The following is a 118,545-nucleotide window of genomic DNA, read 5'->3' on the forward strand; positions in this document are numbered from 1 at the left end:
CTCCGGTTGCGAAAACCATGGGTGAGGGAGGCTTCGGGACAGGGTATGCTTTTGGGTCCTTCTAACAAGGCTGTCGGGGGTCTTGATTTATCGGTGGCTCACACTTTGGTGCGGGCTGACAGGGATCCGTTTGTGATGGTTTTGAACGCGGGGTCGCGACCAGCTGTCATCCCGCAGGGCACCGTGCTGGCTCACGCGGCGCAGGTTCCTGGGGATGATGGGTTGGTTGCGCAGGTGGGCTCGAGCCCCGCGCGGAACGTTGAGCCAAGGGAAGACCTTGAGTGGGTCCATTCGTTATGTGCCGCCTCGGACGATTTGTCGGCGGCGCAGTTGGGTGCGCTGCGCGAGTTGCTCATTGAATTCTCTGATGTATTCAGTAAACATAAGTATGACATTGGGTGCACGGATTTGTTGCACCATCACATTGAAACGGGCGATGCGGCGCCGGTCAGGCTAAATCCCTTCCGACTGAGTCCCGTGGAGAAGGAACATGTTCAGTCGGCTGTTAACGATATGCTAGAAGCCGATATTATTTCGCCCTCCTCTAGCCCGTGGGGAGCGCCTATTGTGCTGGTTAAGAAGCAGGACGGGTCCCTGCGATTCTGCGTTGATTTCCGTCGCCTGAATAAGATCTCTGTGGCTGACGCGTATCCGCTCCCCAGGATGGATGAGTCCCTCGATGCATTGTCTGGTGCGCGTTATTTTTCGACTCTTGATTTGTTATCGGGGTTTTGGCAGTTGCCGCTCGACGAAGAGTCGAAACCTAAGACAGCATTTCGGACTCCAGGGGGGCTGTTCCAGTTTAACCGGTTACCCATGGGACTTCACTCCTCTCCAGCGACGTTTCAGCGACTTATGGAGCTGGTTTTGTCGGGCTTGCAGTGGGATACATGCTTGATTTATATGGACGATGTCATTGTTTTCAGTAAAACGTTTGAGGAACACCTCCGGCGATTGAGAGGGGTGTTCTTGCGAATGCGATCGGCTAAGTTGAAATTTAAACCGGCCAAATGTCACCTCCTTCGTAGGTCCGTTAGATACTTGGGTCACATTGTCGATTCTTCGGGGATCTCCACCGATCCCGCGAAGACGGATTGTGTCGGTTCGTGGCCGACACCTACGTCCGTTTCCGACGTGCGTAGTTTCATCGGGTTTGCTTCTTATTATCGGCGGTTCGTTGAGCACTTCGCCACTATTGCAAAACCCTTGCACGCTCTAACGGCGAAGGGAGTGAAGTTCAAATGGGGACCGGAGGAGGAGGCCGCGTTTCGCTCCCTCCGGGACGCCTTGGTGGGTGCCCCACCCTTGTGTTATCCCGATTTTGCCAGTCCCTTTTTGCTGGACACGGATGCTAGCAACACGGGCATTGGGGGGGTGCTATCCCAAGTCGTTGGGGGTGTCGAAAGAGTTGTCGCCTACGGTAGTAGGGTGTTGTCTCCGGCGGAGCAGCGCTACTGTGTCACCCGTCGCGAGCTGCTTGCCATTGTTTTTTTTGTGCAACAGTTTAGGCCATATCTTTATGGTCGTCACTTTACAGTCCGAACGGACCACGCGGCGCTACAGTATTCATTGAGGGTCGCCCAGCCCTCGGGCCAGTTGTCGCGTTGGTTGGAAGTCCTCCAGGACTATCAGTTTACGACTACGTACCGTAAGGGGTTGCGACACACGAATGCCGATTGCTTGTCGCGGTTGTTGCCTTGTGATGAATGCGCGTGTTTGTCGGGATCGGCGCGCTGTAAACCGACGCTTGCGGGGGAGATGGGGGCACTGGCTGCGACAGCGGGCGCACCGATCGGGGATGATTCCACTGCCTCTCAGGGTCGGGACTCGCTGCTCTCGCTGTCGCTCAGCGAATGGGGCCGCCTCCAGATGGCGGACAGCTCGCTGCTAGCATTGCGCCGCAAGGTTGGGGGTCCCGAGGGGGACCAGGAGCGTACCGGCTCCTATGTACTTGAGCGGGGCGTGTTATTGAAATGGGACAGTTTGTCCCGGCGGAACGCACTCGTGGTGCCTTCCGCTGTGAGGGGGAGGGTTGTCTTGGCGGCACACGAACGCCTCTTGCACTTGGGAGTTAACAAGACGCTTGCCCTGCTTCAGCGTGACTATTACTGGCCGGGAATGGGAAGTGATGTGGTGCATATTCTGAAGGGGTGCGTTGAGTGCGCCAGGCGTAAACCACCGGCCGTGGCAGCTAATCCACCGCTGCAATCTATTCAGGTCTCGCGTACCAACGAGCTCGTTGCACTCGATATTTTGGGGCCCTTCCCAGTCACGCCGAGAGGGAATAAATATTTGTTAGTGGGGGTCGAATACTTTACCCGATGGCCTATGGCGTGGCCTCTCGCTAACCAGTCGGCAGCGGCTGTGACGGATGCCTTCGTCCAGGACTATGTCCTGGACAAAGGGGCTCCCGAACGCCTGCTGACCGACCAAGGTAAAAATTTTTCGAGTAAATTGTTGCAAGAGGTGTGCGATCTGTTGGGTACCAAGAAGGTGCGTACCTCCCCGTACCACCCGCAGACTGACGGGATGGTGGAGAGACTCCACAAAACCTTGACTTCCATGCTGTGCCAGCAGGTGTGCGAGGCACATGTAGATTGGGACCTGCAGGTCCCGGGAGTCCTTGCTGCGTATAGAATGGCCCCCCATGCAGCTACGGGGTTTTCCCCATTCTATTTGATGTACGGTCGGGAAGCTGACCCGCCAATAGAAACGCAACTTGGCCTGTCCGCTCCACGAACTAATTCTAATTTGGCAGAACATATTAAGTTTAATATTCACAAGCTGACAGAGGCGAGGGAGGCCGCGCGGCTTAATTCGCGGGCTCGCCAAATTGCTAATGAACGGTTGCGGGCACGGAAGGTGTCCATGCACGAATGGAAACCAGGTGACAGGGCCTGGCTGCATTGCCCTCAGGCGCCCTTGGCTACGTCGCCTAAATTGTTGAGACCGTGGAGGGGACCCGTGGAGGTCGTGCGCGTTGCACGGCCCCAGTGCGTTCAGATAAAGTGGGGAAAGCGCCGGTGGTACGTTCACCCCTCCCGACTGAAACCGTTCTCGCCTCCATATGGCCTCCCCTTGTGTCGTGATGGCCGGGCGTGTGACGTGACCGGCGACCCAGAGGGGGAAATGTCTCTGCCTGATCCACACGTATTTTCGCCTGATCTGCTCCCAGGTGTCTCGGAACTGACAGCTGCCGATCACCGGCGGCCGGATCTCCGCGGCGGGGCCGGCCCTTTCAGGCCCGTTCCGCGCCGTCTGGAGCAGCCGGAACCGCCGGACGGTCGTCAGTGTCCCGCCCCATACGATGGACCAGCCAGACGGACTCGCGCCAGGTCGTGCTACTTTGCATGACCTGCCTCGTGAGGAGTCGGGGCAGTTGGAGCGCCTCGTCACTGCGTGTAGTCGCAGGGACGTGGGGCGCGTTCGTTTCGAATTTGCTCGTATCGTGTTATTGTTGACTTTTCGGGTTCATTGTCAATCTGTACATAGTTATTCTTGTTGTTGTTGTTGTTGTGTTATGTTACGGGGCACACTCGGGGGGTTACGGGGTTTTTTTTTGTTGATTGTCGTTTTATCGTCGCGGTTGGTTGTTGTTAGCAGCCGGGCCGGCTGCGAGCTATGTGGGAGGGGGTGATGTAGTGGTGATACGCGCTGGGTGTGTATGTCGTGTGCCAGCGCGTGTGTACGGGTGTGTGTGTGGTGACGCGCGCTGACGGGGAGGAGCAGGCGTCAGTGCGCGGGTGGGGGTAGTGCTGCTGATTGGCTGTGTGCCGGTGACGCGCCCAGAGGGAGTGATCGGGTAGCAGCGCGGGGTGATTGGTTGGGGAGTGGAAACACGCGCTGAGCGGAACCGGATCGTGGGGATAGAGCGTGGGGATTGGGTAACTGAGGAGCGGTGCCGACGTTGAGGTCCGCATCCGCTCCGTCTCCCGGGAAGAAGGGGTATATAAGGTGATGCACAGAGGAGCAGGGGGCAGAAGTGGAACCATCTAAGAATGAAGAGGAAGGTGCAGAGATAGAGCCCGGAGAGGAGAGTAATGGAGAGTAGAAGCTGAGTGATGTATAGTGTGTAGCCAGCGAGATAGAACGGTCTACACGAGCTGAGTAATGTATAGTGTGTAGCCAGCGAGATAGAACGGTCTACACGAGCTGAGTAATGTATAGTGTGTAGCCAGCGAGATAGAACGGTCTACACGAGCTGAGTAATGTGTAGTGTGTAGCCAGCGAGAGAGAACGGTCTGCACGAGCCGAGTATGCATACGGTGTAGCCAGCGAGAGAGGAAGGTCTGCACGAGCCGAGTATGCATACGGTGTAGCCAGCGAGAGAGGTGCAAAGTCTACACGAGGCGAGTGGAGAGTGTAGCCGAGGCGCGGAGTCTACACGAGGCACAGAGAGCCGGCAGCACAGAATCCTGAGTCAAGAGAAGTGCAGTGTGAAGAAGAGAGGCCACGCGTTGTATTGTTACAAGTCAAGATTTAATAAAAGAAGTGTGTTCCCGTCAAGGAGTTTCCTGCCGTCATTTTCCAATACTTCAATAGTTTAAAGCGATTTTGAAGCATGTTTTATTTTCAAATGGAAATATGGTTTGGGGGGGGGGGCAGAGCTTTGTGACGTCATATTTTAGGGGGGGTCTAACTTTTTGTGACGCCGTGTGACGATGGGGGGGGGGGGTCAAAAATCGTCCAAAATCGCGTGACGTCATTTATGGACGGCCCCTAACATCAGTGGCGAGTGATATCTGAACTGATATGCTGGGTTCCCTCCGCACCGAGTGACCAACGTGGTGAAGTGTGGTCATACAAACCCACATGACCAGCATGGTATTGGGAGGGAGGCTTTCATCCAGCCGTGGATTGATCATGGCCGATGATGATTTTACGGTATTACAACCTTCCCCGAGTTGCATGTGCTCTTATCTGTTTCAAAATCATTTGTGTAATTTAGCTTTCGTGTTAAGAAAGAGCACATGTAACTCGGGGAAGGTTGTAATACCGTAAAATCATCATCGGCCATGATCAATCCACGGCTGGATGAAAGCCTCCCTCCCAATACCATGCTGGTCATGTGGGTTTGTATGACCACACTTCACCACGTTGGTCACTCGGTGCGGAGGGAACCCAGCATATCAGTTCATCCAGCCGTGGATTGATCATGGCCGATGATGATTTTACGGTATTACAACCTTCCCCGAGTTGCATGTGCTCTTATCTGTTTCAAAATCATTTGTGTAATTTAGCTTTCGTGTTTGTGCTCCCTGTAGGTTGGCTCAGCCTGAAATAAACATCGCAGTCCACGACACCCCCAACCAGGGGGACGTCCATAAATGACGTCACGTACCTAGGGGGGGCGGAGTCAGACATTTGTGACGATGTGTGACGAGAGGGGGAAGTTTGAGAAATGTGACGTCACATCAAAATGCGCAACTTTAAATAAATATAGAATTGTTATGACGCAATTTTTTTTCATTATTAACTATTTAATCATTTAAATTTACTAAGGTCACCTTTTATTTATTCCATGAAGGAGCATTTTGCTTCTCCATGGGAGAATGGAGAAGCATACATTTTGATTTTTTTTTTAATGATTGTTATTAAACATTTTTATTCTAATAATTTTACCAGGGCTTTTCATTCTGTGGAATGGATATATGATTGTGAAAATTGTACTCTCCATTTTGCTTCGTTCTACTACAAAGTTTCAAGTATTTTTTATTGTTATGATTACTTTTTAAATTTCATAATTATAATATAATTTCAATATAATATTCTGAACATCAGCAGTTTTAGTTAGACGTTGAATATTTTCAAGTGAATTTTATGCTAGATTTAAGCTTTCCAACGCCTCCTTTTTAATACGTGTTTTCTCCTACAACATCAGAGTGCAGAGCCACATTAAATACGCACTACAATGACAATAGTTTTAAGCGATTTGAAGCATGTTTTATTTTCAAAATGGAAATATGGTTTTGACGGGGGGGGGGGAAGATCTTTATGATGTCATATTTGAGGGGGGATCTGACTTTTTGTGACGTCGTGTGACAAGGGGAGGGGTCAAAAATCGTCCAAAATCGCGTGACGTCATTTATGGACGCCCCCAGAGCCGTACAACCGAGCCCTGAACGCGCGCTCACAGCGTTTTCCCCATTTGTGATGGGTGGGCGGGAAGTCCCTATACCCGTTTTCACTGAATTAGTCCAGACGCTGTCTTTCCGACAGACATGTTCTTCACCCGAGGACTGCTGCTTGCGTTGTGGCCGAAACGTCGTGGGAATTATTTTATTATGTTTTCTTTTATTAATATTTTTATTATTTTATTATTTCCCTTCTACGTGACTTTACCGAAAGAACCAAGAAGATAGTTCATAACAGCTTTTATGATAGTTAGTATACCCCTAAAGGGACTTCTCGCTCACTCTTTAAAGCGTGTACCCTCGTGGGTTACTGGATGTAACGTTGCTTATATTCCCCGACGCTGATTAGTATTACGTCTAAGGGGCCGTCCATAAATGACGTCACGCACCTAGGGGGGGGGGTCAGACATTTGTGACAATGTGTGGCGATGGGGGGGATTTGAGAAATGTGACGTCACATCAAAATGCGCAACTTTAAATAAATATAGACAACACGTTATGTTTAATTAAATATACTTTTTAATAAATGTTTTCTCCTACAACATCAGAGTGCAGCGCCACATTAAATACGCACTACAATGACAATAGTTTAAAGCGCTTTGAAGCATGTTTATTTTTTGGGGGGGGGCAGAGTTTTGTGACGTAATATTTGAGGGGGGGTCTGACTTTTTGTGACGCCGTGTGACGAGGGGGGGGGGGTCAAAAATCGTCAAAAATCGCGTGACGTCATTTATGGACGGCCCCCAAACCCGTAGTGGTTTACTGATATGTAACGTTGCTTATATTCTCTGACGCTGATTAGTATTGTGTCTAAACCCGTAATGGGGTTCTGGATGTACACACGCTTTAAACATTCTCGTGCACACAATATATTCTACATGGTGGGCCAAAATGTCCCTATACCCCCATTTCCCCGTATTAGTCCGCAGTAGCCTATGTGACAGGGATATTAAGGACTTCTCGCCCACACTGTAAAATACGTGGATGTACATGTCTACTCTTTGGTAGAAAGAGAAAATAATAAATTAAATAATTGCATACGACGTTTTGATTGCAACACAAGCAATCATCATCAAGTACAAATGAAAGAGAAAACAAACCTAGTAAACTTAGAAATACAATGCACTACAACACAGAGAGTCGGCTAACATAACAGTCAACACCATACACCCTTGTAGTTGTGTTGTATTGTGTGTTGTATTGCCTTATATGTCTAAGTTTACTAGGTTAGGTTTTTCTTTCATTTGTACCTGATGATGATTGCTTATGTTGCAATCGAAACGTCGTATGGTAGTATTTAATTTATTATTTCCTCTTTCTCCGTGACTTTACCGAAATAACTAAAGAGTAATTCCTGCAGTCACGAAAGCTCCAAATCAAGTTTGTACGTGTCTACTCGAAAACACGTGTACAACGCCTGCTGTACATGTACAGACGACCACGTACATTATAGGTATTCTACAGTGAGTGGGCGAGAAGGCCCTATACCCCCCATTTACCTGTTAACCCATAGTTGCCGAGAAGACCGCGGTGGAGGGTGACTTCTGTTCGTGAAATCACTCGGTGTTTGCATGGCACCCTCTAGTGGTGTTGACTGTGTACAACGAATACAGCTTCCAAGGCTGGATGTAACTAAAGAAGCTAACCATTCACCCCACTTGAAACAATGTATTTTTTTTATTACACGCTTTTATTTAACTCACTCTGTCTGTTGTTGTTGTCTTATCCTCAAATCTTGTAACTCAATTTTAACTCACTTCCCAATGTGGTATCGACTGCAAACGTGGTATACTTATGTCATACTGATGACAATACTATATTCTATCATTAAAAATAAAAAAAAAATTAAACATTATGTTTTATATGTTATGTTTCGGCTTGGGTCTAATTGTCCACGCTCAACTGACGTTGGCTGTAATTGGCCACGGTCCCTTACGTTATGGCAAGCTTCGGGGCCACTTCCTGGACTCGTGGAGTTCTTCCATTACTAGTAGGGTACATTTCATTAAAGCGTGTTTTTAAAAAGTATTTTTTAAATATTACTTATTTTAACACAGCCCGTCAGCCATACGACCTTCTTGGAGTGCATAATTCCAGCAGCATTGCTTGAATAGAAGTTAACTCTGGGACTGGTTTCGACACAACGTGTCTCATCAGCAGAGGTTCAGATTTACTTGGTTGAAGCAATGCTGCTGAAATGATGAAAATTACAAGTTTTGTTTTACCCATCCCATCAGACACACGCCTCCACATGTATCACCGCATAAAATAAACTTGTATCTTATATTGGTTTTTTTTTCATGTGGGAGAGACATAATTTAATTCTGCTTATATTTTCCGACGCTGATGATTATTGTGTGGTACTGAACCCTTAGTGGATGTGGTACAACCCTGTGTCAATCCACTGCTGGATTTTCAGTTTGCACATAGTCACATAGTCACTTTAAGATGTTTTCTTGTTCATGTTTTAGTTTTTTGTTTGTTGCGGTTGCACCCGATTCAAGAGCCGAATGGCTCACAGGGCTCTACCTAATAAATTAAACATGAACTTGGCCTCCTCGCCACGCCGGTGTCGGTCTTCCGGGATGGGAGGGGTAGGGAGGGGGGATGTTCACCTACAACTTCAACCACGCCAGATGCTCCAATAGATGACACTGCACGGAAAAGAATCAAAGAATAGATTCGCTGACTGACCGCTGCGCGTGTCGCGTGACATTTAATGGGAATCGCAAGGGGGGTGGAGCCAATCACGGTACACGTGTAGGGGGCGTGGTCTACTCGCTGTGTGGGCGGGGTTTAAACAAAGAGGGCGTGGTTTGGGCATTTAGGCACGCCTCCCTTCATTTTTTGTCCCCGACAGGAATATCAGAGCTTCGGGAGAGTTAAGAGTTTTCTTCTTGGTTCTTTCGGTAAAGTCACGTAGAAGGGAAGTAATAAAACACAAAAAATTAAATATTTTATTACTTCCCTTCTACGTGACTTTACCGAAAGAACCAAGAAGATGAATCCCTGTAGTCACGAAAGCTTTAAATCGAAAGTTAAGAGTTAATTGAAACAAGCGGGTTTAGGCAGGTGTCCATTGCGCTGTGATCCGTGATGTTTTTGTGCTGCTGCGGTGTGAACCTGAATCGTTTTTTTGTTAATAAAATACTTTTGGGGGGGGGAAACAACACGGGGGGGGGCTGTCGAATTAGATTTTCATTGAATGGCGTGGCCTGTGGCTACGTGGGCGTGGCTTGTGGCTACGTGGGCGTGGCTTGTGGCTACGTGGGCGTGGCATGTGGCTACGTGGGCGTGGTTTGTGGGGACGTGGCATGTGGCGACGTTGGCTTGGTCTGTTGCTACGTGGGCGTGGCTTGTGGCAACGTAGGCGTGGCCTGTGGCTACATGGGCGTGGTCTGTGGCTACGTGGGTGTGGCCTGTGGATATGTGGGCGTGGCCTGTGGGGACGTGAACGTAGACGTGGTTATCGTGGGCGTGGTCTGCGGGGGTTTGAGGGGGGCGTGGCTCTGTGGGTTTAATTCGCCGTGGGCGTGCGAGGTGACGTCACCGCCAGCTGATCGGCGCCTGACGTCACCGCGTTTAGGTTGTTGTTGGGCAGCAAGATCTTCCCTTGGTTCGCTCTCACCTTTTGTGTCGCCTCTCACTTCACTTTCCCCCGCGCGTCTTTGTCTCTCTCTCTGCTTCACTGCCCTGTTCTCGCTCCCCTCCTCCTCCTCGCTCTCGTCTCGCCCGCTCGGATTAACGCGTCCCGCGATGTCGTCGCCGAGTCCCGGCAAGAGACGGATGGACACAGATGTGGTGAAGCTGTATCCATCCCAGTGATGGCATGCGAACCAGGGAGACTGCCTGTGTGTTTGTGTGTGCCTGTGTGTGATTGTCTTTGTGTGTGCGAGGTAGTATGTGTGTCTGTGTAAGTTGTGTGTGCCCGTGTATTTGTGGTTGTGTATTTGTGAGTGGTTATGTGTGTATGCCTGTGTGGTTTTATATTTCTGTGCCTGTGTAGTTGTATATTTGTGTGTTTCTTCGTGGTTGTGTATGTTTGTGTCTGTGAGTGTGGTTTTGTGTGTTTTCAGTTGCCAGTATATGCGTCGGTGTGTGCCTTCGTGTGTATGACTTCTACACAGAATGTACAGCGCACCTTGGTATTTGTTGTGTACGTGTGACTTTGTGATTGTGTGCCTTTGTGTATGTGTGTAAGTGGGTTTGTGTCTGCGTGTGTGTATTTGTGTGTGTGTGGATAAGTGCGTGTCTTGTGTTTCTATTTATGTGCAAGTGTCTCTTGTGTGTGGATATAAATGGCTGACTGCCCTACGACCTCGGCGAGCCGAGTTCGATTCCCTGCCATCGATAAAGTGCTGAGCGATAACCTCGTCCGTCCTGGGCCTCCCTTAGGTCGACTCATCCTTCATACACAGTACATAACATGTATTGTGTAAATAACAGCAACGACACTGGGGAGACAAAGGCGGCCGGTTGTGGTGATGTACACATACACCACCCGAAACCGGCCTTAATAGGTGCTCGCTAACTAAATGTATCTTGACATGCTATGTAGACTGTACTGTAGTATTATCCGCGTCCGTCTTTGTCTCTAGAACTATGTCTGAGTCTGTCATGGCGCCCAGAGAATTACAAATTTTATTTCCCGGGCCGAGGCCTGGCTCCGCAGGCTTTTCCCGTCTTTCCTAGGTCACTTGGCCGCTGACAGCCCGGCCGGACTCGACCGGGTCGGGGGTTGCGATGCCTCGCCCTTCCGGGCCCACAGGTTCCGACGCGTTTGCTGGTTACTCGTGTGTGTTTATAACGACGTGGACGTGTGTACATTAAGGGTGAAGTATGGTGTAAGATGTAAATATGTTTGTGTGTGTGGGGGGTGGGAGGGGTAACATTTTTGGTTAGGGATTACGTAATGAGATTCGGGCTTGTTAAATTGTCAAGTAAGTAATGGTGTTCGAGCTTTGCGTGCCATCACTTGACCATCACTTTACCATCGCTTCACCATCACCGAGTGTCAATAACAGCAGCATCTCAACACTACCATCACGTTGTGTCAAACACTTCCATCAGCACCATCAAAACCGTCAATAACTGTCACCAACCATCATCGTGATCACCGTCAAACCATCGGACTTGCACAAACATCACTTTCACAATATCGCCACTATCTCCGAGTGTCAATACCATCATCGGCAGGGTCTCGACATCACCATCACTCTTGTGTCGACCTTCATCACACCACGGGACCTACAGACATCACCAGTACTTATCCCATCACTGTCATCGTTACGGCTTCACCATTTTAACGTTTATCATCAACATCATCCTCAAGCTACCGGCCTTAAACACCATCGTTACTGTTTCGCCATCACCGTCATCACTTCACCATCGCACGATCGTGCCTGTTGGTCATCATCATCACCAACGGGGCGATAAAAAAAACATCACCACCAGCAGCATTATACCATCAACATTACCATCGCAACATCACCATCACGGCATCACACTGCCTCGACACGGCCATCATCAATCATCATCACCATACGGTGGACATCAATCATTTGGTGATATCACATTTAGACCATCGTCGTCATCATCACCATCGTAGTGGGTGTAGCTGTGGCATCAAAATGAACAACAACAACCACCACACGAACAACGCCGCTTGTAATCGCACCCACGGTAGCAACTGGAACAACAACATGTAGCAACACAACAATATAACATAACAGAAAAGAACACATTGTCTAGAGACGACCGTAAGAACACGGTGATAATAGACTCAATCATCCCGACAACAACACGAGCAACAACTACACAGAACAGCGGAATAGAGACGGCAACAACACAGACAACTTAAACAACAATGGCAGTATCAAACAACAACAACAGTAACATGTACAACAACAGAGAGAGAACACGGGCAACACAGAACAGAATATGGACAATAGCACAAACAACAACAGCAACACAGACAACAAGACCAATGCGGACCACACAACAGGGCACTAACAACCATCGAGAGAATGGCGTAAACAACAATCTGATAACGCAACTAAGACAGCAACATAGACAGACACGGTCAATAGCAAGGCAACAACAGAGACACCAATACAGGCAACAGACAAACAGTTGACAACCAGAGGGACAGCCGCACAGATGGCCACACAACCACATCACTATCAACACGAATGTCTCGCTGAGTTGTACAGAGTCATGGCTGTCGTGCCCTCTGTATGACCACAACCACAACACATTCGCAATAAGGACAGAAACCACCATGGGCGACGGCTAAAACGACACGGACATAAATCCCCATCGATAGCCACAACAACCACATAGGCAGCATCACAAGAAACTCGGCACCAACACAACAACAATACATAACCCACCAGGACAAGAACCCCATAGACAACAACATAGCAACGCAAATAACAGACAACCAAACAGACATAGACACAGACATCTTTACAAGCAACAACCAAATATACAACATCATGTGTAACAACACACATACATTCACATAACAACGTATGCAGCTATATCACACAGAACAACATTACCCAAACCATGCACACGCAGTCATTATAAGTGCCGAGCCAAGGCTGGGTGTTAGGTTCACGGGACAGGACCAGGCCCCTTGGCTTCTTGGCTCAAGCAGCAAACTCTTAACAGAGTGCGGAGGATATGGGGACACGAGACAGACACACACACGCGGATACCACACCAAACACACGGATTCCACACACAGATACCACACCGCACACAGACAAATACAGAGACACCATGGGGACCTAGGGAAACTACACACACCACACTATACCACACGGCAGACACTGCACTGCAGATACCACAATACACACAGATACCGCTCCACACACTGCATGATAAGAGAAACCACGGTGACCCAGAAAGACGACACGGTTGGCTACGTACGGTGCGAAAGAAGTTATACATACAGAGACCACACCACACGGCAGCACCCCCACACGACTCACACTGCCCCATTCACATCACATAGACACCAGACACTGTACCGCACCACTGCACCACATAAATCATATACACCAACACGTGGCGGCCACCGCAGACCCCACACCACACACCCCACACTACAACCGACACGGACAACCGCACCACAGATAATGCCCTAGTTAGACACACCGCACCACACACACCGCAGCGTTCACCACACATTACACAGCAACATATACCGCATATATCGGTTACCACATAGAGACACGATATCACACACCACCCACAACTGTCACCAAACACACAGGCACCACACCACAAACATCACACACACACATACAGACACCGCACACACACATACAGACACCGCACACACAGCACAGACACACGGTGCGACCGAGTGAGGTTAGGCGACACAGCCCTCCCTCTGTCTCGCTCAAATTTGCTTTGTCAGCAAAACGCGGAGCGTGGAGCCCTGGGGGGCAGGGAGTGTGGGGGGGGGGGGTTGAATGGGGGGGGGGACTTATCGGGTACAGTGTGTACAGTGCCTGGCTTCACTGGCACAGTGTGTACAGTACACGTGCTATGTGGTGTTGCCCTTTGAGCTTTTATCCCGTGACCCCAACAAGTGTAACCTTTGTCCTGTGACTCGCAAACCCTGAATCCTTATGACATTGGGCCTCCAGTGAACTCTGAACCATTGCTCTCGTGTGACCTGATGACCCTTGACCATGAAACCCATCACAGCATTGAGAGCAAACACGAGGTCACCATCCTGGGAGGACTCAACGAGTTCGTGGTGAAGTTCTATGGCCCGGCCGGCAGTAAGTGATCACCGCATGCCACACTGCACACCAAAGACAAAGATCCCCTGTATAACCTGCACAGACTGTTGGGGCAAGGGCTGTTGGTGAGCACTTGTGAAGGCCGGCGCTGCACACGAGGGGGTGGGTGGCCAACACCACACCCGACCGCCTTGTCTCTCCAGTGGTGATGTTTGCACATCACACCAGGTACTCATTTTAGGCTCAGTCGACCTCAGGGAGGCCCAGAACCGATTCGGATAATCGTCATTGGTGTTAGCCGTGAGCGGGAATCAAACTCGGGTCGCCGGGTTTAATAATCAAACTCGGGTCCGCCGGGTTTAATAATGGTGATTCGAAAATATATGGTTAATCTAAATTGTCTTATGGTTGTTATTGTTGACTTGCACCACATTGGGATTTTTGCACACAGCGTTTTAATACGGTTTTTTTTAGTATTTGCTGGTTTATTCCAGGATGTTTCAGTTACGCGTCGTCGCTTTCAGATGTTCTGTGTTCACATTTTGTTTGTTGCGGTTGCACCCGACTTAAGAGCCGCATGGCTCACAGGGCAATACCAAATAAATGAAACTTGAATAGCGCAGCGCGATAACCGATACATTGCACACCACACACTGCGCACCACACACACACACCACAAACGGACATAGGCATGACACACAAAACATAAATATGCACTGCTTAACTCCAAAGACAACATGGCACATACACGGTACAGCCATTGCCACCCAACCCTACAGACATCACACCACTTATCACACGTTAATTGCATACAACACAAAAGCACCACACTTGAGACACCACAGCAACCACACCAGACAACACCACAGGCATCGCCACAGGTAGTGAGGGTCGTGGTGAGTATTGTGCGATTGTTATCGTGGCTCACCCTTTCCTCTCTCTCTCCCCCTCCTCCCGTCTCGCCCAGCGCCGTATGAGAATGGGGTGTGGAAGGTGCGGGTCGACCTGCCGGAGAAATATCCCTTCAAGTCTCCCTCCATAGGCACGGCAACGCACAGACACACGCACAGACACACGCACAGACACACGCACAGACACACGCACAGACACACGCACAGACACACGCACAGACACACGCACAGACACACGCACAGACACACGCACAGACACACGCACAGACACACGCACAGACACACGCACAGACACACGCACAGACACACGCACAGACACACGCACAGACACACGCACAGACACACGCACAGACACACGCACAGACACACGCACAGACACACGCACAGACACACGCACAGACACACGCACAGACACACGCACAGACACACGCACAGACACACGCACAGACACACGCACAGACACTACAACAACAACAGCTGTCCTTCGCCAACAAGTGGTGGTGACATCACCACAGCGCCTGTGCCAGGCTACGTGCACTTTGAGGCTATCGCGTGAAGTGTGGAAGGCTCGCTGCTGGCAGGTCACGGGACAGATCCAGGCGTTGTGGGTTGACTGATGTGCCAGACTAGGTGCAGGAGGTTTACAGGACACCCAGGTGCTACCGATTGACTGAGATGATTGACATGCACAGTCTGTGCTCCCCACCGCACCACTTAACTGCGTTTTAGCTGCCTGGCACTCCACTTGTTATTGCGAGGGTTGCTCCTGCACCCTCTAACTGCCCAGTAGCGTACTTGACAAGCCTCCTCCTCCTCACTCATACACATGTATATCGTGTACGTGCTCCTTGCACTCGTAACAGTTTCCTTCCCTCCCCTCTCGTTCACAGGATTTATGAACAAGATTTTCCACCCGAACATCGACGAAGCGTGCGTTACTGCCCACAGCGCACCGCAGCTCCCCTCCCTCCCTCTCCATCTATCTCTCACCCTACCTGCCCCCCCATCCCTCTACCTCTCCATCTATCTCTCACCCTACCTGCCCCCCCATCCCTCTACCTCTCCATATATCTCTCACCCTACCTGCCCACCCATCCCTCTACCTCTCCATCTATCTCTCACCCTACCTGCCCCCCCCATCCTTCTACCTCTCCATCTATCTCTCACCCTACCTGCCCCCCCATCCCTCTACCTCTCCATATATCTCTCACCATACCTGCCCCCCATCCCTCTTCCTCTCTATCTTCCCCCCCCCCCACTTTCTACATCTCCCACCCCATCTCGTGTCTGCTGCTGCGTCTCCACCATGTCATGCGTCTCGTTTGTGTCGCACAGCTCAGGGACCGTGTGTCTGGACGTGATCAACCAGACGTGGACGGCGCTGTACGGTAAGGGTCTTCCCACACGCCCCCCCCCCCACCAGCTCATTATCGTCACCCCGGGTTTGTGACCCATGACCTCACGTGACCTCACACATGACCTTAGAAGGGGGTTGGGGGAACCTGCGCCCCTTGGGCGGGGTATGGCCCCAAGGCTTCATTTTCACACGGCCTGCGGCCACATGAGGCCTACCACTCTGAAAAGGCCCACAAGCCACCTGTATCCACCACTACAAGCGTCTTCACTGGTAACGTTGCGTGTCTTGTTGCCATGCTCAGTCGCTGTAGGATGGCCCCGAGTAATAGTCGTTTATTTCTAGATTTGAAGCTTTCGTGACTGCAAGGATTCATATTCTTAGGTTTTTTTCGGTAAAGTCACCGAAGCTTGTGTTGCCTCCGAAACGTCGTGATTTTTATTTTATTTTACTTTTATTAATTTTAATTTGTATTTTTTTACCTACGTGACTTTACCGAAAAAACCTAAGAATATAATAGTCGTTTGTCGATGAGTTGATCTCATGGACCTATCGCCCCCGCCATCGTTCTGTGACCCGAATCGCCTTCTGACCTCTTTGCCCTTCTCATTCCATTGACCCGTGACCCCACAGACCTGTCGAATATCTTTGAGTCGTTCCTGCCACAGCTGCTCGCCTACCCCAACCCGATCGACCCGCTCAATGGCGACGCCGCCGCCATGTACCTGCACAAGCCCGAGGAGTACAAGCAGAAGATCCGAGGTGCACTGCTGTCCCTTTTCCTATGCTTCCCTGTGCTATTTCCCAACATGTTGCAGTGTCCGTTCACGTGCTTCTCTGCGCTGCCTCTTGCTTCCTTGCGCCACCCTGCACGTCGTTGTGGTTGGGGCTGACGCCAAATCCCAACGCTTCCCCGTTGCTTCCTTCACAGAGTACATCCAGAAGTACGCGACAGAGGAAGCGCTTCGGGAGCAGGAGGGAGCGGCGGCCGACTCGTCGTCCGAGAGCTCCATGTCCGACTTCTCCGAGGATGAGACGCAAGACATGGAGCTATAGCCGCACTGGCACCGCACCGGCACTAGCACGACACTAACGCGACATCGACAAAACATGGGCACTTGCACTAATTTCGAACCGATATTAGTGCTGACTCCACACTTCACCAACAAGGCATTGACACGGCACTAGCACCGCACTGACACAGCCCTGAAGTACACCGATCTTCAATTAGCACTGCACAGGCACTGCAGTGATACCACACTGGCAGCACGCTGATGCCAACACTGCAACTATGCTGATGCTACACGAAGACTGCATTGACACCACAATGGCCACGGTAGTGACACCATACCAGTATAGCACTGGCACGGAACGTGGCACACTTATCTGATACAGTATAGTACATACATTTAGGGCTCTCGCTTGGCACGGTATCGCGTAACACACGCGCCCAGTGATGGTAACACACCCACGCAGAGCTGCTAACACCGGCGCAGCGCTCTTAACATTCTCATACAGCACGCGCATAACGCACTCGGTGCGCCCGCACTCATAGTGCGCGCACACTCGCCCATCGGTCACTAGCGGCCGGAGCTAAACGGCGCAGTTTGTAGCAAGCTGCTGTTGCGCGGTGTTAACAGAGGCTCTAACGCTGTGTAAATAAAGTCGCAATCTACGCTGCAACTCAGAGCAACTTTGTTGCAGCAGCCCGTGACAGTTTCCGCCACTGCACGAGAAATAAGCGATTTGATTGGATAGACGCGGGTCACGCGGTCGTCATTGTGACCTGCTGGCTATTTCCAACATGGCGGATTTTTAATGCATTTTTAATGCATGTGCAGAGTTTGATAAGAAAACTACATTAATCTGTATTTAGTAAGATAATGAATACACTTACCAGTACTATTTTTATTAATATTTTATAATTTTCATATTATTTACATTTCCGAAATGCCTGGATAGGTTATTTTATTCGTAGGCCACGCAGGCACCTTTCCTTGCCTAAATCCTGTACTGGGCTTTCTGGGCCAATTCGCCCAGGTGATAGGGGAGGGCGGGCGTCATGCCTAGACCTCCACTACACACAAGGGTGGGCTCCAGTTGTGTTTAATGGCTGGATAGCACGCAACCTTGTTGCACAAGAGAAGCAACGAAAAGTTTCAGTGTTGAATGTGAGATGTTGTGCAACAGTTGAACAGCAACCAAGTTTTGTGTAATAAAATTGCGCCATTTAGCTTCAGCTTAATGCTACGTGCTCACATAGGACTATACGGTTCTCATGAACACAAAAGCACGCATATAGACAAACACAACGCAAATGCACAAGATGGACAAACAACACTAACACAGCAAACACATACAGAGTCACATACAGGGTCACATACACATGGACACACAGGCACATATAAATGTATGTAGGCACACACGGGCAAGTACGTGCGCGCATGTGTGCAAATGAACACGGACACAAGTGTGCAAACGCGCGCACAGACGTGTGCGCAGCAATGCATACAGGCACAGATGCTTACGGGCATATTTATGCTCACACATGCACACACATTCAGGCATTCATACAGGCGCATAGACACACGTGCTCACGTGTACACACCCACTTTTCCCTGACCCTGCTGTACACACTCTTATCCCTCCCACTGCTGCCCCCCACCCTGTCCAGGCTCCCCCCACCCCACACCCCAAGATATATTTAACACGTTAACGTTATTGTTACCGACGCGCTTTCATTATTTTGTTTTTTTAGAAAAAGGAAAAAATAAAACCACCAGTTTTTCGTTTTGGTTGTTTATCATCAACATTATTATTACCATTACTGTGTTATTAATATTATACTCTTACAAACTCCTACTATTATCGTTATCATCATCATCGTCGTCATTATATCATTGATCGCAAATCTGTTCGGCTCTTGTCGGCTCCTGCCAACTGCCCTCTCGCGCACTCTCTCTCCCTGCCGCCTGCACGTGTAGACGGGTCGGCAGGTCGGCAGACAGGCGGGTAGGGCAGGTAGAGACGGACAGACAGGTAGACAGGTAAGATACACAGACAGGTAGACTCACAGGTAGACGGACAGACAGAGTTGTCATCTGCCTGTCGTTGTACAGCCGGGCGAGGCAGCCCTTTACCCGTGAGTCATCAGCTGGGTTCGTCTTGCGTTTAAAAACAAAAAGCTTTGGAGATCGTGCAATGGCTGTTGCAGAATTGCTGCGCTTGCCTCGGTTGTACTGTGTTGCACCGTTTTTTTTTTCTCATACTTTTTTTCCTTTTTCTTGTTTTTCGTGTGGTTTTCTTTTTTTAACCAAAGTTTTAGAGGCACCTGATCTTCCCTGCCTGCCTGCCTCCCCTCCTTCCCTCCCTCCCCTCCTTCCCTCCCTCTTCTCCCTCTCCATGTCTGCTGTTCCTACCCTGGTTCTTCCCAGCCCAGCGGACACGCGCGCGCACGCACGGAAACCTTGGTCCTGTGTCCCCGTGGCTTCCGTCCCGACGAGTCTCGCCAATTCTCTGTCCCTCTGTGCTTGCGAGCTACCTCCCGATGTCTCGAGCATTCTCTTATCTGTTGCCAGTGCTCTCCGTTTCTCTCTGTACTCCGGGTCATTGAAGCGAGGGCACGAGTGCGCGATCCAGACATGTCACTGCCCCCTGCGATGCGAAGAATGGGAAAATGCGTTTGCCGAGATGGGAGCGTAGTTGCAAGTTTTTTTGCGTAGGCGAGCGTGCAGCATAAAGGAGTTGGGCGGCAGAGCCAATGTTCGCGGTGCATGCGGGATCGATATTGGGGAGAGAGCTCCTCGCCGAGTTATATTCGAGTGCAGTGAGTGCGAGTGTGCGGGCGAGAGGGAAGACTTCTGCCGCTAGGTTCTGTAACCTCACCGCATTCTTGCCGTCTCATCCCTCTCAGTGTCCCTCATCCTCGCCCTGTTACCTGACCCCGTCTCCTTGCCGTGTATCCTGCATCCTTACCCTGTCTCTCACCACCTCACCCTGTCTCCCACCTCCTCCCCACCCTGTTCATTCCTCACCCGCTCTCTCACCTCACCCTATCTCTCTCATCCCCACCGTGTCTCCTTAACCCTGTGTCCCACCACCTCACCATGTCGACCTCCCATTATCTCCCACTAATCCCCCCCCAATTCTTGCCTCACCTCACCCCATCTTCCACCTTTCTCCCACCTCCCTCTTGATTTTCATTTTCTTGCCGACTTTGATCTTCTCAACTCGTGCAACTTGTGGTTTGGTAAAAAAAAAACGAAAAAAAGTAGGTAGGAGTTACGTTAAAAAAAAATCTGTAAAAATAATAAAAAGTTATAAAACTGCGCTTGTGGCGAGAGTGCTTGTTGCGTGTGTGTGTGGGCGAGGGAGGTCCACCAGCCCTCGGTGCCTGGGCTCGAATCTGGAACCTGCCACCTCGGGTCTCGCTCACAACTCCGCTTCACAATCATGGTCACGGTGGCGAGTTGCGTTTGACGGAGTCACCCTCCTTCACACCGGGCGTTCTGGAGCGCTTCACGCGGGATCAGCGGCGTTCCATCGCATCTCTCATCTCAACGCGTTTGAAAGGGGTGCCCCCAATGGCAGTTTGGGGCCGTCCATAAATGACGTCACGCGATTTTGGACGATTTTTGAACCCCCCCCCCCTCGTCACACGGCGTCACAAAAAGTCAGACCCCCCCTCAAATATGACATGACATAAAGCTTTGCCCCCCCCCCCCCAAAATAAAACATGCTTCAAATCGCTTTAAACTAATATCATTGGAGTGCGTATTTATGATGTGACGTCACATTTCTCAAGCCCCCCCCCCCTCGTCACACATCGTCACAAATGTCTGACCCCCCGAGGTGCGTGACGTCATATATGGACGGCCCCTTTCCCATGTGCGGCACACGGTGACTGCACCTGGCGTGCGAATGGGCGTTTGTCTACCGGCCAATGGATGAGACTGGAGACTGGATAGCAAAGGAGCGGGAGGGTGGCTGACCGAGGAGACGGAGCGATGGAATTGGCTTCGAGTGCAGGAGTGAGACAGATTGTGGCACTGCAGTTTCAGTTTTCAGTTTCATTTATTCGGTATAGCCCTGTGAGCCATTCGGCTCTTGAATCGGGTGCAACCGCAACAAACAAAAACATTAACAAGAAACATTTGAGGACAACGGAGACATCGCTCCAATGGAGCGCTGTCTTTCAGACAGCTCTGTCTTCACCTGAGGACAGCTGCTTGTGTTGTGGCTGAAACGTCGTGAGAATTCTATTTTATTATGTTTTATTTTTATTATTTTATTATCTCCCTTCTACGTGACTTTACCAAAAGAACCAAGAAGATGAATCCCTGCAGTCACGAAAGCTTTAAATCGAAAAAAAATACAACCATAACCACAATCATATAAACAGAAATCTATTTTATAGCAATATATTGGGACATTTTGAGCATAAATGAATATTGGGGGTGTGTGTGTCCCAATATTTACATTATAATGACGACCTTGGCTCTACTTCACCAGAGCTGATGAGCAGTCGCCCGGCCACGTGGCTCAGTGGGAGAGCGATCGCCTCGCAGAACTTTGGGGCCGTCGATAAATGACGTCACGCACCTGGGGGGGGGGGGGGGTTAGACATTTGTGACGATGTGTGACGAGGGGGGGGGGTTGAGAAATGTGACGTCACATCAAAATGCGCAACTTTAAATAAATATAGACAACACGTTCTACTTAATTAAATATACTTTTTAATAAATGTTTTCTACAACATCAGAGTTGCAGCGCCACATTAAATACGCGTTAGAATGACAATAGTTTAAAGCGATTTTAAGCATGGTTTTTTTTTTGTGGGGGGGGGGGGGCAGAGCTTTGTGACGTCATATTTGAGGGGGGGTCTGACTTTTTGTGACGCCGTGTGACGAAGCGGGGGGGGGGGGTCAAAAATCGTCCAAAATCGCGTGACGTCATTTATCGACGGCCCCTTTGAAGGTCACGAGTTCAAATCGTAGCTGAGTGGGGGGAGTTGACCCAGCCAATCATTCCTACCTCCAGGGTTCACAGAGTGAGTACCATACTACTTTGCGGAGAAGTCAATGGTGGTTGTCCTCTGGATATTCTCGCCCCCGCCAAAGGAATGTGGAATTCCCTTCCCTGGCTCAGGGTTATAAACAGAATAGCGCTGCCTCAATGGCCAACTAAGTGCAAAATCACTTTGACTTGACGCTAGAATCGAGCCCGTTTAATCAGTGGACGGCTGGAATCTGGATTGGAATCCAGAATCTCACTGGTGCTTGATCAGCGCCTTTTACCCGTGAACCCCTCCACCACCCGACCCCTCCACACTCAACACATTTCTCCAGCACACTGTGGCAATAACAAGAAACATTTCACATGCGACGGTTGGGCCAATGGTCTTTCTTCATAGCGCACCAATCCCCAGAAGCACCGAATCATTTGTCCTGGGTTCTCACGCGGTTACACCAAAGTAACTTGAACTTTTTCGATTTAAAGCTTTCGTGACTGCAGGGATTCATCTTCTTGGTTCTTTCGGTAAAGTCACGTAGAAGGGAAATAATAAAATAATAAAAATAAAACATAATAAAATAATTCTCACGACGTTTCGGCCACAACGTAAGCAGCCGTCCTCAGGTGAAAACCAGGTCTGTCGGGGAGACAGCGTCCTCTGGATATTTCAGACGCTGTCTCCCCGACAGACCTGGTCTTCACCTGAGGATGGCTGCTTGCGTTGTGGCCGAAACGTCGTGAAATTTTTTATTATGTAAAATTTGTATTATTTCCCTTCTACGTGACTTTACCGAAAGAACCAAGAAGATGAACTTGAACTTTGGCATCCAAGTGGGTTTGAATTTTGCGGCAAATGCGTGTGACGTCACAACGCAAAGCGCGTCGACCGCCTGCGTCATCACGCACGGCCAAGGCTCTGTGACGTCATCACGCCAATCTGTCGCAACCTTGAGCGCCTTCAAGCTGTCAGCCGTCCATCTGACATAAGGGGCCGTCCATAAATGACGTCACGCGATTTATGGACGATTTTTGACCCCCCCCCTCCCCTAGTCACACGGCGTCACAAAAAGTCAGACCCCCCCTCAAATATGACGTCACAAAGCTCTGCCCCCCCCCCCTCCCAAAAAAAATAAAACATGCTTCAAATCGCTTTAAACTATTGTCATTTTAGTGCGTATTTAATGTAGCGCTGCATTCTGATGTTGTAGGAGGAAACATTTATTAAAAGTATATTTTATTAAGTAGAACGTGTTGTCCATATTTATTTAAAGTTGCGCATTTTGACGTGACGTCACATTTTTCACGACTCCCCCCTCGTCACACATCATCACAAATGTCTGACCCCCCCCCCCTAGGTGCGTGACGTCATTTATGGACGGCCCCTAATATACTCTTACATAAAACACTTTATGAAGCTAAAACTAAGTATTCTTAAACTCCTAACGCAGATTATCCGTATATGTTTTAACGCGTCCCACCCCCATCATATCAATATAGGAATCGGGAGATGAAGCAGGTCTATTGCCCGAAACGTCGCCTATAACATGTTTTTTGCCTGTTAAGGCGACACACACACACGGTGTGGTATTGACGAATGTGAATCAATCTTACGACCGAGGATTCTGAATATACTCTTAGGTTCTTTCGGTAAAGTCACGTAGGTAAAAAAATAATAACTATAAAATAATAAATGGAAATAACTCATTTAATTTATTAATCTTTTATTTTATTATTATTATTATTTACCTAAGAGTATGAATCCTTGCGGTTACGAAAGCTTCAAATCTAGGATTCTAAATATGCAGGAATCTTTAAAATAATCGATGGAATTTAAATAAAATCTGGAAACCTTAAACGAATGTTTTTAGTCAAGCCGCTGCTGGGTTTGGTGGCTGTGGTGCATAACTCAACACACAACTAACACACAACTCACCACACAACTCGAGGAATCGATTTTTAAATATCGGGAATTACGCGAATGCAAAGGTGTTAGAATCGACATTTCTGAAATCGAATTGCACCGGAATCGGAGGAATCGAAAGGGTCGGCGACATAACCTCTTCGGTAACAGAATCGACGTATCCGATTCCACGCCCTCGCGCCGGCCCGAGCCAATCAGCGGCGCCCTCACTTGGCGGCTCGGCCAATGGGAGACAGCGATGCTGGCCGCACCCTCCCCACCCACCCCCCCACCGTCGTCCCCCACCGCGCTGGAGGTCACCACCAGCAGCAGCAGCAAGAGGCGATGGCGGCAGCGGTGAAGACTGCGACGCGGGGCCTTCGCGCTCTGGGCATCTCGGCGGGGATCGCGGCGCGGAGGGGCGCCCCCTCGCCCCTCGCGCGAGGTTTCCACGCCACCCGGGCAGCCGCCGTGCAGGTGCCGCAGTCCGCTTCACACGCAGTCAGTCAGCCACCCAGCCAGCCAGTCAGTCAGCCACCCAGCCAGTCAGTCAGCCAGTCAGCCACCCAGTCACCAAGCCAGCCACCAAGCCAGCCACCCACCCAGTCACCCACCCAGTCACCCACCAAGCCAGCCACCCAGCCAGTCAGCCAGCCACCCAGTCAGCCAGTCATCCAGCCACCCACCAAGCCAGTCACCCAGCCAGCCACACAGTCAGCCAGTCAGTCACCCAGCCAACCAGCCAGCCAGTCAGCCAGCCACCCAGTCAGCCAGCCAGTCATCCAGCCACCCACCAAGCCAGTCACCCAGCCAGCCACACAGTCAGCCAGTCAGTCACTCAGCCAACCAGCCAGCCAGTCAACCAGCCACACAGTCACCCAGCCAGTCACCCAGCCACTCACCCAGTCAGCCACTCACCCAGTCAGTCAGCCACCCAGTCAGCCAGCCACACAGTCAGTCGCTCAGCCGTGACATGGGCCCTATTTAGCATGCAACTCAACACATTATTCACGAACACTGTGGGCTTAAAATAAAATTAATGGTTCGACGTTTCGGGAAATGGTCCTTCATAGCACATAACATCACTGCGGGGCTACGTTGTTTGCAGCTGCAGACAGTGGACTGCATTCCTAATGCCTCTGCCTCCCGCCTGCAGAAAACCACACGGATCAGCGTGGAGGATGGTCAAATGATCCCCGTGATGATCTGCAAAGTGTGATGCAATGGGAGGGCGGTAATGATGCGCTTCAGATTAACTGCAAAGGATTTTTCTTGGCTTGAGAGTCTCGCTGGACAGCAGGGGGACACGCGGGGAGGAAACATTTCAAATTTACTTTGACGTCACTTTGATGACGTATTGATGAGTTCAGTGGTCTCGTCATAGTAACGTGGAAATTCCAATAGCGCTGTCCCGTGATCGTTTAGTTACAGAGACTGTGGGTGTCATGTAAATCGATGAAAAATCGCCTTGTGTACTCTGACGCCACGCGCAAGCGAATCGCGATTGCAAGATTTTGGTGTGCGCTGCGAACCTGAGAAGCGATATGAATTGGCTCGTCACACGACTTTCTCTTCCGTGGGTCATGGTGGAGGTCAGGGTTGAGGTCAGGGTGAAGGTCAGGGTTGAGGTCAGAGAGGTGGTCAGGGTTGGAGGTCAAGATTGAAGTTGGCCCCCCCCGCTGCGTGTGTTCTAGATGACGGTGCGGGATGCGCTGAACCAGGCGATGGAGGAGGAGATGGAGCGGGATGAGCGAGTGATGCTGCTGGGCGAGGAGGTGGGGCAGTACGACGGAGCCTACAAGGTGCGGAGCTCACATCATCTCTCAACGCACAGCAACATCGTCACTCATGACATTGTCACTCGTCTCACTGACCGTCTCAGTGTCACCACTGTCAGAATCATCATCATCATCGTTAAAATCATCATCTCACAGCCAGTGTGAATGTCACCACTCAACATCATCAACATCGTCATGAACTCTATTGACTGGCATCATCAACATCACTGGACTAATCGCCAGTTTCCCAGGTCACTCTTGAAAATAAGACTCTATCCTGGTCTCTTGGGTTCTCAACTGATTAAACAAATCAACTTGAACGAGTATAATTATTGAACACATAATAGGTTTGCGCAGCAAATATGATTCATAATACATTTTTAGCTTCTACCACGCGATGATTTGGCCATAATTTGTGTCGAAAGACCCTCCACCACCCGAAACAGCCGATCGTTACATTGTCACGCAGTGTACAAATGTTTAATAGTTGCACCAGTTATTGATTCAGCTCACTCACTGGAAAGTTGGAAGGACAATTCTCACATTCCCAGATTTCGCATCCATTAGATATGCGACGTTTCATTTGGAACTGCATCAAGCGTCATCAGGGCACGATTCAAGAAGTCAGGATCAATCCTGGAAGTCAGAATATGAAACACTTGTCCATGTGACAGTTTAATTTGTTTGCCTGTGTATCAGGTGGTGGAGGGTCTTATGGCAGAAATTTGGTTAGACCATTACGTGGCCTAAGCCAAAAATCAATGATGAATCGGCATCATCACTCTCATCACATCGTAATCATCGTCTTCATCATCGTTCTGCATTGACACCGCTGTCACGACCGGCATCATCATCATCATTGCTGAGCCCGTGGTCTCCGTGTCGTTGCTGCGGTGGCCACTCGGCTGTGAGTAGGTGAGCCGGGGGCTGCTGAAGAAGTTTGGGGAGAAGAGAATCATCGACACGCCCATCACTGAGATGGGATTCGCCGGCATTGCCGTGGGGGCCGCCATGGTGAGAGAGACGCCTCCTCTTCCCTGCCTCCCTCCTCCCTCCTCCACCCTTTACCCCCTCCGCTCCTTTGCTCCCTCCCTCTCTCTCCAATTTCCCGTCGTGTGTCCCTGTTGGTGACTCCGTGTGTGCATGACCGCGTGTGGGGGTGCGTATGTACGTGTTGCTTGTGTGTACGTGTGTGTCTGTAGGAGCTCGTGTGTCCGTACGAGTGTGTGTACATGTGTGGGCAAGTGTGTGTACGAGCGTGTCCACATGTGCGTGTCCACATGTGTGGACACGCGCATGTGTTTCTTAGTGTTTGTGTTTACATGTGTATGTGTGTACCAGTATGTGAGTACAGTTGTGCCACTATGTGTTTTGTACAGGCCGGTCTGCGCCCCATTTGCGAGTTCATGACCTTCAACTTCTCCATGCAAGCCATCGACCAGGTGCGTGTGCGTGCTTGCGAGCAGCTCCACGCACTCGGCTCCATGTGGAGGGGCTCCGCTCTATGGCCGAGAGGCTCTGAGCTCCACACGCAGAGGCTCCTGTGCTGTGAAGTCGAGCTCCTCTCTGGGCTGGGGATGCGGGGCTACAAGACACAGGCTCTCAGTAGCCTCTAGACTCTATGGATTCATATTTGGGTTCAAACTAGTATTGTTTTATTTATTCAGAACGATAGAGTACCGTATCATCTCGAGCAGACCAGGAGATAGGCTGATGCATGCGGGTTGACTGCCGAACGCCGCATGCCACTGCGTGCAGCTAGAGTACCGCGCGGTCAATGTTTCTCTTCTATAATAAACAAAGTGCTTTTGTGTTTTATTTTCTGGTAAGCTCTCTGGCTTGTCAACTGCGTTGAGCCTGGCTTAGGGAGGTTTTCACTTTTCATCAATGGTAAATGGTTTATCCAGGTTAGATTAAAATAACATGTCCCCATGTGTCCCCGCGCATCCTTGCGTGTCCCCATCTTTCTGCGTGTGCCTCCGCGTGTCTGTCCACGTGTCCCCGCCCGCATGTCCGCAGGTCATAAACTCTGCGGCCAAGACATGTTACATGTCGGCGGGCGCGGTGTCGGTGCCCATTGTGTTCCGCGGGCCCAACGGCGCGGCGATGGGCGTGGCGGCTCAGCACTCGCAGTGCTTCGCTGCCTGGTACAGCCACTGCCCCGGCCTCAAGGTCCTCTCCCCCTGGAGCTCTGAGGATGCCAAGGGCCTCCTCAAGGCGGCCATCCGCGACGAGAACCCAGGTCCTGCGGTGTGGCAAGAGCGCACGTCTGTGTGCGTGCGTCCGTGCGCTTGTGTCGTCCGTTGTGTCTGCATGTATGTATGATTTATTTTGCACCGTACGTAGCCAACCGTGCTAATCGGAGGTGCGGAGGAAGGACAACAAACTAAATACAAAAAGCACTTCTAAAGAAATGAGTTTTCAGTAGAACTGATCTTTGTCTTTCGTTTGTTTACCTTCCCCCGCACATCCGATGAGCACTGTTGGCTACGTTTGGTGTGGTAGTGTTCAGTGGTCAGTACTGCACTCCGCTACAAACCCCGTAAACAAGAGTTCGACTCCAGCTCACAGCCAACAACGGTGAAGAATATCTTAACCGGTCCTGGGCCTTCCCTACATTGACTCAGCCTTAAATGAGTACCTGGTGCAGCGTGTAAACATCAGCAATGGGGAGACAATTGTGGCCAGGTGTGGTGCTGGCCACACCACCCCCTCGTGTGCCATGCCGGCCACACCACCCCCTTGTGTGCCATGCCGGTCACTTGGTTTACATTGTTGTTACAGCAGGTGCACAGGCAGAAGTTATGGCTTGCACGGGTTGTACAACTCAGCCCTGAATAAGGACCGGGCGTCCGCTTACAGGAATTGCCCCCTCAGACTGTAAGATTACACGGAGGGGTGGGCTGGGGGGGGGGGGATCTCTCTATTTTTACCGCATCCCAACCTCGAGCTTTTGCATTAACTCTGTCCGCCTGCCTCTCCGTAAAGGATCAGCGCAATAGCTCTCGCAGGCATTATCCAAACTAATATCAAGTTGCATTGCTACTCGGCACATTAATCAAAGCGTTATTGGCCAAAATTTGTCGTTCAAAAAATCAGCACTAAAAGTCCCCACCTCGGCGTCAGAGGTTGCAAACGGGTTTTGATTCCTTACCCGTACCCGGCCGCACCAGGGTCGCAAACGGCTACCCGTACCCGGCCGGGTACGGGTAGCCGGGTATCGGGTAGGGTACGGGTTTCGGGTACCCGATTGCGACCTCTGCTCGGCGTCCAGGCCCTACCGGCCTCGGTGCATTCTCCCGGGCAGTGCCGGCTATGCGAATTCCCTGCTCTCACCAGTCTACTGCAGTGTGAGTGCCACGCTGCTGTTGCCGATTGAGTACTGAATGCGTGCGTGGTGTTCGCTGCGCTTGTCCGTGTGCGTGCGTTGTTCCCTGCGTGTCCGCGTGTCCTTGTGCGTGCGTGCAGTGGTGTTCCTGGAGAACGAGCTGCTCTATGGAGTCGCCTTTGAGATGTCCCAGGAGGCGCAGTCCAAGGACTTCGTCATCCCCATCGGCAAGGCCAAGATTGAGCGGCCCGGTGAGGACGTGACCCTATTTTGACCCTTACCTTGACCTTGGCCCCACCAGGTCTGTGGAGGCGTGACGTCATGGCGTGTCTGGCCGTGACGCCGTGATCGTGTGGTGTGCCGGTATATCAGGCGGTTGTGTGGTGGTGTGGGTGTCACCTGTCACAGTGTAACTTTTGATTGGAGTGTGGTGGTGTGCATGGCCGTGGCACAAAACTGTGTAGTTGTGGTATGACGTTGCGTGGTTGTGGCGTGACACTGCTGTCTGCGGTGTGCTCTGTATGGTTGTGGTGACGTGTGTTATGACACTGTGTGGATGTGCGATGCTGTGTGTGGTTGTGTCGCGCTGTGTGTGGTTGTATGACGGCGTGTGCAGTTGTGTGATGCATTTGGTTGTGGTGTGCCGCTGTTCTCCGCGTTGTTGTGCCACACAGGGAAGCACATAACCATCGTGTCGTTTTCGCGCACCGTTGGTCACTCTCTGGAGGCGGCCACCGCCCTTGCCAAGGAGGGCATCGAGTGCGAGGTGAGGAGTCAGCCTCAACACAGACAACCTGGCCTCAACCCGGACACGCACAACATACACCGGCCTCCACACAGACACGCACACCAGCCTCAGCATGCACGCACACCGACCTCTACAAGCACGCCAGCTTGAGCACACGCACAATGCGTAACTCCTTGGGGAATTCTGACAAATTTCCCACCTGCCCCCTCCCCACCATGCCCCCCCACAGGTGATAAACCTACGCACAGTCCGGCCACTGGATGAGGAGGCGATTGAGAAGAGCGTCATGAAGACGAACCACCTGGTGACAGTGGAGGGCGGCTGGCCCCAGAGTGGAGTCGGATCCGAGATCTGCGCTCGCATCATGGAGGGTCAGCCACCTCTCCCGCTCCACCTCTTGCCCTTGACCTTGCCTCTTGGCCACCCGTGACCTTGCGCTCCAACCTTTGACCCTTCGCCCATGCTTGGCAGCGGCATCGAATTTCGATTCGGCTGGTCACGTGACCCTCGACTTTCCCCCCCTCCCCACTGTCCCCGCATTCCCATTGTCCCACCCTGTCCCCACGTCTCCTTTTTCCATGTCAACCTCGTCTCTCCCTTGTCTTATGCGTCCCCCATCACCCCTCGTTTCTCTATCTGCATCTCCTCGTTATCTCCATCCGTATCTCCAATTGTCCTCCATCACCTTCCCACCCCCCCACCTTCCGCAGGCCCTGCGTTCAATCACCTGGATGCGCCGGTGGCTCGCGTCACCGGAGTGGACGTGCCCATGCCGTACGCGCGCAACCTCGAGGAGGCGGCCAACGTGCAGGTCAAGGACATCGTGGCCACGGTGCGGCGCGTGCTCAACCTGGGGGAGGCGCGCACACAGGCCACAGGGCAGCAGTAGGCCCAGACCGTGGGCAGCAGCTGCGGGGCAGCAGCAGAAGCAAAAGCGAGCGCAACGCGGCACCGGCTTTGAGCTAACGCCAGCACTCTTGCCGCACGGGAACGCACAATCTCTAAGTTTGCCGGGTTCCCCCCCCCACACTCCACCTTGGTGTTCCCCGAGGCCCCCACTCAACCCCGGGTTCCCTTGGGTCCCCCCTTCCGCTCGCTCCAAACCCTTGTCCCCTGTACTTTGACTTGAATGTAGAACATGGAGCGCACTGTGGGGGTGGCGGGGGCGGGCAGCTTCTACTGTGCCCCCCTCTCAAACACCCACCCCCCTCCCACTTTAACCCCCCTCCCACTTTAACCCCCCACTTCACTCCTGTGCCCCCTCCCCCCGCCCCACTGCCCCCCGCCCATGATGAGCTCCATGTTCCGCTGCTGGTTGGGCGTGAGCACCTGGGTGTGGTGTGACCGCCCCCTCTTCCCCCTCCCCGTGTGTCCCCTCGGGTCGGGGCGGTGTTCTCCTGTAGGGTTCGACCTCGGTGTGACCCCCGCGCTTGTATTAAACGACCATGTCCCGCGATCGCTGTGTGCCTCTTGCTGCCGTTACCGCCAGCGTCGCCGCATCCACGCTCGCTGAGCCACGGGCACCGTAGACTTCTTTATTAATCATCATCATCATCACAGTCGTCTTCATCACAGTAATTTACATGGGCAGGCCTGCTGGACCACCAGCGTCGGGCCTGGCGTGGCCGCCCGCGCAGTCGATCTGCTCACGGCGCCAGCTACCGCCCGGGACCACCGGGGCACCGGCTGCCGCCGAGGAAAAGTGTTGACGGCGGCGGCGGCAGCAGCGGGTGGCGGTGGTGGTACGGTGCTGCAAGGCGGGTGAATTAGTGGGGCACTGTGGGATCGTGGTGTCGCATTGCAAAGGCAGGCGCGTGCGGCAGGATTATGGCACAACGTGCTGTGAACAGTACAGTGAGGTTAGTGAGTGGGGGGAGGTGTGTGTTGCATATAATGAGTGCGTATCTCGTGTAGCGAGTTTGAGGGGTGGCTGCATCGTGTGCAGTATGTGTGCGCTGTGTATTGGTGAGTGCGGTGGTGATGGTAGTGTCGCGAGTATGCCTTGGTGCAGTGTAGACGAGCGAGCGGTGCTCGGTTTGTGTTCGACGTCACACTTTGGCCGAGTTGCGATCGCTGATCGACACCGACTTGAGGCCACCCTTGCTGAAGCTGCGGATGGAGCCCAGCAGGGCCCCTCGTCCCACGTCCCTCCCAGCCCCAGGGGGGCTCAGTGAGGGGGCGGGGAGGCCCGACAGCGCGGGCGGGGCAGGTGGTGCGGGGCCTGGCGGCGGCGGCGGCGGCAGTGGCGGTGCTGGCGGCGCCCCAATCCCTAAACGCAAAGACGTAGCGAGTCACAGGCAGCCTCCACGTACCGTCCTCCCAAACCGGGGCCGACGCTCCGCAGCCTCGAGGACAAAGAGCAGCGAGCGTGCGAGGAGGTGGACGTAGGAGGGAGAGGAGCGAGCGAGCGGCCGGGGTTAGTGCGGTAGCAGTAGCGACACCAGGAAAGCTTCCCCTGGAAGCGACCACAGACGCCCTGTTATCCAGGCAACGGTTACCACGGGAACCGCTGTCATAGCAACTGCAGCATCCACGAGCCTGCAGTGAGTGTTAGAGCCACATCTGTTGATTCTGCTGCTCGTGTTGGAGCTGTGTGGTGTGAGGGCCCGGCGCTAATTGGGGGGGGGGTTATTTGTAATCGATTGCTTACGTGGCACGCGGTCAAGGCTGCGAGTCTGCAGCGTGGACAGAGATAGAGGGGGGGGGAAACAGAGTTACCGCCCACAGTCAGCCCAGAACGGCACTTTGCGCACCATACTTAGAACACCGTGCTCTCACGCCACACACAGTAGCACACTGCATGCACAGAATACTGGCATCACGCACACAGCACACTTGGGACAAACTTCACACTCGCCCAGGGCACAAACATACCTCGCACACACACGGTATATACTCGACGTACTTGCGCACGCACTCGCATCATTCACACCGCGCAACACTTCACACGCCGCAGAGTGCACCACTCGTACCGCACACAGCACGTGTTGCCAAGTGTATCCCGTGTGTATAAAAGTCTAATTTTGTCTCTCCACGTGTCTCTGTGTGACCCCGTTTGTCTCTATGCTACTCGATGTCACCGTGCATAACACCGTGACCCCGTCTGCCCGTGCGTGACCCCGTGCGTGACCATACCCGTGGGAGTTGGCGTGGACGGAGTGGTGGGGGGCGAACTCGTACAGGAACCTGGATGGGGGGATGGGGGGTGGTAGACATGGTCAAAGTTGCGACTGGATTCATGTAAAACAGCAAACCTGCGACCGGGTCTTCACCGCTTCGTTCATCGCGATACAATACGAGTCGTGCAGAGTAAGCAATGATACTCGGTTCCCCGTAACGGTGGGGACTACGGGCGGGGCTTGCCACATTCCCAAATGAAAGCCAGGACCAGGGCCGCACTCGTTTCGTTACCTTTGTTCCCCTTCATCTCGTTCGGGGGCCCCCCCCCGTTACGGGGGTGTCAATGGTGGTGGGGAGGTGGGGGGGCGTACCTGTGGAGGTGCCGTTTGTGGGGGGCTCCTCCGTTTCGTCCGTCGTGAGCTGCCGCGATTTCTATGGTGGGGGGGGGATAGCGGATGCAGGTGAGGGACGGCGCTGTCGGTGAGGTCAGGTGATGGACACGGTCAAAGTTACGTCTGGATTAGCGATTGGTTTATCACTGACCAGGACTGCGATGAGGGTTAGTGCAACGAGTATTAACAGCCCCCCAAAATTCACAGCAAAACAAAGCAGAGGGGAGGGGAGGTGGGGTGGGGGGCACACAAAACATTACCTTTGCTCTCTGAAGCAGGGGGCAGGGAATGGGGCCAGAGATTGGAGTTCAGAGGTTAATAGTGATGAGGATTTGTCTTTATAGTTTCTGCCTTAATAGGTGCTCACTGACAGCACTTGAGCCCAACGGTGCGTGTGGCTCCCCGGCCCTCACCTTGCGAGCGAGCATTTTCCGTTTCTTCTTCTCCTCCTCGGAGCCGTGGTAAGACTGCGCGCGCGACAGCTTTCGGAACTGATGTAACTGCAAAGACAAAGATCTCCCGCTGAGTATTTACAGGACTGTTGGGTCAAGTGCTGTTACGAGTATCACCTATGAAGGCCGGAATGCCACACGAGGGGGTGGTGTGGCCAATACCACGCCCGGCCGCCTTCTTCTCCCGAGTGGAGATGTTTACGCACTGCACCAGGTAATGATTTGAGGCTTCATCGATCTAGGGGAGGCCCAGGACCGATTCAGATAATCATCACTGGTGTTGGCTGTGAGCGAGAATTGAACTTGGGTCACTGGGTTCGTAGTGGAGTGTGCTAACCGCGACAAGGTATAACTGCATGCACGTGCATACACGTGTACACACGCGCAACCATCTACGCCTCGGCAGAATGTGGGCACTGGTACAACGTGGTCTACGTGATTTTGATGACGATCATCACACATACACAGGTGTACAGTTAGAGCCACACACACGTGGTGGTGGTGGTGGTGATGGGGTGAGGGCCATACCGTGCGCTGGTCTTCATGGAGCCGATTCTCCACTGCCTCCCGTGCCACCTTCAGTGCCTCTCGCAGTCGGCTGGGGATCTGGCGGGCCCAGGTAAAACAGGAGCGCACAGGTGTAAACACACAGGGGTGCGTGTGTAATTAACTGGGTCTGAGGGAGTGTACACAAAGTACACAAAGTAACGCGTGCGTGCCCTCGCACACGTGCCCATTCACCAGGTGTGAGTGAGAGCTCGTGTGAGTGGACACGTGTATAAAACCCGTGCTAGGTCACCTTAAACTGTGGTTTCTCTCCGCCGTTGGGCAGCGTCACATCCCGGAAGAGCCTGTGGGGCACACAAAGAGAGTCTCGCATTCACCGTGCGCAAGGCGGCAACACACGATGGCATCTTCGCTCCGCTGAGTGGCGAATGACATCTGAACCGGTCCCGAGCCTTGCTTCATCAACCAACACGGACCAGTGTGGTAAAGTATGGTGAAACAATCACCAATAAGGTAGTGGATTGTCCAAAGTACCGTAAATTATAATTGATTCAGTAGGCATTGGGGTGGCTGGCTGTGGTGTTGGCCACTCACCCGCTCGTGTGCCATGCCGACCTTCATCGGTGCTCGCTAACAGCACTCGCCCCAACAGTCTGTTAAAGGCTACGGGGGGGGGGGGGGGGATTATTATCTGTGTGTGCGTGTGTTCTTACGGTGTAGCGAGCAGCTGCTGCAGCGTGGGCAACCCTGAGCGGAGCGCGTCGGCCGAGAGGATTGACTCCAGCACCGTCGCTGGAAACACAGAAGATGGACGCACGGAGCAGACTCATTACATGCCATCCCCCGGGGCACTGTGCCATGCAACGATGAGACCGAGCGTAAGCGAGGTGGGAAGCCGGTGCGAGTTTGTGCGTCGTTACCGATGTAGGGCGATGACGAGGGGCCGAGTGAGGGGGCGTCGATGGGGATGGCGGAGGGCGGCGCCCCGTACGCCATCTCGTGCAGCAGCAGTCCGAACGAGAAAACGTCCACCGCGTCGAGCGTCTGCACCCCAATCGCACACGCAGCACATGGCGCACGTTGCGTGTGTGTACTCGCTGATCAGCGTGGTTGGGTACGTACGGTGCGAAAGAAGTTCAACATACGTACATGTGTATATGTTTAACATGTCGGCTTTCGCGACCAATATCATCCATGAGAGGTTTTTTTGGGTTAGATCGCGTAAATATATAAATGTGTCGTTAAAACCCGCCACCACCCGAAACAGCCAACTAGTTAGGGTTGTCGGATTGTAAATTTTGTGGCTTGGCTCTCCAACACACCGGTGTGCTTTACTAGTGACACACAGCACATTGTCGGCGTGTACTCTGCATTGTATGCGTGTGCTCTGCGAGTGTGCAAGCATAGTCACGTTGATCTTGCGGTACTGTGCTGTGATCCCGCGCATGGCACTGGGCAGCCCGAGCAACGTGTTCTCCAGGTCGAGCAGACGGCACGCCTCCCCCTCCACGCTCACGTTTCCCGCGTGCACGTGTCCGTACGGGAACCCGCGCTCCTGCAGGAACCGCAGTGCCTGTATGCGCACATGCAGAGATAAACATCCCGATGTAGCCTTTATAGGCTACGAGGCCAAGTGCTCTAAAGAGAGCCCGTGTGCAGGCTGGCACGGCGCATGAGGAGGTGGTTTGATCAGTGTCAGGTCTGGCAGCCTTGTCTTCCAAGTGCTGATGTTTACACACAGCACTAGTTAAGGCCTAGGACCAGATAACATATTCGTAACCGTGCACAGGAATCAAACTCAGTTCGCTGGGTTCGTCGCACAGCGAGTTAACCAATGTGCCACCACTTCCCACCATAAACACAAAGATCCCCTGTATAACCTTAACAGACTGTTGGGGCAAGTGCTGTTAGCAAGTTCCTATGAAGCCCGGCACGGCATACGAGGGGGTGGGTGGCCAGCACCACGCCCGGCCGCCTTTGTCTCCCCAATGGCAATGTTTACACACCACACCAGGTACTCATTTGAAGCCGAGTCGACCTAGGGGAGGCCCAGGACCAGTTAAGATAAGAAATAATTGTCACTGGTGTTGGTGGCCATGAGTGGGAATCGAACTCCGGCTGTCGCCTGATGAGCCTGGTTGTAATTACCGGCGAAACGTAATACTCAAATTGTTAATGTTGTGGGTATACTTTCCAATACGCCGGAGTGCTAAACTAGTAACCAATTGACAAAAACATACGAATTGGCTGTGTCGGGTGGTGGCGGGTTTAACGACACATTTATATTTACATGATCTAACCCATAAACCTGTATTATGGGAGGTCCTCTTTGCCCGGCACTTAACCTGGTCTCGGGCTCTAGATCACTCTCCGCACCTCGTCGGCAAATAGCACATCACTCACAGTGGGTGGGCTACTTACTCGAATATCAGGCTCCGCAGTCCAGCAGAGTAAACCCCATTTTGCCCCATAATGCTCTTTCATGGGGAAACATATTACAAACACACATATACACGCATACATATGTAGTGACATCAGGGATGTCACTGTATGGTGCCGGCCCGGGAGGGTCGTGGCGTGCGATGTTCCTACGTTGCGGATAGCACTGGGTGGGTTGCTGTGATCCGGAGTGTCCACAGAGAGGGCCCCAAGTGGGTGGGGGGGGGCTAGGGGGTGATCACGTGTCCGGGGAGAGCTCTCGAGAGGGATCGAGAGGGAGCTAGAACGCTCGAGAAGGCAGGCGGGGCCTGGGCGGAGCCGGCCCCGACCCGGGAGGATATAAGGTGGGTCCCTGAGAGGGACGGGGTCGCTTCGTCCTACAAGCTGGAAGCTCTACGTCCTACAAGGCATCAACACGTGGCCGGGACCCAAGTGAGGGTCCGAACCTTCGTAGCTGTAACTCCTCCGTATGGTGTAGTTAGCTGGGTGGTCACCACCCTAGGCTGTATCTGGTGAAGGGGCAGTTACCCCTTTGTATATACGTGTTATAATAAATGTGTTGCCTCTAAAGAATAACATCTGCGAGTCAGTTGGACTCACTACACATATACACACGGGAATACACACACGGACTTATACGTGCACATACAAGGACATAGTGTAACTCTAGCCACCCGGTCCCCGTCACCTCGAGGATTTGGCGTCCGTAGAGGCGCACGTGAGCGATATCCAGCGGCGCACTCCTCCGCGGGCTACAGTACTTGTGCAGGAAGTGGTCACGTGGCTTCGTCTGCAGATGTACAGACACACAGAGACGCATGAGGACACACGGGGACACACGGGGAGACTTGACACGCCATTCATATGGCACTAACATTAACACCATAGAGACAACACCATGAACATAACACCTCTAATTCAGCTGATGGTTTAACCACTCCCCTTACCATAGCTTTCAAAATAAATTCAACTGCACATGTGGTACGGCATAATCGAACGGCACGCACAACGACCCCGCACAGTCGCAACCCCACACCCCCCCCAATTCTCTCCCCAGACCCCCAGCCCCCTACACACCTTGTGGATGAGGTCCTTGAGCGTGCCCTTGTCATTTATGGTGCGCACCACTAACCCCGACGACTCGCTCGCCTCCGCAAAGGCGGTCGGCGCCACGTATGGGTGCTGGAAAAGGGAGAAACGGGGTGGTAACACAGGGTTTGGTACGCAAGGTGTAGTACACACGACCCGGTAGGCACGGTGTGGTACGGACAGTGTGATATGTGCAGTGTTACGCACTGTGAAGTACACCAAATTCAGTAGGCATGCCGGTGACATTCACTGTGCGGTACGGACGATGTGATAGTCTCAATATACACCGTGTTGTACGCACGATGTGGCGTGCATAGTATGATACGTATGGTATGGTATGCACAGAGTGGTGCCCACGACGAATTATGCATGCTGCGGTACGTATGGTATGTTCGGCACAGAACGTGTAACACACGTGTTTAACACAGTGTGGTATGCTTGAGATGGTTCATATCCTACTTACGTGTGCCATGTATGTTTACGTATGTGTTACGTATGTGTTACGTATGTGTTACGTGTGTGTTACGTATGTGTTACATGTGTGTTTATGTTCGCTTGAGTTACATGTGTAGTATGTGCGTTGTGTGTTACATGTATGTGTTACGTGTTTGTATGTAATGTGGTACATGTGTGTTGTGTGTGTTACATGTGTACATGTGTGTGTTGTCTCACGCCTCTCACAGAAATGTTGGGCAGGAGCTTCATGGCTGCCTGCAGGTCCTTGGTGGACAGGAACTGATCCGGTCCGAAGTCAGCCTGGTCCAGAATGGGATGGTCAAAGATAACGACAAAAGGTGAGTCGGTGGTTGGGTGAGCGGATGGAGGACTGCGCGGGATGAATGATTTCGCAGGTCATTGATTGGGCGAGGGAGTAGGTAGGTGAGCGGGCAAGTGGTTGGGTGAGCGGGTGGTTTATCGAGTTAGTGAGCTTATTGATGGCATTGGGAATGGGTGGGCGAGTGAGTGGGTGAGTAAGTGGGCAAACGGGTGGGTTGGTGCCTGTACGAGTGAGCGGGTGGGTTGGTAGATGGGCGAGCAGGTAAGGGTGAATGCTCACCCAGCTCAGAAGCTGCCTGGTCTTGGGCTCCTCCTTGGGTTTGATGAGGAAGTAGCGTTTCCTTATCCTCCACCCTGCGGGCGCCATGGTGTCACATCCAGCACCGTTATTTCTCAATGAGCGGGCACGCTAACCATGGTGCGTGTGGACATGTGCGTACGTACGTGCAGCACACTCTCGCAGTGGTGACATAGTGCTCATCCCTTACAAAGACCCCCCATATAGCCTTAACAGAACTTAGTAGCAAGCGCTGTTCGTGAGCTCCTATGAAGACTGGCACAGCACACGAGGTGGGTAGCCAGCACTGTGTACGGCCTGTCTCCCTAGTGGCAATGTTTACACACAGTAGCACACTCATTTGAGGCCGAGTCGACCTAGAGGAGGCCCAGGACCAGTGCAAATAATTGTCACTGGTGTTGACCATGAGCGGGAATCTAACACATCCCCATACATTCACCCTCACACATGCACACCCCTACCCATGTCACGTAGTGGCTCCACCACCTCCCATCGCGGCTCTGAGCGGAAGAACATGGACACTTGCTGTAGCGCGAGCTCTGGGCACCGGCGGGAATGGGCGGGGGAGGAGACACACGTACGAAAGTGAACGTGTCACGTGCAATAACACACAATAGCGGTTGTTGCAGTGATTGTTACTATTATGCGCGGTTGTTGTGTGGCTGTAACAATTGCAGCAGGGTAGTGTTTGTCGCTCCCCCGTTGTTGTGTGGTTGTTCCGGTAATGCTATGTTGTGGTTGTTGCTGTGGTATGTTTGTCACTGTTCGTGTGGTATGTGTATTACCCCGGGTGTTACTGTAGTTGTCGCTGCTATGTGGTTGTTGCAGCGGCATGGTTTTTAGTTTACACAGTTACTGAGCACAGGCTCAAAAAGGCACAAACCGTCAAGCGGGCAGAAACAAGAACACTATCAAAGTTGTGATAGATAAAAGTTCACACATTTCCGAATTGAGCAAGGTTACTTATTATAAAAGCTTGGGAAAATAGACGATGGGAAGGAATTCCAGAGTGGAGAAGTGTGAGGGAAGAAGCAGAAAGATAAGTGAGGTGACCTGCAGTTTGGTGAGTGGGTGAGTGAGTGAGTGAGATGTTGTGACCTGCAGAGTGGTGGTTGCACACAGTGTGGAAGAGATGAAACAGCCGGCCTGGTGGAGTCCTCGACATGATACTGCGGCTGTAGTGCAGTAGTTGCAGTAGTGTGTTGATGCTGCCATTGCAGTAGCGTATTTGTCACTACAGTTGCGGTGTGGTCGCGCCGGTGGGCTCTCTCTCGCCTGCCACACACCGGTGTAGTTTGCCGGGTAGGAGTCGGGGTCGAGAAAGAGGCGGACGGCGGTGCACGTGGCCAGCACAGGGTGCGCCGTGAGCACGTCCAGGTAGAGCTGCAGCCCGCGCTGACGCTCGGCCACAAACTCCCGCTCCAGCTTCCCCAGCAGCCTCTTGGGGGGCAGAGCCAGCGGTACGCCCGACACCTGGAGCGCACGAGCCACCGCCACGATATTATCACTACAGACCACAGCATCTGATTATTGTGTGCTCTTTATGACCTGGCGAGGGATACACAGACACCAATATCCCCCCATGTAGCCTTTGACGCACTGTTGGGGCAAGTGCTGCGAGTGAGAATCTAACACACAAAGTTTCCCTATGCAGCCTACATAACCTGTTGGAGAGACGGAGCTAAAAACTTGCAGGGTGGGAGGGAGCCTGTACAGGTTTTATATTAATTTAAAACAATGCATTTCCTCTGATGGAGGTTGTATTGTTCATTATTCTAGCACAAGCTTATTTTGGTGTTTCTGCCGTGGTGCTTGGCAGAGTGGAGCGCCGGGCAGCTAAAATGCTGCAAGTTGGCACAGTAGGGGGTACAGCTGGTGCATCTACCAGTCATCTCAGTCAGCCAACCCCATGACACCTGGGTCTGTCCCGAGACCTCCTGTCAGCGAGCCTTCGACACCTCACGTGGCCTCAAAGTGCACCTGGCCAGGCACAGGCGCCGTGATGATGTCACCATCACTTAGTGGCGAATGGCAGGTGTTGGTGTTGGTTGGTATTGTTATGGTAAATGTGGTTGGTAGTAGTGGTGGTGGTAGTGATGGTAGTGGCAGTGAGTGTTGGTAGTGGTCATCGTGATGGCAGTGGTTGTTGTGGCACATGTTTACATCTCACCTGAAGGCTCGTGTTGAGAGCGTCAAAGTCGCTATATCTCTTTTTGACCTGGCGAGGGATACACACACAAAGCGATCCAACATAAAGCCATAACAGACTCATAATAAAGATTTTTGGGTTAGATCACGTAAGTATAAATGTGTCGTAACCCTCCACCACCCGACACAGCCATTTAGTAAGGGATTTGTCCTGTAAACAAAACGCCAATTAGTTACTACTGCAGCCCACCAGTGTGTTGGAGAGTAAATCCACAACATTTACAATTTGATTACGACGTTTCGCTAGTAATGACATCCAGCATCATCGGGCGATTTGTCACGTAAAAGTTTTGTTTACTAATTGGCTGTGTCGGGTGGTGGAGGGTTTACAACACATTTATACTTACGCGATCTCACCCAAAAACCTTTATGATGAATATCGGTTGCGAAAGTCTACTTGTTAAACCATAACAGACTGTTGGGCCCTGTGCTGTTAGCAACCACCTATAAAGCGCGGTACGGCGGCACATGATGGGTGGCCAACACCACGCCCGGCTGCCTTTTCCTCTACACAAACACGCACAGGGATGCCGATGGTGGTGATGATGACGATGATGATGACGATGGTTCTCTGTACCTGCCAGCTGTTTTCGGGATTGGGTCCCCGTTGCACTCGCACGACGTATTCCTGCAACACGCACACACGAGGTAGAGGGTGGGGGGGGCAAACGGTGGAGTGTGACGGTGTGAACACGGAGACGGCCCAAAGCAACCTCACAACGAGCCCCGAGAGAGCTTCAGGGTGACTAGGGGGGGGGGGGACTTGAAGGCGTTAAAACTCGTGGGGTAACTGGAGGGTGGATCGAAGGTGACTGGGGAAGGCCGAGGAGGACTCGAGGCGGTGCTCATCACCTTTAAAGCCCTGAGCCAGTGATGGAAACTCCACAATCCTATGGTGGGGCGAGTCTATCCACATTAAACCCACTGTTGACTTCCGCACAACGTGGTATTTATTTGTATCGAACCCAGAAGCAGGAATGATGGGATCAATTACCCCACAACCAGGCTTTGAACGCACAACCTTCCGATTTGGAGCGTTACCGCTGGGCCACCCGGCTACGTTTTCAAGCACGACTCATCGGTGGCTGAAGGGTGAGTGTGCGGGGTGAGTGCGGGGTGAGTGTGCGGGGTGAGTGTGCGGGGTGAGTGTGCGGGGTGAGTGTGGGGTGAGTGTGGGGTGAGTGTGGGGTGAGTGTGGGGTGAGTGTGGGGGGGTGAGTGTGCGGGGTGAGTGTGCGGGGTGAGTGTGCGGGGTGAGTGTGGGGTGAGTGTGCGGGGTGAGTGTGCGGGGTGAGTGTGCGGGGTGAGTGTGCGGGGTGAGTGTGGGGGGTGAGTGTGCGGGGTGAGTATGGGGGGGGTGAGTGTGCGGGGTGAGTGTGCGGGGTGAGTGTGCGGGGTGAGTGTGCGGGGTGAGTGTGCGGGGTGAGTGTGGGGGGGGTGAGTGTGCGGGGGGTGAGTGTGCGGGGTGAGTGTGCGGGGTGAGTGTGCGGGGTGAGTGTGCGGGGTGAGTGTGGGGGGTGAGTGTGGGGGGTGAGTGTGGGGGGTGAGTGTGGGGTGAGTGTGGGGGGTGAGTGTGGGGGGTGAGTGTGGGGGGTGAGTGTGGGGGGTGAGTGTGCGGGGTGAGTGTGCGGGGTGAGTGTGCGGGGTGAGTGTGCGGGTGAGTGTGGGGTGAGTGTGCGGGGTGAGTGTGGGAGGGGTGATTGTGTGGGGTGAGTGTGTGGGGTGAGTGTGGGGGGTGAGTGTGTGGGGTGAGTGTGGGGGGTGTGAGTGTGGGGGGTGAGAGTGTGGAGAGTGCGGGGTGAGTGTGCGGGGTGAGTGTGCGGGGTGAGTGTGCGGGGTAAGTGTGGGGTCAGTGTGTGGGGTGAGTGCGGGGTGAGTGTGAGTGTGCGGGGTGAGTGTGCGGGGTGTGTGGGGTGAGTGTGCGGGGTGAGTGTGTGGTGAGTGCGGGGTGAGTGTGCGGGGTGAGTGTGCGGGGTGAGTGTGCGGGATGAGTGTGGGGTGAGTGTGTGGGGCGAGTGTGGGGGGTGAGTGTGTGGGGGGTGAGTGTGCGGGGTGAGTGTGGGTGGTGAGTGTGTGGGGTGAGTGTGGGGTGTCAGTGTGGGGTGTCAGTGTGTGGGGTGAGTGTGAGGGGTGAGTGTGCGGGGTGAGTGTGCGGGGTGAATGTGCGGGGTGAATGTGCGGGGTGAGTGCGGGGTGAGTGCGTGGTGAGTGTGGGGGGTGAGTGTGCGGGGTGAGTGTGCGGGGTGAGTGTGCGGGGTGAGTGTGCGGGGTGAGTGTGCGGGGTGAGTGTGCGGGGTGAGTGTGCGGGGTGAGTGTGCGGGGTGAGTGTGGGGGGTGAGTGCGGGAGTGTGTGGGGTGAGTGTGTGGGGTGAGTGTGGGGGGTGAGTGTGGGGTGAGTGTGGGGTGAGTGTGGGATGAGTGTGGGGGGGGTGAGTGTGCGGGGTGAGTGTGCGGGGTGAGTGTGCGGGGTGAGTGTGGGGGGTGAGTGTGGGGGGTGAGTGTGGGGTGAGTGTGCGGGGTGAGTGTGCGGGGTGAGTGTGGGGGTGAGTGTGGGGTGAGTGTGCGGGGTGAGTGTGGGGGGGGTGATTGTGTGGGGTGAGTGATTGTGTGGGGTGAGTGTGTGGGGTGAGTGTGGGGGGTGAGTGTGTGGGGTGAGTGTGTGGGGTGAGTGTGTGGGGTGAGTGTGGGGGGTGAGTGTGTGGGGTGAGTGTGGGGGGTGTGAGTGTGGGGGGTGAGAGTGTGGAGAGTGCGGGGTGAGTGTGCGGGGTGAGTGTGCGGGGTGAGTGTGCGGGGTAAGTGTGGGGTCAGTGTGTGGGGTGAGTGCGGGGTGAGTGTGCGGGGTGAGTGTGCGGGGTGTGTGGGGTGAGTGTGCGGGGTGAGTGTGTGGTGAGTGTGCGGGGTGAGTGTGCGGGGTGAGTGTGCGGGGTGAGTGTGCGGGGTAAGTGTGGGGTCAGTGTGTGGGGTGAGTGCGGGGTGAGTGTGCGGGGTGAGTGTGTGGGGTGAGTGTGCGGGGTGAGTGTGTGGTGAGTGCGGGGTGAGTGTGTGGGGCGAGTGTGGGGGGTGAGTGTGCGGGGTAAGTGTGGGGTCAGTGTGTGGGGTGAGTGCGGGGTGAGTGTGCGGGGTGAGTGTGCGGGGTGTGTGGGGCGAGTGTGTGGGGCGAGTGTGGGGGGTGAGTGTTTGGGGGGTGAGTGTGCGGGGTGAGTGTGGGTGGTGAGTGTGTGGGGTGAGTGTGGGGTGTCAGTGTGGGGTGTCAGTGTGTGGGGTGAGTGTGAGGGGTGAGTGTGTGGGGTGAGTGTGCGGGGTGAGTGTGCGGGGTGAGTGTGTGGGGGTGAGTGTGGGGTGAGTGTGTGGGGTGAGTGTGCGGGGTGAATGTGCGGGGTGAGTGCGGGGTGAGTGCGTGGTGAGTGTGTGGGGTGAGTGTGGGGGGTGAGTGTGGGGGGTGAGTGTGGGGGGTGAGTGTGCGGGGTGAGTGTGCGGGGTGAGTGTGCGGGGTGAGTGTGGGGGGTGAGTGTGGGGTGAGTGTGGGGTGAGTGTGTGGGGTGAGTGTGCGGGGTGAGTGTGCGGGGTGAGTGTGGGGGGTGAGTGTGGGGTGAGTGTGGGGTGAGTGTGGGGTGAGTGCGGGAGTGTGTGGGGTGAGTGTGTGGGGTGAGTGTGGGGGGTGAGTGTGGGGTGAGTGTGGGGTGAGTGTGGGATGAGTGTGCGGGTGAGTGTGTGGGGTGAGTGTGAGGGGTGAGTGTGTGGGGTGAGTGTGGGGGGTGAGTGAGGGTGAGTGTGGGGTGAGTGTGTGGGGTGAGTGTGTGGGGTGAGTGTGTGGGGTGAGTGTGAGGGGTGAGTGTGGGGGGTGAGTGTGTGTGGTGAGTGTGGGTGAGTGCGGGGTGAGTGCGGGGTGAGTGTGTGGGGTGAGTGTGAGGGGTGAGTGTGTGGGGTGAGTGTGCTCCCTCACCGTGTGCGTGTGCACGTTGTGCGCCGCCTCGATGAAGCAGGCGAGCGGGGCCGTGTCGTCCACCAGCACCTTGCTGGGGGCGCGCTTCTCCAGCAGAGACATCGCTGGGGAGCGGAGCAGGATGCACCTGAGCCTGGGGCCCCCCACCACCAATGAGAACCCCTATCCCCTGAAATAATTAGTCCAAGAAATCTCTACCCGCTGGGACCCCCAAACCTAAGACCCTACCCCTAAAAGTCCAAACCTTAGAACCCCTTCCACAGAACCCCCCCCCCACCCCGACTCGTCGGGATCCCTACCCCGGGGACCGGCGCCGAGGCGCTCAAATGACCTCTCCCCTAAGACCCCCTGGCCCTGACAGCCCCTACTCCGAGAACCACGACCAGCTGAGACCCCTTCCCAGGAGGAGACACCTCAACCCCGGGGACCTCGCGCGGGCCACGGCGCTAGTCGAGTCCCGGTGCCGCGGGGGTGCCCAGCGCGCTGGAGGCCCAGGCGAGACGAGGCGAGAGACGAGGCAGTGGGAAGGGGGGGACCTCGACTCGCTGCCTGATTTCCCCCTGCTTAAAAGAGGCCTCGCGTTGCTAGGCGACACCTTAATGAGGTTGCCGATGGTGATGGTGGTTGGTGATGGTGGTGGCTGTGATGAGGTGGGGGGGGGGGCTCCGTTGCCCCGGCAACCGCAGCTCCGGTCCCTCGTGAGCGGGGGAGGGGGGGGGAAGCGGAGTCACGTGTCACGTGCCGCGGCGTCACGTGACATTGTTCTCGGCGAATCGATGGGAGAGCCCAGCCGCTTTAGCCCCCCCCCCTCTGTTCATCCCCCACGGCCCCCACCCCTCTCACCCGAGAGCAGGAAGTGACGTCCGTTGTCGCGTTGCTCGCTCATTGGTCGGATTTAGCGGTTTCCCACGGTCCGGGTCGTTGAGGCCCCGCCCTCCTCCGGCCACGTGATATGCAAATGAGTGTCAAGTGCCGGTCACGTCCGCGCCCCGTGATCGCTTGTGTCGGATTCCACGTTCCCAGGGCGGGGCCCGGGTTGCTTCACGACGGCCACTTGTTCACTGTTGATTCCCCAAGTTAGTGGTGCCGATTTAATAATAATAATAATTACATGTGTATAGCGCTTGTCATCAAGGATCTCAAAGCGCTGTACAGGACACAGCAGCACTCAGCATAAAAGTAATATAAATACATATTCTTGGTTCTTTCGGTAAAGTCACGTAGAAGGGAAATAATACAAATATAAAAAAATATAAATTATATTTATATTATTTTATTATTTCCCTTCTACGTGACTTTACCGAAAGAACCAAGAATATGAATCCCTGCAGTCACGAAAGCTTTACATCAAAATAATATAAATACAATTATGTAAATTATAATTTACTTTAAAAAAAACCGGTATTGTGCTGACCCTTATTTCGTAAACTGGACTATTGATCGTGCTGACTGAGCACCGTGTTGGTTTGATCTACAATGGAACGTGGCAAATCTATTGTGGAGGCCGGTAGTGGCCAGTGCAGCAAAATCCAACCTGCTCCCCCCCACCTTCAACCAAGTGTAGGGAGACATCCCCCACGACCCACGGGACGCTGGAAGCCCCTCGTCCAGCAGGGGTCGTAAATTGGGGCATATTTGCTCGTGCCGTAACTTGCTTGGATTGGCTCTGTGATGTGGTGGAAGGCTATAGTAAAATAACTAATATTTTTAAAAAAACTTTTAAAAATACGCTTTAATGAAATGTACCGTACTAGCAATGGAAGAACTCCACGACTCCAGGAAGTGGCCCGAAGCTTTCCATAACGTAAGGGGACCGTGGCCAATTAAGCCAACGTCAGTTGACCGTGGACAATTAGACCCAAGCCGAAACATAACAAATACATTTTCTTGCTGTGGATTTCACACCTAATGACGATTGCTTGTGTTGCAGTCGAAACTTCGTGAGAATTTTTATTGTTTTATGTTTGTATTATTTTATTATTACCCTTCTACGTGACTTTACCGAAAGAACCAAGAATATATAAAAAAGATGGCTTTAAAATATATTTATTTTTTTATAATCTATATATATAAAATCGCAAATCTGTCTGTCTGTCTGTGTGTCGCCGGACCATACGCAGTTTCATTGGACGGCGGTTGCCCCTGGCAACGGGTAGCGACGCATTCGCTGCGGGGTGGACGCCATTTTTAATTCCCGTTAAAAATATGCGCACGCATTAACACGCGACTCTGAGGTAAATTCATCAAAGTTCCACGTCCTCTTCACTACCCCCCCCACCACAATGTGTGCAATTACTATTATAGGGTCGGTAGATTATAAAATTATAGCGATTAGACAGTATTATTGTAGCGCGGGGGGGGGGGGGGTAACGGCCCCGGTACCCAGCCTCAGCCGGGTGGGCAATCTAGGCGAGGCCGGAGGCTCTGCACGGTACTAGGCCTCGACACCCCACCACACTATAGGCCGTACATATTACTGCACAGCGGCCGAGGAGATCGTGCCTGGGGGGGGGGGGGGGCAGGGGTAGCAGCCCATCTGTGTATATATGTAAGGTTATTAAGAAATATATTTTTCACCCGGGCAACGCCGGGTACTTATGCTAGTAGAATATAGTATTGTCATCAGTATGACATAAGTATACCAAGTTTGCAGTCGATATCACATTGGGAAGTGGGTAAAAATTGAGTTATAAAATTTGAGGATACAACAGACAGTGAGTTAATAAAAAGCGTTTAAAAACACACAAAACGATCTTACCCAAAATAACCTAATTACGGATCATAGCGTCTTATTGTTGTTTTCTGTCTTGCAGAAATGTTTAAGTTCGTTTAGGGTACAACATGCGTTTAGAGTACAGTATTTGTCTGCTATACATTTCCACGTAAGCCACTTCGTTGAGCTATCATTTGTGGCCAGTACTCTTCTGAAAAAGAGCTTTTTATCGCTCAGTGGGCCGTACATGGTAAAATAAAACTAGAGCAGTTTAGTCCGTGCAATTTTATTGAGGAACTGTGTTGTCTTGGTTCGGTCTGGGACTGTTGTTGTTTTGCTGCCTTGCCAAAGCTTGCATTTAGTGTTGAAAAATCGACAGCAGTTTATGTACATTATCAATTTGTACTTAAAACATACTCCATATTTATTTATACTGGTAGGAACCTCCTGGTTACATCAGCCCACAGGGGATTATTGTGTCCGTCCGTCCGTCGTGCATCCAAAAATGGGAGGGGTGGGGCTGGGTGGAGAGGGGAGGGTGGGGAGGGGCTGGGTGGGGAGGGACTGGGTGGGGAGGGGAGGGTGGGGAGGGGCTGGGTGGGGAGGGTGTGGAGGGGCTGGGTGGGGAGAGGAGGGTGGGGAGGGTGGGGGTGGGGAGGGGAGGGTGGGGAGGGGCTGGGTGGGGAGGGTGGGGAGGGGCTGGGTCAGGGGTGGGAGGGGTGGGGCTGGGTGGGGAGGGGCTGGTCACCCCATGGTGCCCTTTTAAAACTCAACGTTTAACCTACTCACGCCGGCTTGTGCCCGCCCTCACAGTCGGGCATATTTACGCAATACACCACGCCGTAGTTCACCCTGGCCATTGACTGAGCAACCCAATGTTCCTACCAGCTCCCTCCGCAGGAATGTGTTTGTTGAAAAATCAACGGGAGTTTGCGTACCTAAGCAATTTGTACTAAAAAAAAAATATTTATTTATTTCCATGACTTGCATACCTTTTCTCTATTTTGCACTCCTATTGCATACCTGTCAACTCCTTATCAGTGCCCTACCTTATTACAGACCAATTCAGACCTTATTGCTCACCCCGTGCCCTTATAAATCTCAACGTTCATCCTGAAAAGTCCCATCACAAGGGAGAAACACAAATAGACGAAACAATGTTGCCTATATTGAAACGGCTGTACTCCGTATGGACCTGAAAACTCAAGTTCAAGTTCATTTATTTGGTATAGCCCTGTGAGCCATTCGGCTCTTGAATCGGGTGCAACCGCAACAAACCAAAAACCAGAAACATGAACAAAAAAACATCTTAAAGTGACTATGTGACTAAGTGCAAGCAGAAAATCCCAGAAAAGACAGCAAAATATTGCAGAAAAAGCACCGTACACCAACGCTGTGTACAAAAATTCCAGTGGGATGCAAGTCAAACAACAACAACAACAACAACCACAAGACAACTTAGATTAAGGCCATCAGTCTAACTCCGTACTACAACAAACAAACATGGCCAAACCAAAAAACTTTTCGAAATCACCAAAATAAAGCCATGAAAGCAATGTAACAGTGATCATAGGAACTGTGACCGAATTTTCACAATAAACGACATAAACAACATGTACTACCAAACCCTGCAGCCATAGCTGGCTGCATGAGTCACTCCACAACAGCAGGAGCATCAGTCGGAGTATCAACATTTTCCAATGCACCTCCAAGATCAGCACACTAAATAAAAACACAGGTCATACTTTGCAGCGATCATCCGGAGCGAAACATTTTATTTTAGGCCACTGAATTTCAGTGGCAGCTAGGGGTGTACAACTCCTCTAGAGCAGTTTTGAGTGAAGATCTCACAGGTAGTGACACAAGTTGCAGTTTATTGGCAATAGCATTCCAGACCCTGGGGGCATCAATAGCAAAGGCCCTTCCTCCAGTATTTGTACGGCAATAGGGAATGTGAAGCTGGTAAATGAGCGTAGACCTTAGGTCAAATTTGTTCTTTGAAACAGAGAGGAGATCCAGTAGGTAATCTGCGGATTTTTTGTAAGTACATCAATTTTCCTGTACAAGAATACGGATAAACCGTATAGGTTTACAGCTCTGCTATTGTTTGTTGGAATTTGCTGACACGCCCCTACCGGACATCCGTAAAAAAAGAACTACAAAGCTCATCGGATTCCTCCATCCGGTCTATATAAAGATTCTTGACACAGCAGCCCCCTCGGTTTATCGGGACTACGCAATTCAAAACGGTTGCGTAACCGTGCTAAAGAATTAAAATCGTTTCCGTCAGCCAATGAGATCTCTCCGCGCCGTGACGTCACAAACTGTTGTTTTTTTCCTCTCACGCCGAGTCACGTGCGGCGAGGAGTCACGTGGGTCTCGCGGCGGGGGGGAGGAGGGCTCAGAGGGGGGGGGTGTGTCACGTGACCGGGGTAGATCAGCTGATCGGGTCCCGCGTGCAACAGAGGAACGGTCGGGGCGTTGCTGCTGCTGCTGCTGGTGGTGGTCGTGGTGCCGACAGGAGACGCACACACAGTGAGTGAGTGGGGCTACGGTGGCTAGGAGACGTTAAATACCTCGCCTGGTACACAAGGAGGTCGTGGGTTCGTTGACGATCCTGACGCCTGTTGCTGTGTATTTGGAGTTTGCGTGTTTTCCCCGTGGTCGCGCAGATTTTTCTCCGGGGTTTTCATCCACTTTTAGTTAGAATCGTGCGTTTAGAGTATTTGGCTGCTATACATTTCCACACGATAAGCCACTTTGTTGAGATATCGTCTGTGGCCAGGTCGCTTTTGAAAAATATCTATATAGCCCAGTGGGCCTTACCTGGTAAAATACAAATCTCAAAGAAAAAAAAAACCTGTATTGTGTAAAATAAAATTTGTTTTTAGTTTGTTTTATTGGGTGGCCCTATCTCAGAGAGTCTGCGGACGGGGCTCGTGAATGTCGCGACCTCCAGCAATAAAAGAGGGAAGAGGAGCGACGCTCACAACAACGAGCATATCGCCGGGTGGATAAAACGCAGAACGTTAACACAGTGGCGGAGCACAATTGGTGGCATCTACTAGCCATTTCTAAGTCGGTGAGCCCATGCGAATCTTCACGTGGCCTCAAAATGCACATCCACTTGTACACCTCGATTGAAAACTCGTTTCTTTCGAACGGATTTTTGTGTTTTCGTTTCGTGTCTTTCCCCCTCCCACCTCCGATTAGCACGGTTGGCGACGTACGGTGCGAAAGAAGTTCAACATTTATACATATCCTGACGTCACCGCCACTTAGTGGTGAACGGCGGCTGTTGTTGTTGTGTCTGCGAGTGTAAACATCATCACGGGGGAGACGAAGGCGGTCGGGTCGTGGTCCTGGTCACACCACCCCCTCGTCCTGTGCCGTTCCTTGCCGGACTTAATAGGTTCTCGCTAACAAACACTTGCTCCGACAGTTGAAGGCTATAGGGGGGATCTTTGTCTTTATGTATATAAGGTTTATGTGTGTATGTATAATTCATGCGTACTGTATGTAATATGTACTTTATACTGGTAGGAACCTCCTGGTTACACCAGCCCACAGGGGATTATTGTATCCGTCCGTCGTGCATCAAAAAATTGGAGGGGTGGGGCTGGGTGGAGAGGGGCTGGGTGGGAAGGGTGGGGGCTGGGTGGGGAGGGTGAGGGTGGGGGCTGGGTGGGGAGGGGCTGGTCACCCCGTGGTGCCCTTATAAAACTCAACGTTTAACCTACTCACGCCGGCTTGTGCCCGCCCTCACAGTCGGGCATATTTGCGGAATACACCACGCCGTTGACCCTGGCCATTGACCGAGCAACCCAACGTTCCTACCAGCTCCCTCCGCAGGAATGTGTTATTCATTAGCTGCGGAGCACAGGCTCAATGAGGTGTAAAGCGGCCCGCAACCAACGGCACACACCAAAGTTGCAGTGGGTAAAGGGGCCGTCCATAAATTACGTCACGCACCTAGGGGGGGGGGGGTCAGACATTTGTGACAATGTGCAACTTTAAATAAATATAGACAACACGTTCTACTTCATTAAATATACTTTTTAATAAATGTTTTCTCCTACAACATCAGAGTGCAGTGCCACATTAAATACGCACTTTACAATGACAATAGTTTAAAGCGATTTGAAGCATGTTTTATTTTGGAGGGGTGGGGGGGGCAGAGCTTTGTGACGTCATATTTGAGGGGGGGGGTCTGACTTTTTGTGACGCCGTGTGACGAAGGGCGGAGGGGGGGTCAAAATCGTTCAAAATCGCGTGACGTCATTTATGGACGGCCCCAAAGAGTTGACGAGGTGCGTTGAATTGAGCGAGGTAATCACTTTTATAAGAGCGCTTGGGAGAGGGATTGATGCCACAGTGGGGCAGTGCGAGATGGAGTCTCCCGGGGGGGGGGGGTTGTTTGACCATACTTCACCACGCTGGTCAGTGCGGGTTGGTAAATAGGGTGGGGGGGGGGCTGTGGTTGGTGGTGGAGAGACCCAGGGCCAGTTGAGATGTTCGCAAATGATGTTAGCCGTGCCTGGGATTTGAACTGGGCTGGCGAGATTCGATTTGAAGCTTTCGTGACTGCAGGGATTCATCTTCTTGGTTCTTTCGGTAAAGTCACGTAGAATGGAAATAATAAAATCATAAAAATAAAACATAATAAAATAATTCTCACGACGTTTCGGCCACAACGCAAGCAGCCGTCCTCAGGTGAAGAACAGGTCTGTCGAGAAGACAGCGTCTGAATGACACACCCCAGGCTTGGAGATGGGCTGGCGAGGTTAATAGTGCGTGGTAATAATCTCGACGCAGCTGCTGCATTTAGCTTCAGCGCTTCTCCAGTTAATGGTTAACGCGAACATCTGTGCTCCGCTCAAACCACCTGTTAATTCAGCCTGCACTTAGAGGATTTCAAGTTTCATTTATTAGGTATAGTCCTGTGAGCCATACGGCTCTTGAGTCGGGTGCAACCGCAACAAACAAAATATGAACGGAGAACATTTTAAAGCGACGACGCGCAACAGAAACATCCTGGATAAACCAGCAAATCTTCCAAAAAAAACCGCTGTGTGCAAAAATCCCAGTGTGATGCAAGTCAAACAATATCAACCAGAATACAACTTAGATTACCCATATGTTTTCGAAATCAAAATAACGCTATAAGAACAATGTAACAACAGTAATCATAGGAACTGTGATTTAAATTTTACAATAAACGATATATATAAAATGTACGACCAAACTTTGCAGCCAGGATGAATGTACACAGCCGCTGTTCCATTTTACTGCTGGATGGATGAGAAAGGCCCCAAGCACGCCGTGTTGGTCATGGGGGCGGGGGGGAGGGGGGTTTATTGACCATACTTCACCACGTTGGTCAATGCTCGTATTGTTTAAGTGTGTTCGTTTGCTTAGAACTCGGGGCGCTGTTCAGATGTCACTCGCCGCTGATGTTCGCCGGGGTCGGGAATTCTAATTTTAAAATTTGTTAGGTTCGAAGCGCAATGCGCTATCCACTGCGCCACCACTCCACCGCCGTGATTTTATTCTATCGTAGTGTACATTATTTGGTGACGCTCTTGCGTTGCTAGTGGTGCATAAGGGACAATAAAACTCAACACATTCGTTAATAACACTGCGTGCCCTTAAAATCATAGAAATATGTGAAGTTTCGGGAAATGGCACTTTTTTGCGTTTTACCATGAAACGTCGCCCATCATATATTTTTCTCTTAGGGCCACGCAGTGTTGTTGGCACGTGTGCTGGTTTGCTTGTATAATGACACACGTGTTTCTGTATTCCCTGTGGACTTGTCGGGGTTGTTTGGCCTGGGGGGGGGGTTGGGGGGGTTGCACACAGGGGAGGCCTTCGCGTCCCACGCTTTGCAGCGAGCGTCGGGTCTGCATTCGGCTCCCCGGACTCGGTGCGACATGAGTTGGACTCCACTTGAAGGGGCTCAGGGTGACCGGTGCCCACTCCCTGCTCTCAGCCTCGTTTGTGTTTTGCCCGTCTCATCTGGCACGTCCTCGTTTTGTTCGTCACGCGTGTAGTAGCTTCGTGTGTGCGCTCCGTTTGTTTTGATCACCTTGTTGGGACCGTATATATTATTATACTTGCTGTCCCAGGAAAGCCTCACCTAGTCTCAAAACTTCTTCAGGAGGGTCGTGAAGTTTTTTCGCAGTAGCCAGGGGGGGAGGGGCAATGTGGCTGCTGTGTGTGATTCGAATTCAGTGATTTGCAGGTAATATGCTCCGCATTGGGATGTATCATACCGGTTACACTCTGTGTGTGTCGTGTATTTAGCTGTGGAAGGAAACCAGAGAACCCGGAGGAAACCCATGTAGAATGGAGAGAGAGAGATGGCGTACAAACTCCACGTAGAAAGGCACCGAGTCGGGAATGAAACCCAGACCCTCCTTGATGTGAGGCACGAGTGTCACCACCACACCACCAACCCTGCCGCCCACTACGTGTCGCTGGTATTGAAATCTGTAAACGGCGACAGGGCACCCACCATCGCAACAGAGTAATAGTGCGGGCCCAGGAACCATGCACGCGACTCGGTCTCTGAAATGCACAACTTCAGGAACTGCTGATGGTTTTGGCTCGATGCATAGAGACCGCGTGCTTTTTACACGTTTTTATTGTTAGGCTCGTGTTATGTATACCTTTTTTACGCCATGTCTGGTTTATACTGCCTCGTTCGTTACGAACGGTCGTATTTACAGTCTCTATGTTGAACTCCTTTCGTAGTGTACGTAGCCAACTGTGCTCATCTGAGATGCGGGGGAAGGACCCCCCCCCCCTCTCTATCTCTCCCCTCTTGCTCCTCCCCCTTTCTTACCTATATAGCCTCTTGTTACAGCAGCCCTTTTGCCCACTTCAGCAACTGTTTCTTGCTGTGGTTGTCCCACCTGATGACGGACGCTTGTGTTGCGCCCGGAACGTCGTGATTTAATTTATTTTATACCTACGTGACTTTTTCCGAAAGAACCAAAGAGTATGGAAGGACAACACCTAAAGGGAGCGATTCCACGAGGTTCACAAGCAGCTGAAGCACCGTTATCCCCCGCCCCCCCCACCAGCGCGTGTCACACTACCCAGGGTGATGGCGACCAAGCGGTTGCCTGAGTTGCTGACCCGGGTTCGGACCGAGCTCGACCACGTTATGGCGTTCTGGCTGCGGCACTCACATGACCAGGAGCACGGGTATGGCGCAGAGGGGGGCGGCACCCACGTCCATACCTCCTGGCCTGACCTCTTGACCCCCTGACCTCAGACCACACACCTCGGGGATGAAAAAGGCTCCGCAGTCGTCGTTATCATTGTCACCTATGATAACTTTGCTGTCAGTATTGTCATAATAATCATCAGCAGCAGCATCATTGTATCATCATAGTCATTGTGATCATAATCCACAAACGCATAATCATTGTCATCATTATTACCATCATTCTCAGCATTATTATCATCAGCGTCATCATTGATATCAACGCTGCACGATAATCTTAATTTTCATCATCATTGTCTTTACATATTATCATCACAATCATCGTGGTCGTCATTGCCATCGTTTTTAGCTATGTAATCAAATTATCGTCATTACTACTGACGGGACTGACCTCCCAATCTCCCCCCCCACCCCAAATCTCACCGCAGCTTCCTCATCATGACCATTGTTTATCATCACCATTGTTGTTGTTGTTGCTGCCGATGAGACGGCCCGCACTGTGGTCCCCCACCCCCCCCACTGCCCACCTCGCGGCTTGCGATCAGAGGCTTCTTCACGTGCCTGGGCCGCGAGGGTGCCGTCTACGATGAGCTCAAGTATGTGTGGCTGCAGGGACGGCAGGTCAGTGACGCTACCTTCAGCCGTCTCCCCTCAGCCCTCATCTCTCATTCCCTCACCCCCCAGTGTCTCACCTGTACAGCGGTGGATCCAAAGGTGGGCGACGGAGGTGATCGCTCCCCCCCCAAAAACCTCAAATCTGATTTTGACTAGTAGATTTTCTTTAATAATTAATTGTCTGTGACAAAAAATAAGGCACGATGTGAATACAACAACACCAGAGACAATGCTTGCCATGTTTTGTAATCCACGTGGGGGACTGTACCACACCGCATCTCACCGTACTCGACCACGCCGTGGGGAAGCATCATTGGAGATGGGGGACCGTCGCAAGTCGGCGTAGGTTGCACACGTTGCCTGGCGTCTCACCAGGCACCCGACGGGTGTGGGCGCCACGACTCGACCTACTGAGTGTTGGAGGCTCACGATGATGATTCACCAACTCGCAAGCACTGCCGTGTGTGCCGCGTGCGTGTGTGCTGCGTGTGTGTGTGTGTGCTGCGTGTGTAGGTGTGGATGTACTGCCGTCTGTACCGCGAGCTGCCCAGGTTCCGCACGCCACAGATCCTTGAGGCGGCCAAAAAAGGTCCGCACCCAACTCATCACTTGGCGCTCGCTACTCACCGCTCACCACTCGAGGCTTACCGCTCACCACTCGCTGCTTACCGCTCGTCGCTCAACACTCGCCGGTCACCATTCGCAACTCACCACATCTCCAACAACAATGCTCACACAGTGCCTATCGTGTTCGCCGCACGGTGCCCCATACACTGCTTACTTGTGTTACTCACACCACACCATGCACGCTCTGCTGCTTTCACGCCTCCAACCGCCAGCCTCGTCCTAACCAGATCACCTGTAGAGCTTGGACTGTACTACTGTGCGCCCCATCCCTGTGCCCCCCTCCTCACCTGCCCCCCCCCCCCCATGCGGTGGTGCCTGTCGGACCGTGCTACTGTGCTCCGCCAGGGGGGGAGTTCCTGCTGCGCCATGCGCGCGTCTCCGCAGACTCGCCCAAGTGCGCCTTTGTGCTGACACGTGACGGCCGTCCCGTCAAGGTTCAGAGGACCATCTTCAGCGAGTGCTTCTATGTGCTGGCCATGAGCGAGCTGGGCCGTGCTACCGGCGACGCCAAGTACACGGTGCGTGGGCTATGGGGGGGTGGGGGGGGGCACGGCGGGTGGCGGGGAAGAGGGGTCCACGGGAGATGGGGGGCGCAGCAGGGGGGGGTCACGGAATTAGGGGGGACGGCCCGGGGCGTGCTATGAAACAGCCGAATTCGATTCGTGCTCACGGCCAACATCGGTGACAAATGTTTGAACCACGAGGTCGACTCAGCATTAAATGATACTGCTGGCCACCCACTCCATAATATGCCATGCCAGCATTAATAAGGTGCTCGCTAACTGTGCTTGCTTTAGAGTCGCAGTCATTGGTGAAATAATGTGCCCATTACAAATTGCATTATTATTGATAGCCGGTTAAAAGCTGCATGGGGCATCATTGTCGTTGTGCAGGAGTTTGTTTGCGTGCACGTGTGCATGTCTACGCATGTGACTGTATGTGCCCGTGCCTCTCCTTGCACGTGCGTGCGTGTGCCATGTGCGTGCCCGTGCATGCATTTCCATCTCAGGTGGCCGCCAAGGAGATGATGTCACAGATCGTGCGCTGGGTGCGCGAGGACCCCTCCGGCCTCGGGCGTCCGCAGCTCTCCGGCGCGACACCCGACAGCTCGCTCGCCGTGCCCATGATGTTGCTGTGCCTGCTGGAGCAGATGGAGGAGGCCAGCGAGGAGGGGGAGGGGGCGGCGGGCGGGGACGATGGCAATGCGGAGCTGGGCCGCTGGTGCGTCGACCGGATCCTCAAACACCTGCAGGTGCGAGCGCCTGGCTGCGCTCCTCGCACGAGCGATGGTCGGGAGAGCCGGCCGCACGCCGGGCAGCGTGGGAGACCGCAAACATTGTCCCGGTTAAACCCCTCTTATCGCGGTTACCACCACCGCCATCATCACCGCCACCATCGCCACTCGGCCATCTCGGGGCTCGCTGTCACCCACCTCCCCCACCCCCGCCGCAAGCAATGGGGTGCCTCGCATAGTAGCCACGCTGCCCTCACCTCCTCCACAAGCGGGAACATAGAGAATCGGCCAAACACAGCGACAAACAGTGGAACACGCCGTGACTCTGCGGGTCATCGTGTGAGTCCGTGGATCGCCGTGTGAGGATATGTGTGCATGTGTGTGTATCCATGTGTGTATGTGCGTGTCCGTGTGTGTCTGTATCCGTGTGTGCGTGTGTATCCGTGTCTGTATCCGTGTGTGCGTGCGTGTCCGTGTGTGTCTGTATCCGTGTGTGCGTTTGTGACAGAGGGGTGGCTCCGTCGTGCTGGAGACGGTCACTCCCGATGGTGAGGAGCTCCCGGGCAGCGCCGGGCGCCTGCAGAACCCGGGTAACCAACAGAGCAGTGCTGCCCATACCGATAACACTGCTGCTACTGTCAGTGGTGATGCTGGTTGTATTGGTGATGCTGGTTGTATTGGTGATGCTGGTTGTATTGGTGATGCTGGTTGTATTGGTGATGCTGGTTGTATTGGTGATGCTGGTTGTATTGGTGATGCTGGTTGTATTGGTGATGCTGGTTGTATTGGTGATGCTGGTTGTATTGGTGATGCTGGTTGTATTGGTGATGCTGGTTGTATTGGTGATGCTGGTTGTATTGGTGATGCTGGTTGTATTGGTGATGCTGGTTGTATTGGTGATGCTGGTTGTATTGGTGATGCTGGTTGTATTGGTGATGCTGGTTGTATTGGTGATGCTGGTTGTATTGGTGATGCTGGTTGTATTGGTGATGCTGGTTGTATTGGTGATGCTGGTTGTATTGGTGATGCTGGTTGTATTGGTGATGCTGGTTGTATTGGTGATGCTGGTTGTATTGGTGATGCTGGTTGTATTGGTGATGCTGGTTGTATTGGTGATGCTGGTTGTATTGGTGATGCTGGTTGTATTGGTGATGCTGGTTGTATTGGTGATGCTGGTTGTATTGGTGATGCTGGTTGTATTGGTGATGCTGGTTGTATTGGTGATGCTAGTCCTACTGATAGTGCTGCTGGCGGTGGTGATGCTGTCTGTGCTATTGTTTATGATGCAAATGTCATGCTGATAGTGGTGCTGGCTGTTCTACGGCTGCTGGTTCTAGTTGTGCTGTGGTGGCGACAGAGTTGCTGGTGGCGCTGCTGTTTGTGCCAATACTGGTCCTGGTTGTGGTGAGATTGTCCGTGGTCCTGGTAATGGTGCTGATAGAGGTTATGGTTGTGGTGGTGGAGCTGTTGCTGTCTGTGCTGGTGCTAATAGTCGTGTTGGTTGTGTTGTATGTATGTTGAACTTTGTTCGCACTCTATGTAGCCAACCAGACTAATCGGAGGTACAGGGGAAGGACAACAAACTAAGCACAATAAGCAGTTCCAAATAAATGAGTTTTCAATCTAGATTTAAAATTGCATAGCTCTAGTGACTTCCTAATATCAGAAGGAAGAGTGTTCCAGACCGCTACAGAAGCGCATCTGAAAGCATGCGATGCGGTGACCGTCTTTGTTCAGTGGTCAGCCAAAAGCCACTGCTGCGAGGATGGCCGCAGTTCGCGTGATGGTTTATGCTCCTTGACGAGATCAGCAAGGTACTGTGGTTCATCTTCTTGGTTCTTTCGGTAAAGTCACGTAGAAGGGAAATAATAAAATAATACAAATAAAACATAATAAAATATGCTTTATATTATTTTATTATGTTTTATTTTATTATTAGAAGGGAAATAATAAAATAATAAAATGTACGCATAATAAAATAATTATTATATGTTGGCTATCAACAACAAGGCAACTCCTATGACTAATTGGGAATGGGACGCAAGCGTAGGATTGATCACCCTGTCGCTGGCCGCCTTTGGGGAGGGTGTATAGTGTGAAAGGCCGAAACACCCTAGGAACCAAAGGTACACTACTGACGATGCGCTCCCCAAATTTCACCAGGCTCACTGTTCATGAACTCTTGGAAGTGCTTGCACAAAGGATAGTAACATCTCATCCTGTGTTCTTGGAATCTTTATTATGTATTATTTCCTTTCTACGTGACTTTACCAAAAGAACCAAGAAGATGAATCCCTGCAGTCATGAAAGCTTTAAATCGAAATTTATTGTGGTTCATTAGTGGCAAGCACTTTTGTGTACAAATCGTGTGGCCCCTGCTGACACTGTTGTGGTGGTGGTGGTGGCTGCTCCCGGGGTGTTCCAGGCCACGCCATCGAGGCCGGCTGGTTCTTGCTACAGCGCGCGTCGCGCCTTGGAGACGCGGCACTGGTACGCACGGCGCTCGCCAGCTTCGTGGATGCCCCCTTCAGTGCCGGCTGGGACCCCCAGCACGGGGGGCTCCTCTACTTCCTGGATGCCGACGGGCTGCCCCCCACACAGGCACGGGCAACCATGGCCACACACACACACACGGCATTCTCGTCATCATCGTCGTTATCGTTGTCATCGTCGTCATCGTCGTCGTCATCGTTTTGATCGTCGTCATGATTGTCGTCATCATCATCGTCAGCCACATTGGCAGATCCTGGGGGAGGGAGCGATTTGTGCGATGCCCCCCCCCCCCAAGACCTTGAGAACCCACTTTTTTTATTGACATTTACTCGAGAAAATACGCGGCCTGTTTTTTAATGTTCGGCCCTATTTAAAAGTATTACATCTTGGGACTTGCCCCCCTTTGGGAAGTTTCTAGATCCACCCCTGATCAGCCATGATCTATCCACTGCTGCGGTGAAGCCTTCCCGAGCCGTGTCCATCTCTCGTGGTGCCGCGACGTAACAGCACGCGTTGCTCCGTCTCCGCAGTGGACGTGCTCTTGGGCACTGCCGCTCCGTCGCTCATCTCGACCACTGGCACATCTATGCACCCTGCGGGTGCAGATGTACACTTGTGCATGTGTCCACGTACGCGTGGACTTGGTCGTGTGTGTGATATTGTGGACGTGTATCTGATTGTGTGTATACTTGCGATTGTGTGTGTGTCCCTCCTGCGGGGTGTGTGCAGTTGGAATGGTCCATGAAGCTGTGGTGGCCACACTGTGAGGCGCTCATCGCCTTCCTCATGGCGTTCCGCGAGACCCGCGAGGCCCGCCACCTCGACTCCTTTACCCGCGTCTTGGACTACTCCATCTCTAATGTGCGTACCGCCATGGAGCTCCCACCAGCTTCACCACCAACTCCACCGACACGTCTACCACCAACATGACCAACAACAACATCATCACTTCCACCACCAAGATGACCAACACCACCAACTTCGTCGTCATCGCCACCTCCACGATTAACACAAACAATAACGCCACCACCACCTCCACTACCAAGAACAACACCATCACTTTCACCACCACCACCATCACCACCTCTACTTCCAACACGACCAACACCACCATCCTGGGAGCGATGACACTTGTGCTGATGTGCGGGAGCGAGATGGATTGTTCCACGACAGGACTGTGAGCGATGGCGACGGCCTTCATCCCGCGGTGGATAGACCATGGCTGATGATGACGGTGATGTTGGCCGTGTTTCTCTTCGTCCATAGTTCTCGGATGCCGATCACGGAGAATGGTACGGGTACCTGGACCGCCAAGGCAGCGTCACGCACACGTTCAAGGGCGGCCCCTTCAAAGGTAGCGTGGTCACGTGGTCAACCGGCAGACGTGTACACACGCGCGTGTGTGTGATGGGCTAGTGGGGAGCGGCAGTGTAGTAGTTAGCGCGCCGTGCTACGAACCCAGCGACCCGAGTTAGATTCCCGCTCACGGCCAACACCAGTGACGATTATCACTGGTGTTGGCCGTGGTGCTGGCCACCCACCCCCTTGTGTGCCGTGCCGGCCTTCAAAGGTGATCGCTAACAGCACTTTCCCCAACAGTCTGTTACGGCTATACAGGGCTCTTTATCTTTTGATGAGCTACTGTGTGAACACCACCGCCATCATTATAGATAGGTGTACCTTGGACTCAGAATCAGCATCTTTATTTAGACTGGAGGAATCCGATGAGCTATGAAGCTCTTTTTCAGAGACGTCCAGTGCTTTCCGCCGATAATCTCTATTCCAAGCCAAGCCTAGCAGCAGCTGGACACATATAGAGTGAGAAATGAAGCCCCGTTGTGTCCATAATCTCCAAATTATTAGTCGCCACCACCACCGTGAACACATCAGTCAATAATTGGCTGAAAACAACTTGAAATAAAAACCCAATGCAGAAGCCTCGCGAAAAAGAGTCATATGACTCGGTGGTGAGGCTCTCCTGTGTAGACCAGTTGTGCTTATTCTTGTTACATCATTAAGCGTTGTTTCACGCCCTGCCAGATGAGCATGCAAGATGGGAAGTATCGTTGTGCAGATAATAGGTAAATCAGCGCAATGATTTTGGGTGTGGATATTAGGAAGAGTGGATAATAGGAGGCATTTCAGTACATTCTCAGAGAGCGCCTAGCTTCACGCAAGTTCTGTGGTGACTTTGCCACTGCATTCTGGCAAATGGCAGCTGTGCCAGAGGTCGCAAACGGGTTTTGATTCCTTACCCGTACCCGGCCGCACCAGGGTCGCAAACGGGTACCCGTACCCTACCCGATACCCGGCCGGGTACGGGTAGCCCGGTATCGGGTAGGGTACGGGTATCGGGTACCCGATTGCGACCTCTGAGCTGCGCTCTGTGAATGGTGTCCCATGGGAGTTTTTTTTAAGAGCTGTCCTCGAAGTTTGGCTGGCGACCTGACAATACCCTTCAGATCTATCAAGAGAGAAGGAAACTGTGACGTGTAGTGGCATGGACAGCATTGTCTGCGATGACTTTTTGACCTTGACCTCTGTTCTCGGTCTATCTTCGCTGTGCACATGTGCCCCAGGTTGCTTCCATGTACCCCGCGCCCTCTACATGTGTGAGAAGATGCTGGCCGACCTGACGGACGCCTCCAAGGCCTCGGGGTAGGCCTCGGGGTAGGCCTCGGGGTAGGCCAGGGTGTCCAACCCTCGGGCCTCTCACGGCTGCCAACCAAGCCCAGACCCCACGAAAAAATTCAACCACTGGAAAAAGGGACGGTGATTGCACTTACCAGCAGAGGCGCAGTGGGTGAATGTGAGCCCAATCAAAATGCTTTTGTGCTGATTGGTGTGCGATGATTTAATGAACTGACATGGAGGGGTGTTTTGATTGAATTGCAGAATCTATTCCTTTTGGTCTCATTTTCACGGTGTGTGCTGTTTGTCAGTACTGGTCTTATTTGAACTGCCTCTCATTAGTACTGCCACTACTGTCTGAATAATACTGGTCGTGAAAAGCTACGTATTAAACTTGCGCTGTATTGTTTGTAATGTCTCGTTTGTACAGTGACAACATGTCCATCTCCATTGTATTTTCTTGTGGCTCATTGTTTATAGTTCACCACTATCGCTTGTCCCATCTGCCATCTCATCTATGCTGATTTGCGCAGCCTGCAATTTTTCTCATTTGTACCGTCCGTACTGTGTCGTTTTTTACGTCTCCTTCATTATGAACGTTGACTATAAAGGGAAACATTTGTGCATTGCAAGCAATCGATTCTCACGCACAGCGCGAACCATGTATCGCGCCGTATATATGAATCGACTTGAACTGACGAATCGTTACGTGCCTACTTTGCGGGGTAGCGGGTTGGGTGCACGAGGTGTGGTGAGAGGTGGGTGGGAGTTGCACACCCCCTCTGCTGCTCATCTTAATGCACTCAGCTTGCAGTTCCACTTGATTATCATTTCAATTTTTATTGATTGTTGAAACCAAAAAATGAATACAATCATAGTAAATGTCTTAAAGCTTTTGTAACGTTTTGTGAACTAATCAATAAAATATGCAATCTGCTGTAAGCTGTAACAAATCAAGTTTTTTTTTATCATCCAGCAGCCTGTAATTTCTTGGGAAAACTTTGGCACCAAAGAGCTGCACTCGTATACTAATTCTAATCTTTATTTTACATTAATAAAAATATAATGAAGGCGATCACAGTGTGAGTGCTGTAGATTTTACATTTGTGCAAATTTGAGGTGCTACACGTTTTGATTAAATTCACTTCCGACTCATCGCAAACTCCAGTGATTCCCCGACAATTAATACTGCCTTCTGTGTTGCCACCCTGGGCGTGCCACACTTCCTCTCGCGAGGTTGGGAATCAATTTTAATCGGTGGGCCGTTACTTCGTTACAGGCCCCGCAGCCTCTGATCCCTGAGAGGGCCGGGGCGTAGCTGCCACCGCCACTGTTGTCGTTGTTGCCGGCAGCCTGTGCTGGACCTGGTGGTGCCGTGTCTCATCCGACCACACCAGGCAGTCGGCCACGCCAAGCGGGCGCGGGGATGGTGCGGCGGAGGCGCCACGTGTGCCAGGCCGGCCGTGGTGGTGTAGCGGGCCCCACGGTTCTCCGGGAGGCATAGCGTTGTGAAGCGCGAGCTGCGTGCGGTCGATTGGCCGGCCGTGGGCAGCCCTGCGCAAACAAAACACCTCCTTAAATTTCGATTTAAAGCTTTCGTGACTGCAGGGATTCATCTTCTTGGTTCTTTCAGACTCTGTCTCCTCGACAGGACGGCTACTTGCGTTGTGGCCGAAACGTCGTGAGAATTATTTTTATTATGTTTTATTTAAATGTTATTTTTATTATTTTATTATTTCAATTCTACGTGACTTTACCGAAAGAACCAAGAAGAAAAAACACCTCCTGTTCAGCATTACACTCTTGTGCAGTTGGCGAGTGCCTATTCAGGCTGATATATGGAGCACTGCGGACCCTGTGTAGTCTTCAGACTTGTTACAAGGGGATGGTTTGACCAGCACCATTCGTAACCATCTTTGTCTCCCAGTGCTAATGTTTACACACCACACTAGGCACTCATTTAACTTAGCAGAGGCCCAGATGGGTTTAGATATTACTCGCCACTGATGTTAGCCGTTGCTGGGAAACAAACTCAGGTCGCCAGATGGCTCTTTGCTCGTGTGCGTATATGCCTGAGGTCAATAATGAGTTTCTTGATGCACTGAAACCAGAACCCCCAGTGTGGGTGGACGCGGAGCTTCCGAGGATTTCTCTCCACTCGCCTGTAAGTGGTGGAGCCGGAGCTGGCATCCCCGCCGCCATCGTCAGGCCATGAGCTGCCCCGCGCACTGGTGAGGGCCGCCCTGGGCGCGATAAGCTGGGGCAGCAGCAGAAACGGCGATGACGACGAGGTGAAGGCAGGGGGCAGTGAGGCCGGGCGTGGGGGCCGTGCCCCCGGGAAATCCAGGCGGTAGGTCGATGCAAGGGGCCGCTCCTCGTGCCCCGCGCTGCCCGCCCATGCCACCAACTCGCCATTGTACACGCCGGCGCTCAGAGCCAGCGGAGTCCTCACGCGCTTGCGGCCCAGACCCTGAGCTCACGTGGAGAGTGGTGGGGTGAGGGGGCAGGCATACAGTATGTGCATCGTGTTAAGATTGGCCATCACACGTAGAAGAGGCTCCAGATTGGAATGTGCGAGCACAGGTCGTGCGTCTGCCAGTCAAATCGGTCCATTAACCGATGACACCTGGGATTGTCATCAACGTACCATCATACGAGCACCTAGCCTGGCACATGATTCCATGATGATGTCGCCATCGCTTAGTCAGGAATGGCAGTTGAATCAGCAGTGTTGTGTTCGAAGGGCAGGCGCAAGATGGTTACATTGGCCGTGCATCTCTGCCACCCCACCACACCGCACCATGCCATGCGCACTCATGCCAGCTGTGCCCGCTTACCGTCTGAAAGTATCCCACGCTGCCGAGGCCGGCGTGGCGGTTGTCGTGGCAGGAGAAGGGGTGTGTGTGTGCCCCATTCTGTAAGGGAGGAGAAACGCAATTCCCAGCCACAACGCAATCTAATTATGTAGTCGGCAAGCATTAAGCGCGTTGGTAAAAGGTGCTTCATGAATACAAAATATAATAGAATTCACAACGCAATCTCATCCAAAACACAGTCCCAGGCACAACGCTTTCCAAGCCACAGTCGTGTTGCCGGTTTGGAGTTTTTGTCGTTCGATCAAGTGACCTTTTGGGTTCCCCGAGCAACAAAATGTTGTCAAAGTAACGAGTGGCAAATCTAGCAACTTTCTGAGATGAGTATGATGCAGATGTAGGAGCGATTCCATGGCGGTTTTTCGGGTGCTGCGTTTAGGATTCTGTGTTGGTTGAACACTGAATGAGACAAGACAGTCTGGTAAACCGAGTCATCGAAATATGGTGGAGACATGAACGAGTGAAGTTCACAGGAATATTAACAATGGTGGTAGCGCTAGCAGAGTGACAAGGAGGTGACTGACCGTCCAGCAAGCGAAATCGAGTGCAGGGATTGGCACGCAGAGAGAAATACTTGTGCACAAACACAGCAGCAGGTATACAGCAGGTGACAAACACATTATGCCTTTAATAATTATTATAAAATATGTGATGGAATAAACTGCGTCCCTTCAGTGTCGTCGTCGTCGTCCCCCCCCTTTATTCTTCAACAATTTAGTTTACAGACATTTAATAGCGACCCATTCTCTGCCACGTTTAATACATTATCTTTACGTTAAATTATGTTTTAAAATGTACGCGTTTTTTTATTGACTACACGCAAGGGGTGGAAGCCAAATATGATTCGCATGCGGCTTCGGAGCCGAAGGTTGCCGACCCCTGATCGAGTTGACCTTCAGTTTCATTTCGGTGGCTCTCGGTTTCAAAGCAGCTGGCGGCAACAGGCGCGGCCAGGCCGCCCGCGGCCCGGGGCTCACCCGCGGGTGTTGCAGGCGGCGCGCGAACGCCAAAGGCGGCGTGGGCCGGGCAGCAAGCCGGAACGTCTGATCCATGTCGTTGCGGGAGCGGCTCCTGAAGTGTCCATGGAATCCGGTTGGGAACTGGACGAAAGACGCGGGCACGGAGTGGGGGGGGGGGTGTGCTTGACAAAACAGTGCGGCCAGGTCATTTGCTCTCCACTGGGACACTTTTGTTATTTTAGCTTGTAAGGGCCATCGAGACGAACAGCTCTTTTACGACGGCGACCGCAGTCCGAGACCGTCGGCCGAGACCGTCGGCAGGGCCGCAGTTAAAGAACACTGCAGGGTGAGGCAGATGTGATAGCTGCCTCTCTTGGTGCTTTTTCATTGCAGTTTCATGACGAGACCAGCGAGCCTAAATATATTTTTACACATACGTGAAATAAGTTACATGGAGTATGGAAGGCGAGGACATGAAATGAAGGGGTCTACAAACATTACATTGGTGACATACTGAGATAGTAACAAGGAGCGAAGACAATTATCTACACATACAACTCACGGCAGAACTTACAGCAAACAGGATAAAAACAAGTGCCGTAAAAATAATGATCCTGTCACTGGTGTGTGTAAATACTGTAAACCATATATACAGCCTCAGCCAATAACGTAGCTCGGGGAAGAGGTCATCCTGCAGCGTGACCTTAACGCACATGGATAAAGTGGTACATTTGGAATACGGTATTAAAATGACGTAGCCCAACCCGAATATCAATTATGAATCTCAATATTGACTGAAAAAAAACCGGCTTGAGCCCAGCATATTCGTGTGCACGGATGCAAGCCACTGCTGGATGAGGGCCGTCGAGTCGTGTCCATGTGGGTCTTAGGGGTTGTTTGAACATACTTCACCACGGTGGTCATGCGCGGGTTGGAAAAGTGGCAGGCCCAGGACCTATTAATACATCACTCGCCATCGTTAATTCATTACGCGGCGCGCTAACCACTGCGCCACCACTCCACCCCACCAATAGAGACCCCTCGTGTATTGAGGGCGTGCCCACAGTTCCGCACAGATGGATTCAATCCACTTGCCGTCCTGCCATCTATCTACCAGCAATGGCCAGCGTGGTGAAGTATGGTCAACTAACCCGCCCCACGACCCGCAACTTGCGTGGGGAGGCCCTCATCCAGCAGTGGACTGGCCCAACACGACTGTTGCAGCACCGTGGCAGAATAGTTGAGATCCAGTGAGGCTTTGCCGGGTAAATAATTGACGTTATCATTGCCGAGTCATTATTATAATTAACCACGACCGCGGTTAATGACTTCATGGTCTGGAATGCACCCCGCGTTGTGTCAAGCTAAGCAGGCGTGAGCCTGGATATTGCTCGAATGGGCCACGGTGCATAAGCAGGTGTTGTAGGCTGCTCCAAGTCCATTGCTGCCCATTGATATCTGTCTGCTTATATGTCTGTCTATATGTCTCTGGTTCTGTGTTTCATCTCTCTCTCTCAAATTTAGCATTCTCAGGAAGAACGTAATCAACCAGGTAGGGTGTTGACTGTTATGTTATCCGACTCTCTGTTGTATTACATTACATTTCTAAGTATACTAGATTTGTGTTTCTATTTCATTTATACCTGATATTGATTGCTTGTGTTGCAATCGAAACGTCGTATGCTAGTATTTTATTCATTATTTTATCTTTACACGTGACTTCACCGAGAGAACCAAAGAGTAATTCCTGCAGTCACGAAAGCTCCAACTTAAGTTTTCCATTGCTGTACTCTGTGCCTTGATGCCTCCACGCCTTCACAGTGACCAGCGTGGTGAAGTATGGTCAAATACCCCCCCCCCATCACCACCACGGCTCGCACGGCGTGCCGAGGCCCTAACCCGGCAAAGGGGAATTAATTGACTAATAAACATGTACACACACATTAACATCACTGTTACTACTGTTAGTATTGTCATTATTAGTTACAGTGCAATACGCGGCGTGCGTCTCTCACCCAAGAGCCGGTCGTGTCGCTCGCCATTGCAGAGCAGCAGCGCCTCTCCCCCCTTCGTCTTTATGACGAATCGTAGTTTGTGTTTAACTTTGTTAAGTTGTTGTCTTTGTTACGATGGCTCTAATAAATGTAATCCCCCTCCCTCCCTCGTTCCCTTTAAAAAAGAACCTCAAAGGAGGCCGCTTTCCCAAGAGCGCCGCGCAGGCCGCGTTGCCATGGTCACGCCACGAGTTGTTATTGTTCATTAGCTATGCTAATATATGCGAGGCCAAGGGAAAACATTGAATATATTATGTTAATTATATAGGTTGAAGTCGTGGCTTGATACTTTTACATATCTGAGGGTTGGAGCGCCTTAAAAACGTATTTATGTTAAATTTTGATTTAAAGCTTTCGTGACTGCAGGGATTCATATTCTTGGTTCTTGACGTAGAAGGGAAATAATAAAATAATATAAATATAAAACTATAAAAATTATCACGACGTTTCGACTGCAACACAAGCATCAGGTGTAAAATCCACAGCAAGAAATGTTTGTTTAATATTCATATTATTTTATTATTTCCCTTCTACGTGACTTTACCGAAAGAACCAAGAATATGTATTTATGTTAATCAGAATGTTGGGTGGGCTCGTGCAATATAAAGGCGGGGCCCAAACTACACTTTTGAATATATTATGTTAATTTTACAGGGAGAGGAAGGCAGTCGCAATATGAATGCTGCTGTTAAGTGGGATCTCCAACCGTTATCATTGCTAAATCTTGACTTAAAGCTTTCGTGACTGCAGGAATTCATAGGTAATTTTTTTTTTAAACTACGACGTTTCGATCACAACACAACCGATCGTCATCAGGAGGAAAAAAGAGGGGGAAAGCTGCTGAGGCAGGCTATTTTTAAAAGTTAAAAATGGGTGTAGCCCAAGGGTCATAAACGAAGTGGGCGGGGCCAGTGATGTTAATGTCAGAAATTAGCATGTTAATGTGAGAGATTAGCATGTTAATGTGAGATGATTATGTTAATGTATGATCGGACAGCGACCTGCACGACGAGTGTGCGGAGGTGGCTATGTTAATGTGAGAGATTAGCATGTTAATGTGAGAAATTAGCATGTTAATGTGAGAGATTAGCATGTTAATGTGAGATCGGAGAGCGACCTGCACGACGAGCGTGCGGAGATGGCTGTGTTAATGTGAGAGATTAGCATGTTAATGTGAGATCGGAGAGCAACCTCCACGACGAGTGTGCGGAGGTGGCTATGTTAATGTGAGAGATTAGCATGTTAATGTGAGATGATTATGTTAATGTATGATCGGACAGCGACCTGCACGACGAGTGTGCGGAGGTGGCTATGTTAATGTGAGAGATTAGCATGTTAATGTGAGAGATTAGCATGTTAATGTGAGATCGGAGAGCGACCTGCACGACGAGCGTGCGGAGGTGGCTGTGTTAATGTGAGAGATTAGCATGTTAATGTGAGAGATTAGCATGTTAATGTATGATCGGAGAGCGACCTCCACGACGAGTGTGCGGAGGTGGCTGTGTTAATGTGAGAGATGATTATGTTAATGTGAGAGATTAGCATGTTAATGTGAGAGATTAGCATGTTAATGTGAGAGATTAGCATGTTAATGTGAGATCGGAGAGCGACCTCCACGACGAGTGTGCGGAGGTGGCTATGTTAATGTGAGAGATTAGCATGTTAATGTGAGAGATGATTATGTTAATGTGAGAAATTAGCATGTTAATGTGAGAGATTAGCATGTTAATGTGAGAGATTAGCATGTTAATGTGAGAGATTAGCATGTTAATGTAAGATCGCAGAGCCGCCGCCACGTCGAGGTCGGCGCGCGGAGGTGGCTGTGTTGGTGTGAGAAATTAAACCTGTTAATGCAAAATCGGAGAGCCGCAACAGGACCCTGCGGGGTGGGCTGGTAGGAATAATACTTAGTACCGGTACAGGGATATCGACTGGGTATAGAGGAGTTAAAGAAAAAATTACTGTATTCTAGTGTTTAAAGTTTCGCCGTGAGGCGCCGGAAGCGACGGCCATCTTGTTTATTTCACAGATCGCAGGGGGAGCGGGCGGCCATCTTGTCGGACAGGGTCATGCCAAGTGTTTGCAGTAGGGGGCGATGTTGATACACGGACGGACGGACGGACGATATAATCTATTGGTGGTCTGGTCCGCTTCGTTCCTACCAGTAAAAGAATACCTTATCATAGCTGTCAGTCCGTACGGTTTACCCGTATTTTTGTACAGGGAAATTGAGTTTTCAAGTCCATACGGCGTACAGCCGCTTCAATACGGGCAAAAAACATTGTTTGTGTTTCTCCCTTGTGATGGGACTTTGTCGGAGGAACGTTGAGATTTATAAGAGCACGGGGTGACCAATAAGGTCTGAATTGGTCTGTAATAAGGTAGGCACTGATAAGGGGTTGACAGGTATGTCTTATTAACTCGGCGCGATGAAGGGCCATTGCCCGAAACGTCGCCTGTTATATATATTGTATTCGTTTAATGTCAGAGTTATTGACGAATGTGTTCATTTTTTTTCAAACTGTTCATTTAAGGTTGATAACCGGCAAACTAATAACTGGCTAACCGGTTGCAAAAAGTCAGTAAGTGGTAATCAATTCCAGTGCATGTTTAGTGACGGGGGCACTGCTGTGTTCACGCGTAAATGGGCGCGTTTGTTTGGCTGTGTCGGGTGGAGGAGGGTGCACGACACACATTGGCACTTTGCTTACGCGCGGCGAGGCAATCTCACTCGTAAATCAATTACGAGAATGTTGCTCGGTAAAAACAATTTGAATATCCAATATTAAGTGGTGAAACTTTTGCATCAACTCAAAGAGACCAAGCTTGAGATTATGTGACTTTATTATTGCAGTAACCTTGATACACGTCAACAGTATTTGCAGTATAAATTACACAACAAAGCGTGAGTCGCCGTGGGTGGTTGCCAAGTAACACCGCCAGTGTTAATCTCTTTCAACAAAATTAGTGACAGAGATATTCAAGGGGGTCTTTTTTTTGTTGAGCCTACGACTGAGACGATACGAAATTAACGAGTTTGAGTGAAAACACAAAAGCTAATTTTGTAACGTTATTAAGATTTTTTTTAAAAATCTAGCTCAGTGCAGTTCGTGTTACAAAGACACCAATACAGTTAGAGACTGCAGCGCCCAGAGAACGATTGCTTACGGGCGCTTTTTACATTTTCATTATTATTCAGTGCACTGAAGGAGGTGAAAATGGAAATTGGCTAGAAACGTATAGAATTTAAAAACATTGACCGTGTTCACCGATTGGCTGAGCTGATACTGGGAGGAAATAATTGAGCGGCCCTCATACTTTGGGAGCAACTGTTTAGACTGCTTTCGTAGCCCCGACTGAATGACTCTGAAATCATCCGTAGATTGCCGTTGACCAGACTTGGAACGAAAATAGAAATGCTGACTCAACACTGTACGCCACATGCCACTGTGTTGGCGTCAGCAAGTATTTTCTCAGCCAACGCGCTCCAATCACTGGACGAAATCAGTGACGTGCGGTGAGGTCAATGTCTGGTGAGGCAACGGCTCGTGTCAGATCCAGATTCACACACTGAGGGGGGCGTGGTCTCACAGGGGAGGCAGATGTGATAGCTGCCTCCCCTGGTGCTTTTTCATTGCAGTTTCATGACGAGACCAGCGAGCCTAAATATCTTTATACACGTACGTGAAATAAGTTACCTGGAGTATGGATGGCAAGGACATGAAATTAAGGGGTCTACAAACATTACATTGGTGACATACTGAGATAGTAACAGGCACGCGCTTATTGCCCGCGCTCCATCCAGTTACTGAGGGGTTGCGCAATCAGAGGGGAGGCTGAGCTCGTCGCTGCCTCACCTCTCGTCTCCCTGTATTTGCAGCAGAGCTCCGCAAATTTGGCGATTTTGACTATAAAAATGATTGGAATCATAGAGAAATGATATTTATAACACAGATCAGTGGAAAAATCTTAATATTTATTTTATTTGATTATTCTTTTTTTTTTACTTTTCATAACAGCTATTTTAATTGGAGTATGACAGGTGAGGCTCTGCCTCCCCTGCCTCCCCTGACCGCACGTCCCTGGACGAAATGCGTTTCGAGGAATCTCTTTAATATTTCGGCGAATTGTAGCGCCTCTAGTAGCTGCAGGTTTCATGGTAACCGATTACACACATCATCGTACATCTCTCAAAGACATGCGATGCAACAATCCACGGAGTCGACCCACGCACGAGCTTTCACCGCTCCTGCTCTGCGGTAGACGTATTCTCGTACGTGCTCCGTCCCTAAGCTGCCACTGTCATCAGGCTTGGCCATCGTCCTTTCTAGAAACGTGTTCTGACCCCAGCCCACCGACTATTTTGTTTCTTAACGGTCATTACGATGTCTCTAACTTGCGTTTGTTCCTGGAATCCAGTTGAAAGGTGCAAAAAGAAGCATGGGGAGGTGCATGCTTGGAATTATACGGAGACAGAATGAGGAACACATACAACAGAATTAAACAACATCTATCCTCACACACGCGATTCACAAATTTAAATAATATCGCAATCTTGAAAATCGATATATTACCCTATGCGTCGTTTCGCTAGGTTTCTCCTAAGCTGCGTATGCTTTATCGCAGTACATTACATTTCGTCCACTCAACCAATATATTGCAATGAGTAAGTGCAATAACCTACATTAGTGCTTATTGCTTCCAGTGTTTAAGAAAATTATGCGACCCAGGACACAATCCCACTTCTCAAAGTGCAATCCTGGCACCGCCAACTGCCTCTAAACTGACTATGTTCCCAACTGCCTTGAAAGTGACCCTCCAATATAAAAAAAATTCATCCCCCGATGTCGCTGACGTGTAATGGGTCAGCTGACTAGGCCCACGTGGGTAAGTTTGAGCCACAGATTTATGGTAAACAACGGACGTTTAACGATTCCAGCCAATCCAGATTACACACAATCGCGACGATTAAATACCGCGATTCGATTCAAGGACTGCCGGTTGTTTCTGTGGTGCGAGCAGCACCTCTAGTGGTTACAGCGGTCACGTGAACCAATTACACGCGACGCGTATACATTAAACAATTGAGTCAGATAAACGCTTTAATGCACGCGTCAACTTTGTAAGATTTAATTTAAAAAATCTCCTATCCCCGATTAATCCCAAAAGGTATCAATGTCAGGGCGTGTGACGAAGAATCCAGAGAACGGCCCGCAGAAGAGGATGACAAAGAGTTACCTCTGCAGCACTTACCCTGCCACTGCCACAGAAAGTAATGTTTCCCACATGACAGTTAAACTGATACTTGTAATTCTCACAAGGTGACATTTATTCAAATCAAGTGGGGAACCAACTATTTTCCCATTCTTTTTTTTGCATGCGTGTGTGCGTGCAATTCCTGGTATCTGAGTAAGTGTTGTGCTGAGACCATTAGCTCTTTACGCTTGAGAACCTGGTTTATTCACAGTGGTTGGGCAGCAAAATCCTCAATTCGAACTCAGGATTTCACCGGTGGCGGCTGAGTATCTCTGAGCCACCGGGCCACCCTCTGTTAGAATCGACTACTGATGGATCGATACACGCCGCCTCGTAAACTTCGTGGCCTCAAATGCCATGGGTTGGTCAGGTGTGAAAGGTGGCGGTGCGAGTGGGCGCTCAGTCGCGCTTGCCGGCACGGGGCTCCAAGTATGCACCGCCGCCGCCGCCACCGCCGCCGTTCGGGCCGTCGAAGTCAAGGCTGTGGCGGAACGCGGCGAGGAGGCTCGAGGCCTTGCGGGGCCGCTCCATCACCACCGAGTGGCCGCAGCGTTCGAGTAGGTCCACGCGGCACGACGGCAGCACGGCCTCCATCACGGTGGCGCCAGACACGTCCACCACCTGCAGGTGCGCTTTGTTTATACTTCATTTTTGTGCTAGGTTTTTATGTTTTTGCTTTTCTCAGTTTGATGACCCATATCACTCTGAAGAGACTCTAGCCTTGTCTCTTGAATTCTCACTGGGTTATACAAAACGAACCTGAACACTTGAATCTAATCATGACCCAGCATCCTCTGCACCATCAAACTGCTGGCACGTGTGGATGGTGAATCACTGCATGGCTGACAATCGCGCACAGAGAGACACGCATGCGTACACACACGTCTAAGTGAGCAATATCTTTCGGCTCATACGCGCACATGCGTACCTTGTCCTCCTGGCCCCATATGACCTGCGTGGGGGTTGTGATGAGTGGCAGGGCCTCCTGCAGGGCATGACGAGATGACTCACTGGTGATCGCCACAAACACTACACAGAGAAACACGCACAGCCAGTGCCAAACCACGTCAGTTCAACCGGACCACTCAAACTTCCTTTTTTTTTGTACGGCCTAAGAGAGCAACGATTAGAGGTTCACCTCTTCCAAGTGATTTAGCCATTTCATTGCTTTGTCTAAGAGTTGGTGAACTGCAGATACAACCACCCACCCACTCACCAAACTGCCCTGCCGCCCAAACCTCCACCTACATCCACCCACCCAAACCCTCGCCCATTCACCCAATTTCTCGCCTACCCGCGATGAGCCTGATGAGGCAGTCACCAGCGGTGTGGTGAGCTGTGTTGGTAGGTGGCGTGGTTACGTATGGGGGAGCTGTGGTAGTGTTGTGGCCGTCATCGTTTTGCAGGGTTCATACTGGTGAGAATGGCTAAATGAAAATGCTGTGCGGTGCTTGTAACATGAGCAGTGCAGTGTCGCGTCTCTCACGCTCTCTGTAAAAGTCGTTGTTCTGGCACCGCAAATTCACCAGGGCTTTCAGGATCTACAGAAGCAAATGTCAAAAAATTTAATACGTCACACGTACACAAGATTATAAATAACAACACATTATGGTAATAACATAATACTTGTGTATATGTTACCTGCTCTGAAATATAGATCAGAAACATTGACATTGACACAGAATATCGAACAAAAACTAAAAGTGCATAATGAAGCATAGAGAGGTGAACACTTGACATTACACTGAGGGACTGAAGGAGGAACACGTGGATTAGGAAACACGCGCAAGCTTGAGACGTCATCATTCTGCGCATTCGGAAAAGTGGGCTCAGGGAGGACGCGTCACACACGGTAAGGAATGAAGATAGCCGGCAGTCTCGAACAACGACGGAGCGGCATCCAAACGACAGGACACCCGCGAGACCTCGTCCGCCGTGGAGAGGGAGTGACGAATTTGGCTCACGTGCAGGAGCTGGAACGGCGACGGTACGGGGAGGCGTTCACCCAGCAGTGGCTCGACAACGTGGCTGTGAGTGCGTGTGAGCAGTCGCACCAACCTGCTTGTGCAGGTGGATGGGCGTGTAGGCGCACAGGTCGAGCATGCCGCGCATCTCGCTGGGCGTCTCCGGGATGAGGCTGATGCGGGCGTTGCGCATGTCCGTGCCCTCCAGGGCGCGCAGCTCGCGGATGAAGGGTGTATCGCACGGGTACTGTAGGCCTGCACAGCGACCACAAGAGGAGGGTGGCAGGGGGGTGTGGGGGGGGGAGGATGACGAAGTAGGATGAGCAGGTGGGTGGAGTAGGGGGGGGAGCGGCGAGGTAAGGGTACCACGGGATAAGCGTAAAGAGGTTACGTTTCGGGTTTTACAAACAAACTAACGAAACTATTATAATTTCTATGAAGTGTGTTGTTATGATTCGGAGCAGCGTAAGCGCGATGGGCAGCGCACTACGCTACACAACTGCCAACCCGGGCTTGATGCCCAGCCACCCACTCATTTGCCGTGTCGGCCTTTATGGGTGCTCACTAACAACACTTGCTCCAGCAAGCCGTTAAAAGTTGCAAGGGGATCTCTGCGTTGTGTGTTGGTGTGTGACACAATCACCTGCGGGGCAGATGAGGGTGATGGCGCACAGCTCCTTCGGGTGATGGGCAGCATAGACCCCTGCGATGCAGCCCCCCATGGAGGTGCCCACCAGGTGATACGGGCTTGAGTCGAGTCCCACGGCACCAACAAACTATGGTAGAGCCAAACAAGCACAAAGACAAACAAATATACAGATCCTCCAGAGCTTTAACAGACAGTTGGAGCAAGTACAGTTAGTGACCACCTATGAAGGTCAGTATGGCACAGGAGGGGATGGGTGGCCAGCATCACGTCCGGCCACCTTTCTCTCCCTAGTGGCAATGTTTACACATTTTTATTTGAGGCTAAGTCAACCTAAGGGAGGCCCAGGACTGGTTCAGATAATCATAACACGTGTTGGCCGTGAGCGGGAATCAGGTTCTTAGCACGGTAAACATGACACAACTGCTCCCCCCCACAAGCGTGCACACACACCTTAAACACAGTACACACACCACAAGCATTTTACACACACCACAAGCATTTTACACACACCACACAACAAATGGACGTGCTTCTTGGCTCGATGTGGCATCTCCTTTGCCCTCCGTCACTTGCAACTGTATCCAAGGTTACCTGGTGGATGCGTGCCACCTGCCCCTGGATACTGTAGTCTTCCCCGGCGATACGGCTGGTCCCCTCATGCCCCGGCATGTCCACGCTCACCACGCGGCACTCTAGGTCCAGGAACTGACAAGAGGGGAAACACAGGGAGAAGAGAAGGAAGGATGTCTTGAACTCGGACTTGAACCAGGGCAGGCAGCTGACAGCACGAATGGTTGGGGGTAAGAAGGTCCAGGCTACAGCGGCAGCAGCAAAGACAGAGCGTTCAAGGTTATATTGTTTAACCAGGTGAGAACTTTCGCACCAGGATGGTCTCATTTGCAAGAGTAACCTGGGGCATAAGTCTGTTAGTAATGGTCTACCATTGTGATGTAGAATCCCAATTGACGCATTTGTAGTATCATTTTGAATTTGGCAAATTTGAACCCTGATGCCGGAACACATTGGCCTGCTCTCGCGAATGATGCCAGGTAACCTTTAACGTCCACTGAGAAGTAGCCGGTGCGTCGTGGTATTATTAGGGTTATGACACCCACAGCAATAACCAGGTCAGCCGCTGCATTCAAACCGTGAACCTCTGCAACAAGCGGTGAATGCTCGACCCCTGGGCTGTGTCACCACCCCGACGCGATGTCAACGCCTCAGAATCCCCCCTTCAAGTAAACATTTAAAGGGGGGACGTAGGCCCAGGGCAACTCCATGGAGGACCTTGATGACGGAGATTGCGATCTTGTGGTTATGATTGGAGTTGGAACCAGCGGAGGGATCCGAGTATTGGGGAGATGTGGTCTCGTTGATGGGTGTGTGTATCTTAAACTTATTTCGCACTGTACATAGCCAACCGTGCTAATCGGAGGTGTGGGCCTATGAAGACCGGCACGATACACGAGGTGGTGCGTGGCCAGGACAACACCTGGCCACCTTTTTCTCCCTAGTGGCTATGTTTACACACTGCACCAGGTACTCATTTGAGGCTGAGTAAACTTAGGGGAGTCCCAGGACCGATTTAGATAATCGTCACTGGTGTTGACCGTAAGCAGGAATTGAACTCGGGTCACCGGATTTGTAGCGCAACGCACTAACTGCTACACTACCGGTTCCCCACTAGAGTTGATACAGGAGGATTCCGGATTGCCGCGGCGAGACGTGTCTCTTCATGCGGCACGGAGTGGTGAACATGACACGGCCCAGCGGCAGCGCGTTCACCGCTTGTGCAGAGGTTCGCGGTTGAAATCCCGCAGCCAGCGATGATTAATACAGCAGGTGTATTAGCCATTACTTGAGAACAAACGTGCGCACCCGCAGCATCGGCAGCCACATGTCCTTGTGCGCAGAGAAGCCATGCAGCAGCAGGATGGCCGGGCCCGCGTTGCTTTTGGCACCGCCGCGCTCCATGTAGCAGAAGGTGTAGCCAGCGACAGTGACGTGCTTCACACGCAGGCCCAGCCTCTGCCTCCAGAACCTTGGTGCAAACAAACACAAAAACAAAGGTCCCCCATGTAGCCTTTAACAAAATGTTGGGGCAAGCACAGTTAGTGAGCACCTATAAAGGCTGGCACGGGACACAAAGGGGTGGTGTGGCCACGACTACCACACCCGTCCGCCTTTATTTCTCCAATTCTGATGTTTATACACTGCACCATGTACACATTTGAGGCCAAGTAGACCCGAGGGAGGCACAGGACCGGTTCAGATATTTATCACCGATGTTGACTGTGAGTGGGAATCAAACTGAGATCGCTGGGTTCATAGCGCAGCACGCTAACTACTATACTACCACTCCCCACACAAAATAAATACAGCCACATTTCGCCAATAAGTGCCATTGATGTGACCACAGCACTTGTGCCAGGCTAGGTGCCAGGGCTAAGTTGGGGTTGAGTGATGTTCAATGCAGATGCGTGTATATGTGAGACTGACGTTGAGTTGGGTGTAAGACTGGAGCAGTTTGTGTTTGTTTGGAGGGGTCTCCCCTGAGAGAAAGAGGGTGACAGTAACCGTGAATGTGTGGGGGTGTCCCCGTGGCGCTCGTGCCGCCAGGAGGGTTCGGCGCGCACCAGTTGAAGGCATGGATGTAGACGGTGGGGCACAGGAACCAGGCGAGTGCCAGGGTGATCACCGGCACCGATATTGTGCCGCCTACCACCAGCACCAGCGCGATCGTGTTTGTGGACATACTGAGACAAACAGAAACGTTACGAGTCAACATTGGTCACCGGAGTCGATTAATCAGCTAAAAACGGTAATGAATACTCGTGGTTGATTACGTGGGACCCTCTAAATATTATCGGCCGCTCCGACACTCTGCCTCCCAAAGGCAGGCAACTCCCTACAGGCCACACACATGATCCTGATGACATCTTCAAGCTCCGCTTATCACCTCCCATCCAGCGGCACACGAGGGGACAGAGGTTAGATTCCGCCCCCCCCCCCCCCAATTCTTTTTGCATTATCCAATTAGGGTTGGGGTCGAGAAATCGAACTGGTAATTGGTAGAGTCGTCGATGATTTAAATAATCGGAGAGCAATATTCACTGGGGGAATTCCTCAACACGTCAGTGTTTTCTGCAGCGCAAACATCGCGTGCTTCTCATACATCATCTCCACACAGGGAAGCTCATTTACTCATCAGCTGTGATCTCTCCACAGCAGGAGGCACTACACAGTACTTTCGCACCTGCCCTGCCACACAGGTGTTCATCGCATGCCTGTCAAACCGAGATATTTTTTTATTCTCAAAGAGCTGGAATTCGGCCTCATTAAGTGACGAACCAGATGTAATGTTTGGGAGTTTTTTTCATGCAGTCATTATTGACCGGGTCGAAGTCCATCGGTACATTGTGAGCTCAGTCTAATCACAATTGTGCCGGCCTGGGTTCCAAACTCAGGTCTCAGCGCTCCGAGCCATCCAGCCACTTGCCACCGACAATGATGGGCAGACATTCATCCAGCAGTGGACATCCCATGGCTGATGATGATGATGGGCAGTCCTTCAACCAGCAGTGGACAGTCCATGGCTGATGATGATGATGGGCAGTCCTTCATCCAGCAGTGAACAGCCCACGGCTGATGATGATGATGGGCAGTCCTTCAACCAGCAGTGGACAGTCCATGGCTGATGATGATGGGCATTCCTTCATCCAGCAGTGGACATCCCATGGCTGATGATGATGATGGGCAGAACTTCAACCAGCAGCGGACAGCCCATGGCTGATGATGATGATGGGCAGACCTTCAAACAGCAGTGGACATCCCACGGCTGATGATGATGATGGGCAGACCTTCATCCAGCAGTGAACAGCCCATGGCTGATGATGATGATGGGCAGACCTTCATCCAGCAGTCGACAGCCCATGGCTGATGATGATGATGGGCAGACCTTAATCCAAAAACGTGATGGACCGTGACTGACAATTATGGGAGGGTAGTCCTTCATCTAATAGAGGATAAACTAAAGCTGACGACGACTGACGGTGCAATTTCCTTCACCCAGCAGTGGATAGACCACGGCCTTTGCCTGGCGAGTCGTTCGCACTGCAGGTGGGAGACAGCCGAGGGGCTGTGTGATCTCTCCCACGATGCTTCGGGCCCCCTCTGCTGTCGATAATGAATGAATGAATGAGCGAGCCGGGTTATATAAGCGGCGGGCGCAGCAGCAGCGCGCATCACAATCGGCTCGCTCCTATCGCGTGCGATAGACAAACAACGAGAGATCGAGAGCAGTTGGCACCGAGTTTCAAGCTCAACGGACTCGACAAAAAACGGCCGAGGCTTACGACAGAGACAGACAAACTAACAACGTTCGTAGTCTTTGTACATTTCACTTAACATTCGCGGTTTTACAACGGTGCGCGTCGGGCAGTTTTAAACAACGTAACAAACAAAACCATTCGAGGCCATCAAATTCGTGCATAGGAGGTTGCGGTAACAAACATTTTTTTATGGCGGGGCGGGAATAAATCGAAAGAACTTGTGCGGAGAAATTTATTTTAATGTTTTACCTGAAGCGAGTTTGCGGTGTCTCTCCCTCTTCCTTGCGTGTGTGGCGCGCGCGCGTGCGCGTGACCCCCCCCCACCCCCTCGGGTCGCCTCGACGCGGCCGCGCAAAGGTCGCGGGCGAAGGCCCCGCGCGCTTCCCCCCCCGCCGCCGCCGCGCAGCCCAATCAGCAGCGAGGACCCCACCCCGCGCGCTTCCCCCCCCCCGCCACCACTGCGCAGCCCAATCAGCAGCGAGGACCCCGCGCGCTTCCCCCCCCCCCGCCAACGCCGGGTCCTGTCGCGAGACGCTCTCCAGCCAATCGCTGCTGAGGAATAACTCAAAGGGGGGCGTGTCGCCCGTGTTATTAGCACCGCCCCCCCCTCGTCGGCCCCCCCCCGCGTCGCCCCACCCCCCGTAGCCCTCCCCTTCGAACCCACCCCCTCCACCTCAAAGGGGGGGCGTGTCGCCCTTGTTATTAGCACCGCCCCCCCCATCGCCCTCCCCCCTCGTCGGCCCCCCCTCCGTCGCCCTCCCCTTCACCCCACCCCCTCCACCGCCTCGCGCGCGACGCAACCAATGCGGTGCAATGTCATCGGTCACTCGCAATATGAGAAAATGACGTCACGCGTTTGTGCCCTCGCAACGACTCGAATGACGTGACGCGTTTTCGCTCGACGCGTGCAGTAACCACGTGACGTCATTTTCTCATATTTCGAGTGACCGATGACATTGACCGATGACATTGCACCTCATTGGATGCGGCGCGAGGCGGTGGAGGGGGTGGGGTGAAGGGGAGGGCGACGGGGGGTGGAGCTATGACGCGCGTCACAAATGTCTGACCCTCCTCCCCTAGGTGCGTGACGTCATTTATGGATGCCCCCTTAGCAGAGGTATGCCTAGCTCTGCGATCTTACAATTACCTACAAAGTCCATCTCTATCCCCGCCCACCTACCCTTGGGTTGTCTCCACCTCAAACCTATATCACCTTTGGCTGCAGTAGCTCTCTCGCTACATTTTTTCCTGCATCAGCAGTCCGCCTGCTGTATTGTTTCACCTGAAGACGATTGCTTGTGTTGCGATCGAAACGTCGTGATCTACTTGTTATTTTTCTATTTAAGTGACTTTACCGAATGAATCAAAGAGTATGTTTATAAAGGGGCCGTCCATAAATGACGTCACGCACCTGGGGGGGGGGGGTCAGACATTTGTGACGATGTGACGAGGGGGGGGGTTTGAGAAATGTGACGTCACATCAAAATGCGCAACTTTAAATAAATATAGACAACACGTTCTAATTAATTAAGTAGACTTTTAAATAAATGTTTTCTCCTACAACATCAGAGTGCAGCGGCACATAAAATACGCACTTCAATGACAATAGTATAAAGCGATTTGAAGCATGTTTTACTTTTTGGGTGGGGAGAGGAGCTTTGTGACGTAATTTATCGACGGCCCCAAAGGTTTAGAGGTTTAGAGAAAGGCAATAATAATGCTCGTAATACATAATACATCCTCTTCTTGGTTCTTTCGGTAAAGTCACGTAGAAGGGAAATAATAAAATAAAAAAATAAACATAATAAAATACAATTCTCACGACGTTTCGGCCACAACGCAAGCAGCCGTCCTCAGGTGAAGAACAGGTCTGACAGCGTCACGACAATGCGTCATCGCTTAAAGGACGTTGCTCCGCGGTGACGTCATCGCGCATCGCCCGACGCGATCACGTTTAAGTGCGGTGACATCATCACGCACACCCAACGCGATTACGGTGACGCCGCGTAAATCTAATTTGACGTAATTGCTTAACATCGATTGACGTCATCGCGTGGCGAAATTGTGGTATGTACTTACAGAGAGGGAGATGTCACACGTAGCACTTGGAGGTGGACCCATGACGTAATCACGTCGTACGGTGGCGTCGCCCGGAACGCGTTACCGTGACGTCACGACACCGCTGAGCGCAATTGACGTCACGACACAACGTAGCGCGAGTGACGTCACGACACAGCGGAGCGCGAGTGACGTCACGATGGAGTACATGCGCATGGTGAAGCGGGTGTGGGACACGTACCGCTTCTATGGCGGTCTGCGCGGTTCGCTGTGGCAGATAATGAGGTGAGAGGGACCGCGAGGGGGCCAGGGACTCAGGGGACCTGAGATAATCGAGGACTCGCGGCGAGACGCGGCCTGGGGTCCGCGTCCCTCGCTGTCATTGCGACAGGGGTCAGAGCGTTACGCTACACGTGGATATTATAAACGCCCTGAGGGCAGATGATCAGGTTCGAGTGCCATTTTATAATGCACCAATATGCCTTGAAGGCAGCTCTGTTGTGACGAAGCAGGAACTAAACATTCGTCAACGTTTCGAGCAATGGTCCGTTTTCAGTGTGCTGTAAAGAAGAGCTGTTGCCTGTAACGTTGACTCTGTTCGCGTTTCATTCCAAGGCCCCTGTTATTGACGATTGTGCTGAGCTGAATTGTTAATTGTGCGCCGCTTCCAACGCAGTTCCACCAAATGTGTTCATACTCTTTGGTTCTTTCGGTAAAGTCACGTAGGTATAAAATAAAATAAATTAAATCACAACGTTTTGATTGCAACACAAGCAATCATCATTAGGTGGGAAAACCACAGCAAAAAAGGTTCTTGCTCGAAACGTGATTTAATCTATTTTATTTTATACCTACGTGACTTTACCGAAAGAACCAAAGAGGATGGATCCCTGCAGTCACAAAAACTTCAAATCTAGATTGACAATGCATTTGTCAGAGCAATTATAGCTTGGGGTTGAGCAGCTACAAAATTTGACCTTTTTGCCAGTATTAAAGAATGAAAAAATAAGGATAGGTTTACCCTTTCTGGCAATAAAACGGGTGTTAAGATGTCCAAACACCACATAGAAAGCTTTAGCAAGGAATCGTGTCTGCAATCTTTGTACTGTTCGCTTTTTGGCGTTGTTCTCCGGTCTAACACTGGTGGGAATAGGACCTAAAGAAGGCTGCATATATAATGTTTTTGTTTGCATGTACGTGTGGTTATTGGAGACATGATTCCTTGCAGAAGGTTTCTATTTGGTGTTTGAACATCTTAACACATGTTTTGTTGCCAGCAAGGGTAACATCTATTCTTATTTTTTTATACTTTGATACTCTTTGGTTCTTTCGGTAAAGTCACGTAGAAAGAAAATAAATAAAATAATAAAATACGACGTTTCGATTGCAACACAAGCAACCGTCATCAGGTAGAACTAAATTTGAGAGAGAGACAAAACACAGACACGTAGACACACAGACAGACACACCAGCAGAGAAAGACAACACAGAGACACAGAGAGACACACAACATAGCAGAGGTGGGACAAAGTCATTGTTATGCAAGTCCAAGTCGAGTCGCAAGTCATCAAATTCATGACTCGAGTCTGACTCGAGTCCAAGTCACATGACTCGAGTCCACACCTCTGCAACATAGACACAGAGACAGACACACAAGCAGAGAAAGACAACACAGACACAGAGAGAGAGACACACAACATAGACACACAGAGACCCAATGCCTCTGTGTCGAGGCCTTAAATAGAGAGAGAGGTGGGTCTGCTGGGGCAGCTGCTGGAGCAGAGAAATTAGCATGTCAATGAATCCATACTTGCAAAATATTTGATACTGGCAAAAAAGGTCACACACTGCTGGTTGAAGCGCTTCCCCACACTGTCAGTCAAAGAGGTTGCATGGCCATACTTCACCACAATGGTGAGTGCGGGTTCAGTTGATCCAAAACGCCACTGCCAGATTTATCACCCGAAACCGTAAACGCAACCGCGTTTCCCAAATAAATGCCCCTCCACTCGCTCCACTGGCTGGCATTTACCAGTGCAATAATTGCTGTACAAGGTCGCACTCATAGGCTTCAAGATCCTCCATGGACTCGCCCCTGCCTCCCTTATCCCCATTAATGACGATGGATGGACTGCGTTGCATCGCTTTGTGCTCTGTAATGTTTTGTTGGTGTCAGATCTATGCGAGTGTCTCAGTTGTCATCCCGCATCGAGTCCTATACCGCATCCACTGCCATATATTTTTGCACTATGCTGACTGAGCCCAGGCCCAAAACGTCAAGCGGGCAACAACGAACGGCACTATTAAAGTAGTGTTGCATTGAACAAGCATATTATACGAGCTTGGGGATAAGACTATGGGAGGGAATTCCAGAGTGAAGCAATGCGAGAAAAGAAGCAGAGAGAAATGTGACCTGCATTGTGGTGAGCGGGTGAGTGTTTGAGTTAATGAGTTGGCGAAGGAGTGAGTGAGTGTTGTTATGACCTGCATTGCAGTGATTGAATAGTATTGATGAGACAAAGCATTGAGACTGGTAGACTGCAGTAACACAGGCATTGAGCGAGTGACTGAACTCCCTGTGTCGCTCCCAGGATGGACGAGTTCCGTATTGGAACCCTGGTCGGCACGGACAAGTATGGCAACAAATACTACGAGGAGAAGCGCAACTTCTTTGGTAAGAGTCCCCGCAGAGACCCCTATCACCACCCACTTGCCTTGCAACCCAGTGCCCGCAATGAGACAATCACGTCAAAGTGTTAATTTTGCGGTCAATATCAAAACAAATGTTTTCTTCATTTATAGGTAAGATGGGCATTCCATTATATAGATGTTATTCTATGGGCATTCATTTTTCCCATTATAAGCTATGTGCATTTTGTTTTCCCCATGTTAGCCTATGGGTATTCGTTTTTCTCTCATTCCTTTCAGTTTGTCCATTAATACAAAAACAATTTCGTTAATTGACGATAGCCTTGAGTGAATGAAAATTTGATATTTTGATAAGGCTACGACTGTTTCGTGACTTGAGTCTTTGATTAAATTAACGAGTCTCAATGAACATGCAGACCAAGATAATCTAGTTACATTATTAGAGACCAAACATAACAATTGGGTATATAATTCGAAAAAAAAATTTCACTGAGTACATAATTTGGCTAACCGCTTAATACAATGGGGTTTGGGGGGTGGCGGAATAATGGGTTCTACCTTCGTCTGTCATCTTCACTATACTCAGGCCGGCACCGCTGGGTGGACTACACGTGGAAGATGAATGACAAGGACACGTTCTGGGACAAGGACGGTAGCATGGTGCCTCCTGAGTGGTGCGTCTTTCCCTCTCTCGTGTTCACTGTCAAAAGTCAAAGTGATTGCCTACTCAAAAGAGCTTTGAGGCATTGCCCATCTCCTTTTACAACCTTGATCCAGTGGTGCAAATTGCACGTTCCAATTGTAGGGGAGAGTCTGTCTCGGGTAAATGCTGTTGACTTCCCCCTGAAGTGGTACTTTATGGACCCTGTAGGACTGATGGACTTAGTCAACCCCCAACCAGGATTTCAAACATGCGATTGGGAGCTGCGTGCTGTAATACTGAACCACCTCCCACCTAGCTGGTTACTGTCTGTGCTGCCTGATCTTGATTTTATGTTGAGACTCGGAAGGGAGGCCTGTTTATTTATATATATGTAGAGAAGTCCCCACGGACACTCTCGGAGACGGAGGTATGTTATGGGCTTTCGCCGAGGATTTATTAAAGCTGTTTCAATAACACACAAGGGTACACAACTCCCAGGGGCTAGGGGTCCTACTCTGAGTCCGGGTCCCTGCCGGCTAGCTCCGGTCTCTCTCTCTTGTGTCGGATCGGGGACTCTGCCGACTCCACCGACCGGAGAGAGAAGCACCTCTATCGGCTACCACCGGCTTCTCCCCAGACTCCCTATTCGATCCCTCTCTACCCCTGGTTCCCTCTTCACCCTTCTTACTCTACCCGTTCCCACAGTGACCCCGCTTGCATCACGGGGTCTCCCTTAAGTACCCTAGGAGACGTGACGTCATAGCACTGAACAGCACACCTGACGTCACGTCCCCATTTTACTCCTCCACTGCTCCACCGCCCTCTCCCTTCTGCCCTCTGTTCCGCCACAGGCACCGTTGGCTGCACAGCATCGCGGACGAACCTCCGACCACACACCCGCCAGAGCAGCGGCCGTTCATATGGAAGGAGCACAAGATGAACATGAGCGGCTTCAACAGGCAGTACGTGCCCTACACGACCGTGCGCCCCAAGATCGAGTCCTGGGTGCCGCCCAGTGGAGCCACCTCCCGCTGAGCTCACACACACGCATGCACACACGTGTGTGTGTGTGCGCGCACATAAGTACGTGTGTACGCATGCAAGTATGAGTTGGTGTACATACATGTGTAGGCTTCGGGTCTCTGCGACGAGCTCTGCAACTCTGGTGCCGTTTTACCTCTAGGGGTGTGACAATTCATCGATTAAAATAAATGATTTAACACGAGCCGACTGGATATATTTTCTATGCAAATTATTTGAGAATGCTAGGGCGTAATCGAGGCAACCTGCCCGATAATTGAAACAGGGCATCGCAAAACAAAATTATTTTGAATTAAAGCACAACTAGAAAAATGTCACGGCTTATTGAATCGCAGATGAGTGAATCGTTGCATCCCAAGTTGCTGTTATCATCTGTGAATCTATGATACCTGAGTCCCTTACAAACACATGTTTTGAAGAACTCCCCAGCCATCACAAGCGATGAAGTCAAAACTTTGGTGAAGTTATAGCGGAACTGTGCAGGCGTCTGAATAGAGTGCGTTATCTGCGTTTGTAAAATAATAAATCTTCGCCCTGCCTTCGCGATGCTCTCCACATGGTCTCACTTTGCACATGTGACTCGCCATGGATGCTGGTGTGGGGCAGGAAGGGTAGGAGAGCAAGGGTGAGAGGGAAGGATGCAGTGGAACGAGATGTGAGTGTGGTGGATGTGATGTGTGAAGAGGCACGGAAAATAAGCTCGCGGAGAGAGAATTCGGGCAACTGACTCCATGCAACAATGTCACTTTTGGTTCACAAGATGAATGTCTGTTGGTCTGTATGTAACTCTGGATCATGTTGATCTATGTAATTGTGTGGGAGGAAATAAAGTACCTGGAGAAAACCCACCATGAATGCAAGAGGTTAGCCCATAGCAACATTGGGCCAATGTTGGAATGTGGTTGGAGCCGTTGTACCAATGTTGGCCCAACGTTCCATATTTACTGGGCAGCTAGATTCAAGCATAGGTCTACTGTCATCTGTGCACCTCACGGCCCAAGCCTACAACACATGTATTGTATGAGTGGGCAAAGTGCAAACACCTGGGGGGGGCTTGTATTAGCACATTCACCTTCCATATTAAAGCCACGCGTCAAAATCGCATTCAAAATCCGAAAATAAAAGTATCCGGTTCAATCACCTCAGGATCTGGTTTGTAATGTTAATTAAAATATATATCGCTATTAGATTAAAAAAAAATACACCGAGGCTTACGGGTGGTGGAGGATCTACGATACTTTTTTTTTAATTTATGCGACCTGACCAAAAAATATATACACGACTCCCTTGCCCCAACGCGATTGGCTCCAATTGCATTGACGTCACAGGGAGGGGAGGGACTTTCAACTCGGCGTTACGTCACCGCTCCCTTCGCGCGTGCATCTTCCCGTGACGGAAGGCGGCCACCGACACGGCAAGACGTGTGTCAGACGTTCTACCTAATTCCGGAAGACGTCTACCAATAAAACGCGGACCCCGTTCAGGCGCGCGCCCGGGGGTGGGCGGTCAACGTCGCCCCCCCCCCCAACGCGCGGAGATCTTCCGGAAGTTCCCGAAAATTCCAGAAGTCGTCTTCCGGAAGACGGAAGGCGCAGAGTGTCAGGGCCCTGATTGGGCATTTAACGGAAGGCGTCTTGCGTTAACAATAACAATTGTACCCCCTCCCCTCTCCGTCGCGGCGACAAAACCTCGTTGTTGAGAATTTTATATCAAACTTCAAACTCTCCTGTTCTTCTCGCGCGACCTTGACGAGACGACAGCGCCACCGCAGCTTCCACACACGGCCCAGCCCGGCGGCGTCCTTGCTTCCTCTGCCCTCCCTGCCCCCCGGCCTCGGCTGGGCGTCTCGCCCGGCTCAGGGCGCCGCTTCGCCCGCAGCTCAACCAGGCAAGGTGAGGGGGGACGGGGGCCCTAAAGCTAGGCCCCTCGCGGCCTACACAACAACAAAAGGGGGAACGGAGACCCGGGTGTGGGGGGCCCAAGGCAACCGGGGTTTGGGGTTCAAGGGGATCCAGGGGTTTGGGGTCGAGGGTGATTTGGGTTTGGGGTCTACGAGGACCTGTGTCTGAGGCCAAGGGGATCGGGATTTGAGGACCTGGGAGTTGGGGTCCAAGGGAACGTGGGGATTTAGGCCAAGTGTCATGTCTTCGGGAATCGAGGTTTGGGGTTTAACAAAAACGTGGTGTTTGGGATGCAAGGGGACCGGGGTTTGGGATTCAAGGACAACCGCGTGTGGGAGACCGGCGTGAGGTATTAGGTGACCGGGGCTCCGGGTGCCAGGGAATGCGAGATTTTATGGTTTGGGGCTGTGTTTTGTGTGCTGTACATGAGTCGTATGCTTGAGGTTTTTTGAGCTTTGGGGTCCCTAATTTTAGATTATCTGGGGTTTGGGATTCACTGGATGCCTGTGTTCGAAGACCTGCACTGTCTAGTCTGAGAAGCTGTAACGCCGGGGTTGAGAGTTGGGGTCTTAATTGAGAGTTGGGGTCTTAACTGGGGGTTTACGGCGAGTGTACTGCTGCAGGTTCAAAATCGTCGATCTCCGATGTTTGTGTGGGTGGAGGGGGCGGGCAGAGTTGTAAAGTGTAATCGGTGGTGTCTCGGGGTTAGTCAAGGGTTTGAGATCTGAAGATTTTGGCCTCGGAGTTCCAGTGTTTGGGGTCCTAAGGCTCAGAGTTTAGTGTACCTGCGTTTCAGGGGTGCGGACATGGGTTCAGCGACAGACACTGCGCGTTTGGGGTTTCCTGGGTTCAAGAGCAGACTGGGTGTTGGGGGGTTCCTGGGTTCATGGTCTGGGGCAACAACAACAACATTCTAACTTGAGGCGAATTTGTAATTTGTAAAGTAGTGATAGTTGAGTTGGACGTTTTGGCACTCAAAAAATATTCTTGGATGTTTGCTTAGCCATATTAGTAACTCGGCCATTGCATGACAACCTAAGACCTCTGAACATATTTGTAAATAACACCGTGACCTTAAAAGGGAACATACATAATGGACGACGTTTCTGACAATGCACCTTCATTGCACATACATAAGAGAAGCTAGAGAGATCATGGATAGTAAGAATTGGAGACTGCACCTCGTGACTAGTTACCTAATAGTAGCTATTGGCTAATAAACAAAACCCTTAGATAATCAAGAAGCATCACTACTAAATTATCCATAATAGAGGTTTTTTGGGGTTAGATCTATCCCAACAAACCTCATGGATGATATAGGTTTGCGAAAGCCTACGTGTTAAACTACTAAATTAACTCAATTTCATTAAAGGTAACATAAAATGTTGCTGGCACATTGAATTGTGGGAATGTTTGTCAGTGTGAGCACGTCGCACAAATCCCCTAAGCAGTGGCTTCATGGCCCCAATCACTGCCTTACATTCCCGAGTTAGAGAAATCTGAGTCGGGTCAGATAAGGGTATTTTGCCAAGCAGATTCATGGTTTTACTATGGCTGAGAATATCATTATTCAATATGATGGGATAAACTGTGGGATTTCCTTGACAGGATAGAAGTCGCGTGCATGAATATATTTGCTGTACTGCCTTGTGTAGCTCTGAGCAACCTATATAACCAATTTTACACTATTTATGACCACCCATCTGCCAAACATGGGGGTAAGTGAACAATAGTTGTCTTTTGGATATATTTTCCCTTCCCGTAGGAATGTGGAATTTCCACCACTGGCTTAGGATTGTAAGCAGGGGATGGGCACCACCTGAATGCTAATTTCATTAAAAAAAGACCTTGACTTATCCAATTTAAACTCTATCCAGGCTTAAGCTTGCTTCGCATTTGAGCTGCCATGATATTGGGTGCATTCCAGGTGTTTTGATCATAAGCTTGCTGCCCATGTGCAGTGTTGCAATACATCATCATCAGTCATTGTCTATCCACTGCTGGATGGAAACCTTTCCACTCTGCCACCATCCATCAAGGTGCAGTGCTACGACAGTCCATATCATGCACGTGAGTCGATCTCATCACTCTATCTCCAATGTCCTCGTGCCTTCCAGGTTATTTAACTATATTTGCTTTACCCATGTTTGTTATGTGTTGAGGACAGCTTGAGGAGGCCATCATCCATCAGTTGTTTGATCATGGCTGGTAATAATGATTTTATATTTATTTCAGATCATACAATGACCGGTACAAGGAAAATATCACAGCTGTGAGGCAGAGAGAAGACTACGTGGATTAGAGAGCACGTAGGTTGGAGACACCATATTGATTCTGTGCAGAACACGTTCTTTGGATGGACGATGGCCATTGGTAGAGACTGACGATGTAGTGGCAACCAAAGGAGAGAACATGCCCGGAATGGACGTCTACCTCCTTAATGGAGCGATGAAACTGGCTCATATGCTGCTGGATGGATTGCTGCATTTCGAGACAGTGATATCTGGCAAATTCTTTGGGAGGTTTGAATTCAGCAATGGACTGATCAAGGCTGATTATGACAGCCAATTGATGGCCAAATCGCCCGGAATCCGACCGGGTCTCATCAGATCTCATAAGCTAAGCAGATTTGAGCCTGCATTAGTGCTTAGATGGGCAAGCATCGTACATGGAATTGATTGGAACATCTGGCATTTGCATCCCTCATCCCGTCTCGACACAGATAAGAGCCGTTCTAACGCATTAGGTGTTCCACGTTTTTTTTTACCTTCTCACCCCTCCTCTCCCTGGCGGTTTTTGTCTCTCTCTGCAGCAGCCACGGCCACGAGACTCGCAAGATAGAGAGGGAGGCGAGGAAGCGCGCGGGCCCGAGCGAGAGAGGCGCAGGAGCCGGGAAGAAGGGCCGCATGGCGAACGCCGGCACTGGCACCGCCACCGCTACAGCGGCGCGGACACGCAGGCAGCAGGGCGGGCGGCGCGGCGGTGATGGCGGTGGTGGCAGTGGTGGTAGGAACCGGCACAAAGGCGCCCAGGGGCAGGGCACTGGTGGTGGAGCGATGCGAGCCAAGCAGAAAGAAGTGGGCGGTGACGTCGGCAGAGGCGCTGGTAATGGTGAAGCTTAATTTCTTGTTGTCGGCCTGTGATTTTGCATTGCAGGGCAAAGGCCTCACCCATTCTCTTCTATTCTTTGCTTTCTTTTTTGAGTCTGGCCTGTGTGTAAGCCAGTGGGTTCCTGTGTGAACTCTGTATGAATCTATGGGTATCTCTATAAGAGTCTGTTGTAAATTCCCTTGCTATGCAGATACCTTGCCCATTTCATTACATTCCTTTACTTAGTTGCTTCTGTCCTGTCATGGCCACTCAACTCTGATGTCGTTTCGCTGCAGCTGTTTCTTCCTCTGTTTTTGCTCCTCTTCTTTTCCACTCCATGGTTTGTCTTCTCTCAACGCTTGTTCTCATTGTCGCCTGTAGGTGGTGACAGTTTTTATGGGTGTGCTGGAAAAGGTTGAGAACATAAATGTATATATTATATATTTATCACATTTTTGCTATCGGTGTCTGAAATGTCTAGTTTGTATTGCCTGCACTATCGGTCTATTTCTCCCCATCTCCTTTTGTATTTTCTGTTTTGCCTGTCTTGTCTGTTGTGTCCAGGCAGTCTCTGCTCTCTGTCTAGTTCTGTGATATCCCTGCTACTTAATTCTGTCACATTTGTTCTGATCACCAGCCTCATGCAAAAACATGTGTGGAAATGTAAATGAATACAAAATAACAAGTTCTTACATGACGCATATAATTGCGAGCTAACTATTTTCATGTTATCCGATTAGGTGAGTAATCAAACATGTAATTGGTAGTCATAATTTATTTAAATAACGGATATCCCTACTGTGGTTGCTTGGACTCGTATTTACCCTGATGATGATGACTAGAGACTTTCACGCTGCCACCTGGCCGAGTACTGTATATGCATTGACCCCTGACCTGTCGGTGCTGCCGTGTTTGGCATGGACACAGCTGCGGCAGCTCGGACCGGTGGCGCCGCGGCGTGCGACAGTGACATGGGCATGGAGTGGACGCAGAGCGGAACCCAGGTGACGGTGCGGCTGAGACCACGCGGGGGCAGTGCGGGTGGCGGGGGCCCAGGAGGGGGGGACCTGAGCGACCTGCACAAGGGGGCAACCTTCACGGACCACGCGTGTATGGTGGCGCTGCCAGGTTTGTGTTTCTGTGTCTATGTTTGTGGCCTACCATATATGCGTCTGTGTGAGTCGGCATGCCCAAGTACCGTCTGTTTGACCGAATAGTGAGGGGGGTGACACTGGCGCAGCATGGCCCACAGAAGATATACAGAAGAATGTAGAGGTGATTGTACTTGCCAATGACCGATACCAGCATTGTCAAATCGGCTTCTGTGGAGCAGGCGTGTGACGGATGCTACTGGGCAGTTGGAAGTAGTCCCTCTTCAATAATAACGGAGGGTGGAAGCGATGCTCACAAGGTTGCTAAACTACAGCTAGTTTGCAAAGTGACAAGCAGAGGATTTGCATCTGCCAGTCATTTCAGTTAACCCATAACACTTAGGTCTGTCTCATGACCTGCCAGCAAGCTTTCTGCACTTCATGGGACCTCACCGTGCATTTATCCTAACACACACACTATGGTGACATCACTGCCGCTTAATGACGAATTGGGGCTGTTGTCATTGGTGTGTGTCTTTGTGTTTGTGTTGCCGTTGTGCAATTAATCAGATTAATGTAGTTGTGTGTGTCATCATGTGTGTGTGTGGGGGGCCTGCCCATACCTATCTCAAGAATATTAATAATACAATTTATTTGCACTCATTTCACAATTTGGACGCACTGTTCGTTCGATAGCTCGGAGGCACGTAGCCAGTGCTCGAAGTCCCTTGTACGCCAGCCGAGCCTGAGCATGTGAGCCTGAGCATGTGAGCCTAAGCAGGTGAGCCTGCATAGTCAAGCATGAACAGGTGAGCCTTTATCTGTTGCTTGAGTATGGATGGTGCTTGGATGCTGCTTGTGTGCAGTGGGAGAGTTCCAGACGGCTGGTGCAGCTTAGTAATTGTTGTCAGTCTTGTTTTTGCATTGTCATTTTGTGTGCATTATCAGTGTGTGTGTGTTTGTGTCATCGTCGTGTGTTGCGAGTGTGTTGCTGTGAATACCTATTGTAATCGATGATGTGCAACATCAGTGTCCATGTGGTGATGTTTCCGTGCACGCACAGATGGAGGCGAGTGGCGCTGTGAGCTGTACGGGGAGGTGGAGGCGTCGTGCTGCCGCGCGGAGGTGAAGGAGCGTGGCGGGGTTCTGCAACTCACCATGCCCAAGCGCATCCCGCTCTACACGTGGCCCACACTCACCACCACGGTAAGTCTCGCTCACCAACACACCTGCACACTCACCAGCACACTCACCAGCACACCTGCACACCAGCACACCTGCACACTCACCAGCACCTGCACGTTCACAAGCACACTCACCAGCACACCTGCACATTCACCAGCTCACCTGCACACTCACCAGCACACCTGCACACTCACCAGCACACCTGCACATTCACCAGCTCACCTGCACACTCACCAGCACACCTGCACATTCACCAGGTCGCCTGCACACTCACCAGCACACCTGCACACTCACCAACACATCTGCACACTCACCAACACACCTGCACACTCACCAACACACCTGCACGCTCACCAGCACACTCACCAGCACACTTGCACGCTCACCAGCACACCTGCACACTCACCAACACACCTGCACATTCACCAGCACACTCACCAGCACACTCGCCAGCACACCTGCACATTCACCTGCACACTCACCAGCACACTTGCGCTAATGGTTGGTGCCCAGCGACTGTGTGGCTCAGCTTAGAGAGGCAGTTCCTGTGAGAGAGTCCCATGTGAATGTCGGGTTCTTAGTGTAGGGTTCTTAGTGCACTGTTTCCATTGTCCCGTTCTCCCCAATCTCCTCTTATAAGCAACACGCCATTGATTATAAATGAGAAGTAAAAAAGTAACATAGCAAGAGTAGTGTAATTGTGATGTGATTGTGTTAAACTAGCGACTGTTGTTATCGCGTGGCGGTGCACCACGAGAAGGGGGTACAATCAAGGGTGGCGATGCGTGTGAAAAGAGAAAAGAACGGGAGAGGGAAGAGAGAAGAGAATGGGAAATGAGAGTAATAGGATGAGAAAGGAACGGAGAAACGGGAGCACAGGGTCAGGAGAGGGAGGGAGAGGCAACATGGGGGCCTCGATGCTGCTGCATGGAGGAGGAGCAGCGTCTGTGGTCACAAGGGGCGGCGAGATGGGGGGTCAGAGTGGGGGTGGCCACATAGATGTCGCGTGATTTAGGGGAGGCTTGAGCTGGTTCAGATAGAGAGATGGGGGGGGAGTGGTAGTACTGTGGTTTGTGCACTGCATTAGAAACTCGCCCACCTAAGTTTGATTCTGGGCCATGGCTCACATCAGCGGTGAGCGATATTGGAACCTGTCCGGGGGTATCCATCCCTCCTTCGCCAAATCTGCACTGACGAATGTGGCGAGGTGTGGTCAAACAAAACCCCGTTATCGAATCGTATCCAGCAGTGGATTGACATGATAATTTGATTAAACATAAACTTTTTCTAAAAGTTCACACGATGACACGGTTACTTCGAAATTGTTCACACCGAGAGCCGTCGCAGCATTCACTTTGAGCTGTTGTTTGCCTCACAGTACCACGCCGCTCTGTGGCATATTTATTTGTAGCAGCTTTCACATCACTTGTGACAAACATAACAGCCATGATCAATCCACTGCTGGATGAAGACTTCCTCGAGCCATCCTCACAAGACTGCATGGGTAAGCCGAACACAAACTCGGGTGATCTGAGAGGGCTTGAGGGCAGTTTAGATGGAGCGAGGACATCAGTTCACTTGCGGTTGTAGCAGCAATGGACCGTGAGGAATTAGGGATAACGTGGGTGAACCTTCATCCAGCAGTCGATACACGGTGACTGATGATGATGAATGGGACGTTGCGGAGACCCTGTACATTTTGGGTTCTTCTTGCAGAAGAAGAAACCGGCGGAGGAGGTGACCGAAACATCCGGTGTCTCCCCACCGCGTCTCACGGAATCGGCAAAATCGACCACCGGCAACGGCACTGGCATCGTGCCCCACCGGTCGCTCGCCAGGGAAGCCGAGGAGACGGTGGCGGCTGTGGCGCCAGCACTGATACCTTCGCTGGCTGAGGCAGCGCCGCCGGCAAGCGCCCCTCCCAGGCCTGTTGGGAAAAAAGGCGGCGGTGGTGGCAGCGGTGGCAAAGCTGCGGTGAAAGCGGCTGTACAGGGGGCGGTTGTGGAGGCGGCGGTATCGCCGCCTACTGTGGTGGAGGACGCTGCGTCGACCGCCAGGCCGGACCTCACGCCGGTGTCCGCCGATAGTTTCCTGACGGAGCCTGATACACAGGCCCCGGCGGGAGTCAAGGTTGAGGCCCCTGTTGAGACCACACCGGTTGAAACCTCTGTAGAAACCCCTCTACCAACCCCAATTGAGAGCCAGGTAGAAACCCCTGTACAAACCCCTATGGAGAGCCAGGTTGAGACTCCTGTAGCCACACTCGTGGAGCGCCAGGTAGAGACCCCTGTTCAGACCACTGTTGAGTCCCCTCTAAACACCCCTTTGGAAAGCCAGGTTGAAACCCCTGTAGCCACACTCATGGAGAGCCAGGTGGAAACCCCTGTTGAGAGTGTGGGGCAGGACATGGAGGTGGCAGTGGGGGACAGTCCACCTGTGAACACGGCTTTGGATTCAGGGGGGCAGCCGCTGAGAGCATCAAGCGAGGGGAGTGGACCGAGCCATCGCACGGTGGCGTCCTCATCGTCACCGCCGCCGCCCCGGGGGAAGGATTTGACAAGCGTGGAACCCCCACAGGAGGTGATCTTTGCAAGTGTAACCCGTATACCGTGTGTGGCTTTCACTACACTCATCCTCTTGTCCTGCGGTGATTGGGCAGCTCCCAGACGATCGAACACTTGGCCTTCGTTAATAAGACAATCCGAGTCTTAAGATCTCTTGTCTTGAAAACTCATCTTTAAATTGGCCTTTACCCTCTAGTTCTGACCGGTTCACCCTGGTTCTGTTTATTTCCTGATTTCCACACACGGCACATTGGGATCTACGGATGAAAGTGGGCCTTACAAATGTCAATTATTATTATTTATTATGACTTGAATTCAGTGAGGTGTGGGGCTTGGGTGTACACCCCAGGTGTGCCAACAGTATTCCATTCAATTTTAGCCGCATTTGTGACTTGTATTGAAGGTGGCAGAGTACAGTCTGCAGCCCAATGCAGCAGAGCTGAAAGCAGGAACAAGTCGAGTGGACGGGGAGGATTTGGGGTCGTCGGTATCATCGGAGGCGGGGTGTGAGACCTTCAACAGCCCACCTTTGATGTGCACTGGTGAGTTAGACTATGTGTGCTAGCAGGTGAGTTTGTGTGTGTGTGTGCCCTTACTTGCATCTATACCTCCTTCTTTACCTCTGGGTGTGTGTGGGTGTGCTCGCGCAATGTCCTTACCTGCATTTCTACCTGTGTGTGTGCGCAATGTTCTCCCTTGTGTCACCACCTCCGTGTATCTGTGTCCGCGTGTCACTCCCCGTGTGCCGCTTCCCGCGCTTCCTCGGTAAGCAGCCCCGGAGCCCCGGCGCGTGTCGTCCCTACGACACGGCTGGTACGAGGTGGGGGCGGACTCAGTGGGGGTGCAGGTTTACAAGCGCGATATTGCGCCCAGCGACACGCACGTCATCTTCCGCGACCACGACTTCACGCTCATCTTCACCAGCAGGTGAGGTCGCCGCAGGAGATGCGTGGCTAATAAAACTATAGCCGGGCTCTGATTTCCTTGGCAGCCGATGACTCTGCCGGTCGATTTATCGACCAATCTGATAAAATAACAGCTGAGCAATTAACTTGCTTTCCTCTGTGTGCGTGCGACTGTCAAAGTGACCGGAAGTTCTTGGAGAAGGAGGGCGTGGCGGGCAGTGGCCCCATCGTGTTCAGCTGGCAAGTGAAGCTGCGGTGAGTCCACTCCATGGGGGGGGGGGGATGGAGGTGGAGGTTACCTTTTATAGGTGCTCACTAACAGCACGAACATTCTTGTTTGGGCTATAGGGTGGGTCTCTTTGTGTGTGTCCACGCAGAAACGGCATCACCCCCGACGAGTGCTCCTTCGTGAACCGGATGGCGGTGGTGGAAATAAAACTGCGCAAGAAGCAGAGCCAGAAATGGGGCGCACTCGAGGCTCCGTCCAACCAAGGTCTGGTGCGATCACGCACAAGCGCGTGGCGTGTGCTCTTGTGTCGCGCCTCACCGGTTCCTTCAATCGGTGGAATCCTTAATTCAAAATCCGGCAGTGCCCACTGGGACGCTGCCGTGGTGATTGATTTGTGATCGATTTTTGGGTGACGCGATCCGGTCTGTTTCTTTGCATTTAGAGAGCCTCCGCCAACTGGCACGGCCAAACAAATAAAATTGTCACATGTACGAGGATTTAATGCGTTGATTGTAATTGTTTCGGCCAAACGGTAAGTTTGAAGGACAATTCTCAGAACCAAATGTGCCAATTGGATACGACGTTTCGCTTGAAACTACTTCGGGCATCCTCGAGACGAGATATCAACACGCGGTGCAACCTAGGAGACATCTAACCTTGTCCGTCGACCCTTGGCGCCCCGTTCACCGTCCCTGCACCTCGCTCGTGGACCCCCGTAACCCTGTGCGGCGCATGGTCACTTATGGCAAGGTCTCGTTGCGCTGCCTCCAAGGTGCAGTGGGAGGTGCCAGGGTGGCGTGCCCGGCGAGCGAGGCGTGGAAGACTGCGGCGCCCGCCGGGCAGCAAGTGGGACAGCCGCCGGCCGTGGGCCAGCTGGGCGAACCGCTCGCTGAGCCCAGGGCCAACCGCACCGCTAACGTTACCGCCAACGCGACGGCGACAGCGGCCGCCAGAGCCGCGAATGGCGCGGAGTCCGAGATGGAGGTGGCGGTGGTGCCGGCGCTGGGCTGTGCTCCGTGCGTCGGCAGTGGGGGCGCTGCCGCGGCGGCCCAGAGGACGCTGGAGCGTGGCGCGGTGTGTGTTTGGCGAGGCGCCGAGTCGGCCCACGTGATCGTAACGCGTTGCTCGCTTGCACCAACAACGTTTGTTTGAATTCGTGACGTCCTGAGCGCGGGCCCAATGGCCAAAAGGCCCAAAACATCAAGTGGCTAGCATGTAAAAAGGCAATTTATTTTTGCTTAACACGTAATATGTTTCTGGCACAGATTTGCCACCCAAAGCACCATTGCATCAATACACCCATAAACAAAACAATAAACATTTCGAGTAATAAACAACAAACGGCAGTGTCAAAGTTGAAAATAGCTAACAGTGTAATACTTTTATTGACTTGAGCAAGGCTATTTTAAAAGCTTGGAGGAACGAAACGTTGGAGGAGGGAATTCCAATGTGGAGCAGTGTATGGTGACGCTGCGACGTGAAGACATCGCGTGACACACGTGGCCCTCCAGCACACGCTCGTTTTTATTACGCGGCTCGCCAGAAAGTATAGTTAAAGAACCCGCCTCTACTTAGACAACAACACTTTTAATTGACCTAGCGTCGCAATGCAGTTGCTTTTCGAGACGCTTTGTATGCATGTATGTTGAACTTCTTTCGCACCGTACGTAGCCAGCCATGCCAATCATAATATACTGGAGGAATCCGATGAGCTATAAAGCTCTTTACCACAGATGTCCAGTAGGGGCGGGTAAGAACGTTACAACAACAAGCAATACAAAAGCATGATAATAGTGCAAAGTACAAGAAAGGTAAACAAATCACCCAAACATACAAATAAAGCTAAACCATCCCCATCCTACCAGGCAAAGCCCACTGAGGTATTAACTTATTTTTCATAAGCCTTCTGGCCAAAAATGTTTGCGCGACAAAGGAAACGTAGGAGAGGAGAAAGAGAGCAATTCAGCGCCATGGCCTGGGACCGAGCAACTGGGGCCCGGCACCACCACCAACAATAACAAGGAGCCGCGATGGCCGGGGGCAGTCAGGGCAGCACCAACAAGTTCCGGGGTATTCTTGAAGGAGGGGCGGGGCATTTCTCCAGATATTCTTCTGATTTTGAAATAATAATTTGCACAGCTTCAAGTGTCATTTGTAGACATTTTCGGGAACGCTTGAACGCCCGATTAATCATCGTGGTGATATTGATGGCTGTCCCATGTTCCGCCCTCAGCCCCCGATGGTCCGCTCCGGTCGCCGTGACGACGATGAGGGGGAGGACGACGAGGAGGAGGGGGCGGTGGCAGGGGCAGCGGTGGCTATTCGTTGTCACGTTGACGGGGACCGGGAGGCGGTGGAGGGCCGTCGCCACGGTTACACGGGGCTCATCAACCTGGGCAACACTTGCTTCATGAGCAGCGTCATCCAGTGCCTATCTAACACGCGCGAGCTCAGGGACTTCTTCCTTGGTGAGAACCAGCAGCACCAGCAGCAGTAACAGCGGCAATGTCACCAGTTTCAGCACCTATAACTTTAGCCATGTCTGCGGTGGTACGAGCGGCTTTGGCAGTACTTGTTGGGGCAGCAGCTGCTTTTAGAATGGCAACCAAACAGTTATTCTTGGTTCTTTCGGTAAAGTCACGTAGAAGGGAAATAATAAAATAATAAAAATATAAAACTATAAAATCCTCACGACGTTTCGACTGTAACACAAGCAATCATCATCAGGTGTGGCGGTTTTTTAAATTTTCTTGCTGTGGATTTCACACCTGATGATGATTGCTTGTGTTGCAGTCGAAACATCGTAAGCATTTTATTGTTTTATATTTTTATTATTTTATTATTTCCCTTCTACGTGACTTTACCGAAAGAACCAAGAATATGAATCCCTGCAGTCATGAAAGCTTTAAATCAAAATTTAACCAAACAATTGTGAAGCAGTGGCATTGACCTGGTTGTATGCCGTCTCCCCACGCTCTCCCCACTGTCTCTCTCCTCGCTGTCCCTCTCCCCACTCTCCCCTTTGCCTCTCACCCCGCTCTCCCTTTCCCCCCCGTCCCTCGCCGCGCTACTCCGCTACTTGGCTGGTGCAGACAAGGGCTTCGAGGCCGAGCTGAACATGGAGAATCCTCTGGGCACGGGCGGCCGCCTCGCCTCCTGCTTCGGCCGCCTGTTGCATACGCTGTGGAGCGGCACGCAGGACGCCGTGGCGCCCGCCCGCCTCAAGGTGCCACGTCGGGGAGGAAGGGGAGGAGGGACAGGGGTGTGCGTGCACACGCATTTGTGCATTCGGTGGCCGAGCGTGGTGCTGTCCACCCACCCCCTCGTGTGCCGTGCCGGCCTTCGTAGGTTATACTCGCTAGCAGCACTCGCCCCAGCAGTCTTATTGAAGGCTCTTTGGGGGGTCTTTGTCTTTGTGCACAGTCGGTGGTGGGTGGCAAGGCGTGCCAGTTCACGGGCTACTCGCAGCATGACGCGCAGGAGTTCATGGCCTTCCTGCTGGACGGGCTCCACGAAGACCTCAACCGCGTGCGGCACAAGCCCTACACGGCCACCGTGGACTCGGACGGGCGGCCCGACGCGGTGCGGCACGGTTAACATGGGCGACCACCGAGCCCCTCCGTAGTTGTCCGCACATTGTTAACCAGCTCCGTCCTCTCCCTTCGTCACGGTTTTTACAAATGAATCGCTCCTTGGCATCAGTAGCGGTGCCACTCAGCACTGGGTGAAAATTTATAACATAATTTGTTCTCATCAGAACTAATTGTGAGATTCTTCAAATGTGCAATCCTTGGTCGCCTGTTCTACCGGGCGGTGATGCAGCCCAGCTGCAGAGGTTTACGGTTTCCAGCAGCTGCCCTGGTTAATACTGCAGTGTATGATAACCCTAAAAACACCATGAGCTGTCTGCTTCGCTCAGTGGACATTAAAATATTCCTTACTTCATTCGTAAGAGTAGGCCATTGTGTGCCGGCATTGGAGTCCACATTTACCAAATTCAAATATACTGCCCCAGGTAACTCTTTTAAATGAGACTCCTATCCTGGTCTCTTGAGTTCTCACCTGGTTGAACAAAATAAACGTAATCTCCCCTCTCCTCGCTCTATGCTCGCCCCCTTCCTGTTCACCAACTCGCCCGCTCACCGTGGCGCCACCGGCGCTCGCTCGCTCGCTCACTTGCTCACTTGCTCGCCCGCGCATGCAGGTGGTGGCGGAGGAGGCGTGGGCGCGTCACCGGCAACGCAACGACTCCTTCGTGGTCGACCTCTTCCAGGGGCAGTATAAGTCGACCCTTGTGTGCCCGATCTGCAGCAAGGTGGGGCCCCCCTCCCCCCCCCTCCTTCCACACCTATGCAGTTTCCCCCTCTCTTAATAGCCTAGTACCTGGGCCCCTCCGGCCCGTGGGCCCCAGTGCAGGTGCATTTGCTGCACACTCGGAAGCTATGCCACTAATCTTGGCGATGACCCATGCGTGACCTCTGCTGACAACGTGACCCCGAGGCAGAATGTCAATTCACCGCTGCTGTGACATTGAAACCACGACCAGATCACTTGGTATGCGTCCGCGATCCTGTAAGACCTCGGAGGCGTAACAGGCTTGAGCCTGCATAGTAGTTGGATGGGCAACCGCCACGCACAAACACGTTTATTACAGGGCTGTGAGGATACGTGGTGGGCAGCAGAGGGAAGTGCAGAGGGATCCACAACTCTCTTGTGCTTGTATGTTTCCACGTTCTTGCTCGCTGCCTTCAACCTGCACTGACCGTCACTGTCAAGTAATCTGGCCACCCACCCCTTCGTATGCCGTGCTGGCTTTCATCGATGCTCGCAAACAGCACTTGCCCCAAAAGTCTGTTAAGGCTACACGGAGATCTTTGTTTTTTGTGAAGTAGAGCCCGCGGCCATCCTAACACGTGTATCGCATTACTCCGTACCGTCTCTACCCCCCCCCCCGCCCATGGTTTCTGCCGAACAGGTGTCGATCACCTTTGATCCCTTCCTGTACCTGCCCGTGCCACTGCCGCAGCAGCAGAGGATGCTGAACGTGAACTTCTACTCTCGAGACGCGGCTTCTTCGCCGCGCGAGGTGACCAACACTGCCGCTCCCAACGAACACGGCGACAACTGCCCCTTATTGTCAAACACAACGACAGCTGCCCTCTGTTAAACGCAGCTACAGCCCCCCCATTGTCAAGCATGACAGTTGCCCTGTCAAATGCAACGTACTGCCACCCCCGATTGTCAAATACAGCTACAGCTGCCCCCTGTTAAACGCAGCTACAGCCCTGCCCCTGTGTTCGGGGACACTGTTGCACGATGGTCATCGCGTCGCGCTACGAATCCGGCGCCCCGAGTTCAATTGCCGCTCACGCCCTTGTTGGTCGCATCTGCCGACAACAAGCGAGTCAGAGCCACGGCTGCCCCTGTTCAACGCGATCCCCAGGGAGGCGATGGCCCGTGCCTGACTTGTAGGTGGTCACCACCAGCACTGGTGATGCCATTTTCTCCCATGTGCTGGCACTGTGGGCAGGTGACGGCGAGCGTTGACAAAGCGGCCAGGGTGTTGGAGGTGCTGGATGCGCTGTCGGAGCAGACGGGTGTGGAGCGGGAGAACCTGCGTCTCATTGAGGCACGACCGCACTCTAGTCACTCTCCCTCTTTCCCACTCGCTGCGCTCTCAGCAACCTACGTGCTCACCCAATCACATACCCCACCATTCATTCACTCACAACAAGCACCTACTCGCATAGTCACTTACCCACTCATACACTCACACACTCACAAAAGCACACGCTCATTCAGTAAAACAATGCTTACTCGAATAAACATATGTGTACATGTGTGTTTGTGTATATCGCCCGCGTGTTTGTGTGCTTGTACATGCATGTGTGGGGAGCAGTTAGTGCGCTGCTCTACGAACCCGGTGACCCGAGTTTGATTCCCGCTCATGGCCAACACCAGTGATGATTATCTAAACTGGTCTTGGGCCTCCCCTAGGTCGACTCAGTCTCAAATAAGTACCTGGTGCAGTGTGTAAACATCGCCACTCAGGAGAAAAAGGCGGCCGAGCTTGGTGCTGGTCACTCACCCCCTCGTGGGCCGTGCCGGCCTTCGTAGCTGCTCGCTAGCAGTACTTACCCCCAAGAGTCTGTTAAGGCTACACGGGGGATCTTTGCCTTTGCAGGTGTGCGGCTCGGCATTGCGGCGCGTGCTGCTGCCCCCCCAGCCGCTGGAGGTGCTGCCCCCGGGCAGCCGCCTCCTCTGCTTCGAGCTGCCGGCGCCAACGGGGCAGCACGAGCAGCTAGTGGTGATGTCCGTCTCGCAGGTGCCCGCTTGCCCGCCCGTCCGTCCGCCCGCCCGCCCATCCGTGCGCTCACTCCCTTAACCGTGCCCCTGGCTAGCACACTGACACGGCCATTATGAATCTCCTGAGAGAGACACCCAGTCCCAGTAGAATTGAACCCAGAATCTCAGCAGTGCTGGCTCAGTATCTCTGACGCGGCCATTATGAACCTCCTGGGATACGCGCCCGGCACCAGTGATTGCACCCAGGCAGTTTATGGTGTTGGCAATAGTGCACTGGACTTGGCCATTATGATCACCTTGATAGACTCACCACCAGTGATTAATCATTGCATCACAGAGGTCTCGTCTCTTTACCCCGACACAGCCATTATGAACCCGCAGATTTAAACACTTCAAATCTCCATAGCTATGAGACTCTTTGCGAGTCATTGATGACCAGGCTGAGACCATGAACTCGCGATGCTAGAACCCGGTTTAATCGCAGGCAGCCGACAATAGGATTCAAACCCAGGATACCAGCAGTGCCGGCTCAGTGTCTCTGCCGTCTGAGCCCCCCCGTCACAGCGAGCCGCGAGCATCCTGTTTTTACGGAGCTAAGAATTTCCTTTGGAAAGTGCAGACCACTCGGAATCATTGGAAGATCACGCTTTCTCTTCTGCTGGCCCCGTAAGCCTCGAGTCTACAACACCTGTAATTCCCATCCAGTTTGACATCTAACTCCTTACCAGGCTCAAACCTGTTTGGCTTCCGATATCAATTTCTCTCTGATGCTGAAGCCTCGTGCTAAGTGCCGCCCCCCCCCTCCCTACCGCATGTAGCGTCTCATGGTGTCTGCCGTGCCGGTGCTCGCCTGCGCGTTCTGCCGCCAAACGCCGGGTCCTGCCGCCCGCCTGCGCCGGTGCACCAAGTGCTTCTGTGTCAGCTACTGCAACACGTGAGAGAGCGCTGTTAAAGACGGGAACAACAGCTGTGTCAACCACAGCCACTGTCGACCACAGCCACCATTGTTAGCCACAACTACCACCGTCAGCCACAGCCACCACTGTCGGCCACAGCCACCACTATCAACTACAACCACAGCCACCGTCAGCCACAGCCACCACTGTCGGCCACAGCTGCCACTTTCAACCACAGCCACTGTCAAAAACAGCCACAACCAGAGCCACTGTGGTTGACAGTGACTTGGTGCTGATGTATGTATTTCTATTTGTGTGTGTGCATATAATAGTTGTTGTGGTGAGTTTTTGTTAGTATACCCTGTGTATTTACGCATGTGTAAATACCCATACAGGTCTTCTTAGGAGCTCGCAAACAGCACTTGCCCCAACAGTTTGTTAAGGCTATATGGGGGATCTTTATTTATTTTATTTCTATTTTTTTTTCTTTATTTTTTTTGTGCAGTTCATGCCAGAAGAGCCACTGGGAGGATCATCGTCACGTGTGCCGCCCGGAGCCCGTGGGCAGCCCCTTCGTGCTGGCACTGCCGGCCACGCGGCTCACTTACACCGCGCTTGCAGAGGCAGCCAGCAGCATGGCCAGGTGGTTACGCACCGCGACTCGCCAAGAACGCACACACACCTCATACACTCATCAATACGGAAGTCCGATACCTATGTTTCCCCAGTGTTGATGTTTATACACGACACCAGGTATGAATGTAAGACTAAGTTGACGTAGGTGTGGCCCAGGACCGGTTCAGATAATCGTCACCGCTGTTGGCCGTGAGCGAGAATTGAACTCGGGTTGCCGGATTTGTAGTGCAGCATGCTCACCGCTACCGTACCGATTCCCACCTACACACGCACACAACAACAACAACCGCCATTCGCCACTAAGTGGCGGTGACGTCACCACCTGAAGTGTCGAACGCCCGCTGGCAGGAGGTCACGGGGCAGACCCAGGTGCCACGGGTCAACTGACTGAGATGACTGAGATGACTGGCTGATGCACCACCTGTGCCCCCTACTGTGCCAACTTGCTGTGCTTTACACATGCACCTCGACACACGCCTCATACGCGTGCTGTCTCTGTCCGTCAGGCTGTCGGTCACGGTGACGCCACTGCCCAGGGAGTATCCTCCTCCCATTCCTCCTCCCCGTGACTCCCCGAGCGACGACCACCCGGCTGCGCCGGCTTTCCCCTGCTCCTCCCACCCAAAAGCTGAAGCCGTGCCCAGGCCGACGGGGCCAGGCGAGGCCCAGGGCTCGGCGGAGCCTGACGGGGCCCGGGCCGCGGCACCAGCGGCGATGTCCGCCGAGGGAGAGGAGACTGCTGCGAAGGGGGGAGTGGCACGAACAGGTGAGCGTCGCCGGAGGGGATGATAATAATAATTTACAATCTAGATTTGAGGCTTTCGTGACTGTAAAAACTAAAATCAATGAAAACAACTAAATTAAATCACGACGTTTCGGGCGTCCTTCTTCAGGTGGGGACAACGTAGCGAAAGCACAATCGCTTAAGTGTGTTTAAGAGCCACGTTGTCCCCACTTGAAGAAGGACGCTTGTGTTGCGCCCGAAACGTCGTGATTTAATTTAGTTATTTTAATTTATTTTATTTGTTTTTTTTACCTTCGTGACTTTACCGAAAAAAACCAAAGAGTACTTAGAAGAAGGTGATTCAAAGATCAATGCTGATGAATGCTGTTCCTTTTGCTGGTTCGATTTCCTGGCATGGCGATTTAAACTATGGCACATTTTACTGGTAAGAACCTCCTGGTTACACCAGCCCACAGGGGATTATTGTGTCCGTCGTGCAGGGAGGGGCTGGGTGGGGATGGGCTGGGTGGGGAAGGTGGGGCTGGGTGGGGAAGGTGGGGCTGGGTGGGGAAGGTGGGGCTGGGTGGGGAAGGTGGGGCTGGGTGGGGAGGGGCTGGGTGGGGGGGGGTGGGGAGGGGCTGGGTGGGGGGTGGGAGGAGTGGGGCTGGGTGGGGAGGGGCTGGTCACCCCATGGTGCCCTTATAAAACTCAACGTTTAACCTACTCACGCCGGCTTGTGCCCGCCCTCACAGTCGGGCATATTTGCGGAATCCACCACGCCGCCGTTGACCCTGGCCATTGACCGAGCAACACAACGTTCCTACCAGCTCCCTCCGCAGAAATGTGTTTTAATCCCACCCCCCCCCCCTCTGTCCACCCACCTATTCTCGCCTCTCCCCCTCTCTTCCTGAACGTGGATTATTTTAGCCGGAGCCCAGTTTCCATTCGTCCTTCGTTTGGTGGAGAATGGGAAGGAGTCGGAAATCGATGACAAAGGTACGGCGTGTACACGTCTGTGCACTTGCTCGCGCGTACACATACACACACACACATTGACAAAGATCCCCCGTATAGCCTTAATAGACTGTAGGGGCAAGTGCTGTTAGCGAGCAACTATAAAGGTGACCTAAACCACGCCCGACCGCCTTTGTCTCCCTAGCGGCAATGTTTACACATCGCACCAGGTACTCATTTGAGGCTGAGTCGACCTAGGGGAGGCCCAGGACCGGCTCAGATAATCGTCACTGGTGTTGGCCATGAGCGGGAATCGAACCTGGGTCGGCAGGTTCGTAGCGCCGCACGCTAACCGCTCCACTACCGCTCCCCACACATACATACACACACATACACACACACATACACACACACACATACACACATTCACACACACACACTGCACGTATACATTTTTATCAGCCTGCATAAACATGTGCATATGCGTATACACATACGCACGGGCACATGTTTGTGTACACCTGTGTGCATGTGTCAGGCAAATGGTGAGACCCAATCTAAGACATAATCCCAAAGTACTGCCCCATTGTGTTACTATTACATCCACTTAGTACTGCATTGACTCGGAAACATGCCCACATGGAGACGCTTAGACTCACATAGGGATGCCCTCACATTTAGGCGCTCTCCGAGTCTGGGTCTATGTGAGTCTGTGGGTCTCTGTGTGAGTGTATGAGCCACTGTTTCTGCACAACGTCTTGAGATGCAGTCGCATTGTGACCTCGCTGTATCAATCCACACTGTACTTGAACTGTGTCGCTCTGCGTCTCTGTCGTGTGTTCGGACTCAGGCGAGATGCCTCTGGCACTCCCCGTCGACGCGCATCTTGTGCTGGAGTGGAGGAACCACGAGCGTTATCGTGACGCTGTCGCCGTGGTGACCCGGGAGATGGGAGGGGCGACTGGCGGGGTTGTGACCCTGCAGCAGTGCCTGCAGCTGTTCACACGGCCTGAAAAGCTGGCACCGGAGGAGGCCTGGTGGGTGCAGAAAGCACACACGCGCGCACACACACACACATACCTGTGTGCGTGCATGTGTGTGTACGTGTAGCTGGCCACCCACCCCCTCGTGTACCGTGCCGGGCTTCATCGGTGCTCGCTAACAGCACTTGCTTCAAAAGTCTGTTAAGGCTACACAGGGGAACTTTGTCTTTTGCCCATGTAGATCTGTATGTGGAGTGGTAGTACAGTGGTTAGCGCATTGCGCTAAGAACCAAGTGACCCAAGTTCGATTTCCACTCGCAGCCAACACCGGTGACGAGTATCTGAACCGGTCCTGGGCCTCCCCTAGGTCGACTCGGCCTTAAATGAGTACCTGGCACGGTGTGTAAACATCAGCTCTGGGGAGACAAAGGTGACCACTCGCCACTCGCACTCGCCACTCTCGACACTCACCACTCACAGTCGCTACTCTCGTTACTCACCACTCACACTCGCCACTCACACTCGCCACTCTCGACACTCACCACTCACACTCGCTACTCTCGTTACTCACCACTCGCTACTCACACTCGCTACTCTCGACACTCACCACTCACACTCGCCACTCTCACCACTCGCCACTCACACCACTCGCCACTCACACTCGCCACTCACACTCGCCACTCGCTACTCTCACTCACACTCATCACTCACACTCGCCACTCTCGATACTCACCAAAGGTGACCGTGCGTGGTGCCGACCTCCATGGGTGCTACTCGCTGACGCCACTTGCCCCAACTGTTAAAGGCTACGTGGGGGTCTTTGTCTTTGTGTGTCACGGCAGGTACTGCCCCGTGTGCAAGACCCACCGGCAGGCGTCCAAGCAGCTGTCTCTGTGGCGCCTGCCCAATGTGCTCATCGTGCAGCTCAAGCGCTTCTCCTTCCGCAACCTCCTGTGGCGCGACAAGCTCAACAGCATGGTCGCCTTCCCCGTCAGGTGGGGTGGCGTGCATACACGCACCCGTACATGGACACGCGCATCCGTACATGGGCACACGCACATGCCTGTGTGTATACACACATACACCTGCACGTGTGTTAACATACACACTTGTATGTGTACGCACACACATACCTGCACAAGCATACGTATACACAAGCATACTGGTGTGTGTCCACACACACTCCTGCACTTGCACACAGCCACCTGCACACACACTTGCCACTGACGTTGGCCGTGGCCGGAGATCAAACTCAACTCGGCAGGTTTGTCGTGCGATGCGCTAAGCACTGCGCCGCTGCTCCCCACAAGCACGCACATTGGTGCACACACACACGCACGTGCACACTCACATACTTTGGCAAAGTTCACATCTCACCACCCTGACTCCTTGTGATGCTGGTGACCCCGTAGGGAGCTGGACCTGAGCGAGTTTGGGGTGCGCGCCACGCGTGGCGGAGGCGGTTGCAGCGGTGGCGGCGGGGATGGTGCCGGGGGAGGCGAGGGCCCCGGGGGTGGGGGACCCCCACCCGTGTACGACCTGTACGGAGTCATCAACCACTACGGGGGCATGGTGGGGGGCCACTACACGGCCTTCGCACGCCTGCCGCACGCTCACGACACGCGGCACAACCACATCGGTATGTGTCGAGCACAAACACCATCATGGCCACACCATCGCCAGCACTGCCACACCACCACAATTACTGCAGCCACCGCTCGGAGCATCACCAACACACCATCACCACCATGATCGCGGTGGTGATTACGCGACCCTTAGCGGATTCGGGACGACAATCCGCACACTCTCGCACACACGCACCGTGCTCACCGCACTCTCACTGGCCCTCGCACACCACACCCACAGCATGATCGCAGCAGTTGACGCGTTATACACTCGGTGCACTTGCACTGCAACTCTGACCTCGACCGCGGACATCGCTCGCCGCGCTCGATCACGTCACTCTCACACGTCTGCTGCAGATCCTGAGCGTGTCGCTCACCGCCCCGTGTCACTCTGCTATGCAGGTTGGCGGCTGTTTGACGACAGCGCGGTGGTGGAGGTGGACGAGTCGGATGTAGTGACCCGCCACGCCTACGTGCTGCTCTACCGGCGCCGCGACTCGCCCGTGCCACGCCCCTCTGCACCACCAGCCCCACACGCTGGGGTTGGCGCCAGCAATGCCAGTACTGCCGGCGCCGTCAGCACAAGGGTGAGCGGCTCGCGAGGCGTGGTTTTATTCAACGATCGATTCGGTTTAATAAAAAAAAAGCTGAACTCTTATCAGCAACACTGTGTGGGCTTTAAAGTGATGGTGGATCGCACTAACGTTGTGCAACTCTCTTCCTGTGGCTATGATTGTGTCGGTGTTGTGTCTTTGTCATGTTCTCTCGTGTTCGTGTTGTGTTCACCGCTGTATCCTTGATCTTGTTTGTGTTATTTTTCTTGGTATTCTTGTACAATGTATGATTTCAGTGTTTTCTGGTTTTTAATGTGCAGGAATGACGCTAGATTTAAAATTAAGTTATTTTTGTACTGGAAGTACAGCAGAGCGGTAAAAAAATGCTAAATACAATGACAACATTTATGAGAAACTGATTCGTGATAGTTGTCATGTCATATGACAAGACATCACGGGAGCGACCGGCTGCAGCGTTTGATTGCTGTGTCGGCGTGTCCCATCATGTGTGTTCCTTCCCTCTCTCCGATCTCACTCGGTGAACGGAGTTGGCTTCAGTGCACGTGTTTTTTTACGCCGCCGAAGCGCCCGCGTGCCAACCGGGGGGGGTTCACTGGAATGGCGAGCGTGACAAGGGCGAGTGACGCACGGCAGCCAGGGCACTGACGCACGGAGGTTTCATCGCGGAAGGAATGTCGTGTTTCTGGTCGATTCACTCGCGTCTCACGTGCGCACTCTGACCATTGCTTCAGGGTTCGTTGCCGTGGATGGGGGCAGGATCAACTTGGCGAGTGATTCTTACTTTGAACTTGAATCTGACGAATATTTTCCTCCAATTTTACGTACAAAATTTACTCTGGAGAGAGAGGCAGATAGATTGACTCTCACATACCTGATTTCCAATTCACTTTTTGAAAAAAATGCGGTTTACTAAATTCAATAGGGACTTGTACCAATACTTGAATAGGGGCAAGCAGTTGACAGCATGGACCACTGGGGGATCACGAAAGGGGGTGTCAGCAGAGGAGAATGAGCGACCTCCCACTGAGTGATTGACTGGATTTGACTGATGAACGATCCAAACTCCACGTGAATCTCGCTGCATGCTTTCCACACGCGGCTTTTGACATCCGTGTGTGCCATTCGTTCGCCCCCCCCCCCCCCCCGCCGTATTGGCTGCAGGATGATGCGCCGGGCGGTGGCGCGGCGGAGCTGGCGGCGCTGTCCTCTGCCGGCGCCAGGCTGCGCGAGCCGCCTGCTCAGCCCGCAGTGCCGGCCTCCCCGCTGGCATTCACCGACATGGAGGAGGTGGACTGATGATGCGGTGCGAGGAGGGCATGGCGGCGGCGGCGGTCAGGGTGGTGGTGGTGCTGGACCGCGTTTCCAAGTCCCTCTTTCCAGTGGCAGCCACTGGACATTTTCAGCGACAAAAAAAAGAGAGTTGGGTCAAAATTTGCGAGGTCTGCGACAAACGGCGGCGACCGTGGGGGTGGGCCGAGGGTGGGGTGGAGGGGGGCAGGGAAAGTTCAGCGGAATATTTTGACATCTGTGGTTTTCAATCGACGTAGAAAAGAATTCCCCCCCCCCCCTCTCCTTCGTAGTTTGAAGCGAAGGGCGTCGTTGCTCGGTCGTGCTCGTTCTGCGGCGTCGATTGCGGAGTACCGATCCACGAGAAAGCCCAGCGGCTCGACCACACCACCCACACAGGCTGGAAACGGCCCGAAGTTCCGGTCATAATCCGATCGGTTCCTCGCGACGCGGGTTTGTGTCAAATTCACTCGTCAGTAGCACGTGGCAGGGCTCCTATTTTTGTTGCACGTCCATCCCTAAGCTCTCCTTTGTTGCATTGTGGAAAGTTTATTCACTTTCCGCTAAAGATCGCGGATTGTATAACACCACCCATTGAGTCCCTTTTAATTTGAATATGAAATAAGGTTGCTAAATCGTTAATTGTTTCTACCTATTGGGTTTTCTATTATACGCAAACATCGTAATAAGTCCTTTATCGTGGGGTATCCGCAGTACGACACATCGAATACTACTGTAACATATTTGGTGGTGTTAATGATTAGTACTACATTACCCTGTTTAAGCGCCACACGCTGTCATTTGCTGGAGTTTGTTACAAACTTGTTTCTGGAATCCTGAAGGTCATAGAGAAATGGGGGTTGGTGGTGGCTCAGGCACGGGGGTTGTACAGTTGTGGGTGGCGTCGTCGTGGGAGGATGTGGCGGTACGAGCGTGGGTGTCACTGGTTGTATCTGGAATCCACAGCACTTCCCTCTGACTTCAGGACCTGTGGCCCGCCCCTCCGTGCCCCTTTCGGCTGTGACCTCAATGTCAGGCTACGTTGGGCAGGGTTAACCCAGACGGGCGAACCGTAGAGGCGCTTCACGGAGATGAACTCTTGCTCGTGCAAGTCTCCACATCTTCCAATCGTCCGGCACGAGTGGTGCGTGCGCACAGAGGAAGAGGATCTGAAGTCCCAGGAGCCGGGCTGCAGTCGATTTGCCGTGCGTGGCTGTTTTGTAAGGGGTTGTTGGGAGCGCGTGGAGGGTTGGCACGAGCTCCTCTCCTCCAGAGCGACTCTGACCCACGTCCTCCTGCGTCGTGACATCCAATCTGTTGAGACCCTCGCCAACGCGCTTGTGTCTGATTGGTCGACGGAGCGCGACTTCCCTCGTCGCAATTTTTTTGATCTCCTGTGACCCCCGCCCCCCCCTCCCGGGGAGGGATCATGGTCGCTTGTGCGTCCTGGTCGCCGTGCGCCCGTCCATCAGCCGTTGCGCAATGTCGCGCGTTTAATGCCATTTTTCCACTGCACTACCGAACCTCGCCTGGGCTGTGCCGAACCAGCTTGGCGCAGTTCAAGAGGCGCCAGGTTTTTCCACTGTCGAATCCGAGCCGTGTGCCGCCTATTTCAAACGTAATGGACAATTCGAAGACGCATGTAGATGAGGTGGTGATGCTGTGTTTTGAGTTGCACTTCTGTTGCTCCTGGCCCTGTTTGGCACCAAGCTGGATTCAGATGTTTTGCAAGGCCAGAATGATCACAATTTGGTTTTGACTCGACAAACAGCAAGTGGAAAAACGACCCCTGTACCACGAAGGGCCTTGTGCCAGCTCGGTTCGGATGTGCCAATGGAAAAAATACTTACGCTTAACGATTATAAAAAATACAAACCCCACACGGTTTTCTTCGGGGAATGAGTTTGCACACTTGTTGCACTGCATGTACAGACGAGACGATAGCGTTAATAATTATGAGAGGTGAAAAAGAAGTGACGCCTCTGTTTCCACTTTGTGGGAGACGTGTGTGTGTGTGTGTGCCGTGCTTGCGTGAAGGTTGTTTGCGTGCGTGAGTTGATCCTGCAGCTCTTGTGCCCCAGGCCTTCTTTACCCAGCTCCTAGCATTTCTCAAAACCATCATCTCACCTACCGCCTACTCCAGACTATCAGCGACCTGGAAAGTATCCATCGGTGTGCAGATAGAGATGACGATTCCTGCCCCAGTCGCTCCCAGATTTTTCTGCGTCCACCCTTTGCTTGAACCTGCTGCACGTGACACCCACTCGTGGGCCTTTCTCTGCCTCGCGTTTTTTGTGTGTGTCCATTTTGCACCACTGCTTCCCCTGGTTGTGCCTGTCCAGTGCATCTCTTTTACAGCACAACGTCGCATATCCGACACTCATATGTGTAACGTGGTTAGATTGGTGAAAATGTGGAAAATGAGTTGCACAACCTAGCACAAATAGGCGACTGGAAAAAAAATGAAGCGCAGACTCTTGTGAAGGTGGAGATGCTTTCCTGTGTACTTTCGAAGTGAGCGATTGTACGCGAAGTTAACAATAACATGACTGCGTGAAACGGTCACATTTTTGATCGTCTAGGCAAATGCGAATCGCGCCGTGCGCTCATACTGCACTGGGTGTGTGCGCGTACTTGGTCATGGCTAATATGTGACGGTCGGATATGCGACGTACTGTGCCTGCCTTGTATCCCCCCTTCTACATGCGTCTCGTTTGTCTCCCTGAATCAATCTGCCCGTCTCCCCTCGTCCCTCCTCCAGAGGGTAAACAATGAAGTTGAGATCTTAGCGCTGTCCAGCAGCGCTGAACGTTGCCTGGACGGGTGTAACGAGCGAGCAAAGCGCCCACCTGCACTCACTGAGGTTTTACACGTTCTCTCCCTGCGACGTTTATAAAACCCGCAGAGAATAAGAGGAGCGATTTGAGTGGAGACAATTTTACCCCTGACCTGACCTCCGTTCTGCTTTGGGTTTAGGTCTGCATTTGTCGGGCTTAAGAAAATCCCACAGGTGCAGCAGTGGGTCCTCGAAATACCGGGGTCATTCAGAGCTGGAGTGTCCTAGCGTATCCGATTTTATTCGCAAAACTTCGTTACTTCCATGAAGACCCAACATTTAGCCCATTTTCAGCTTGTGATTTTATTAAGCGCTCGACACATTCACGTTACGTTAAGCCACATAGCATCGAACGTGAATGTTATAACGTAACTTTGGAACAATTTAAATATGGCAACTCGGTCTGGAGGTGGGGTGAAGCAGTAATTGTACAAGAGGTACTCTGCAGTACAGTGCAATACTAAACTAGGACTGCCTGGCACGTGGCGGCTTGGCACAGCATGAGGTTAACAGTGGACAGCCGAGTCGGCGTATCTTTGCTTTTTATCGTTCAACTCGCCTTTTGCCCGTCCAAGGACCGGATGTATTGCAGTAAATCTGAAACTTGTACAGACCGCGACGTGATATTCATTGCATTAATGCGTGTGCAATGTGTAAGGGCGCGGTGACACAGACCTATTTAATTTTAAGGTAATAATCCCTTGCTCATCAAGACGTAATTTTTACTTTGATGTCTCAACAGCGTTGCAGAGATCGCTTGACGTGAGGGTTCTGCCTTCGTAGTGAGGGTTGTCAGTTGACGCCGAGGATGGGGGAGGAGGCGCCTCGTCCCCCCCATGTGGAGCGACATCAGCTGCTAATTATTATGGGGGTGGGTTTCCATTTGGAGGACGTCACCTGCTCATGAATATTAATGAGGGGGGGGCTGGTCGATGTGGAGTGACGTCACGAGCGTTAAGGACAGACATTCCTGGGTGATTATAGTCGGTATATCTGAAATTTGGGAGTGCCATTTTCAATCTTTCAATGCGGGAAACGGTATAGCCACCCACACGCTCTTTCAAGGACACTCTGCTGTGTTTTGGTTTTGTTGTTGATGGTTTATATTTTTCTTCTGTCCCATGGCATAAATGGCTTTGGGTTTAGAGATATTTGTTTAACCCCGAGGTGAGAGAGGGCATATTTTGTCAGCAGTCCAGAAACGATGAAGAGCCAGCCACTCTGCATGTTGTCCGCTGGGTTCGTCACCCCCCCCCCCCCCCATTTGCTCAAGTTATGCACCAGGAGTGACCTCACCGCGTGGGGGTCGTGCGGCGCATGCGACTCCTGGGCAAGGTCAAGTTCGGCTCGACGCAGCTCATTTTGGACTCGTCAATCAAACTTTATTTGGAGGAGAAAAAAAACGAAAACACATCTGCATGAGTGGGAGCGGCCCGATGCACTCGCCCCATGGCAGCGGAGCCAGACAAGTCCTCTCGATGGGGCACTGCCACCGATTTATAAATGCACGTGGCCACGTGCAGTTGTGTCTTGAGGTATGTGGCTCGCAGGGTTTGGAGGTTTTGGGCCAATCCCCGTTTTACCTTTACAATCGTACAACACAATCTTAATGTGTGGATTGGCTCAAAGAAATAATGTCTAAAGATGCTGAACAATAAAATATCGGTTGCCGGGTGTATTAAACCTGGCATCGATCCACACCAGTTGAGACGGTGGCCTCGGCTGTGAGCAGGTCTGGTTAAGTTTGCTCCTCTGGCAGTTATATTATAGCATGTCTAGTGATCTCATGATAGCACAGGTTGGCTACGTGCTGTGCGAAAGAAGTTCAACATACAGACTTAAGCATTTAAGTAAATCCACATTTTCGGATGTATATTTCGTACCCTTTCAAAAGGTGGATAATCATTAGTTTAACCATTCAGTGGGGGTTTTTTGCATAAAATGTCAACCAATTGCGACTTAATCAAGGGGGAATGCTCTTAAAATGTCAATGTCGGACGTACGAAAAACAAACGGAGTCATAAGGGATTTCCTGCTCCAATGAGCACTGGCCGATAGAGCCAGTGGTGGAATTTCCACATTCCTATGGCGGGGGCGCGTCTCTTCCATAGGATAATCACTGTTAATTTCACCACAACGATTGCGATCCGTTTTAGTGACCTGACGGAGGGATGATTGGCTGAGTCGACCCACAACGAAGATTTTATTGCCCGTCACAAAACTAAAAATACTGTACTTTCAAAATGATTCCCCATGCGTATTGTGTTGAATCTGAAATTCTGACTGAGAGGTTACCGAATTTGTGTAACTACTCTACCTGTCAACCCCTTATCGGTGCACTTACCTTATTACTGACCGATTCAGACCTTATTGGTCACCCCGTGCCCTTATAAATCTCAACGTTCATCCTACAAAGTACCATCACAAGGGAGAAACACAAACAAATAGACGAAAAATATCTTTTTTTCCCCCGTATTGAAACGGCTGTATGCCGTATGGACCTAACAACTGTACAAGAATACGGGTCAATCGTATGGGGTTGACAGGTATGAACTGCCCATCTTGGGAAATTCCACCCACACAATAGGAATGTATGCGATTGGACGCTTGGTCACACCTGGTGACACTTAACTTCAGTTCAAACTCCCGCCTGTGTTTGTGTTATTACTACCAGTTGATATCCAACCTGAGACTGAATGTCTAAATGTTTTCATTTTTTAAGAGGCTCTGTTTAAAATGGGCTGCACTGCGGCACACACTGCACGTGACGCTTGTGCTCACGTTTGTGATGTACAGCGGTGTAAAATATTTTAAAAAATACTATTTTCTTCTCACTGTTAAAGTGTTTCATGAAACTGGTTATTTCCCCGTTAAATTGTCTCCCGGTTGCGGAATGCGTAACCGCATGGGATTGGCTGGGTGTGCGCGCGTTCCTGTCATGTGATGATGATGATGGTGGAATGTGGTGATGGTGATGTTGATGATGCCACTATTTGATATAAAGCCTGTGTAATGACTCCCGTCTCTGCTTGGATCTGGTACTGGTAGGAACCTCCTGGTTACACCAGCCCACAGGGGATTATTGTGTCCGTCGTGCAGGGAGGGGCTGGGTGGGGAGGGGAGGGTGGGGAGGGGCTGGATGGGGAGGGAGGGGAGGGGTGGGGCTGGGTGGGGAGGGGCTGGTCACCCCGTGGTGCCCTTATAAAACTCAACGTTTAACCTACTCACGCCGGCTTGTGCCCGCCCTCACAGTCGGGCATATTTGCGGAATACACCTCGCCGCCGTTGACCCTGGCCATTGACCGAGCAACCCAACGTTCCTACCAGCTCCCTCCGCAGGAATGTGTTTGAGTATGCTTGTGGGGTTTTTTGTTTGTTTAAATAGTCGAAGTCCACGGGTTTTGACAGTGTCTCCCTCCCCACTCCCCTTTGTTGACAATTAGGACACCGGAACATTTTGAATAAAAAATTCGAAAAGAGGCAATTCCCCAAACCGCGTGGACCAGGGACCCCACTGAGTGGCGCTGCGTCCCAGAAACAAGATCTGGGCAGCGGTCCCACCCCCCATACCAGAGCCAATGGTGG

At 51.9% G+C, this 118,545-nt stretch overlaps 8 protein-coding genes across 18 annotated transcripts; 5 read left to right on the top strand and 3 right to left on the bottom strand.

The window, feature by feature from the left end:
• The first annotated feature begins 9,675 nt into the window (after window positions 1-9,675).
• UBE2H (ubiquitin conjugating enzyme E2 H) lies at window positions 9,676-20,487 on the top strand. 4 transcript variants are annotated; one of them, XM_078613084.1, is made up of 7 exons: window positions 9,676-9,943; window positions 13,857-13,933; window positions 14,862-14,936; window positions 15,696-15,735; window positions 16,141-16,193; window positions 16,793-16,921; window positions 17,091-20,487. In XM_078613084.1, exons 1-7 carry the CDS (start codon window positions 9,891-9,893, stop codon window positions 17,213-17,215), a joined length of 552 nt encoding a protein of 183 aa, XP_078469210.1. In that variant the 5' UTR covers window positions 9,676-9,890; the 3' UTR covers window positions 17,216-20,487. The 4 variants fall into 4 exon arrangements, with proteins under 4 accessions (XP_078469210.1, XP_078469211.1, XP_078469214.1 ...); XM_078613085.1 differs by having other exon boundaries at window positions 9,679-10,902; window positions 13,857-14,122; XM_078613088.1 differs by lacking the exon at window positions 9,676-9,943 and adding an exon at window positions 10,756-10,902.
• Window positions 20,488-24,360: 3,873 nt separating this feature from the next.
• PDHB (pyruvate dehydrogenase E1 subunit beta) lies at window positions 24,361-31,381 on the top strand. The gene is made up of 9 exons (XM_078613091.1): window positions 24,361-24,548; window positions 25,766-25,873; window positions 26,765-26,863; window positions 27,229-27,291; window positions 27,869-28,091; window positions 29,318-29,428; window positions 29,852-29,943; window positions 30,155-30,296; window positions 30,636-31,381. The coding sequence occupies exons 1-9, from the start codon at window positions 24,417-24,419 to the stop codon at window positions 30,812-30,814; spliced, it is 1,149 nt and encodes a 382-aa protein (XP_078469217.1). The 5' UTR covers window positions 24,361-24,416; the 3' UTR covers window positions 30,815-31,381.
• A 65-nt stretch (window positions 31,382-31,446) lies between these two features.
• On the bottom strand, window positions 31,447-45,882 carry PXK (PX domain containing serine/threonine kinase like). Of its 2 annotated transcripts, XM_078613090.1 has the most exons (19): window positions 45,150-45,882; window positions 41,785-41,835; window positions 41,170-41,217; window positions 40,286-40,472; window positions 39,461-39,538; window positions 38,982-39,055; window positions 38,606-38,680; window positions 37,913-38,017; window positions 37,524-37,625; window positions 35,808-35,969; window positions 35,317-35,440; window positions 35,110-35,188; window positions 34,689-34,740; window positions 34,418-34,495; window positions 33,851-33,937; window positions 33,417-33,477; window positions 33,061-33,111; window positions 32,576-32,600; window positions 32,102-32,194 (listed from the first exon to the last, which is right to left on the bottom strand). In XM_078613090.1, the coding sequence occupies exons 1-18, from the start codon at window positions 45,249-45,251 to the stop codon at window positions 32,587-32,589; spliced, it is 1,530 nt and encodes a 509-aa protein (XP_078469216.1). In that variant the 5' UTR covers window positions 45,252-45,882; the 3' UTR covers window positions 32,102-32,194; window positions 32,576-32,586. The 2 variants fall into 2 exon arrangements, with proteins under 2 accessions (XP_078469215.1, XP_078469216.1); XM_078613089.1 differs by lacking the exon at window positions 32,576-32,600 and having other exon boundaries at window positions 31,447-32,194.
• Window positions 45,883-50,299: 4,417 nt separating this feature from the next.
• On the top strand, window positions 50,300-63,638 carry RENBP (renin binding protein). 2 transcript variants are annotated; one of them, XM_078613092.1, is made up of 11 exons: window positions 50,300-50,397; window positions 54,951-55,074; window positions 55,642-55,717; window positions 56,225-56,300; window positions 56,684-56,856; window positions 57,348-57,590; window positions 58,081-58,162; window positions 59,998-60,173; window positions 60,795-60,926; window positions 61,332-61,419; window positions 62,645-63,638. In XM_078613092.1, the coding sequence occupies exons 2-11, from the start codon at window positions 54,974-54,976 to the stop codon at window positions 62,725-62,727; spliced, it is 1,230 nt and encodes a 409-aa protein (XP_078469218.1). In that variant the 5' UTR covers window positions 50,300-50,397; window positions 54,951-54,973; the 3' UTR covers window positions 62,728-63,638. The 2 variants fall into 2 exon arrangements, with proteins under 2 accessions (XP_078469218.1, XP_078469219.1); XM_078613093.1 differs by having other exon boundaries at window positions 50,322-50,401.
• Window positions 63,517-68,751, bottom strand: CIMIP7 (ciliary microtubule inner protein 7). Its single transcript, XM_078613094.1, has 5 exons — window positions 68,544-68,751; window positions 66,547-66,669; window positions 65,534-65,611; window positions 64,859-65,166; window positions 63,517-64,250 (listed from the first exon to the last, which is right to left on the bottom strand). The coding sequence occupies exons 1-5, from the start codon at window positions 68,568-68,570 to the stop codon at window positions 63,962-63,964; spliced, it is 825 nt and encodes a 274-aa protein (XP_078469220.1). The 5' UTR covers window positions 68,571-68,751; the 3' UTR covers window positions 63,517-63,961.
• Window positions 68,752-73,977: 5,226 nt separating this feature from the next.
• On the bottom strand, window positions 73,978-81,139 carry LOC144731824 (monoacylglycerol lipase abhd6-A-like). Its single transcript, XM_078613095.1, has 9 exons — window positions 81,032-81,139; window positions 79,088-79,207; window positions 78,330-78,492; window positions 77,043-77,156; window positions 76,446-76,578; window positions 75,897-76,057; window positions 75,325-75,379; window positions 74,767-74,867; window positions 73,978-74,459 (listed from the first exon to the last, which is right to left on the bottom strand). The coding sequence occupies exons 2-9, from the start codon at window positions 79,204-79,206 to the stop codon at window positions 74,238-74,240; spliced, it is 1,068 nt and encodes a 355-aa protein (XP_078469221.1). The 5' UTR covers window position 79,207; window positions 81,032-81,139; the 3' UTR covers window positions 73,978-74,237.
• Window positions 81,140-82,861: 1,722 nt separating this feature from the next.
• Window positions 82,862-87,717, top strand: NDUFA12 (NADH:ubiquinone oxidoreductase subunit A12). The gene is made up of 4 exons (XM_078613103.1): window positions 82,862-83,125; window positions 85,432-85,514; window positions 86,076-86,163; window positions 86,984-87,717. The coding sequence occupies exons 1-4, from the start codon at window positions 83,040-83,042 to the stop codon at window positions 87,165-87,167; spliced, it is 441 nt and encodes a 146-aa protein (XP_078469229.1). The 5' UTR covers window positions 82,862-83,039; the 3' UTR covers window positions 87,168-87,717.
• Window positions 87,718-88,523: 806 nt separating this feature from the next.
• Window positions 88,524-117,977, top strand: LOC144731826 (ubiquitin carboxyl-terminal hydrolase 19-like). Of its 6 annotated transcripts, none has more exons than XM_078613097.1 (27): window positions 88,524-89,065; window positions 91,310-91,383; window positions 91,887-92,179; window positions 93,092-93,292; window positions 94,319-94,461; window positions 96,157-97,020; window positions 97,408-97,546; window positions 97,775-97,931; window positions 98,090-98,164; window positions 98,287-98,402; window positions 98,911-99,212; window positions 100,372-100,606; window positions 101,231-101,364; window positions 101,562-101,720; window positions 102,343-102,453; window positions 103,114-103,224; window positions 103,669-103,767; window positions 104,323-104,463; window positions 105,263-105,378; window positions 105,846-105,983; window positions 106,483-106,742; window positions 107,628-107,696; window positions 108,505-108,691; window positions 109,480-109,632; window positions 110,050-110,276; window positions 110,665-110,849; window positions 111,999-117,977. In XM_078613097.1, exons 3-27 carry the CDS (start codon window positions 91,981-91,983, stop codon window positions 112,131-112,133), a joined length of 4,656 nt encoding a protein of 1,551 aa, XP_078469223.1. In that variant the 5' UTR covers window positions 88,524-89,065; window positions 91,310-91,383; window positions 91,887-91,980; the 3' UTR covers window positions 112,134-117,977. The 6 variants fall into 6 exon arrangements, with proteins under 6 accessions (XP_078469223.1, XP_078469224.1, XP_078469222.1 ...); XM_078613098.1 differs by having other exon boundaries at window positions 91,890-92,179; XM_078613096.1 differs by lacking the exon at window positions 91,310-91,383.
• Window positions 117,978-118,545: the final 568 nt, after the last annotated feature.

The sequence above is a fragment of the Lampetra planeri genome, chromosome 40, assembly GCF_965212315.1.
Source record: "Lampetra planeri chromosome 40, kcLamPlan1.2.h2, whole genome shotgun sequence".
In the NCBI taxonomy this organism is placed as follows: Eukaryota; Metazoa; Chordata; class Hyperoartia; order Petromyzontiformes; family Petromyzontidae; genus Lampetra; species Lampetra planeri.

What these genes read in the sequence shown, in the direction of transcription:
- UBE2H (XM_078613084.1), top strand. Translation starts at nt 9,891, where the DNA reads ATGTCGTCGCCGAGTCCCGGCAAGAGACGGATGGACACAGATGTGGTG. An exon ending in GACGTGGACGGCGCTGTACG is followed by an intron (nt 16,194 to 16,792) that starts GTAAGGGTCTTC and finishes GTGACCCCACAG; the next exon opens with ACCTGTCGAATATCTTTGAG. An exon ending in GTACAAGCAGAAGATCCGAG is followed by an intron (nt 16,922 to 17,090) that starts GTGCACTGCTGT and finishes CTTCCTTCACAG; the next exon opens with AGTACATCCAGAAGTACGCG.
- PDHB (XM_078613091.1), top strand. Translation starts at nt 24,417, where the DNA reads ATGGCGGCAGCGGTGAAGACTGCGACGCGGGGCCTTCGCGCTCTGGGC. An exon ending in GGCCAAGATTGAGCGGCCCG is followed by an intron (nt 29,429 to 29,851) that starts GTGAGGACGTGA and finishes TGTGCCACACAG; the next exon opens with GGAAGCACATAACCATCGTG. An exon ending in CTGCGCTCGCATCATGGAGG is followed by an intron (nt 30,297 to 30,635) that starts GTCAGCCACCTC and finishes CACCTTCCGCAG; the next exon opens with GCCCTGCGTTCAATCACCTG.
- PXK (XM_078613089.1), bottom strand. Translation starts at nt 45,251, where the DNA reads ATGTCTCTGCTGGAGAAGCGCGCCCCCAGCAAGGTGCTGGTGGACGAC. An exon ending in AGCTCCTGCCCAACATTTCT is followed by an intron (nt 38,018 to 38,605) that starts GTGAGAGGCGTG and finishes TCCCTTTTCCAG; the next exon opens with CACCCATACGTGGCGCCGAC. An exon ending in GTCCACGCCAACTCCCACGG is followed by an intron (nt 32,195 to 33,060) that starts GTATGGTCACGC and finishes CTTTGCGTTTAG; the next exon opens with GGATTGGGGCGCCGCCAGCA.
- RENBP (XM_078613092.1), top strand. Translation starts at nt 54,974, where the DNA reads ATGGCGACCAAGCGGTTGCCTGAGTTGCTGACCCGGGTTCGGACCGAG. An exon ending in CCTTGAGGCGGCCAAAAAAG is followed by an intron (nt 56,301 to 56,683) that starts GTCCGCACCCAA and finishes GTGCTCCGCCAG; the next exon opens with GGGGGGAGTTCCTGCTGCGC. An exon ending in TGGACTACTCCATCTCTAAT is followed by an intron (nt 60,927 to 61,331) that starts GTGCGTACCGCC and finishes CTTCGTCCATAG; the next exon opens with TTCTCGGATGCCGATCACGG.
- CIMIP7 (XM_078613094.1), bottom strand. Translation starts at nt 68,570, where the DNA reads ATGGCGAGCGACACGACCGGCTCTTGG. An exon ending in GCCGCCTGCAACACCCGCGG is followed by an intron (nt 65,612 to 66,546) that starts GTGAGCCCCGGG and finishes CCTCCCTTACAG; the next exon opens with AATGGGGCACACACACACCC. An exon ending in GCGTGGGATACTTTCAGACG is followed by an intron (nt 65,167 to 65,533) that starts GTAAGCGGGCAC and finishes ACGTGAGCTCAG; the next exon opens with GGTCTGGGCCGCAAGCGCGT.
- LOC144731824 (XM_078613095.1), bottom strand. Translation starts at nt 79,206, where the DNA reads ATGTCCACAAACACGATCGCGCTGGTGCTGGTGGTAGGCGGCACAATA. An exon ending in TACATCCATGCCTTCAACTG is followed by an intron (nt 78,493 to 79,087) that starts GTGCGCGCCGAA and finishes GTTTGCACCAAG; the next exon opens with GTTCTGGAGGCAGAGGCTGG. An exon ending in CAACGACTTTTACAGAGAGC is followed by an intron (nt 74,868 to 75,324) that starts GTGAGAGACGCG and finishes TTCTCTGTGTAG; the next exon opens with TGTTTGTGGCGATCACCAGT.
- NDUFA12 (XM_078613103.1), top strand. Translation starts at nt 83,040, where the DNA reads ATGGAGTACATGCGCATGGTGAAGCGGGTGTGGGACACGTACCGCTTC. An exon ending in TCGCTGTGGCAGATAATGAG is followed by an intron (nt 83,126 to 85,431) that starts GTGAGAGGGACC and finishes TGTCGCTCCCAG; the next exon opens with GATGGACGAGTTCCGTATTG. An exon ending in GGAGAAGCGCAACTTCTTTG is followed by an intron (nt 85,515 to 86,075) that starts GTAAGAGTCCCC and finishes CACTATACTCAG; the next exon opens with GCCGGCACCGCTGGGTGGAC.
- LOC144731826 (XM_078613097.1), top strand. Translation starts at nt 91,981, where the DNA reads ATGGCGAACGCCGGCACTGGCACCGCCACCGCTACAGCGGCGCGGACA. An exon ending in GCTCAGGGACTTCTTCCTTG is followed by an intron (nt 100,607 to 101,230) that starts GTGAGAACCAGC and finishes TGGCTGGTGCAG; the next exon opens with ACAAGGGCTTCGAGGCCGAG. An exon ending in CACGCGGCACAACCACATCG is followed by an intron (nt 110,277 to 110,664) that starts GTATGTGTCGAG and finishes TCTGCTATGCAG; the next exon opens with GTTGGCGGCTGTTTGACGAC.